General features: G+C 42.9%; 6 protein-coding genes and 1 long non-coding RNA gene across 8 annotated transcripts; 2 read left to right on the top strand and 5 right to left on the bottom strand.

Moving 5' to 3' along the window:
• Window positions 1–1,001: 1,001 nt before the first annotated feature.
• acsl6 (acyl-CoA synthetase long chain family member 6) lies at window positions 1,002–18,234 on the bottom strand. 2 transcript variants are annotated; one of them, XM_028982738.1, is made up of 22 exons: window positions 17,812–18,234; window positions 16,435–16,509; window positions 12,199–12,413; window positions 10,964–11,078; window positions 10,721–10,785; window positions 10,169–10,270; window positions 9,717–9,816; window positions 9,262–9,440; window positions 8,968–9,000; window positions 8,330–8,381; window positions 7,464–7,537; window positions 7,256–7,333; window positions 6,882–7,016; window positions 6,525–6,659; window positions 5,396–5,491; window positions 5,239–5,311; window positions 4,483–4,571; window positions 4,269–4,385; window positions 4,038–4,181; window positions 3,422–3,523; window positions 3,267–3,338; window positions 3,000–3,140 (listed from the first exon to the last, which is right to left on the bottom strand). In XM_028982738.1, the coding sequence occupies exons 3-22, from the start codon at window positions 12,394–12,396 to the stop codon at window positions 3,000–3,002; spliced, it is 2,100 nt and encodes a 699-aa protein (XP_028838571.1). In that variant the 5' UTR covers window positions 12,397–12,413; window positions 16,435–16,509; window positions 17,812–18,234. The 2 variants fall into 2 exon arrangements, with proteins under 2 accessions (XP_028838570.1, XP_028838571.1); XM_028982737.1 differs by lacking the exon at window positions 16,435–16,509 and having other exon boundaries at window positions 1,002–3,140; window positions 17,812–18,230.
• Window positions 18,235–21,815: 3,581 nt separating this feature from the next.
• Window positions 21,816–24,438, top strand: irf1b (interferon regulatory factor 1b). The gene is made up of 10 exons (XM_028983522.1): window positions 21,816–21,965; window positions 22,166–22,257; window positions 22,385–22,484; window positions 22,574–22,741; window positions 22,835–22,875; window positions 23,002–23,119; window positions 23,237–23,344; window positions 23,450–23,478; window positions 23,615–23,750; window positions 23,905–24,438. Exons 2-10 carry the CDS (start codon window positions 22,171–22,173, stop codon window positions 24,036–24,038), a joined length of 921 nt encoding a protein of 306 aa, XP_028839355.1. The 5' UTR covers window positions 21,816–21,965; window positions 22,166–22,170; the 3' UTR covers window positions 24,039–24,438.
• A 735-nt stretch (window positions 24,439–25,173) lies between these two features.
• LOC114793134 (uncharacterized) lies at window positions 25,174–39,451 on the bottom strand. The gene is made up of 3 exons (XR_003750201.1): window positions 39,330–39,451; window positions 25,642–26,781; window positions 25,174–25,542 (listed from the first exon to the last, which is right to left on the bottom strand). It is a non-coding gene; the product is annotated as an uncharacterized LOC114793134 (long non-coding RNA).
• A 325-nt stretch (window positions 39,452–39,776) lies between these two features.
• LOC114792175 (uncharacterized) lies at window positions 39,777–49,933 on the bottom strand. Its single transcript, XM_028983076.1, has 20 exons — window positions 49,428–49,933; window positions 49,113–49,216; window positions 48,442–48,596; window positions 47,728–47,899; window positions 47,520–47,646; window positions 47,248–47,345; window positions 46,422–46,636; window positions 45,492–45,674; window positions 45,017–45,152; window positions 44,811–44,942; window positions 42,578–42,995; window positions 42,347–42,450; window positions 42,101–42,255; window positions 41,713–41,884; window positions 41,435–41,561; window positions 41,197–41,297; window positions 40,895–41,109; window positions 40,525–40,707; window positions 40,300–40,435; window positions 39,777–39,965 (listed from the first exon to the last, which is right to left on the bottom strand). The coding sequence occupies exons 1-20, from the start codon at window positions 49,815–49,817 to the stop codon at window positions 39,881–39,883; spliced, it is 3,408 nt and encodes a 1,135-aa protein (XP_028838909.1). The 5' UTR covers window positions 49,818–49,933; the 3' UTR covers window positions 39,777–39,880.
• Window positions 49,934–51,948: 2,015 nt separating this feature from the next.
• On the top strand, window positions 51,949–59,808 carry LOC114791951 (solute carrier family 22 member 5-like). Its single transcript, XM_028982549.1, has 10 exons — window positions 51,949–52,426; window positions 53,787–53,890; window positions 54,927–55,081; window positions 55,976–56,147; window positions 56,382–56,508; window positions 57,463–57,560; window positions 57,860–58,074; window positions 58,168–58,350; window positions 59,149–59,284; window positions 59,437–59,808. Exons 1-10 carry the CDS (start codon window positions 52,028–52,030, stop codon window positions 59,510–59,512), a joined length of 1,665 nt encoding a protein of 554 aa, XP_028838382.1. The 5' UTR covers window positions 51,949–52,027; the 3' UTR covers window positions 59,513–59,808.
• Window positions 59,784–65,153, bottom strand: LOC114792626 (solute carrier family 22 member 5-like). Its single transcript, XM_028983940.1, has 10 exons — window positions 64,688–65,153; window positions 64,399–64,502; window positions 63,830–63,984; window positions 63,561–63,732; window positions 63,316–63,442; window positions 63,135–63,235; window positions 61,783–61,997; window positions 60,927–61,109; window positions 60,144–60,279; window positions 59,784–60,032 (listed from the first exon to the last, which is right to left on the bottom strand). Exons 1-10 carry the CDS (start codon window positions 65,075–65,077, stop codon window positions 59,945–59,947), a joined length of 1,671 nt encoding a protein of 556 aa, XP_028839773.1. The 5' UTR covers window positions 65,078–65,153; the 3' UTR covers window positions 59,784–59,944.
• Window positions 65,154–74,670: 9,517 nt separating this feature from the next.
• On the bottom strand, window positions 74,671–103,966 carry pdlim4 (PDZ and LIM domain 4). Its single transcript, XM_028984407.1, has 7 exons — window positions 103,757–103,966; window positions 98,212–98,363; window positions 91,246–91,330; window positions 82,581–82,828; window positions 80,908–81,065; window positions 77,699–77,837; window positions 74,671–76,024 (listed from the first exon to the last, which is right to left on the bottom strand). Exons 1-7 carry the CDS (start codon window positions 103,847–103,849, stop codon window positions 75,820–75,822), a joined length of 1,080 nt encoding a protein of 359 aa, XP_028840240.1. The 5' UTR covers window positions 103,850–103,966; the 3' UTR covers window positions 74,671–75,819.
• Window positions 103,967–109,900: the final 5,934 nt, after the last annotated feature.

Genomic DNA, 109,900 nt, shown 5'->3' with positions numbered 1-109,900 from the left:
ACAGAACACGGTGATGCAACGACACATGTCCTCTGCATTTAATGCATCACCCTGTAACTGTCTCTATGAAAATCACCACAAGACCCAACCAGAATCCCTGGTTCACCGTAGCAGTACATCCATGACAGAGATGCTGCTTTTTGGGGACTGCTCAATTAAGGTGATGGCTTAAATGCAGAGGACACATTTCGTTGTGTCCTCAGTGAGCAGTGGGGAGCAGTGGAGCAGGCGCCCGGGGAGCAGTGTGTGGGGACAGCAGTGTGTGCTCTGCTCAGTGGCACCTCAATGGCACCTTGGGATTTGAACCAGCATCCTTCTGATTACAGGGCTGCTTTCTTAACCACTAGGCCACCACTGCCCCGTAAAGTTTGTTGTTTAGGATTTACATTTACATTTACATTTATAGCATTTATCAGGCGCCCTTATCCAGAGCGACTTACAATCAGTATTACAGGGACAGTCTCCCTGGAGCAATTTAGGGTTAAGTGTCTAGCTCAGGGACACAATGGTAGTAAGTGGGATTCGAACCCGGGTCTTCTGGTTCATAGGCGAGTGTGTTACCCACTAGGCTACTACCACCCTACATGGATGGATGACAGGATGGATGACAGATGGCCACAGATCACCGATGCTTTTGCGCAAACTGCATGGATCCTACCATATTTATTGCTTTATTACACAGAACATTGCTGTTTATACCTTGCACATGTTAGATCAATTCTTACTTTCCTTTTCAAAGTTAGTCCCTATTTAAATTCCAACTGTAAAACCAACATTTTAGATTGTATTCCACTGTAACTATATTGCCTCTGTCTCTTCTAGTCTAACGTTTACACATATATTTATGTTCCACTTTTGGATTAAAGCTTATTAAAGTGTATATTTTATTTCACCCCTAGTCTAAAGTGTATAAGAATGTTCTGCCAGTCTAGGCCACCAGATGGCAGAAAGTAAACAGTCTGTATGGTAAAAAATGGTTAAAGAAGGAGCAACACACACAATCAGATATCAAACAAACTCAGCTTTATTCATCACTTATCATTTGGTCAGATTTTGTTTTATAAAAGTACCTTTTTTTTTGACAATATATCCTAATTCATTACAGATATTATACAGAATAATTGTTCCTAACCCACATCATGCTTGTTTTACCCTCCATTTACATTCATTATTTGTTTTCAGCTTTTTTTGTGCACCCCTGCCAGTTTCATGCCACACAGTAGCAGCAATCTCAGGTGGTTTTGACCAGACATGCAAAAATAACAATACAAAAGGATGAGATTTTACATGTAAAATAAGTCTTCAACCAAAGCGTCCAGTAAGCATGCTTGTTCTCCCAATAAATAATGTATACAGAGTCCTTATGCCCCGATGAATGGCCAATTCATGTGGCTTCACAGATGCGACATAAACCTATGTAAAACTAACATACCTACAAACTACCACACTTCACTTCTTTTTTTACATGTTGAATTTCATCGAATGGAAATGGAATTGGTTGGCATACACAATGTTGTACATTATATGCACCAAGTAAAATACCTTCAAGAACAATGAGGCTCAAGTCACCTCCTGTTCTGGGGCCTCACGGCACTGCATTTTACATTTAGACATGAAAGTATTAAGAGTACAATACTATTGTCCCCATAGATGCTGATGTTAAAAATCCATAGATTTCATTCTCACACTGAGGTATGAAAGGGTTATGTGCTTGGAACAGTAGGATGCACAGGGGAACTTCTCCAGCACTACCAGTTGATCCCTGGTGTTCAAATACATTTTCCCTTGTTTTCTACACATTTTTTTAACTTTAACACAGAAATATACATATGCGTCCCACCCCCATTCATTAAGCCTATTGCTTGCTTTACTTTTTACAAAGATATGGTGCTGGTTCCCTTCAGTTGCAGGTTAAATAACATTTTGATTCATAACACCACACCCAAGACTTCATTCAATTCACAGGTTAAATACGTTTATATCTAAATTGATCTGAATCTGTACACCCAACTGGAATACTTTGGGACAGAAAAAAAAGCTCTAATGCCAGTACATTTTGCCTAAGCAAAATCCCCAAACATTTTCAAACATGCCACACTCACTTGAGCAGGTGAACGGGGCTTGCTGGAGCTTGACTACATAATAAGAAAGCTAAATCCTCTAATGAAAATCTATTGACAGCAAAAAGAAACGTTTGAGGTCATCAGAAAAGACAGCCCCGCCAGTGGTGGGAAGACGGCATGCATTCGCTCCCGGACAAGGTTCATGCGCTTTCTCTCGTCTGTCCGGTGTAAGGGAGCAGCTGTGCCGTGGATGTCGCCCCGTAAGCGCGAAGAAGCCTGTGGCCCTTGGGCCTTCAATGGGCCTTCAAACTTTGTGTCTGGACTCCCGGTGCTGAGACTGTAGCTTTGTTCAGAGCAGTGACCCAGATAGGATATGAGATTTACATAGGAGCTTCTCCTGGAGGTCAGTAGGCCACAGTAAAGCCACAGTAATCTTCACATAAATGCTCTGGAGATGCTTACTAGTAGTGACCGGCATGTGTTTAATATTACCTCACAGTATGCGTACACTTGGACAGACAATCTACAAGGACCCGAAACATAGTCTCAGAAAACAAGTCTGCATTTGCAGTGCTCTGCAGCAGCGTTTCTTTTTGTTCTTTTTTTGGCTTCAGTTGCCATTATCTCTTTGACAAAAGTCCTATTTTGGTGGTAGCTCAGCCATTTCCCAAAGGCACACTGTCTCCCCTTTGAGCACTGTGCGAGGCTGCAGCATGAGGAGAAAGGTGGGGTGAATGATATTATTATTCTTTTTAGTGGACAAAAGGAAAGCAATATCATAAAAAAAAGATCCCTGGATGACATTCAACCACTACATCATTCAGGCCTTTGGGCTCTTCATGTGATTTTGATGAGGGACTTATGAACAGATGGTTGGGGAAAAAGGGGTTACTCAGAGAAGTCAGAAACCAAGGGTTTTAAACTGTCCAAAGCTAATTACATGGAGATGTTTGCATAGAGCTCTTCGATCTTCGTCTTGAAGAACTCCTTGAGCTCTGGCCTCTTGGCCTTCAGGGTTGGTGTCAGAAGGCCATTATTAATGGAGAACATCTCACTGTGAACGTAGATATCCTTCACCTGGAAGAAAAAGTGTTAAAGGTTAAAATCTTTGTGCTTTATAAATTCCCAAATGAAGATATGATGGACTACATTAGCATTTTTCATTTAAGAAATGTTTTGGAGACCTGAGGTACAATTATTTACCTGTTCAAATGAATGGAGGCCACTGGCTTTCCCAAGACGCACCATGTCATCCATTATGGCTTTCTTTACATCCTTCAGTTACCAGAAGGACAATGCATTATAAAACACAGTGCAAATGCTTACTGTAAACCAAATTTTACTAAAAATCATTATACCTTATCTTTGCATAGCTCTTCATAGCTGCCCACAAAGCCTTTTTTCTGAGCCCAGCTGGAAAATACTTCTGGATCTGGAACAACAATGCCTACCAGGCATGACTGCAAGAAGAAACAGATCAATGTATGTTTTAACATGAGCAGTGGTTTGCTCTGTAAAATGTACACGCACACTACTGATCAAAAGTTTGGACACACCTTCATTGTGGTGGTTATGATGACTAAGATGGAGCCATTCCCTGCAAGACAATTTTACCATTTTTGTAGCAGGAGAGAGTCACTGTCATCATCAAAAGCTGCTTCATGAGATGCTTATTAACGGGTATGAAAGCGTTCAGCATATCGCCCCCCCCGGTCAAGAGAAGCCAAGGGTATGAAATGCTGCCAACACAACAAAAGCTCCCTGATTTGGAAAGGCTCAAATGATGTTACATAACATAACCTCACTTGTGTTATTTCATAGTACTGTGTCTTCAGTTTTTTCTATAAATGTTCTAAAAACGGCAGATCCATAAATGAGTAGGTGTGTCCAAACTTTTGTGAGTATATTTTTGAGTATATTTTTTATACTTTTTGTGTACACACACACACACACACACACACATAGACAGGTCACCTGTAGGCTGTCCCCATGCACATATAGCTGAGAAACAGGTTCACTGCGAATGTAGATGTTTTCAATCTTCTCCGGTGAAATGTACTCCCCCTGGGCCAGCTTAAAGATGTGCTTCTTTCTGTCAATGATTTTTAACGTGCCGTTCTGCAAAGGCAAAGCTGAAGCATGTATCTCTCATCACAGTGTCTGAGATGTAGCTTTAGTGACTGGCAAGAGGAGGCTCCAACTTACTGGTAACCACTTTCCAATATCACCCGTGTGGAGCCAGCCATCATCATCCAGTGTTTCTGCGGTTTTCACAGGGTCTTTAAGGTAGCCTTTAAATACATTAGGACCTTTCACACACACCTATTAAAAGAAAAAAGAAGAAAAGAAGCCATGCGAGGTTCTTTTTTATCTGTGTGTTGCTTCGTGTTTGCATATGTGCACCAATGTGTGCAAGTACCTCTCCCTCCCCTTTGGAAGCATAATAATTCTTTTCAGGCACGTCAACCAGTTTAATGAGATTGCAGGGCAGCGGCGCTCCAACATGACCTAGAGGAAAGAAAAAAAGTCGTGCTTTACTTTTCTTAGGAAGTGTATGGGAGCAGGAGGGGCGTTGTGGAGCAGAGTTCAGCTATAGTTTAACACCCCTGCTCACAACTAGGGGAGCTGGTGTATCATTTTTAAGTGTGGAAGTTCATATAAGGACAAGATGGCGTCATGAATAAAACATGCCCATGCGAACAAAAAAACAGGAAGTATCACAACTGCTTAACTGACGTTTGGTGGTGCATTTCAACAGAGTTTGGATTTTAAAAAAATTAGCAAACCAGTCTGCGAGAGTTTTTTTTATGAATACAGACACACAGAAATGGCAATGAGACACAATTAAGTCAACCAAGGTTATCTGAGTGCAAATGACTTTTGAACTTTCACAGTCAACCCTATTCCTGTCCTAGCTGATATGTGTGTATATTCAAAAAAGCATTTCCAAGAGATTGCAATTCTGCTCTCCACATGGATGTTTGTTCATGTGGCCTGCTGTGATGATGACACTGTGTGTATTTGCGTGGCTCTGTGTAAATCAATCTGGCCTGCATACACACACAAGCTATGCTTTACATAACTACTGAAGTGTCTCTCGTCGGTGTTAACCGGACAGTAAGGACCTCTGAATCAAGTCTTTCATACCAACTGAATGGAGGCAGAGAGTACTCACCTGATGTCCAGTCACCAGGAGTGGTGTAGGTGCAGCCAGCTGTACATTCAGTCTGACCATAAGCTTCATACACCTACAAAAAATTATCGAGCATTAAACACACACACACACACACACACCATAATTGTCAATATGAGAAACAGTGTGCATCACTAACCTGACAGCCAAGAGCAGCTCTAAGGAACCCCAGCACAGTGGGTGAGGTTGGGGCGGCACCAGTAATAATCATCCGCAACCTTCCACCAAGACTTTCCTGTCAGGTGGACACGTAGAGCATACTCTTAATGGAACTGAATGCAGCGAGGTTTCATAAATTGGTCTGATGCATGCAGACACTCACACATCCAAGTATAACTTCAGTGAGCGGTTGGTGATGTCACTGACTGAGCACATGTTAAAGGTCCCTATTATGAAAATTTTACTTTGTGAGATAATTTAACATCAATACGAGTTCCCCTAGTCTGTCTATGGCCCTGAAGGCTAGAAATGGTGAGAATTTCTCACTCCTTCCCTAAAACAACACTGACCGTCATGGCTTCCAATTGTGCAAAGCATTGCATATGCTCTGTGATTGGATGTAAAAATGAGCACAAATGTTTGTTTTTTTTAGTTCTGTTACGTCCCTGGGTGCTCTGTGCCAGGGAGTAGTAATGCTTGCCATTTTGTGTGTTTGTGTTTTCCTTTTTAGGAGTGTCTGATTGCCGGCTTCGCCCACGGTCTGGAGGATAATCTGCCACTGACAGCATAAGAAGAGGCCCGTTGGAGTTGTAGCTGTAGTTGATAGGGATTGTTCTTGTATATTGTGTTGGCCCTCCCTTCTAAGTGTCCCCTCCTCTGCCTGTGTGTGCATTTGTATGTGAGTGGATTCCCACTCTGTTAGTGTGTATATAGTTGTGTGAGTTTGGTTGAGGGGTTTATGGTGGTGTACATCGCACTATTTGGTTTTGTTGTATATATCACATCCTGCACTGTAAATAAACACACTTTTGTGCACTTTGGTTGGGCCGTGTTTTGCTCCTTGTCCCCATCCACCACGTTCCCATTGTCCACGTTCCTTCCCCTTAGACGTGAACATGAGAGTTCCGTCACGCGAGAATCTGAAGAACCAGTGGGTAAATACATTTTTAAATTTTTTTCCTGGAAATATTGTGGATGGTGAACGGTGTTCTATAGGCTGCTCTCCTCCTCATCCCGCCTCTCCCCTCCTCGTTAGCATTTAAAGATACAGACACCGAAATGGGGATTGGCTAAAAGTGGCTGTAATTCTGAATTTCGGGCAGTGGCACCTGGATCTTGCTGAAGAAGATCTTATCCCACATGCTGTCGCTGCGGATCACCCCGCTGCTGACCTCTGCACCTTTTCTCTTGGCGGCGAAGTTGAGCAGCCAGCGCTTCAGAGGGGTGTTGGCCTGGCTGAAGATCTGAGGGCAACAGACAGCAGTAAAAGGCTGATGAAGGTGGACCTGGATGCTGAAAGGCGGGTGGGAGGCATGCATGAGCAGGCCTGCATGTTTTGCATGGAGGATGTGTATATGGGTGTGTGCAGCCGTTATTGAAGCATCCCTCCAGGCAGATTGTATGAAGAGGAAGTCACATTTCTGAATCGCAGTGCCAGCATGTGGTTCAGACACAGTCTCTCACACCTTGTCGTACATCCGGTTAAGCAGTCGCGGCACCACGGGAAATATGGTTGGTCGTAGAGCTTTCATATCATCCGAGAGGAGGCGAATGTCACCCTGGAAGAACCCGACCCTTCCTCCATGGCAAAAGACCACAGCCTGCAGGGCACAGGCAGGAGCTAACATCACAACAAGGGTCACAACTTGACAGAATGAAACAAGAGGGTTTTTTTAAAAAAAAAAAATAAATATTTGAAAATCCACACAGAAAAATTAGTGGAAAAAAAAAAAGCAAGCAAATGTGGATATTATTGCTCTTCCTCTTGCTTGCTGCACATTGGCGGCAAGCAAGGGGTGAGAAGTTCACACCCCCCCAACAACGGATGTTAGCATTTTACCTCAATTAGCCTTTCAAACATGTGGGCAAGTGGCAGGAATGAAATAAGACAGTCGTCCTGGTTTGGGCATATCACTTTCTGCAGAAAAGCCACAGTCCGAAAGTAGAAGGTATAGAAGAGAAAAAAAGAAACAGAGAATGTTTTGCAATGTTTTTTCTTTTTCATGTCAAATACTGTCATACTGTCAGTGGTAATATGTTGCACCTACATCAGTAACTCGGAGGAAGCCTGCAAAGTCAGCTACGACATTCCCATGGGTCAGCATGACCCCCTTTGGATTTCCTGATGAAGAAAAAAAAAAACAAATCAAACAATCTAATATTCTCTAAACCAAAATCATCCATCACAGTGAAGAACTTCCCGATCTGAACCACTTCTGCTGGTGTTCCCTGTCATAGTATGTGCTTATAATTTCATGGCCTTGAAGCATCCTCCTCCACCTCTTCCTTCCTGCTGCCATTAGGGATCGCCACAGCGGATCAAATTGTTTATCGCACAACAGACAGGGCAAATGTTTTATGCTGGATGCCCTTCCTGATGCAACCCTCCCTTTGAACCAGTGGCTGGGTTAACACATGCCTGTTATATAATATCCATAGCCTGGATCTGAATTAAGCATTATTTTACCGTTGTTCAATTAATTTGGGACTTTCAACAAATCTATTTGTTCTGAGGCCAGGTCCTGTGTGTACAAAGGAGGGTTGTACAAATAATGATGCCATAGACCATAATATGGCACACCTATTCAGGTCAACAAATGTAGGCAAATATTTAGATAGTTTCCTAGATAGTAGACATCCCATGAAAATATGAAAGTCTGGAGAGCAAAAAACTTGTATGTTGCTATACAGGCCAAGAAATAGGACATATGCATTTTAAATTGTTAGGGTTCTCAAGAAATTAACATCTCATACACAAGTCAATTTATGCTCACACGGACTGATTGCACAGGATCACCTCATTACACCATTTTGCTATGCCATTATGTAGTTCTAACCATGGACAGCAGGAGGCTGAACCTGGCATCCACACTCATGCACAGAACTTGAACTACAGGTGGGCAGAGATACATACCTGTTGTGCCACTGGTGAAGCAAACAATGGACAAATCATCCGGGCGGGGCGGCTGTGGAAAGCAATGCAAACATGCAACGGCACGATAAGCCCACAGCAGTCTCCTTTAAAGCACTCTAAAGCACAACATATGTTGACTTATTCAATTTCTTGAAACATGGTCAGTGCAGTAAACGGAAACATATATTCAAGTTAACATTATTTTTCTCACAATTACAGATTATGCAGACTTTAGTGGCAGATTTAATATACTGAATGTAACCAAAGATCCTGATGTTAGTCATGATAAATTCTTTCTGCAAAATATAAAAAGTAGAGTTTCAAGATTTAGGATCAGATAAAGAATGATCTGGAATGTCAAGAGAGGAACAACAACAAATGAAAAAATCTCTTTGTTACTGCAAAGACTGTAGTGTGATTAAAGGACGAGTAAAAAGATCCCTCTGACAGTATTTCTGAGAGCTGAGGTACTTGAGGTACTGGTTGTCTGAAGCCTTCACTGGTTGCCTGGCAACACTTCAGCTTAGTAGATGCAGAAGTGTGTTTTTTTTTTTTTTTGGTTGAGACCACACAAGACCTTTGTAAGTAAACCATGACACAGACCGTGTGAAGCGCAGCTGCTGCAACCATATACTTACCACGGGGCTTCTGTGATGATCTCGACCAAGAGCCTGTGGTTATAAATACAAAACATCCTGTGTCAAATCGTAGACTGCAGACAAAACCTGAATCATCAGCACCAGCCTAACACTAGCCTAGTAGACAGAATGGCGCAAGGCCCTCGTTGCATTAAAGCGCAACAGATTTGAAGAAATGCAGTGACTTGTATTGAATCAGCAGCATGAGACTGGGCATATGGACGATAGAGTGCGTTTACAAAAACAGGAAATGTAATAGCAATTGGGGGAGATGTGGTGGGTGGTTCACGCTACCTCCACATCCTTAAAAGCCTGGATCTGTACTCCACATTTCTCTCCATCCTCTACCAGGACTTGGTCAAACGGGTCCATGAGAATGATTCTCTTCAGTCCAGGTGTCTCCTTTCGCTCAACATTGCCCAACAGCACCTTAGCTTTCTCTGCCTTGTCACAGATCACTGTAGAGATCTCCGCTTCAAGCAAAAACAGGCAAAATAAGTTGAAAAGATACCCTCCCTGTGTGTTAACCCAGGTGTGGTTTTGCTTTAATAGTAACAGAACTGTAAAATACATGCATGTTTATGGTTTAAAAGGTAGGTTAATAGTAGCCTAGTGCCTATGAACCAGAAGACCAAAAAGTGACAGTGACACTTAACCCTGTAACTACTGATTGTAAGTCACTCCGGATAAGGGCGTCTGCTAGATGCCGTAAATGTACATGTAGAGGGTAGGTGCTGACCAAGCCTTACCAGTGTTGATAATGAACCGAATGGCATCTGCGCCCAGTGTATCATACAGAGGCACCACCACCATAGAGTACGTATAGCAGGCCAGCTCAGATATGATCCACTGACAGAGAGGGAGATAACCATATATAGCATTATATTCTATAACACAGAAATATATAATGTCACACATCAAGATTTCTCCGACAGCTGGGTTCACTTAAGTTCACTTAGGAAAGGAGCCTTCCTATTGGTTAATCATGACATCAATATTAATTTTTTCCCATTAACTGTTTCGTGGAACACTACCTTGGTACCAGTGGAGCAATGACCAACACTACTGTGGTCAACACACTCAAGACATTAACCAGCGGACATTTGGGTGAACTTCACTTGTACACAACATATATACAAGCACTGTGTCCCTGAGAAACATGTTTATAGCCGCATGCTGCTAGAAAGTAGGGCACCATTACCTCGGGTCTGTTCTGGGCAAACACCCCGATGAACTGGTCGGGGCAGGGCTTACAGCCTTCCTCCAGCAGGCCTGAGCCTATGTGTTCAGCCCGAGCCGTAACCTGGAAGTGAAAGACGCACATTCTTACCACAGTAATGTCTTTTTAAAGACAGTCTCCCCACCCCACCGTTTCCTGTTTCAACGTAGAAATGATGTCCCACAAGATGCTATCAGGTCATTTCTCAGCACTGGATTGCAAATGCCTGAAAATGGCCTGAGGAAACCTCAGAGCAAACTGGAGCACATTTACCGAAAACTCTGAATCTGCAGACGAAACCGCCGCTGCTGCAAATATTAATCACACAAATTATAGTGAACACGATACATCTATCAAAGTACATATGAAAATAATGACCCTGCAATTTATTTATTCAGTTCGTGGCTAATAATAACAGATTCCCCTCTTTTTAATTAACGTCACAGATAATGTTTCAAAGGTGGGGGGGGGCGGTGCATGTTTGTATACTGTGTGTGGATGTGGGTGTGTGTTGTTTGTGTTATTCATGCTCACCTCTTTGTAGGACAACCATTTGTATGGCTGATTTGGCAGCCGGGACCCTAAGCAGGGTCCATCACCTGCACACAAACGAAATACAAGATGATGTGTGTTAGATGGTTCATTCAGGCCTTTTTATACCTCCTCCCATTTCCTCCTCAGGCTTGCCAGGTGCTCACACTGCCACACCGGCTGGCTTGGATTCAGTTCCATGAAATACCCCAGTGACTCCCCACCCAGCGTTGAGTAACAACACACCAGAAACGTGGAGGCCTCTTCGGAAGACCTCATACAAGGTCTTGGCATCTTCGTGGTAGTGAGTCAGCAGTTTTGGGCTGCCTCCAAGCATGGATCTGTGCGCCCCATCCTCCAGCTGGAAGGGAAGGGGACAAGAATGAGACAACAGGCCAGCTCTATGTTCAGTTTCATGTTTTTAGGCAATCTACAAGAGTACACCCCATCTATGGATATTTTAGTATATTATAATAATAAAGTAATTATTTAACTTAATATTATATAATTTATATTTAATGCAGATTTAGTTTTACATATAGTATCTTTATTTAAAATCTCCATTCAACACTACCATGTTTAGCAGGGTTTTAAAAGATATATTATATATTATGCAATAACAGCCTTCTTAAGGAAGTGCCAAACTGCAATGGATATTGTACGTAATGTACTGATCAAAAATGAAAATGCACCAAATGTACATTTACAAAATATACATGATAACACACCTTAAATATATATAATTCCATAATTGTACCAATTAATGACTCATTTAAACAGTAGCAGAGAAGAATGCATAATGCTAACGTTCAGGATTGTAAACACAGTCAAGCTCAAGTTGTAACCTGCCTGTGGAGCCTGCATGGCGCGAGGCAAGAGGAAGCAACTCTCTTGTGTAAGCTGCACAGATCTAATTTTATACACGTTTTCTAAGCAAATGAGGTGCAAATGGAAATTTTCATAGTGGCCATTGCAAACATGTCAGGGTGAAAGATGGAAAAGATGGCTTGTGTTTTTGAGCCTTTTGAATTGCAGGTCACACAGACTCAGCACTATCGCTGGATCTCTGGGGGCATGCGGCCAAATGTTTTTTTTCCCGGTTTGTGGGTACGTGTGTGGGTGAAGGTGCGGGAGAAAGGGAGAGTGGCATAATCTCCTTTACACACTCCTGAGAGGCCCAAGCTGCGATCACGTGGTCTAGAAACAGGAGCACGCTTGAGGTCAAATGATCATGCCTCTTTTGTTACGGTGCAAATCGCAGTCGCTGGACCCTCAGCAGCTGCACATTTTTAATCTGTGTTTGGAGATCACTGAACACCACCTCTCCATGAACGACTTAGCCCTTTCTGTTACTTTCTGTACCGTGTAGAGTAACTGTCACTATCATTGTCTAACGACAGAGATGACGGTACCAGCCACGGCTAAATCATCATTATGCACGTTCCTTTATGAACACGTTTAGTTGTGCGTAGGCAGCTCACCTCTTCTGACTGGTGTCTGAGGTCACATGGTGGTGTGATGGCACGGGGACGTGTGGCCAGCCAGTAGGCCAGCACAGCGGTCAAAGCGCCCAGACCCACCAGCGTAGACGTGGGCAGCGAGTGGAAGAAGTGACTCAGCTCGTCCAGCTCGGGCAGCCGGAGGCTGCGCATCAGTTCCTGGGCCTGCATCTTCTCCATCAGACTGGAAATCAGTGCTGTGTGTGTGTGTTTGTGAGTGTGTGTGAAAAAGACAGCCAAAAAGAGAGAGAGAAAATTTCAATGTACTGAATATATAAACACATAGGCAGATGTTAACACACACACACACACGCTCTTCAACTTGTCTTAACTTCCCGTAAGTAATTATATTTACCAAATCATAAGGTTCTTTTCATGTACTTCAGAAACTTCATGCAATGGATATAATTTACATACCCATGTGAACCAATTGATACACATAGCCAGAAAAAAACATAAAAAAAATTCCCCACGTTTAATATGACCTATAACTGTACAATTATGATTTTAACATTCTTTTTATCCACTGCCAGATTCACACACACACTGAAAAAAGGGATGAAATGAACTTAAATGAATCACATAGAATTGACTCAATATTGTTATGTTTTCCACAAAATGCACATTTCAACATCTTAATTAAAATAATTTATTAATTTAAAATCCAGCTGAACTAATATGTATGATTTAGGACAGCCTAAATCCAATGAATCAATGTCCATTATGTGATTTTTTTTCAGTGCAGATTCAGCTGAACATTGTATTCATTGTCCATCAAAATGGCATGAAGAGGGTAACACACTCGCCTATGAACCAGAAGACACAGGTTCAAATCCCGTGTCCCTGAGCAAGACACTTAACCATAAGTTGCTCCAGGGGGGACTGTCCCTGTAACTACTGATTGTAAGTCGTAAATGTAAATGTAACAACAAAGACTCGATTTCCTCAACCCTCCCCTTCCTGGTTTTTCTTGTTATAAGATTTTTGAAATATTTGAATCATCCCACCAGACAAAACAAACAAACAAACCAGACATCTGGAACCAACCGCATCATAACACACTTACATACCTAGCAAACATGCAAAACGACATTGGAATGAATAATGCGTGACGAAACACCGCCTACAAGGTCACGTGGTGAAGGTTCTGATTCCAAATATTAATGAGAGCCAGTCCTACACAGAGACGCACATGCATGCCAGCAACACACAGACACCCCCACATGCACAAAAAGAGAGGTGAAAGAGGGGTGACGGTTTGCATTATTCAGTAGGTCAGTAGGAAACAAACTCCTACATGCTGAAGTCTGACTTTCACCATGTCCCCTGGTGAATGACTCACACGCCCTACCACACACACCCTACCACACACTTCACTCACTCATTGCCATGCCCCGCAGACAAGCCCAAGTATACTTCCTTCTCCTCATTTTTAATCCACTTTTCCCCATAGTTCCATTCTGTGGCCTTTGTGAGTGACTGTAGCAAAGTATAATGTGTATGGCCAGATCTACCTAATACCCCGCAAAACAGTTATATATTAATAATGTATCACCAAACGAAGTATCACAATTATCTTGTGCCCCACCCCAAGTCCATATTCAACCCACGTTTACATGTATATTCAATATACACATATCTTCCTCATCTTAAGAACAAAGTGGGAAGTCTTGTGTTGCTGCTACGCATGAAGACATTGATGCCACCAGCACCTGGTGATTTAGTGTGCACGAGGACGTGTAGCGCGCAACGATACCATCGCTGTGGCCGAAGCACCAGGCTGGCACACCTGCCAACAGCCCGAGGGCGCAGGCACACCAAATATTTACATGCTGAAGGTCAAGCAGACAGAATGCAAAGATGACAACGGCCCAGTTTTGCCTGCTGTGCACCAGTTGAGCTTCATTTAAAAGGCTTCGTCTTTCGATGCAACCTGCAAGGAAGCCCTTGTGAAAACTCCGGCAAAAAAAAGGGAAGTGCGAAGGTAAAAATAGCTGCACTGTCTCAGCAAAGAGTGACTGAGCGAGAAAAAGGAAACGTGCGTGTGTGTGTGTGTGTGTGCCACAATCTCTCTCTCTCACTGTATGTGTGTCGGGAGATGAACTGTGGCCACGGATTGGCTGGTAGGAAATGATCCGGAAACCAGGCTAAAGCGATAGAGGATTGTGGGACAGGCGGGTGTCACTGTGCAGATGAACTCTGTTTATCTGCCTGGTGAATGGATGCCATAACGGAATAGCTTTATCTTGAGGTTGTCCATTAAATGTACGCACATTTCAAGGGATTAAAAGAGATCGACACTTGGCCAAAGCAAATTTGAAGTTTGGAATGGACTTACATGTCACACTGACCTCTGTTATTATCTGACATTAGTGCTGCATTTATTACGGTTTATTTCCATGCTTCAAGGTTTAAGATTGGTCCTCAGTACAAAAAAAAAATAAACAGTCACTGTTTTCAAGCCTCAGCCAATAAATTATTTAATGTCCAAAAGTCATTAAATTCACCGACAGCATTCTCAGAGTATTGATTTTAGAGCAGGCAGAGCTCCATCCAACATTTGAGAGTCCAAACTGCACCAACCACAAGAGAGGGCGCAAAGTTTTTCTCCTGCGTAAAAAACTGCTTATTTAAGCACTGTGATCATTAGCATTGATTATTCACTCCAACGTGGCCTACAAAAACAGCGAGGAAGCAAAGGACGTCTGCATGGAACAATCAGACAACAAAAATCAATGGACATGCTTCTACCGGCGAGGGATGCGTCCAGCGTCCACGTCCAATTCAAGCCACCTCAGACTCCACTCTGTGGGAAAATGGCATTTTTGTCCTCAGAAACCTGCTCTGAGAAGAAGAGAAGCTGTGTTTTTGTGGTCCGGGCAACGGTAACCAAGAACGTTGACACTATACGCCTCCCGTGTGTGGGTGAAATGCAAGCTTTTTTCATCATGCAGCCGAGATATGACCAACACCCCGGGGTAAATTTTAATGCCCATGATCTGAATTCAGTTACTGACAATGGCACCCCTGACAGGGGAAAATCACTGTGGTTTTCATGACACCACGTGGGCAATGCAGATGCTCTGACGTGTTACAGGAAACAGGAATTTCCCAACTATCCCCATCGACTCTAGTTCTATTTACATTAGCCAAATTAATAATCAGATTCGTTTGTGATATTTAAATGAAGTAAAATAGAGAACTGAATGTGTAGTTCTACACATAAAAAGTGCAAAAAAAAAAGCACCTGGCAACACTGGCAGCCAGCTCAAATTTGTCTGTTCCCTTAATTGTCTGGATCCTGAATGTAAGATGTATTTTGTCTTATATTCGGGTCAATACAACATATATTGTGTGTGTGTCTATCTCTCTCTCTCTCTCTCTCTCTCTCATACGGACATGTACATTATACAATTTCCCATCAAGTGTTGTATTGACCTGAATAAAAGGCAAAATATATATAAATTCAGCGCCATTTTTGGAGACCATTAGAATTATTGGACGTGCATCTTGTATAGCATGAATTACAGAATGATGCAATCTGGATTCATGCAGTAAAAGTGCAGAGTGTGATGGATCGCTGGATTTCCTGTTTGCAAGTGTGAGCCTTCAAGCTGTTCCCCTAATCTTCTCAACCATTTGCTGAGCTTTATGGCGCAATGGAGGCACAGAGTGAGGCCGTGTGTCGTCTGACACCGCTTATGAATAAGAGGGATGGGCTGCCTGTGTCCTCTGAGGCTTATGGTGTCAAGGAGAAACCGGCAGCCCCGCCACCACGAACGGTGCCAGCGTCTCTCCCACCCCCTCTGCCCATCTGCAAAGCGTCAGCAGCAATTAGGCTCCGCTGCCCTGGGATTACGGCCTATTAGCAGAGAGACAAATGAACAGGAGTAACCCCCAGGCTTTGCCCTTTCTATTTAAAGTCATCGCGCCACCCGCTCTCGGCGACCGCCCTCTCTCTGTCCTTTCACCACCTGCACAGGGCTGGGCGCTGTGTTGCACCGTTCTCCCCCTCCTGCATCTAAAAACGCTTTTTTTTTTTTAAGGTGAAAGTGTGGACTACACACTAACGCACGGCAATGCATACACAGGCAAATGAACGTGACTGTGGGCATTTGACTACAGTCCATTTATATACTTCAATAATAAATAAATAAAAACCAGCATGCCATTTGCAATAAAACATTTCATTAATAGCACCCCATTAGTTCAACTTACAAATGCGTGAGGCAGTCAGCTCCTGCGTGTGCCGTATGTCAGGGGCATCTCAGCAAGCATGAAACTGCCTCCCAGCTGAGCAGCATGATATTAAAAAAAAAAAAAAAAAAAACTCGTTGCGGTTTGGTTTGAACCTGCCTGGCCACCGTATCACACCACCCTCAGCAGACGCTCCCAGCTCCACGATGCTCTCCCTCCCCTCCTCCCTCTCTCCTCCCTCCCACGGTGCTGCCGTGACTGTGTGTGACACCGAACGCAGCGTCATCTCATCTTACCCCCAACACACACACACACACACACAATCACAAAATAGACAAAAATATATACATATTCACAGTTTGGTGCTCGGCAAGGCAGGACCCTCAAATTGTACCGGGTGCCATTTCAAGGCTTTATCTTTATCTGGGCTTTACATGATTTTAACCCCGACTAATGAAGCGCGCGCATCGCCCAAATCTTTTAATTATTGAAAGGGGAAAGGGGAGATGTGGTTTAAATTTGCCTATTGTCAAGCCAGAAGCTATACATTATTTATGAACGGAGGAGACACGTGCCAGGACTGTCTACAGTGTCGGGTGATGTGTTTTTTTTTTGTGTGCGTAAAGCGGTGCAATTTAAAAAAAATATATATATTTTTTAAAATAACCGAATGTTTAATAAAGAAAAAAGTGGGAATGGTGCATGTGCCATATATTCCTGCGGCGTAAATGCGGGAACATGAGCGCCGGCATCCTTTTCAGGACCGTCGCTGCTGGACAGCTCCAGCCAATCAGGGAAGGCGTTCCGACTGACGTCACGCCGCATGAAGAAAGCCGGCACGAGGCGTGAAAATGTCCAAAATTCAACACGGCGGACCCGTGCTTTTTACACGGTCGCCGAAACGGGTGGGCCGCCGCGATATAAGCGTCGGCGTGGGTGGATGTGCGTGAACTGCGCCCGACACAGCTTGTCTACACCCAACGAGCCTCCATGTGCTGCGCCCCGCAGATGCAACCAAGCACAAATATCATTTCTTACGCAATTACTTACGCTCTTCGCCACGAACGCGACCATCGTGGGGAGAGAATTTCGTCGTGGCTTAAATAAACGTTACTGGCGAGGCGTGGTGTCGCCAGAACGGAGTGATGAGGTGCGAGGTGAATGACCTTAAAAAGCATTCCGTGTAGGCCACGACGGGCGACAGGCAAAAAAAAATGCGTTCCGTGCGTTATAAACGCAAACCGGCGTTTACGAAATAAAACAAACAACAGTTTTTACACAACCTGACCCCTTCGTCCATCCCCACTCGACGCTGGGGACGTCGAGATCGCGACCCGGCGAGGCGCTGCGACATGCACGGGGACGCGGACGCGCCGCGGATACGGCCACCGCACTCACCTAGTACGATCCAGATCGCGCCAGAGACCAGGACGAAGGCGAGCATGTCTTTCTCATCGGCTCCGACGCCGCGGCGCAGGGGAGGCTCCGATGCTGCAGCACCTCTCGGTCAATCTGGGAGATTACAGGCGGCGGCGGCAGCTGAAGCCTACTGGGCTACGGCGAGAGACGAGGCTAGTCCAGTTGGCAGCCGGTCCATTCTTCTGACTCATCCCGCAGATTGCATTGATTTTTGCTTCTGTATTGGTTTTTATATTTGTTTTTTTTTTTTTTCTTCTTTCCAAAATATATTTATATTGCGGATGATTAATAATTAACTGTTGTTATGTGCATGGTCCAAGGTTAAAATACACACACACACACAAGCGATCAAAATATGCACTCAGATGATCAGATGACACGTGTTCAAGTGCATGATGCAAATTGTATTTATGTATTGACTTTTGTCCAGATACGACTTTATGTTTATTGGGTTACAGTGACAGTGGGTTAAGCACGACAGCTTGGGCCAATTGGAACTTGCTGATTCACAATTCCTCACGAGCAGGGTGACGTGGTGCCGCCAATCAGATTCACACCGTTTTATTACGCTGTTTTTTTAACGCACGAACGTTTAATCCAATCTGTTCACTTGTTGGTTTGATATAAATGCTTGGAAGTGTGTATAAAGGCTTTGTAGTCGTCTGGGTACGTAAGTCGCGTTAACCCTTCATCGGTAGCCTGTGAGTAGTTGTGCCGTGATTGTGGAGCGCTGTGATGCTGAGCAGTGGGCAGAGCACCAGCATCCCCCACCACAGTTCAGCACTGAATGGGGCAGTGGGAGGGTGACAGATGGGCTTCAGCCTGTATCTTTACACAGGTGTGCCTATAATAAAGCGAGCAGTACCCCTAAACGGATCAGCACCGTGGACAGTTCCCCTCCATTACGCGATAATTACCACTAATTATCTTTTATTTTACTTTTAAAAGTTTAAGAGATCCGAATGAAACCGGGATATGGATACTGAAATTATTATTTTTTTTGTTATACATTAACTATTTTAACTATATAATATTAGAGATTTTTTTTTACCATGAAATATTTATCGCGTAAATAAGCATTTGGCTTATCATTAAGACCACAAGCATAATCATTGTAGAGAGCATTTTATGGCCATAAACACAGCCATAAATGCACCGGCGGGTGCAGAGTGCAAACGCGTGGTTTTATTTCCACGGCACCGACAGTGATGGCTTTATTGTGGCGGAATCAGCGGGGTCACTGTACTCCCATCTGCCGCGTCGTGCCATTCTCCCTGTCTCGCCCAGATCTGAATTAAAAGAGAACTTTTGAACCCCGCAGTCACCACGCACCGCTGCCTGTTTCTATAAAACCACGTGGTTTACACGCTCCGCCTCGCTCCTCCTCCCGGAACTTCCCCCGCATTGTTTATTTATTTATTTAGTAATGAGACGCCATCACGCCGCGGTGTATTGGGGGTTGCCAGGCTTCAGCAAACACACACAAAAACATTCCACTATCAAATCACAATCTGCGCCACGTGGATTTTACATAATCTTCACGGATTGCATCTTGGATTCTCTGTATTTTTTCTCGCTTGCCCGGATGAAATAAAAATGGTTATTAACAACTTTGCTTAACTATCGTGGCTAAACTTGAACTGGGTCAGAGGTTAAATTAAGTTTCTCGGCTTGGTGGATAGTTTTGTTAGCAAAATTTTCGTAATTTGTCCGCGATGGCGAAGCCCTTGGGCAATTGCCGTAGTCTTAAAACCCAGAATTTAACAAAACCAGCGGGGCGAACAAAAAAAAACCGCAGACCTGGCAACCCCGGCTTTTTGGGTAAAGGCACCGGTTGCAGGGGGAAGGAGGGGGGTGGGGTTCGTGAACGGGAGGGTGGGCAGACGGGACATGACGTCGATGACGCAGGTCTGGAATCACTGTTCTGTCGGCCAGATGGCCGCGTTTAACCAACCTGCAGCCGCCGAGATCTGATGACAGTGGGCGGACCCTCGGTAATCCCGACCTTTCGTCGGAGTGCAAAGCGTCAAAGCTCGGAAAGTAATAATTATTATGTTACAAATATGACAAAGTAATACTACAGCTATTTTCACTGCACCGTGTGCTGTGCTGCTGTGTATCACAAGTGACAATCACTTCACACATACTACTGTTGCCGCTATTATGCTAAAAACCATTGATATTATTATGAGTGGTTTTGTTTATTATCATGTGGCCTACAAGCATGCAATTCATGAAACTACAGTTCATGACGTCACTCTCCCGTTTCCCTATACATTCAAGATCGGTTTATTGTCAACACAACAGTATACACAGTGTACCGAGTATTGAAATAATGTTTCACAGATCCCCTCATAGTGCACCATAAAAGAAGTCATATATATGTATATACACTCAACTATACTAACTAAAGCTTAAATACTAAAGCTTATCTCTAGAACTCTACTCTTTAAAGGTGCACATGCAAAAAAAAGGAAAAACGTTCTCTGGTCGTCCGCCAAAACTTGTAACCTACAGTAGCATGCACGTGCAGTATAATACAGATATTATACTGCACGTGCATGCTACAAAACGCATACAAATAAAAAAAAACATCATGCAAAAGTTCATATAGCTCAAAGTTACAAACGGCACGCCCTTTATAAAGGATAAAGGAGTGCAGCCGACTCATTTAGTAAATTATGAGATCAGCATTGTGAAACAAAGAGTTGCACATTTGCGGCAGGAATGTTTAGGATGTTCATTTGAGAAGACATCGTCTTTGAGAAGGATATCGTCCAGCCCGGTGGAAATGCCGGTGGAATACCCGCGCTGGGAAAGTCCAACGGGACCCCGGTGAAAATTCCCAAGGAGAAGCAGGAAAATACCCAGGCTCCCCTTCTCCAACGCGCCCCCTGCCGGCCCGACGCGGAACAGACGGACCTCAAAGAGTTTTGGAGAAGGAATTCCGGAAGGTCGCACGTCCTGACGTTCCACAATTTAACGTTTCACCTCTCACTAATGGGTGGAATCGTGCTAAAACACACAAACAAACAAAAACAGCTGCTTTACGCGGCAAAAGGTTAAAAAAATGTCATGCAAGGCGGATTGAGGGGGGAAAGAACTCAGCGGCGCCCCCTGTCGGGCCAATGGGCGAAGGTGCATTTCCAGTAAAAGCGCCACTTCTTGCCGCTGGTGTTTACAAAGTGTTCAGAGCGCGCGTCATGCGTGGGAGTTTACACAGCCAAAATAGCATTTCTTCGTGTGTGTGAGTGTGTGAAAAATCAAGAAATATGGTATGATACGGCCAAAATAAACTAAAATAGGGTGGTAGTAGCCTAGTGTGTAACACACTCACCCAGGTTCAGACCCCACTTACTACAACAACAACATTTATTTTTTATATAGCCCAAAATCACAAACCGTATGTCTCAATGGGCTTTGACTGGCCCTACAGTTGACCCTTCTGCACACAAGGAAAAACTCTAGGAGAGAGAGAAAAAAGAATGGAAGAAGTCATACAGAGAGGAACCCCCCTCCAGGTTAATGTGAGCCTGCCAGTGGTACTACAGGTGCATAGGTGGAGAAGTCCAAAGTGTCGTCCAGTGCCATTGTGTGCATTACGTGTCCATTATGATGCTACTGGTCCAATTGAAAATCCCTGAAGATTTAGTTGTGTGTGCAAGGTGCTCCAGGGTGACTGTCCCTTGCAAGTCGCTCTGGATAAGGGCGTCTGATAAACGCTGTAAATGTAAATAATAAATTGTTTTAAACAATAATGTTATTGTGTTAATGTAATTATGGCTTTTGTCCCTGCATTTCTACACCTGGCCCTCCCTGCAACAGGCCGTGCGGCTCCAGCGCTCACACGGGCCTCGCTTTGTCTGTAACAGCGTGATTTCTCGGAAACCGGCGGAGGGCGCCGGCGCGCATGCGCGGAACGGGCGCGCCACGCCCCCCGGCTCCGCGCGCGCTGCACGGCGGAGGGAGGAAAAACCCCCGAAGCGCCAGCGCGGGGTATATAACGCGCTCCGCAGCGGCGTCACGTCGCAGTCGGCTCCAGGCGACCACGGTGGAAGCGCCTCCCTTGCGAAAGCGGGACTAAAGCCTCAAAACTTCGATCATTTGGAAGTAGCAGCGCTTTTACCCTCGCTGTAAGTAGCCACACACCAGTCAACTTTTGCTTCTAATTCTGACTGTATTCTGTTATTATTGACGCACGGATATAATACACGCGGAACAACTTTTTCTGCTCTATAAACACACGCACGGACACGAAAATGTTGCTCTCGGCGAGGAAGGGAAACAGGCTTCGCTTTTACTTCTACTGTAACAGAGTTCTGATGTTCTGCAGGAACCATGCCTGTGACGAGAATGCGCATGCGTCCTTGGCTGGAGCGCAAGATCGACTCGAACACCATCGACGGACTTGTGTGGGTTGACAAGGTGTGGGCTTTTATTACATTCTGTTCATTCATACTGCACTTGTTTGAAGTATTTGATTTAAATATATATATATATGTATTTTTAGTTAAATGCTTTTTTTTTTTTTTTTTTTTTTTTTCGACTTCAGGAGAAGAAGATGTTCTCCATTCCATGGAAGCATGCTGCTCGTCACGGGTGGCAGATGGAGAAAGATGCCTGCCTGTTCCAGCAGTGGGCAGTTCACACCGGTGAGTGTCATTTATGAAATTCTGCTGATTGACATGTTTTTTTTTTTTTTTTTGATGCATCATTTACAATGCCCGACCTCTAAATGCAGGAAAATACAAGCCAGGCGAGACGGCACCTGATCCCAAAACGTGGAAGGCCAATTTCCGTTGTGCCATGAACTCCCTTCCAGATATTGAAGAGGTGAAACACAAAAGCGTCAACAAAGGCTGCGGGGCCGTGCGCGTCTACAGAATGCTGCAGGAACCATCGCCTAAAGGTGAGCCTTAAAAACAAAACCAGCATCAAGTCAATCATCAGTACTCCCGAAAAGAAACACCGTCTTACTTTTTTTTTCTTTCAATTTCCACAGAAAAGAAGGCGAGGTCAAGGGCCAACAAGAACAAGAAAAGGGTAAGTAATTATTATTATTTCACTAATTATTATCAGTCATATTGATAGCAGAGGTAGTCATATTATTCTGATTATATTGGCTTTCTTACTCCATGCAATTAAATTGAATTGAATTTTTGTTTGTAGGAACCAGCCAAGAAGATGAAGAGTGAGGACATGGAAATAGATGAAGCAGACTTTGCAACAGCAGCGCAAGATGATTCAGTGACTCAGGAAAACACAGTAGACAGCACTGGGCACATAGGTAAGCGGCAAAACCTTTTTATTAGCTTCTGAATGGCTTCCTAGTCACCAGGAATGAATGCGTGTCACAAATGTGCTACTTGTTGAAGTAAACAGCTGGAACAATTCCTTTCTGCAGACACATCGTATTCTCCAGACGTCCCAGACTTCACCAGCTCCATCGAAATCGGCACTGAGAGCACAAGCAGCTTCTTCTCGTTTCAAGTCTCACCCCTCCACACAACAGGTACTTTGCACACCAATGACTGATCGCTGAGAAGACTTGAAAATGAAACATATTTTCTTGGAATAGAGAGTAATGCTTTTTTGTTTCGCTCCATTGTCATTCCAGACTTCGGTAATGAAGAGGAGGTAATCGAGGTGAGCTCTTGTCTTCAGCTTACAGTTAGCCTGTTTGTGTCAGTGTTCTATTCATTGTCAGGAATGCCCCAGTATGTGTCTTTTTGAGTTACCCAGAGCAAATTGGCCAATCTATCTGTGTGTTTGGCTCTTGCAGATCACTCGGCTACTGGAGCGAGATCACTCGCAGTGGCTTCAAAGCAACATAAACGGAAAGGGCTTCCTGAGCAATGAAGTGGGCATGATGACAGATTCTTACCACAGCTCTGAGAGCCAGTGGAGTGAGACATCAGGTAAATGTTCTGTAGGGACGCCTACAAATCAAATTTGCTAGGCAAAAGTGCACATTTGAGGAAGAGGGCATTTGTGTTTTGTGTTTGAATTTTTTGGTACCATTTTGGCGAGGCGATTCTCAGATGTTCATTTTGCTTTTCCTGCTTGTTTAAGGAGACGAGGTTGAGCTCCGAGTCGTCACAGAACTAGCGCCATGGATGCAGACTGATTCAGACCAGCTACCCTGCACAGACATGTGGAGCAGCAACATACTGAGCTTCCTGCCCCCAATCGCATGCCCACACTGACCTGCCTGTAAAAAAAACCCACCTGTAAATATTCATCCTGTACATAGTCTACCTTCCCCAGCAAGTAGATTTTTACTGTGTGAATTGTCTCCATGGTTTTCTCTGGACTCTCCACCCGGAGTGGTGATTCCTAGTCAAAGGACCCAACCGGACCGTGCTGAATCATTATGCTATTTGTATATCGTGTTTCTTGTGAGTCTGTGCATATGTGCATTTACAAACTGTGAAAACCACATACCTGATAAACACTTACGGAGATTAAGTCCACTCAACATACATTATTGTCATATTCAAGCTTTGATGGGTGAACTATTTTGTACAAATGTAAATGTGTCTTGTGTTTTATTTTTTTTTAAATAAAGACAAAATAATAAAAAAAACACGCTCTTTGACTCAATAACTCAATGCTTCCCACGGTGTTGTTCATTTGTAGGAATGCAGAATGTACAGTGGTTAAATGGAGCTACTCGTGTCATGAAACTGGCGGTGGCATGCAGGCTTCATTCCAAACACATTGCACCTCAGTCTTGGGCCAGTACCAGAGATGGATGTATGGTCCCATTCCGAGGCCATACGGAGAAGGGATGGAGGAGGACACAGGGCAAGGGCAACTTTTTAAAAATGCTCCGCAGACTATTCAGATAAAGCTGTCCAACCTGAATACAGAACCGTTGTAGCTGTGCTGCAGTCCATAAAAAGTAAACCGGACAAACGGGTAACGAGCATCGGCTGATTTCTTTGTATTAACATAGAAGAGAAGAAAAAATAAAACTCTCGCCTTTGCTCATGGTATCAAATGTAAACACCAAAATGGCTGTGAGCCAGTCCATATGTGTGTGTAGAAGGTTCATTATTTATTAGCTGATTAATTTTAGTCAGCACCACAGACAACTTATTATTCATTAATTACAGTCTATTAATGCATTAACTAAATGTAAGAAAACATTAAATCGTAGTCTGAAAACCTGACATCCTAAAAATGTCCTTGGGATTAATAAATGTATGATATCTACAAGGATGAAAAAGTATAATTTTAATGGTTTCATTCATTTAACTGTAAGATCAATCTTCAGCCTTTAATTTCATTAGTGTAAAGTTTTACACTCAAATAATTATTAAACAGATCAGTCAATGATAAAACATTTGTTTATTTATTTATAAATCATGTATATTTACAACAATTCAACACAACTTGGAGCACAAGTTAAAGACAACATTATTAAATAACATTATTTTTAAGAGATTCCATATTTTCACCTGAAGCACATTAAAACATGCCAAAATATGTACATGAAATATGCATTATGAATTAATATCTAATTACCTTTTTTTTGTTATGGCTGCCATTGAATGTACTCTACTCATTAATGCAAAAATCTTCGACTAAGAACAAAATGGCCATTGTTTAGAAGATAAAAAACAGCTGGAAATCTCCTCATTTAGCACATTGTGAAGGTAGATCCATGTCTCTTTTTCATTTGATGCATTGTTGTTCCCCACCGAGCTGTATAAACAACACAGGCTAAGTAAGATGCAACCAGCAACTAAAAAAAGAGTGCTCGATAGGAAAGTGAGTGCATGATTACTCAGCTACATTACTCACCGAACTCATTGAAAGAAAGACTTGGTGGCTTGGAAGGCTTCTACTGCAGTATAGTACAGGGTCACAGTGCCCTGAAGAGGGAAGCAGAATTTCAAAACCAACACGTTTCTGTAAGCAACACATGGTGTCACATGGATTATTTCTGTGACTAGGAATTTTATATAAAATTGACGTAATATCTACAATTGTGGAACACCAGCAGACGTAAGAAAACATTTACATTAACAGCATTCATCAGACTGCCTTATCCAGAGCGACTTACAATCAGTAGTTACAGAGACAGTCCCCCTGAAGCAACCTAGAGTTAAGTGTCCTGCTCAATGACACAATGGTAGTAAGTGGGATTTGAACCTGAGTCTTCTGGTTCACAGGTGAGTGTGTTACCCACTAGGCTACTACCACCAATCAGACAATGCAAAATATCTTATATGCTTAAATATTCACTCATAACGAATGTGAATGGTACTAAGTACGTCACTCTGGTAAATACATGTCTGATTTATTCATTGCTCATAAAGTAATATCATATTATGAGGACATAACGAAGGAGGATTAGGTGAAGAGGTCGTTGATATTTGGAGTAACAGTGTTCACCCTAGACTGCAATGACACCCTGCTTCCAGACATACCAAACTAGTGTAGGATGCACTGTAAGTGTAACACTGGACCGCATGCACTATTTTGTAGTGTTGTGTGTTTCTTCCACAGTGCTGACTCAGAGTCAGACACTCCGCTGTTCCCCATGTAAGTTTCAGCCACAGTGCTTCAAGCCTTCCCCCAATAACATCACACACACACACACACACACACACACACACACACACTCACCGGTTTTGTTTGACTATGTACTGTCTAACATGTGTGTAGCTGAAATGACAATAAAGCTCAACTTGAACTTGAACCACTTGAACTTGAACTTGACCACACAAACCAATAGCCTTTGCTCTACCAACGTGCTTGGTGAAGGTAGTTTGGCGTCAGGCACAACAGACTCAGGGCATGGAAGGGCAATCCAGGCCCGTCACTGCAGAGCGCGGTTGTAATGTTCTTCCCAGCTGTCCAACATCCATCCATCTGTTATTAAAACAGGGTTGGTCAGCGTCTGCAGTGTCAGAGCAACTTCACCCTCCAGAGCTTGACCTAAATATATGTGAAGCAGAGGAATGAGGAAGTGTTGAGTTGACAAGGACATGGCCGATTTTGTTCGTCCATGTTCAAAAGAGAGAGTGAAAAGGCACTTTTAAACCTTTGTAACATTGTTGGGACCAAAATAAACAAAACAAACAAACAAACAAAAAAGATTATATATGAACTGCTTTCTAGGAACCATGGTGATAACACAGGTGAAAAATTCTCGAAAACAATACTCCTGTCAACCGGCCAGATCAGCCTTGACACGCCACTGCTTTGTGATAGCAATCGTGACATTCCAGTCACAAAGAAGACTGTGAATGCACTGCGACTTGAGGCGTTTGAAAAAGATATGATTTTACATGCACTATAAAAAGTAAACACTGGCTAAACTTCAGAAGATGTAAGTGTCATGATCTGGCAGGGGCAACTCAGGGTCCGGAGTTCGGACCGGGGTTTCATGTTGGTCTTGTGTTATTATGTTTCCTGATTGTGTTCACCTGTGTATGATTGTATAAAGCTGCCCTGTTTTTGTCTGTTCGCTGTCGGGTCATTGTTTGATGATTCCCTTGTCCTGTTCATCTTGTATTAAACCCCTGTTTCATGACGTCATGCGTATGTGTCCTTCTTCCTCACCATGTCCAGCCATCGAGACAGTAAGTAATCTGTCACCCCTTCACCTATTATTTTAGCATTGCTGTAATGTAAATAAACCATTCAAGACTGCTGGTTTATTAACATTATGGCAATGCTAAAATATTAGATCTTCAATTTTTTTAAGTTTTTTAAAGTCAGTGTTACTTTTTACTGTGCATGTAAAATCACTTTAATTGTCCTTTGTGCAATTCCAGTTCATTACGCAACACCTACACACACCCTACTACAGAGAAACACAATGCTCATTGCTGCCGCTCTGTCTGCTACTGTCTCCATTTCAGAGTTGTCCGTTTGAGTTAATAGAATGTTATGGATCTCGTAATTTTTTGGTCTAATTCCAATCCCTGCCCCCTTGAAACACCTCACACGACTGCATATCTGCATAAGTAAAAAGTTAAAGGACACAATTCCATTTCGTTTTTTGCACCCACTATAAAGTGTGCACTCATGCACAAGCTCACAATCCTCAATTAGTGGCAAAGAATCTATGGTGCAATAACAATACGTGGTGAAAAAAAGTTCAAAGTTCAGCTCGAGATTGGTGTAGCCATGCACATTGCTGGGGAAATTATGACAGCTATGATTAGTAAACATGAATGACTTTAATAATCTCTTTTATCAGACACTATAAATGTAGGCCAAGGGAATGTTCTGTGCATGAAAAATGGTACGTTTGTGTGCTAAATAAATCATGAGAAACCGGGAATTTCTTTTACACTGAACATTTCCAGGAGGAATTGTTGTACTCAAGACCTTTAAGAAAATAGTGGCAAACCCCTTATAATCCTGAAGGATGAACAAACAAGGTCGAGAAAACTTTGCAGAATGCAGTTGCACAAGTATACAGTTAATAACACCACTGCAAACAACAAAATGTGCCACTCAAAATGAAGAGAGGGGGGGGAGGCTCGCGTGGAATGACATTCATCTTCATCAAGAAAATAATGAACAAAAGTACCCCGAAGAATTAAAGGTTTTATACAAAAATATGTTCATTAATCCCCTCCCTCCCCCACAGGGACACCAACCTCACTGGCACCATATGACAATTACACTCATCATAGAGAATGTCCTAAAGGATTTCAGCAATAAAATAAGCAGAGCGCACAAATATATTGGACATAGCACAAATACATTTTATTGTGCTACAAAGGGAACTACAACATCACTGTAACGTGACATGAAATTATAGGCAGAGCAAGACAGGCGGCCTTTTTTAAATGATACAAAAATGTAATGAATCATGAATGAAAATGAGTTCCACATGTAGAACAACTAATTCTATGCAGCACACGGATTAACTATGTCTCTTTTATGCCATGGTGACCTTTAGTAGGACAGGAGGACTGCTTTCCAATAGCCAGTGATGTTCACTGCCAGGGTGCGTGGTTCTCAGGCTACACTGCAGGAGCAAAGCACGTCTGGACTCATGACTTAGACACAGATAATGTTTAATGAAAATAATCATCAAGGTTGAATCCCGATCCGCCAAGGTGTCACTGAGGTGCCACTGAGCAAAGTACCGTCCCCACACACTGCTCCCCGGGCGCCTGTCATGGCTGCCCACTGCTCACCAAGGGTGATGGGTTAAAAGCAGAGGACACGTTTCGTTGTGCCATCGTGTGCATCTCAATGACAATCACTTCACTTTTGCTTTTTCACTTCTGTTTATTAACAGGAATTGTATTAAATAGAACAATTGCAGTGAGGACCGGAAGCAATTATGGACTAAAATGAGGTATTAACGCTCATTTTAAGAGAATCACTGGGTAAATGCTATCTTTGCTGCCAGGCCTGGCAGCGCGCTATTCCCATGCTATTGTTGGGAGTGATTTTACAAAAATATCTCTGTGTAACTTCACTGCTGCACCATATATAAATTTTCTAATTATATAATTTACTATGACTTGCTGTTCCCCCAGTTCCTGCAGCTCTCAGGGGATGTGCTTGGAAAGCAGGGCACATCAAATGTAAACAGCAACATCGCCGTCACGCCAGGCCCGCTCAGGCTTGTTTACCTCTGCAACCGTCCTCTGCTTAAAGCGATTCTACACAATGCAGCAAGCACACAGGCACAACACAGGCATGCACAACCGTCTTAAAGGTCAACAGCTCTGCAAAGCCCCCTGAGCATGGGTGCCGAACCACAGGCCCTTCGAGCCTAAGTGCCTTAGAAAAATGGAGAATGACTGCCAGAAGATTCAAGAGTGGACGATGAAGCTTGTTATATATTTATGACTGTGCAGCCATGTGTGGTAATGGCATTTTTATTATAGTTATAGAGTGCAATTGTTTCCTCATTACCAACACAAATACCTGAAGGTTAATCTCAGGAAAGATTTGCATAAGGATACTGCCATTGGCCTTATTCAACATTAGGAACTTTAAGTAGACTTTTTCAATCTGGGAACACTGATGGCTGGCTCTCATATCTTCCCTATAACTTTAAACTGTTTTTGCACATAACTGAAGTATAGTATTGAACCAGAGCACCGCAGGGCTTCAGCACATGTTCATATGCCGTATACACCATGTTCCAAATTACTATGCAAATTTCATTTGTATTATATTTTGTTTGTACAATTAAACCCATGGATTAGCGGAAAAACTATTGAAGAAAGGCTTTCCACATTATTCCAAATTATTCCACCATGTCCCAACCAGGCTGCAACATCTGCAAAGAAGAAGGTGGAGTCATGTTTTGTGTAGTAATCATAGTAAAGTAAAGTAATCATGGGGAGAGAGCTGGTCGGCCCCTTTATGTGTGAAAATGACCTCTGAAAAGTATGCAGAACTTCTGACTGACAACTTCACTGCACTTTATGTAGCAAAATCATCTTCAAGCATGACAATGCACCATGTCACGCTTCAAAAAATACCTCTGCATCTTTGGCTGCTATGGGATGTTGGATGTCACCTACTGTCAAATCTTCAAAGGAAAATATGTAGAAATGTGGAACGTCTTAAGACTATATGTTGTTTTGTAGTCAATTTTAGTGCAATACCCCATTGTGTGCCAGGATTAGTACCCACATCCACACCCTCAACCCACGGCTGTATGCTGTCTACATACTGCATATATTGCATTTCTACACTGTTTATCCACCTTGGCATCAGGTTTTGGCTGTAATGCAGGCCTGCTATATCACGAACTAAGGACAATTAAAGTGTTTGTGTCTGATTCAACTTAAATGTCAGTGATGCAAGCATCTTATCTAATTTTGCCCTCCACCATCTCATGCACAAACCTGTCAAGCTTGACTCGAAACTTCAAGTGAAGCTGAAGTGATTGTCATTATGAAACACTGCAGCACAGCACAAGGTGACCCAACAAAATGTGTCATCTGCTTTAACCCATCACCCATGGGCAGGCTCCTGGGGACAGTGCTTTACTGAGTGGCACCTCAGTGGCAACTTGGCAGATCAGGATTCGAACCTGCTACCTTCTAATTTCGGAGCTGCTTCCTTAGCCGCTAGGCCACCACTGCCCCTTAATAAAATTAAATGCACAGTCCAGCAGCTTCTTTTTAAGGGGCAAGAAAAAAGGGAACAGGTCTTTATGGCAAAATTATTTCCTCATCAAAACAAGTTCCGTGCCCCATTCTGATGAGTTCAGCAATTTATCCTGCGAAGTTCGGAGAAACAGTACAACAAGCTACCTGAAATCAAACCTGTGAACACAGCAGCAGTTGTCAAAGCCTGTTTTCCTTATATGTAAGTATAAGTAAGTAAGTAACTAAGCAAGTAAATAAATAAATAAGACCCAGTGACACAGCCACATCATATGTCATGAGACAATAAAAGCCAACAGAGAAGTGTGATAGAAAATACACCTCAAAAAAATCAAACCACCACAGACTTGCACAAGGCAAAACCGCCTGAGTGCCGCTGTGAATCACGTGAGAGAGAGACATGGGTATCTCCCTGAAGCTTTTTACTCGTCTCTCGGTATTTCCCTAACTTCACTAAGTCATGATAAACAGAACACAGTGGATAGTTTATTAAAACACAGATGCCATTTTTTTCTCAACCAAAGAATTTTACACATTTTTTTTTTAAATACAAATCTGGTTTTAAGCCTTTTTTTTTTTTTTTGCTCTCTACACAGCCTTTACCACAGTGTGACAAGCATCCTGTCTGGCAGGATGTTTCATATCAGAGGTACTAAAGGTGGCACTGCAAGGTTCTCAGGGTGACAGAATGGTCCTATTAATGCTATATTAATGATCTTAAAGAGACTCATGGCCCTGGTGGAAGTAGAATCAACCATTTACATTTATGGCATTTATCAGATGCCCTTATCCAGAGCAACTTACAGTCGGTCCCCCTGGAGCAACTTAGGGTTAAGTGTCTTGCTCAGGGACACAATGGTAGTAAGTGGGATTTGAACCTGGGTCTTCTGGTTCATAGGCGAGTGTGTTACCCACTAGGCTACTGCCAACCAAATGAGTGTTGAAAGTAGCCGGGTGGCCAATAAGTGATGCTTAATGAACACAATTCATGTCATGCAAATACTGGCCTAGTTTAAAGTGTCTCCTGTGACAGGGGACTTTCCATGGACAACCTCAAATGTCCATCGATCCATCTTTCCATGCCTCCTTTTCAGTTCAGGGCTACGAGGACGCATGTTGTACAGTCGCAGTGGGCTTCACTAACAGAGAAACATTAATCCTCTTTTTAAGATCATTTGCTAAATTGTCCTTGTGTGGTAGGGTTAGGGAACTTAGTTTGACCAACGACTGGTATGCTGTAGCATGTAAAGGTATGTGGCATGTCACCAGCCTGGCTGCTCGCTGAGGGTGTGTTATTATTCTTGTGTGAAGAGGAAGTGGTGAAGACGAAAGAGTGAGGCCTGTAACAGCAGTGCACCAGATTCAGGTGGGAGGGTCCTGATGTCTGAACTCTACAAAAGGCCACTCGTCCTCTTTTGATGTATGTGGGGAGTGCGGGCTCGCCCATGTTGTCAGATCTGAGAGATACAGGTAAAGGTTAATGCAGGTTCGGATGGAAAAGTGTCAGAGCACCCTGTGTAGTCGCAGAGTGGTCAGGAGGCCCATGCTGACCCATATCCACCGTCAAAAGTACCTACAATGGGCACATGAGCATCAGAGCTGGATGCTGCTGCAATGGAAATAGGTGCCCTGGTCTAACTAATCTTCTCTTACTTCTCTAACTAATCTTCTCTCACTCTTCTCAGTGATGCAGAGTGATGCATTGTGGGAAACCTTGGGTCCCAATTATTCTTGCAGACCAAGGACTCTTCATTTCCAAAATATAAAAAAGGAGGGGGCAGGACGGAAATAAGGAAATAATACCGCTCATTTCATTAGACCGACACATCCACCACTTCTGTATCTAACTTTCAATATGATGCTAAACGGCCCCAGAAAAATAGTGGCACTTAGCTGAAGGGTGTACATGGTCTCACGTCACGTGAGTTACGGGCCCTTTGGAATGACCCACGGTACCTGCAAAATCATATGACATGCACCATGCACTTTAATTAAGTTCATTAAATGACATAGACTGCCATTTTTTGTGTGTAAATCTAAGCACTGTATGTGACTATATGGAGGCTGGTTAAAGGTTTTTGTATGTTAGCGTCCTTATATAACCTTGTCAGTGACTGAGATGACATACCAGGCTGTCACAGACAGATAATTAAGGCCAGAGGCCTCTGACGCAGGCACAAGAAGCGTAAAAGCGAGATGCTGAGTGCAATGCATTTCATGAATGCTAACCTCAGTCACATGCCTTATGCTGCCCATATTTTGCTTTAATTAAATCTGCACTAAATTATTTAAAATGGCAGACAATAGACCCCATGAATGCATTAATTAAGAATAATTTTTCACCCTGCAGGTTTCCACAGGTTGTTATTGGTGTTCTTCTTTAGGTGCGATGGTTGTATGTGCCAAATAAAGCTGAAAGCACTTCCTGTAAATTGGACCTAGGCAGATTTTCAGGTTGGTCAAGTTACGCAACTCACTTTTCCATTGAATTTTTTTTTACTGGCCCACAGGCTCACTCACGCACCCACACATGTGCATGAAATTGTGGCCAATAATTAAAAGTTTCAGTGGGGATTCCTTACTGCGCCCAAGGCTCCTGAAGTTGTCTCTACAGGCCGCCGAGATGCTTAGAGCTGAGTCAGAGACGCTTATGTTTTCCAGGGTTCGTTTCCCAGGTACGCGCCTGGAAAGGCGTGTGGGAAGAGCTTTGAATTATTAAGCCTGAAAGCATTTTCATTTGTACTTTTTTTTTTTTGGCCACTCTACGCTGTCCCCGGTAACAGAACGGAATGAACTTTGACCTTTTTTTAGAGTGTATTCCCAGCAGCATTATAACTTGTTAAATATTACTTTATGCCAATCATACATTGGCAACTTTACAGGCCACCCTTGAATCCGATAATGTGTGGGAACTCCCAAAACATGGGAGCAGAAAGGGTAAAACCCAAGGAGTCATTTCAGTGTGCGAAAGGAAGCTACATGCATTTAATTCCACAATCAATCAGAGCAAATGGATGGTAGTAGCCTAGTCTACTCTGTAACACACTTGCCTATGAAACGGAAGACCCAGGTTCAAACCCCATCAAACCCCTACCATTGTGTCCCTGAGCAAGAGACTTAACCCTGAGTTCCTCCAGGGCAACTGTCCCTGTGACTACTGATTGTAAATCTCTCTGGATAAGCCCAGACGGAGCCTGGATAAGGGTGACTGGCATAAATGGCATAAATGTAATGTACATTTCATGTGCTGCACACGCTGACCCACAAAGACAGTGAATACTACTTGGCATGCATGGTCTGAATTTTGAATGTGTTCTTTGCATAATGCCCTGGCTTAAACTCCATTCCAGATACCCGGCATTGCATTATGCTAAAAATAAAAAAAACATGGTCCACGAGATATCTGATGAAAAAAAACAGTTGCTATAAACGTGTAGTTGGTGATATAATTGTAACAGTGACTCATAAACACAAAAGCAGGAAAGGGCATTCCTTTGCCTGTGAGTAACTTGGGCCAAATGCCTCTCCCTCCCTTTATCTCTCACTCAGCTGATTTTCAAGAAACGGTGGACAAATTCTCCAACTCTGCTTCAGTCTGCAGAGGAAGTGCCTGGACAGTGAGTTAAAGTGAGTCGTTAAAACAAAACACATGAAAATAATCGTAATGCGTTTCCTTGGCTTTTGCTTGTATGGAAATGTGCCATTCACTGCTCCTCATTTATTAAAAACTCCCCAAGATGCTGTGCATAGGGCATGTACAGAAATTTCACAGTATTAACGTCTTCTGGATTTACAGAAATAAATAGATCGAACCATTGGCTCGTTGTCTTTATACTGGTTGGGACGAACTTTCTTGTGTGTAATTATTTCTCTATTACTTTTATTTACATTTTTTTTGTTGTCCATTGGCATGCACCCAGCCACTGGGGACCCATGTGACAGTTTATTTCTGGGTGCCGGTCCCGAGCCCAAATAAATGTGAAGGGTGGCATCAGAAAGGGGATCTGGCATAAACATTTGGCCAGGTCAAGTTGGTCCGCTGTTGCAACCCTTAACGGAAGCAGCATAAGGAAGAAGATTGTCTATCAGCATGATTCTGGATGATTTAGAAGCACTTCATTCAAAACATCACACTCCCCACAACCTAAGAGCAGCTGAACATTCAACAGCCAAAAGTTGTCCTTGGGTCAGAAACCAGTGATGAAGATGCCCAAGGTGTCCATAACCGACAGGTTTCGAGCAATGTTCTCTGCCTAGGAAAGAACAGGCCTTCAACACATAAACACATTTCTGGGTCACACATATTACTGAAGGCTGAAGTCCTCACCACACCTTAATTCATGGCTCACTTCAGTTCCCAGCTCACCCAAGAGTCTTAAGTCTTACAGAGAAGAAATTTAGGAGGATTAACTGGAATAGGGTTCTGCAAATTGTGGTCACTGACCATCGTCTATTCTTCCTCTGCTTTTAGCCTTGCGGGGCCTTGTGGGGTGCTTCGGTCCATCGAGAAACCCTGCTGCTGGGCACCGCACAGAATTCATACTTGACTGGTGAACATGTGTATTGTTATATTTGTACATGACACAACTGTCATGCAAGAAACCTTGTTTAATGCACAACAAATTGTGTGAATACGGCTCTGGCACCCCTTTAACCCAGCTGAGCATTTACTGTAAAGCAGCTCCAAAACACTTACTGTAATCTATTATGCTGCAGCAAGAGAGTTTTATGGACCTGCCAAGCTCGGCCAGAGATAAACATGCCAGACTTTTTAAGCATAAGGGGTAGCAGGGTGCACTCATAACCAAATAACTTCAGTCACAATCTAATTTATAAATATTAATGCAAGTCCAATAATCTTAATATCTTAATTTGGGAGTATTGTGTGGAATGAAATAAGAAAATGAGACATAATGCGGACTGATACCAAACCAACAAAAACACAGAAAGAGGAGAGGAGTGTAGACAGGTCAGGTTTCTGCAGGCTGCTCCGGTTTCATTACTACAGTCAGTGCCTCTCCCTGAGTGGCTCCTGTTTCTTGTAAATCACGTGACTTTTCTCTCTCTCTCTCTCTCTGAGTTTCGGCCTGGCTCCAGCTGAGGTCGCCACTGAGGAGACAAACAGGCGTTTACAGGAAACCGCTCACGGGACGGCAGAACATGTCACGTCACATCAGATTCACATAGCAGTGCTATGGCATCCCGCAGATTACGATATTCTAGATGAGGGAAAACAATCTCTGACTTGTATGATGTCTCCTAGGAGACTTCAGGCAAACTGTCTAACCTCACAAAATCTGACAAGAGGACGAAGAGCTCAAATGTCATGAAATGAGGACAAACGTCACAGTTTTCTGTCACGTTAATGTATATAGATCATTTTGAGTGAACCAGTTTGTCTAATGCGTGCAAGATACAAGACCATGCACACATGTCTGCTGCCTGTTAACAATGTTGTTTTTTGTAATGGCAGTGCAAGTTATCATACAGTGTTGCATCCTCAGGCGCTTAGCAGTAATTAAACCATTCAAATGCATGACGCAGACAGTGATATTTGCATAAAATGTGGTCTGGTGCATTATAGAAGGTAAAGTAACTTGCACAACAACAGAAAAAAAACAATCACTCGTCTCACAGTCATGCAGTGTGATTCATATCCAAAAGGAATTTTAAGATGCGATGATAAAAGGTGCAATGAGGATTTCTGAAATGCCGCCATTTCACTTCATTGAGCTTGAAAGGAAGTGTCTGTCTCTCATACGAGAAAAAAAAAAGTCTTGTATGACAACAGACAAAAGTTCATAATTTCAAAGGGTGCTGGAAAGTCATGTCTGGCATCAGTAATGGCTTGAATGCTTTATTGGCTTAAATTTAGATTTTAGCTTTGTATAACATTATTATACTATAAGTCAACTGTGCTCAATACAGCAAAAACATTCAGGATTCAACTTGTTGCATTTTTATGCTCTGTTGTACAAATACAGTACTTCCTCATAATTGTGTTGGATGCATGGTAAACTAGGATCCTTACAGTGGTCAAGAAGAGACATGTTTTTACAGAACCCCTTGTGAATTCACAGATATATACAAAGAATCCAAAACAAATCGTGAAATCCAAGAAAAAATGAAATGTGAAAAATCATAAAGGGTTGAAACTGATATTGTGTGGTGAAGTTGTCACTACAAAAATACAAACGTTTCAATGTAAGCAATCAATAATTAGTCAAATGTGTTGGGTTTGTGCAAAGTTTTTACTGACAGACTTAAAGAAGGGATTGCTTGGCAGCAATGCAAGTGCAAAGGGATTTCTATGTATTTAATCTGCTCATATTCTAAAATAATATGAAGATATAAATGTACCAGTACGACCTTTTTATGGAAGTAAATATTTATTGGCCATTTGATGGCGGGCAGCGACATCTTGTGGTTAAAAAAAACACAGCAACGCTATATTCCGCATGCTGCAGAGAATTACACGCACCTGGCATTTGGGGCCATTACCCCACGATCTAACCAGAAGCTGTGGAGGACTGCAGAGGTACACGAACTTCTCGAAGCTTGAGACTCCGCTTTCAGGAAGGGTGACAAGGTAAGAAAGAACAGCGAGGACCCAAACTGACTCGAGCCAGTAGAGCAGAAAAGCTTCCAGGACGGCAGAGACACATGGCATCCATGCCGTCACACAATACAGTGGTACAGGGCCAGTGGTGTTCTAGCCGGTATATAACCTGCAATCAGAAGGTTGCCAGTACAAATCCCGAAACTGTGGTGGTGTCCCCACACAATGCTCTCCGGCGCCTGCCATGGCTGCCCACTGCTCACACTGGTATGGGTTAAATGCAGAGGACACACTGCAGTGTTTCACAATGACAATCACTTCACTTTCAGTTCACTTTCAACAACCTCTGCCTGTGACAGAGACGCCCTACCGGATGCGCTGAATGACTTTTATGCACGGTTTAATGCACTGAACGGTGTGACTGCCAGGAAATCCAACCCTCCCCCAGGGACACCAAAGACGTCTTCAGTGTCGTGTCTCAATGACTGCTGTCATGTTGCACTTGAACTTATGCCTTTTGTTTTTATGAAATGGACTACAGTTTTATTAATGCAATGGCAGGTCAATCATATCAAGAAATGACTACAACTCCCTGTTAAGGGAAAGAACTGACAATCCCTGTCTTGGATTATACTCTCTCTCTCACTCACTCTCTCACTCACTCACTCACTCACTCACTTTCCATAAACGTTTAGTCCTATGCTGGATGCTGGAACCCATCCCGGGACACTGGTCGTAGGGCAGGGTCTCACCCAGGTGGACCCTCCAACCCACCGCTGGGCGCACACACATACTGCATTCACTCATACACTCACACCTACATACAGTACAACTACAGACAATCAGAGTTGCCAATTCACCTAATGCCTTTGAATGGTAGGAGGAAACTGGAGAACCTGGAGGAAACCCCCAGCAACACTGGACCATGCATACTCCACAAACACACACACACACACACACACACACAAGGTCCAAGCTGGGACTCAAGCTCACAACCTTGGAGGATAAGTATCACTTAATCCCACTTGAGTAGCTATAAATCTTTACTATTTAGAATTTGAAGAATTTTAATAGTAAATTTAGAACTCACTGAATTTCAAATCCGTATGCCTGGAGGTTGCCTGGATACAGAATAGCCAAGCACAAAAACCTCACCTACTGGCTGGAGTTTACAATCAAACGTTCACCATTGGTTGTATTTTTAGGAATCAAAATCCACATAAGGCAACATCTAAATTTTTTTTTTAATGGATGCAAATTAGACTCAATTGGGCAAACACAAATACAAAATATTGTAACAATTTATGATTCCTTCTGATGTAATTTAATAGACCAATATTCCAACTTAAATGTCTCCTGTCTTTTGCTAATGTCTTATGTTGTAATGGGTTTGATTTTCAAAACAACACAGACCTTGTTTCAACAGAACATGTTTGTGCTTTTAGCATTCATCAGTGTATTAAATAGACCAGAGACTATATTTTGTGTATTATGTGCCAATTTCATTTCAGTCTGTTTTAGCCACATTTTAAATGTCCCCGAATGCATAACCAGTTGCAGAAATGCTTCTACAGCTTTCACTTTCATGTTTGCCAAAGTTCCTGTTAATATAACCATAGACCACTAAAGACAAAGTGTATAAAACTACTGTAGAAACTGTAATCTTGTCTAAATACATGTTTTCTGGAACATCCATTATTTTGAGAGGTAAAGGAGGATACTCTGCTATTATACTGCATTTACTCTCTCTCACACAGACACTTACACACACCTATGCACATGAATACAAGCAGACAGAAAACTATTTTTATGTGTACAAAAACACTTACCACACTTGCATCTTGATATTGTACATATCAGAAATACGTTGAGGAGTACGTCCAACGGTGTGCCAGAACAATAACTGGATACTTTTCACCCCACTTTCTCATACTTTTACTTTCACTTAGTAGCACTGCAGTGGGGAGGGGCTAGTTTATGGAGAACCAAATGTCATAGAGATAAGTGAAGCCGTGCACAGTAGTTGCAGATATACATATATTTGGAGCCAGAGCACAGTCATACACATAAGTAGACGTGAGACCATTTATCTGTGCAAACAGTGCAAATATCATGCAATTTATTTACTATTACAGAAGACAGATGTACATCTTCGATGTGTTCATATAAATATGTGTATTTATTAGCAAAGTCTAATAAATTATACTGACATGTTATAACTAAGATCAAACTGTAGGTCAACACAGGTGTTTACACAGAATACAATTTTACACGCTTATTTAAGTCAGACAGAGATTGATCAGTTTTAATCAAGCAGAAAAGACTGGTCATCCAGGCACCGCACGTAATTGGGCAAAAGTTTTACAAGCTCTTGGCCGCGCTAAAGTTTTACTTCTTTCAGGACTTGACCCTTTTCCCTTTTCCTGGGGGCGGCAGATTTTTTTATTTTCTTTTCATGAAAAAACCTGATGAAAAATTTACGAAAGAGAATTAAACTATACATTTTAAAAAGGTTGCAATGTTCATTTTTTCTGTGAAATTGCTGTGAAAGTGAAAATTCAAAACCAAAGGTTGCCTGTGACAATGAAATTAAAATTGTGGTGCCTTTCACTGCAATGGTAAATGTGAGACATTCGTGTCACTTATGTTCAATGCGGTAGGAATCATTGACCTCAGCCACTGGTTGTGGCACTGACACGTTGGCAGCTGGTTCCTGGTGAAGGTGTATGATTTGCCAAAGGGAATTTAGAACAGAGCGCAAAAAAGCTGAGCCAATGTGAGAGTTGTGTTCAAACTCACCCTTTGATTTTCTGCATTTCTTTGATGGTTTCTGGAAGAGCCTTTCCAAAGGTTTCAGGCAGAATTAAACAAAGGATCCCTGACAGCACAGCCAGAGTCCCAATGAAGAGATATGGAATGTACCTGTAGTAATTTCCTATTGACCAATGTCATATTTTAGACAATATCACATTTCCATTCAAAATATCAATTATGTGCTTCTAAATAACCATGATATCTTGTTACCCAGATATATGATGAAAGGAGAGACAATTGAACCAATACGAGCTGCCATTGAGCATGTCCCCATGGCCATATTTCTTGTCACAGTGGGAAACAGCTCTGCTGTGACCGCATAGACCACACAGAATGCTGCGGTAATGCCGAACTTTCCCACCATCTCCATGAAGGTGGCCAGGCCAGGTAAACCTGAATGAAGCGAAGTGACCATCAACAGAAGACCTGGTTGCCTCAGGGTCAACTACACCTTCTTCACCCCTGTGATTTATTTCCATGTCCTGGTTAAAAGCTCTCTGCTGTCCTACATTCAACAAGAATCGCATTCCACCTCTTCCCCTTACATTTTCAGCTCTTCCCATGATCAGTGAGGTCTTACTTGTGGGCACAAGCTGTATGAGGAGGATGATGGCTCCACCCAGAAGTAGAGTGGAGGACTGGCAGAACCTACGGAAGCAGAACCTCAGCAGCAACATGGCTATGACATAAGCTGGAATCTCCACGAGGCAGGAGAGCAAATAATTCAGATAGGGCTCTCCATGTAGGTTAGTGGTGTTCAGGATCAAGGCGTAGTAAGACATGGTTATTACCATCCTAAAAAAAGGCCAACAACAACTGATGAGATGATAAAAATCATTGGCACGCTGTATAACTTGTCACATTTGTAACATCATCACATACCAGAGGACGGAGCAAATTACAATCATTGAGAACGTGTTGCACTTTCCTACGATGTCGAATATGTTGTATTTTTTTTCTTTTTTTGATAGGATCTCTGCAATCTGCCAAAGTAAGAAAATAAATAAATACACATTTGATAGGGTTTATGGAACCAGGGCATAAACTGAAAAAAGCTTGAGAAAAATACATGTCACTGATAGGTAGGATTTTTATTTGAAATAGAAATATACAAGCCTACCTCAGCGGTAGAAAAGATGACCTCTGGGGCGGTTACTCCGTTTGTCTTGGCTGCTTTTCTCAGAATGGCCTCAGCTTCTTCCAATCTTCCCTGAGAGATTAGCCATCGAGGGGACTCTGGAATCAGCCTATTGAAATGTACTTTTTGTTGACAAAACGTTGTCCATGTTTATTGGGTGGACAATGTCCTATAAATTTTGTACATGTGCCACCTCTCCTTTCTTGTCCTCAATACCTTCTATGAATGTAGGGTGATGTGAACTTTGATTCGAAACGTACCACCAGAGAGGAATGTATAGCACACTAGATGCAGCCATGGGAACCAGCAGCCATCTCCAGTCCCGGATGAAGTAAGCAAAGAATGGCAGAATCATTGAACCCACCGCTGATCCCATGAATACCCCCAAAGAGCCAAACACTACTCTTATTGAAGGACTTAAAAGCTCTGCTCCTGTTGGACATACATGGACAACATATGTCTTTCAAGTGGACAAAAACCACTGTAAAATAGCCAAAAAAAAACTGTTAGTTAGCATATTAGTGGATAGAACAATAAACTTACACTGTAAATAACTAGCTTTTGCACACACAGTAGAAGTGAAGTGAATTAGAAATGTACACCTTTGAAAGATAAAGACACTTCATAATGAATTGTTTGTTGTCATACCCAGCACATATGCAATGACATAGTTGGAAAAGCCACCAAAGCCCACAAAGAAGAAGACAGCAGTGAAAAATTCCCAGTTTGGAGAAAATATCTGGATGAAAATCGTTACCGTCTGCATAACCATCATGGTAAAGAGGACGGGCCTCCTACCAAACCTGCACCCACAAAAACATAAACAGACTCACATCTTTGTTCATGTGGTTAAAAATGAGTAACTAAATTAAACGCTGTCTTTGTTGGACAGACCTGTCAGACATCTGTCCTGAGATGAATGTTCCCACCAAAACTCCCAGGAAGTATATAGAGGAGGTTAAAGGCTCTTTATATTCATGTTCACACACAAGGTCCCACTGAAAAACACAACCAATTCATGTGACTCTGTTACAAAGATTAAGGTCCCATGATGCACCTGGTGGTCTCAGGAGTTCAGACATGCAAATGGATGTTCACTGTTTGAGTAACTCGGATCATGCTCACCTCTGTCACTATGGTGGACTTGTAGATCTCAGTGCTGTACCTCCACCCATTCAGACAGCTCTCCTCCGCTATTTCACTCACGTTGACCTCCACATTGGGAGTGTAATTCATGCGGGAGTAGTTACTCAGAGCGTCCAGCCTATACCTGCTGCAGGAGCTGCGCTTTGAAGTGCCGTCCCTCTCCACCACAGGGATGGCCACGTTCCTCCATGCCTCACTGATGTTGTACTCCTGTGGAATGAGGCATTCGTGGGGTGGAGAATCTGCCACAAACACGATGTACATGCCGACCAAGCCGTTCGGAACAATGCTAAGTGCTAAGGAGAAGAAGACCACACGCTGAAAGGGTCCCCAGGTCCCCAGGAACGCGCTGATTTCATCATAATCCCTCATGTTACAGTGCTGAAATGAGTTCAAACTAAATGGTTAACCTAAACTGATATAAATTTGTTCAGATTTTTTTCACCCTTCAGCATGTTGCAGTCGAATCTCAGCAGGCTGTGTGAGCACTGCAATCAGCACAAAGTTTATCATTTACTTGTGGCATCTGGAAAAAATGAACTTTGTCATTGTATAAAGTCTACTTCTTTAAAAATGTGTTATAGAAGACAGAAGCATTCAATCTCGAGGCATATGCTTAATGTGCTTGGAGCGACAACACTGTGCCAAACCTTTTGTTATAGTTTTGTCATTATAGTCACATCTCACATCTGTCAAAACTCCCCAAAAATAACAGGTGTTACAGAGCCGCATGAGAGGTCAACTTAGGTCATTCTGGGTTCCTTTCGTCCGTATGCTTATTTAACCCCATCACATATTCCCTATTTCACCCACCAGATTCAGACGAAGAACTGGATGCTAATTAGCACAGAAGCTGAATCAGATGTCAAATGAGGGTAACACAAGAAATGAGTAAAACATATATACATCAAAGCATTGCTGACAAATGATCATACTTCATGTCTGGTGAAAACCATAAAATTAAACATATATTAATGAAATGAATATAAATTTGCAATAATTTTAATGTAAAAAATATATTTTGGACCAATGATAAATAGTGAAAAAAATGCAAGCATTTTAAGTTGTAAAATGAAATAATTTCATAAAATGAGTTAATCAATTGGAACAACAAAAACATAGACTTTATTGCAATGTATAGATTCATTTATACATTTACAGTCTTCTCAAGGCATAATTGCATAAAACCATTTAGTGTTGGACTACTTGGTGTTGTCCATTGTATTTCACAGCAAAAAAAAAAACGTTAAGAATGCATTTATCTACAAAAAAGTCAAATACTTTTATCTACATGGAAGACAAAACTCAAATACCATAACTGCAAAGTTCCTGTTAAGAATTCAGTTACACCTTCTTACAACCAGTGGTAAAGACACACATGAATAAAACAGATTTCAGTTAATGTCTTTCGAATAATGCTTTCAGGCTACAAAAAGGCCGCTCTGTTTCACACGGCCTTACAGGGTGACATTTTATGGTAGTATGGTAGTATAACAGTCTGACTTTTTCTGCCCCTATACAATGAAAGCCAGAACCAAAGTGCTATATTTAGCATTTTGTCACAGATCCAGACTTCATCTGATCGATCTTAAGTCATTAAAGGACATTGTGTTTTATTAAACTTATAGCATTGTGCTGCTTTGTGCTACTTTTTCTGCTACGCCTCTCAGTGCTACTAGATTACAAGTAAGGATGGGTAGCAAGAACTGGTTTAAATTAATATTAGTATTGGATTGTTTGTTAGTATTGGAATACCTGCACAAATGTTATCTGTAATTTCGTAACAAAGTTGTGTTTTGGTGGATAAAGCAACACATCATAAAATGTGGCCACTTAGTAAAATAGTAAATTAAATGAAATACTACCACCATGTGGTGGTTCTGGTTATACCATAATACTGCACTCCCCATGACTAAAAAAGTTTAACTATAACTTAAAAAAACAGCAACACAAGATATTTAGCATCAGTGGTGCACTGTGTTTTTTTCATAGGTGGGGTATGAATCTGTAAAATCCTGATGATATCCAACCCCTAACAAGTGCTGTTCATTTTGCTAAAAGGTATTTTCCCGTTTTTTTTGCATGGCAAATGCCAAAGTTATTTAACCTTAAATTGGAGGTAAAGTGCCTCGTTTCTACCTCCGGCAGTCAGTGAGCAGATTTCCGCTGGATTCTGGCTCTTGGATCATTAACTGGAATCGGTCTGCACTACTCGGTGCTCCCTGCAGGGGCTGTGCTGGCCAGATTCGGGACTCCACTCAGAGCTGTCACTGTGCTAATGACACTTTTGTCCCTCATGCCGAGCTCCAGGCAGCATCCCTTTTGACGCCTCAAAGGCCTCATCCTGAGGACAGAGACCTTAGTTAGCATAACCCTGTTTTTATATGGAATGAGACTTCTTCGTGGACCGGCTCATACACTCTGCACTTCTGCATCTCCTCCAGGGTCTCGGGAAGCTGTTTGCCAAAAGTCTCTGGTAGCAGCAAGTTGACGAAAGAGGATCCCACAGTCAGGCTTCCCATCAGAATGTAGGGGAGGTATTTGCTAAAGGTACCTGTAGATATAAAAAAAAAAAATACACAAACCAAGAGTGTAAAATGTAAAAAACAAATCTGTTATGGCCATGAGTTCTGATGTCTAAACCTAAAAAAAAATAAAACTGAAACTCTCCATTACAGTGAATACTAGGCTGCATTCAAAATGTTGCTTATTGATTACCTATGCAGCATATATAACCAGAATCCTGACTATTTTTGCTAAATATCAGTGTTTTCATATAGGAATAAGTAGTTAAGTAAATACACAAACATAAACTCTGAAATGAAAAGCCTTAACAAAGAACCTTGTTTGATTTGGATAGCTAGGCACACTTAAGGCGAGGAAAAGTTCGTACCCAAGTAGATGATGTAAGGTGCCGTGATGCTGCCGATTCGAGCGGCAGAGGAGCACATTCCGATGCCCACGTTCCTCATCACGGTAGGGTAGATCTCTGCAGTGTACATGTACACCACTGTGAACAACATGGTGAAGCCAAACTTCCCCACCATCTCCAGAGCCAAGGACAGGCCATACAGACCTGGTGGCATGAAAGACAGAAGACAGAACGTAAACATTCTTAGACGTAGATGTAGGTAAAGACAAACGGCCTGTGACATTCAATGCATTTCAGACCCGGAGAGTGAGTTAAAGGGTTAATGCTTGTACAATTCTTGTAGTAATATAAATACCAGTGAGAAACCTTTAGACTCAAGGCATCATCTTGCCAAATCAAAGACAAATAAAAATATTTTTGCAACCACCTTATCTAACGATCCAAGTCCTTTATAAAGTAATTACTTTTTAAAATAACCAGAACCATATCTGGGTTAGTGTTATATCCCTGGACGTACGCTCCCACATGTTCTGGCTGTGTTTTTGTTTCCTGTATCTTTTAGGTTGACTTTGTGGGAGGAGTTGAAGCCTACCAGCTCCACATACCATCTGCCTATTGGTCACCTCCACCTATATAAAGAGACTTTGGATGGTGTTCGGCAGGTCCCCAGGGTCTGCTGGGCCCTTACTCTTTTGGGATGTCCCCAGGGTCCACTGAGATCTCATTCATGTGTCCTTATGACCTTTCACACCTTCGCTAGATATGGATGACTTGTATAATAATCTGGGTGTGCAAGTGTAGTATAAGTATAATTCCATCTGGTTATACAAACACACCACAGAAGAATGCTTTGTTACACATAACGTGTCTATGTGCTTGAATGTTAGTTCCCAAAGTAATTCTGAATTGCAGTCAGTGTGTCTCCAACAGAAGACAAGGCCGAATCCTTACTTGGTGGGATGAGCTGAATCAAGAGAAGAAATCCCCCTCCAGCTATCAGAAAGGTCGAGAGCAGATGTCTCCTGGGGCAGTTCTTCAGCAGGACAGTTGACACGAAATATGCAGGGACCTCAGTGGCTGCTGACAAAAAGCAGTTGAGGTACGGGTTCCCAATCAGGTTGGAGGTGTTCAGTGATAACCCAAAGTATCCTATGTTTACAGCCATCCTGCAAAAACACAATAAAAAGAAGACATGGACATCCACGGATTTACTGTTCATTGTATTGTAAGAACAGTCAGATAATTTAGCACCCAAATACACATTTCACAGAATAGCACAAGGTGCACACAGTGAACACGACAACATGTTTTCTTTTGCATTAAACCCATCGCCCTTAATGAGCAGTGGGCAGCCATGAAAGGAGCAGTGTGTGCTAGTTACACCTTGGCGGTTCGGGATTTGAACCAGCAACCCTTCGGGTTACGAGTCTGCGTTCTTAGTCGCCAGGCCATCTATGATCCCACTGAAGTCCGTTAAATATCACGACACCAGCGTTTCATGGCGAGCAAGTTAGTCACAGGTTCAAACCCCACTTACTACCATTGTGTCCCTGTGCAAGGCTGGGACTGTCCCTGTAACAACTGATACTGTATAAGGGTGTCTGCTAAATACGGCACAAAAGTCAACTAAACCAGATAATTATTCTTTCAGAGACTATGATTATTTGTGCACTAGTAATATTTTTGGACAGGTAGTGCAAAACGTTAGTAAAGACTTATTGATTATGCATTGTTATGCATTGAAGATTAAAACATTATGACATGGAGATGTACTCACCATAACACCAAGCACAATAAAGTGATGCACCTTACGTTGCCAGTCCTCAGGACATCCAACATAGTGTACCTCCTTGTATTTGAGGATGCCACATCCACCTAACAGGATAAACCTTAATCTATCAGCATGTTATTTAATGCATCCTGTTAGTTAAAAGTTAGATCCATTAAAGAGTGTGCTGGCATGAACTAAGTACAAAGGATTCGGATGGTTTACTTTCCATTTTAGATGTAATTTATTCATGTAGTGTTAGAACATTTATGAGGCCTGACCTCCAATGATTTAAAGATGACCTCTGGGGTGGTGACTCTGTTTCTTTTGGCTGCGTCTCGTACTATGGCCTCAGCCTCTTCCACTCTTCCCTGAGAAACCAGCCATCGAGGAGACTCTGGAATATACCTTTATCATGAAACAATGGTAATCAGTGCCGAATCTGATGCGATATTGGGTCTCTTAGATGCGATTGGATGAGGAACGTACCACCATAAGGGAAAGTAGACAACAGTCATTGTAGCCAAAATTTGCAGCAACGGCCTCCAGTCCCTCATGAAATATGCAATGAGTGGCAGCAGCATGTAGCCAATGCAATAGTGCAGAAAGGAGCCAAGAGTGGTGAAGAGCACCCGCATGGATTTACTCAGCACCTCCGTACCTGGACAGCAGACATCGGGAGAGAATTTAATTAAGTATAAAGTACATTCTTAACAAATTGGCTTTAAGCCATATGGTGATGCATTTTGGAAGATTCATGGATACATGAATCTGCATATATGGTGGCCTTCTGTGATCTAACCATTACTGTATGGCATTGATTGCAGCTAAAATGCACTGAAACGGATGAAGTTTACATTTCCATTTACAGCATTTATCAGACGCCCTTATCCAGAGCGACTTACAATCAGTAGTTATAGGGGCAGTCCCCCCTGGAGCAAGTCAGGGTTTATGTGTCTTGCTCAGGGACACAATGGTGGTGTGGATCGGTGATTCGATATGATCTGTAGGTGTGAGCATTTTTTGTAAATGGTGTGTGTGTCTGTGTGCCCTGTAGTCTGTTGCCCAACCCTGGGTCAGTCCCCACCCTTTGGTGTGGAATCTCAGGATGGGCTCCGGCAGCCGCGACCCTAGGTAGGGCTAAGTGGTTAAGGAAAGTGAGTGAGTGAATCAGTGCATGCACTTCTTTGTGAACAGACATACCGAGTACAAATGATGTGACATAGAGTGAGATTTGGAAGGCCCCTACAAAGAAGTACAAAATGCAGAACACCACCCAGGTTGGCGAAAAAGACTGAATGAGGATGCAGAGGAAGTGTCCGGCCAGGCATATGAACACAACCTTCTTTCTTCCAAACCTGATGAGAAAATGCACATGTAAAGCATGAGAATCTGGCAGTGAACTCTGACCTATGAAGGAACACAACATGTACAGCAGGGGTGTCCAATCTTATCTGAGTCAAGTCAATATATTTCCAGTTTTTTTCGTGGGATAAGCTTTAGGACAGTCCATGAGTGAACTGTTCTAACCCACACAAGATTGGTCTTAATTAGTAAGCAAAATTAAGAGAGCGGTCACTTTCTGAACAAATAGTGATGTAACATAGAGACTTTTGTCCCCTCAATAACAGGTAAACAAGTGTGGCTGGTCAGAAGGACAGGCCTCCACAAGCTAACAGCGGCAATAACAGCCCACCCATTTCAGTAGGACTGTGGCACTCGCTGGGTTATGTGCATAATATGCACAGAGTCCCACAAACAGTGACACTCCTACGGCGAATCATGCCTATGTAGAGAGGAATTGCTCATTCAGACGATTAGTATTTTTAACTGAAATAAAATGTTAATTAAGTGAATTAGGTCAACAGGCTTACCTGTCTGAAAGCTGCCCAGAGATAAGAGAACCAAGTAAATAGCCCATGTACAACGTTGAGGAAGCAAAAGGAACTTTCCATTTGTCCTCACAAACAAGGTCCCACTATAGAAAAAATTATGATTCAATTATATGTGTTTTGTCATGGTACATCACAATGATGTTACAAGAATGAAGTGTAGAATGATATTAGAATCAAAGACAAAAAAATACAAGCTATGCAGCATACAGGCAACACATTATCCTTTCTCCAAGTCCCAAGAATTTACTAATCGGCTTAAGAATCATGTGACGTATGATATATAAACCCACTCACCTCGGTCACGATTGTGGACTGATAGATGTCCTTGCTGTACACCCACCCGTTCAAACAGGGCTCCTGCTCTATGTCTGTGACATTGACATCTTGTCCTGGGACGAAGCCCATGTCAGAGTAGGCTCTGATCACATCCAGCTTGTACCTGCTGCACGTGCTCTTCTGCACTTCCCCGTGCACCTCCTGAGTGGGAATGGCGGCCTCCATCCATGCATCGGTGAGGTTCACCTCTGGAACATGGCAGCGGTGAGGTGGGACGGCGCCGGCGAACACGATGTAGAAGCCAGTGAAGCCAGTGGAGATGTAGATGGAGTTTAGCAGGAAGAAAACGGTCCAGAAAAACGGTCCCTTTTGCCCCAGGAAAGCCGTATCGCTCTCATAATCTGCCATTGTGGTCAAAGTGTGCTCACATGTGTGTGCTGGCAGGCCAGAGTAGAGTTTGCCCTCCCCCTTTTGGCCAAACACACGGCCGGGCAGAATCCGAGTCTCCGAGCGGAAACCCGTAACTCCTGCTGCGCTGACAGCTTCTCCACAGATGGACAATGCAGCGCGGCCTCCCGATGCTGGAGCTGCACGGGGATTCACAGAAAGCGGAGCGCCCGTTAAGACCCATGACTCTGCCCTGAACGCTCCTCTGCCGCGGACTCGCCAGCTAACCTCGCGCTGCTGGAAAAGACCGTTCTCCAGCCTCCTGCGGCTAAATCAGCCCGTTCGCCCGACAGCATTCTTCCCAAGACTCGGAGGAGTCGCACGTGCTCGAACTGCGAATGGCTTCAGGTTGCCATAAAACCCACCGCTCTGAACGGGGGCAGCAATGTGGACAGGAGAATTTGGTGATTTTTATTTTTTTTATTTTCTTGGTCTAAAGAGCATATTTGTTTAATTCAGCATCCTTAAGCCACGCAGCATGGTCACCGCAGCACACACAACAATGGCTTTTTATTAAGAAGCAGCCACAATCGGTAATCTGTCTCACGCTCTTTGATCTTAAAAAACTACATCAGTGCTGGTGGAATGATTTACCCGACGACCTTACCTGCTAGCCTGAACCGATGGCCCACGAGACGCAAAGGTTAAAACGACGACCCTCGAATCGCCCCTCCCAGGTCTCAGACCGGCCCAGGGGTTTTATAGCAAAATGTTGATCATTAATTCTGTTAAAAGCTGACAAGATCATTTCCCCGATTTGACGTAGGTGGGAGGCAATAAAAAAAAAAAAAAATGACAGATTTTCCCATAAGGTGTGTGGTTTTTTTTTTTCCCTATGCACAGAATTTCATGTTGCTAGAAGCTGGCTGTTGCCTACCTCTGGATGATCTTCCCTACTTCATCCGACCGTCGTGTCCCTTGGTGCCGTTCCCACAAATGTGTTCCAAGCGTGACGTTCCTCATAACTCGCACCGAGGATGTATGTTGCTCTGAACTATAGGCTAAAAATGCAATGCCGACTAATGGCGACCATTCAATAGCAGTTAATGAATAACATGGACCTTTGCTTTAAGCTGACATCGCAGCTGTTCCGCGTCAGCCACTTTCCCGAGCCAAATATTGTGAGGGTTGCTTGCTGTCACCTTCTGTGACGAACACGACGAGCGTCCTTCACCTGCCAGGAAAGGCTAATGGTGCCAATGCTGTTTTGAAAAGGAGTGATGAATGACCAGCGCTCAGCCACTCTTACCCTACAGAGCGTACAATCACAAGCACGGTGGCACGTGCAAAATATATTCTAATAGAATATTTGCAAATAAAACGTTTGAGTCTCGTCACATCTGATAGAGATAAATGCGGTATTGGTTACCAAGAGGGTTGATGCGTTCCCAGCTGATTGTACTGATCTTACCATTAAGACCGATGGTGGTATTTTAGTATTTATTATGCAATGTTTTGCCCTCAGTTACAGCATTGCAAATGAAGAAATTTGACTGATTGCTGAAAAGGAGGGATGGAAAGATGGATGGATGGACAGTTGTCCATGGAAAGTCCCCTGTCACAGGAGACACTTTAAACTAGGCCAGTATTTGCATGAAATGAATTGTGTTCATTAAGCATCACTTATTGGCCACCCGGCTACTTTGAACACTCATTTGGTTGGTAGTAGCCTAGTGGGTAACACACTCGCCTACGAACCAGAAGACCCAGGTTCAAATCCCACTTACTACTATTGTGTCCCTGAGCAAGACACTTAACCCTAAGTTGCTCCAGGGGGACTGTCCCTGTAACTACTGATTGTAAGGGCTCTGGATAAGGGCGTCTGGTAAATGCTGTAAATGTAAAATATTGGTGCTGCTTTATTTTTATAGCAGCTTTGGTTGAATGAATCCGCTTTTGCACAAGTGGGTACTGATGTATATTTTATCGGGGTTTATTTATTAATGTATTAATTATTATTGATGGCTTTGATGGACGTCGGCGCTGTTCAGTTTCCAACATGATCGATTAAGAAGTATATGGTATTATACTCGATTACGTTCGATTTCGATTCCACCGACGACGATGCGCGACACTTCGGAACTAGTTCCACGAGAGCTGATCGGTCCCGCGGTCACTCTGTCGCCCGCGTCCCAGCTGTCGCGCCGCTCCGCCGCTCTCCCCGCGTCGCGATGCCCGCGAACGACTACGACGCGCGGACCGCCTTCCTGGGCGAATGGGGCCGCTTCCAGCGCGCCGTCTTCCTGCTGCTGTGCTCCAGCACCATCCCGAACGGCTTCACGGGCCTGTCCGTCGTGTTCCTCGGCGACACGCCGCCGCACCGCTGCCTGGTGCCCGAGCGGCTGAACATCAGCGCGCAGTGGCGGAGCGTCAGCATCCCGGTGGAGGAGCGCGGCGGCGCGGCGCGGCTCAGCAGATGCGCCAGGTACCGGCTCGACGTGATCAAAAGTTACTCGGACCAGGGCTACGTGCCGTGGGTGGACGTCAACGTGTCTGAAATTGAGCGCGAGGGCTGCGTGGACGGCTGGGAGTACAGCCGCGAGATGTACGCCTCAACGATCGTCACGGAGGTACGTGGAGACGTGGAGTGAAACACTGCAACAGCAGCAACAGTGTCCTCTGCTCCGAACCCATCACCCTCGGGTGGGAGCAGTGTGTGGGGACGGTGCTTTGCTCAGTGGCACCTTGGCGGTTCGGGATTGGAACAGGCAACCTTCCGATTACGGGTCCACCACTTCCCCAAGCCCACCATGTTTCTATATTCTTTACAAAGCAAGGGAATAAAGTTCCTAAAGCAGATAAGGAAACAGACCTGTAATCGGAAGGTTGCCGGTTCAAATCCCAAACTGCCAAGGTGCCACCGAGGCAATGCAAAGTTACAAGTCCACTTTACTCATCTAACGTATTCTTACTGGGGAAGTGGTGGAGGTTGCCGGTTCGAAGCCCGATCCGCCAAGGTGCCACTGAGGTGCCACTGAGCAAGGCACCGTCCCCACACACTGCTCCCCGGGCGCCTGTCATGGCTGCCCACTGCTCACTCTCACTGAAGGCATCAAAACTATGAATGAACACATGTGGAGTTACGTACTTAACAAAAAAAGGTGAAATAACTGAAAATTACTGCTTTGCACACTCTTGGCATTCTCTCGATGAGCTTCAAGAGGTCCTCACCTGAAAAAGCTCACCCAAAACCATCTTAATTGGGTTCAGGTCCGGTGACTGTGGAGTCCAGGTCTCCACTTTTTGTTAAGTACATAACTCCAGATGTGTTCATTCATAGTTTTGATGCCTTCAGTGAGAAACTACCAAAGTAAATGGTCATGAAAATAAAGAAAACACACTGAATGAGAAGGTGTGTCCAAATTTTTGGCCTGTACTATAGAACACATCAGGGATGGAAATGTGAATTCTTTAATAAAACCATTAATTTCATCCACATCATTTACATCATTTGCTTCGGTGGCAGTAGCCTAGTGGGTAACACACTCGCCTATGAACCAGAAGACCCAGGTTCAAATCCCATCTATAAATGCTGTAAATTTAAATGTCATTAAGTCAATCTACCATTCTTTTTCACTCCACGGGGTCATAAGGAAAGGAGGAGTGGAGGAAAGGCTGTGGAGTTGGATCTGGATAAGAGTGCAAAGTACCGCGTTGGTAGCAACGTGTAGTTTATGGTTTAACACACCTCTGCCACAGCTTTGATGGAGCGAAGATAAATAAACAGGCTTCTAATCTCAGCCACGTGATTACTACGTATCCATAAATAAATATGGCACAATAGTGGGTCGTTCGTTTTGGCCCCACGGGTTTTTAAAACGTGGGGGACGGTCCTTGTGTGTGTGTGTAGGGTTATGGCCGCTGTAGTACATGGCGTGCACGTGTATGCACTGTGTAAAATGTCACTGTCACCGTGTTCCCCTCACTCAGTGGGACCTGGTGTGCGATGATGACTGGAAAACCCCCATGACTTCCTCCATCTTTTTCTGTGGCGTTCTCACCGGGTCGTTTCTGTCTGGTCAGCTGTCTGACAGGTAAGTGATCTGGTAAAATTGAGTATGAAGTGGATTAAGAAATCCATCTGTTGTAGTGTCATTGAAAGATTACATTGATTGTGCAGCACCAGAAGGAGGCCAACTAAAGAGGAAGTGGTCCGGTTGGGACACGGTCCCGTGCACAAAACCCTCACATCGTCCCTCACATTATGCAGAACTCCCACGTGCACCTGCTCCTGGTCTGTTAGCTTCATGGTTGTTTGCAATATGCACTACGTATAGTGTGTTATGAGCCAGTCTAGGGGTACAGAAAAACCTACTAAGATGAAATGGAGAAATGTAACAAGTATTTTATTAACAAACAAACAAACAAACAAACAATAAATAAATACAGTACAGGCCAAAGGTTTGGACACACCTTCTCATTCAATGTGTTTTCTTTTTTCTCATGTCCATTTACGTTGGTAGATTCTCACTGAAGGCATCAAAACTATGAATGAACACATGTGGAGTTATGTACTTAAGGTTTAGGGTCATTTAGAAATGGTGCTTTAAAGGACCTCGAATGGGTCTAAACACCAGTCCATTTTCATGTTGTAAATGAGTCTGGTAGCTGGAAATAGTTGTTAAAGGTCCCCTGACATGAAATATGTTTTAGTGGTCCCCTAATACTGCATCTGAAGTGTCTTTCTGAAATCACAACCACTTTGAGCCAGTCCCACAGTGAGATTAACCCACGATGTGCCACTTCGGCATCTGTAGCTTTAAATGCTAATGAAGAAGAGAGAAACGTGGATGAAGAGGAGAGTGGGAGAATTTTGAGATGTTGCAGCTGTAGTGAATGATTGGTACCACAGTGATGGATGAGGTGAATGCACTTTTTAACAGTGACATTAGGGGAGGTGTTAAATACATTACTGGTGAGCTTGTTTGATTCCAGGTCTCTGCTGTAACATCTCCAATAACATCGGTCTACCGTCTACCATTTCTTTGACTTAATTTGACTAGTTTTAAATTAAAACCGGAAGTCCGCAGCAATTTTCTTTAACATTTTTTTACTTTTTTTCCATTTCAGGTTTGGGAGGAAAATAGTTCTCTTTTTAACCATGGCTCTCCAGACGGTATTCACTTTAATCCAGGTCTTCTCTCCATCTTGGCCTTGGTTTTGTGCTCTCTTCTTTGTCGTTGGCATGGGACAAATCTCAAACTATGTAGCTGCATTTGTTTTAGGTATTTACCTTTCAGTATTTACATTTACTGCATTTATCAGATGCCCTGAGTCACTTGTTCAGCAGTTAATATAGTCTTATTATTTTTAGTGATGTTTGTTATTTCAGTGCTGATTTTAAAAAAGCATCTAAGCAGCTTTTTGTAATAAAGTAATGACACTAGCCCTCACAGCCTCTTCATATTGTATTATGAATACAGTACATGCCGCCTCTTTTAATTATTATTGGGGTCAAAAAGACTATTGATAATTACCCCCCAGTGGGAAAACTGGATTCGTTTTAGCACTTTTCCAAAAAACTAAAAATTAGAATTGTTACAATATTCGGTCTCTCTGTAAGTGGTAGTTCTGTTCAGTTATTTTTTTATTTCTTTATATATTTTTTATGCTTATAGATGAATCAAACGTCCATTAAACATAATGGAATCCTGCAAGCAGTTTTGTTTTAACACTTTTCCAAAAATATTTTTTATGAGACAAACATGCAGGTCCTAGACAAATTGATTAATTATTCAGTTAATTAGTCATTTTAGTCATATTGTCATTTTAAAATCCATTTAGGGTTTAATGGCCTCCTTGAGGCTGTGAGGACTAGATACATTAAACACAACTGAACAGTTTGTGTTGAGGCTTCTGTAAGCAATTACATGAATTGCAATTACACAGCCTTTAAAAAACTCTCCAGAAACAGATTTACTTTTACATTTACGGCATTCATCAGACGACCGTATTTTTTATCGCCCACTGCTAGTTCAAATGGGATTTATATTGCACACTAACATTACATAAAGTTCTTAAATCCCTTAATTGTGTGTTGAAGTGTGATGAAAAAAACTGAATTATGATTTAAATCAGCATTTAACAGCACCTGTTTTGTTACCCTGATACAAAAACAGGTACAGAAATTCTGAGTCCGTCAGTGCGTGTCCTCTTCTCTACTGTTGGGGTTAACATCTTCTTCTCATTGGGCTACATGGTGCTTCCCCTGATGGCCTACTTCATCCGGAGCTGGAGGATGCTGCTGCTCGCTCTCACCCTGCCAGGCTTCTTTTACATTCCTCTTTGGTGGTATGTGTGTGACTCATGTTCTTTCAACAGAGCTGCTGATGCAAATAATGATTGTAGACCGACATGGTTGTCTAGGAAACTTTGGATTTTGGACTGTGCAAGGAAGTGTAGAATTGATTGTGCGTTATTTATAAAAAATTTTTTATATCTATTGAAGGCGTGTCCTCGTTATGATGTGCTCTGTTGTGAGTCTCAGGGTGAAGGAGCCTGCCTTGACTTTTTGTTTTTTTCTAGGTACATTCCAGAGTCTCCTCGATGGCTGATCTCTCAGGGCAGAATTAAAGAGGCTGAGGCCATAGTGAGGGAGGCAGCCAAAAGAAACCGAGTCACCGCACCAGATGTCATCTTTCAGCCCAACCAGGTCAGACCAGGTTGTTTCCAACATGGATGAACAGAATTTGGTTCTTTGGTTGAATCTTTAGTCTCAATCTAGTCTAGTAGCGCACCACATTGTATTAAACCCTGCATGATTTGTCAAATATGTTTTTTAAAAAGTGAAGTGATTGTCATTGTGATACACTGCAGCACAGGACACGGTGCACACAACGAAATGTGTCCTCTGCATTTAACCATCACCCTTGGTGAGCAGTGGGCAGCCATGACAGTCCCACGGGGAGCAGTTTGTGGGGACGGTGCTTTGCTCAGTGGCACCTCAGTGGCGGATTGGGATTCAAACTGGCAAACTTCTGACTCCTCCTTAACCACTAGGCCACCCCTGCCCCGTTGTCCTTTGTTAACGGTTGTCACCTATGTCATGGTTGACCTGTAGCCATGGCGGCATTTTTTTTTTTTTTATGGTTCACAAGACAACGATGTGCACCAAAACCGACAATTAAGGCAGCTGTTGGGGGGGTTGTCTGTGCTTATTGCCAGCCAGGCGTGTACGATTTGTGAGGAATGTCCAAACTTTGTGAATTCATTCCTCTTGCTGTGTTGTCCTTTGTAATGTGCCACACAGTGACCCGTGACAGAGGTCTGAAGCGCCCAGCCGCGGGAATGTTGTCAGTGCATTATCTACAGTACAGTAACATTTGGCTCAGTGTCAGTGTTATATAAATGCCAAATTCATCTGGAATGTTATATTGTTATGTTATATACATTAGACCATAAGTTGTAAATCTGTTTGTACAATTTTCCAGACCCGAGTCTTATTGTAGTTGCTTGTTTTGCGATGCATGCACCTCTGTTTGGTTAGCTGTGCAGACCCACGGTGCGTCGTACACATTTTTCCTTTTGTTGTCATGTGAAACTAATGGCTAAAGCAGCGGTGACCGCGCTCTGTTCAAAAATGTTTGTTGTGACACGTGCGCCACAGTTTGGCAACCAAGCCGAAAAGCTGCAGACTCATAACCTCTGTGATCTGGTGCGTTCCACCAACATCCGCTCCATAACCGGCATGCTGTGCATCGTGTGGTGAGTTACTGACCCCCCGTCCAGCTAACAAATAATAATCTATGAACAAAACAGTGACCAATGTCTGTCTGTCTGTCTATCTATCTATCTATCTATCTATCTATCTATCTATCTATCTATCTATCTATCTATCTATCTATCTGTCTGTCTGTCTGTCTGTCTGTCTGTCTGTCTGTCTGTGTATGTATGTGTCTGTCTGTCTGTCTGTCTGTCTATCTGCCTGCCTGCCCTTCTGTCTCTCTGTCTGTCTCCCTATCTATCTATCTGTCTCTCTGTCTGTCTCTCTCTCTGTCTGTCAGGACAACCCTCTCAATCGGATACTTTGCTCTATCGCTGAACACATCTAACCTGCATGGGAACGCCTACCTGAACTGCTTCCTGTCTGCGGCTGTGGAGGTGCCGGCCTACATCCTGTCCTGGCTGATGTTCCGTTACTGGCCGCGCCGTTTGTGTCTGTTCTCCACGCTGTTTCAGGGAGGCGCCGTGCTGCTTCTCATTCATCTAATACCCCAGAGTAGGTGGCCTCAGTGCCGAGGTGGTAGAGGTCGACGGCCGATGTCTGCTGCTGTTTTCGTGCTTCAACTTCTTTACGATCTCCGCCCTGCAGATATGAGCGGCATCGCCATCACGCTGGAGATGCTGGGGAAGTTCGGTGTCACTGCGGCGTTCTCCATTGTGTACGCCATCACGGCTGAGCTGTATCCCACCGTTCTGAGGAACACAGCACTCGGTGCCTGCTCCATGGCATCAAGGGTGGGCAGCATCTCTGCCCCATACTTCATCTACCTTGGTCAGTGAGCTTACAATGTCTTCATAGCGATCCTGCAGTCATCCTCATCAATCACTTTGCTTGACTAATGCATCAGAAAGAACACAATGTTCAGGAAGGACAGTTACAATCTTTCTGTATTGTTTAACAGAGATATTTTCTGAAGTTATCTAATCATATAGCAGAGACCCACCCTGTCTCGCAATAACATATTGTACGGTATCTTTTGAGGTGATAGTGAGTCAGTTGATGACACTACCAAAAATATGACTTTTGCTACTCCCTCTGCTCCAAAGAAAATGTCACTATCAGCTATAGTTAGTGACTTGTGCAGATTGCACTTTTAAAATGAGAATATGTCCTGATCAGTCTCGTGCAACTTTTCTCACATTCTACATTTGTCACTTACAGTTTATTTCTAATCTTGACTTGCTCTGTGAGGCTGTAATGCTTTCTGGCAGCAAAATAGCTTAGATGTTCTGAACATTTTACACAGGACCAGTGGTGGCCTAGCGGGCATGGAAACGGACCCGTAAATGTAAGGTTTGCTGGTTCGAATACCAAACCGCCAAGGTGCCCCTGAGGTGCAGTGAGCAGAGTACCGTCCCCACACGCTGCTGCCCGGGCGCCTTTCATGGCTGCCCACTGCTTCCTCAGGGGATGGTTTAAATGCAGAGACCACATTTTACTGTGTGCAGTGGGTACTGCTGTCACATGTGACAACTAATCACTTTCATGTAGGCTTTGTGTTTCTTTAGTTCTTTAACTATTTTATCTATTTTAACTATCTTTAACTATTTCTTTAACTTCTCCACGCAGGAAGCTATTATAGGTCCTTGCCATACATTTTAATGGGCAGCCTCAGTGTTTGCTCTGGGTTGCTTAGTCTCCTACTTCCTGAGAGCCTTGGAATGCCTCTTCCCGAAACCATCAGTCAAATGCAGACAACCATGGGGTAAGAGCGGTACAAATAAAGCTATAGCGCCCCCTAGTGCACTGTGGAAATATTTCTATCGATTTGTTTTGATTACAGATACAATGAAATATGAAGTGTGATTGAAATATTGCTGCATATTGCATGCACATTCTGTCTTTCTAATACTTTAGGTGCAAGAAGAGACAAAAGTTTACACCCGAAACTTCCACCAGCACAAATGGGGTTGAAGTAACAGGAACTTTGTAACATATTTACCCTCATTCCAGTGTATTAATACTGTAATTGTGGTCAGGTAGTCACAAACCTAACAATGTACAATACACAGTTCTGCACGTTTTTATATTCTATAAATGTTTAAAGAGATTAAGCACAATGTAACAAATTTATAACAATGTAACAGTTTACTATTTTAAAGAAAGGATTACTGTATTTCATTTTTATACTTTTTAAATGTTTTTGTTATCAGTTTAATATGTATTTAGGACCACATAAATAATGAATAAAAGAAAAAGCCACAGGTCTCGTAACACATTATAAAACAATGCTGTTTGAGTATGAACATATTTTTTAACATTTTGTTCTTATCTAAATGTGTGTGCTGCAGTTGGTTAACCACTCTAATCATAATCAATGAAACGTGAAAAAGTCTGTCTTTGTTTGTCTTCATGGTTGAAATAATCACATCCAAGCCTCTTCAACAATCTCACTCGCTGTTTTGATGTCTTCATGCAGACACTCTTCTTTAGAGAAACATATACACTTCAACCTGTTTTAAAATAAAAAAGTGTCATAGTTGTCATAAAAACCCTTTTTTCCGCTATTATACATAATATTATGTAATATTATGAGGTAGACCGCTGGGGTAGCCGTCGCTCACCTCTCCCGTTTGAGCATCTGGTCTATGGTCTCTGGTAGGGGCTGCCTGAAGCTCTCGGGCAGGAATATGGTAACCATTGCGGACAGAGCACACAAAGTTCCCAGCAGGATGTGGGGTAAATTCTTTTGATACGCATCTGAAAGTGAAAGTGATTGTTGTTACCATTGTGATGCAACAACGTGATACAACACAGTGCACACATTTAACCCTCGGCTACCCCAGCGGGGCAGTGGTGGCCTAGCGGTTAAGGAAGCGGCCCCGTAATCAGAAGGTTGCCGGTTCGAATCCTGAGCCACTGAGGTGCCACTGAGCAAAGCACCGTCCCCACACACTGCTCCCCGGGCGCCTGTCATGGCTAACCACTGTTCACTCAGGGTGATGGGTTAAATGCAGAGGACAAATTTCACTGTGTGCACCGTGTGCTGTGCTGCTGTGTATCACATGTGACAATCACTTCACTTTAAAAAAAAAAAAAACCTTTAGTGAGCAGTGGGCAGTCATGACAGGCGCCCGCGGAGTTTGGGAACTGAAATTCGCAACCCTTTGGTTACGAGTCCGCTTCCTAAACTGCTAGGGCCACCACTGCATCCTGAATTTCAGGATTGGTATGAAACCATGGAAATAAGAAATTGAGGTAAATGGCCTAAACAATGATTCTGAATGTTTCGATTTTAAATGTTTCAACACAGCCATTATTCGGAAATCTGCGAATGCCAGAAGGCCTCTGCTAGCAATGAAATAACAATGAAATAACTACCAGCAATGAAATAATTGCTAACTTACTCAGGTGGATTAGATAGGGGGCGATGGTGCTGCCAATACGCGATACCATGGCACAGGCCCCAACAGCAGTGTTCCTGATCACAGTTGGATACAACTCGCCGGTGTATGGAAACATCAGTGCCGTTCCGATGGCTATCCCAAACTTTCCCACCATTTCCAATGCCATGGACACTGAAGGCATGTCTTGTGCAAAATAAATAAATAAATAAATAACCTGTGTAGACCTTTTGGAAATGATCTATTTTAAATCCTATTTTACACTCTTTACACTCTGATCATATTGTTGGGTTTTTTAAATTGAAGTTAAAAACTTTAAAAGATCTTCAATCTTCTTACTAAATAAAAAAGGAACAGGACAGAATAAAACAGAATTTCTATACTCTTACTTCATTTTGTCACTTATTTACTTGATAATTTATTTCGTCAATAGACAGTTTATATTACTAAAATGCGAAAATTCTTATGAATAATTATTGGATAAATCATTACAAAAGCACCTGAGTACCTGACCTAATGCTTCAGGAGACTTGTCATTTTTAAAAATACTTTCAAATGAAATGTATTTCTTCCAAATGAGGTAAGATAACATCTTGTTATCTTAAAAAAGACAAAGTAATTTACTTTCAGGCTAATGTATTAGCCAGCGTTGATGCTCTTTGTTAGCCAAAACATTATTTGCCTTGCGTGCCTTTCATTTTATACTATACAGTTTGAGACTAAACAAATTATTCGTTTTCATCATTGTTTCCTGTTTCATTGTTTGCACGATTGCACGAAGACTGGTCTTGGTACGTAACAGTAACGGTCATCAAATTTTGAAGACTTAAGCTGACACAGGATGAGGCTTGTCAATCACCTTGTGGTACCAGTGTGATGGAGTACATGGCAACGCCTCCCAACATCATGCTTGCAGAGGCCGACATCCTCCTGGGGAAATAACGTAGGGCCAGCCAGCTGATGACGTAGGCTGGAACCTCAATGGCGGCCGAGATGAAGCAGTTGAGATAAGGGTCTCCATGGAGACGGGAAGTATTCAGAGACAGGCCAAAATAGCCCATGCTCAAGGTCATCCTGTGGACAGGAAAATCAATCGCTCACACTGCATAACATCCAAAATAGCAGATTTTATGGTCAAAGAAGCTATTTTGAAACATAAAATAATAGTCAAAAATAAAGATTGTTATCATTATTGTTTTCGTTGTTGTTATTATAATATAAGTGCCAGTAAGATGATACACACAGTTCATTTAAATTATTCAACATCTATCCGGCATGTGATTGGAACCTGTTAGGAACCTATTTGGTTATTTCCCGGTACTCTTGTTCCCCTGTTTCCCACACCAGAGCTTTGTCTTCTCCGTCTTGTATTCCTGATTACCTGATTGTGGTCATCAGTGATTATTGGTATAAATGCCATCCCGTCCTTGTTCTTTCATTTGTATTTTTACCCTTGTTTTGTGTGTTCATGTCTCGTGACTGTGTAAGGTGCCCTGTTTACTTTATTATTAAATCCCCCTGTTTGCTAGTTAAGTGTTTGTGTCCCCCACCTTGTCCCTGACATCAGTAGACAGGAACCACCTTTTTGTTGGTGTGTGATTGTTTCTGTCACCCAGAACATGACCTTACAGATGTTTAGTTTACAACGGGGCCTAATGATTAACAGTTCTCACACACGCTACTTCCTCATGTGTCTTTATTATTTTACCTGTTAATTTACGTAACTCCTAACCTTACACTAGCGAATGGACCCCATGCTCAATTTGGAACTAATGATGATGCCCATGATGTGCATTAAAGGATTACATTGCAAACAAATGTACAAGAAAACTGTTGGCATTGTTGTTCACTAATAGCCCTGTACACTGCTCATGGATTATCACCCTTATACAGAGAAAGTTTTTACTAATGTGACAAATTTTTTCAAAATATTGCACAGCTTGATAACTCTGTTTGTCTTTAGTAAACTGACTCTTTGGACACGTGGACGCTCTCACACACACTTACATGTGCTCACTGTCATCCAATGTGTCACTTATGTTGTTTAATGAGTGATATGCCCTACAAAAGCTCTTCGTTTGCTCAGCTCAAAGCAGCTTCCTAAGCAAATAGAAATTTTACTATTACCATAAACAAGCACACACACACACACACACACACACACACAGATCAGGATTCAGTCTAGACCATGTCTGAATTATGAATACCTACCACACTAGAAATAGTATGAGCGTTGTTCGCCTGATATTGCTTGTTGCTATTAGGTCCAGAACATTATGTCTCTCTTTTGGCTCAAATATGTTGTCTTCATCCTAAAAAACACATCCCATTTCTTGAAGACATCATTACCCTAGAGCTTCACTTTCATAATTAGAGAAAGCTCAAGATGCACCTCAGATTGTTTAAAGATGACCTCTGGGGCAGTGATTCTATTTTTCCTGGCTGCTTTTCTCAGTATGGCCTCAGCCGCTTCGACTTTTCCCTGAGATATCAGCCATCGAGGAGACTCTGGAATGTACCTGAAGGAACATTGACTTTCAAAATATGCTTTAAAATGCACAAACTGCCATTGATTTTGACAATTACATTTAAACTTTTTCCAGACAAAACTCCTAAATGAATTCATTTCAAACTCACCACCAGAGGGGGATGTAAATAAGTCCAGGGACCGATAAAGCAATGAGAAGCATTCTCCAAGTGCGAATGTAGAACGCTATGAGAGGAAGCAGCATATACCCGAAGGCAAAGAAAATGCAAACCCCCAGGGAGGAGTACAGGACTCTGACGGGACCAGTAAGAATCTCTGTGCCTGCCAATGCAGGAAACAAAAAAATACTTTTATGCAATCTATTGAAATAATATTAAATGGCCACTGCATGATTATGTGGGTCTTGGTGAGAGAATACCTAAGACAAATGCAGCCACGTAGTTGGATATTTGCCCCAGTCCTACAATGAAGGAAAGGACAGCAAACGCCTCCCAGGATGGAGAGAAAATCTGAACAAACGTGAAGATTGTCTGGACCATCATGGTCATGAAAAGGACTGGTTTTCTCCCAAACCTACACAAGGTAATATTAGAAGGTGAAGTGGAACAATGTTATCAACTAGAATAATTTGGACTAATTTGTCTGCATACGACTCAGGTTTGACAAAAGGGAATTTTTATTATAATGCCCACTTTATTATATACAAAGACTGTAGCCCACTTCTCATTTATCCGTGCTAAGATTCTGGTTACACCGAAAGACATTGATAGTAGGATCAGTGTCAACGTTGGGTAAGAAACCATTACCACGGCCATCAGAGACAACAGGCCTGCTTCAGGACTGGGGACCCCTGTGCCTAATGCAGAAGTGCACACAGCAGCAGCTGGCCAATAGCCCTTAACTCGTACATGTACACAATTTACTGACAGGCTAAACACTTCTACGCAGTGGTCCATGAGTAGATAATGTCAGAGCTGAAGACAGTACCGGTCTGACAGCTGCCCAGAGAAGAAGGACCCACACAGAACCCCCAGGAAATAGACTGAGGAAGTGAAGGGCTGCTTCCACTGTTGGCTGCAAACGAGGTCAAACTGTAAGTGAGATTGTGACAATTAAGTGACATCTGGTGTAATAGAAAATGATATCTTTTTTTTGGGGGGAGGGAGAGTCACGCAAACTGTAATATAAGCAAAATGTGACAGTGTATGTAATCCTCGGGATATCTTTTACTGAAGAAAATGATTTGTTTTTTGGAAGTTGAACTCCAGCATCGCACCTCACTGACGAGAGTGGACTGGTAGATGGCTTGGCTGTACATCCATCCCTGCATGCAGGGCTCCTCCTCTATGTCTGTGAGGTTGACCTCTCTTCCGGGGGTGAACCCCTCATTTGAGTAGTTCCTGATAACACTTATCTTGTATCTACTGCATCTGCTCTTCTGCGGCTCCCCGTGCACCAAATGTGTGGGAATGGCTGCCGCCATCCACGTCTCAGATAGGTTCACGTCAGGAATCTGGCAGTGGTGTTCAGGAATGTCCGCCAGAAATATCACACTGAATGCGCTGAATCCGTTGGGAACGGTGCTGGCGCAGAGCAGGAAGAAGACGATCTGCTGAAAGCATCCCCACTGTCCCAGGAAGGCTGTGGTCTCCTCGTAATCCTTCATGCTTTGCAGTCTCTAGGCTTTGAGTCCGAGCTCAGATGACTTTGCAGACGTCTAAGATTTTCCCAACACAACGACCACTAACTTCGATCTCAGCCTTTGACCCCGACTGGTAATGATTGACACGTTCTGGCAGCAGGCCATGTGTCATGTGTCTTCTTCGAAACTTCCTCTAAATGAGCAAATCACCTATACTGTCTGTTTTTGTACGCAGCTGTCTGATTCTTTCTAATCTCGGCAGTTTGCGGATGGAAGCGCTTGAATGTGACCTCTCTGGAATCTCGCCTCGTTGGAGAGAAATGCAGGGATTGGGGGCATACTTTTCAAGACAGATTTCTCAGTTGTTTGGACAGTTATTGGAAGAGGAATTCATACCTTCGTACTAAATTGTCTACACACCAGTCCAGCAGAAACCATCCTCTTGCTCGTTCTGCTAAATGTCTTAAATGTAAGTGTTCAGTGGCTGTATTTTCCTTCTGTGATCAGGCCTGTATGCATGCGATGGACATGGCCACCAGAAGGCGCCAGACGCTTTCGAAGAAAAGCTTGTCCAAACCAATCGCTCACTCACTGTCCATAAACAATTGATCCAAATCGTGGGTCAATCCGGCACGGGGGGGTAGGGCAGACAGATCAAAACCTGGTTTTCGATATCAGACATATCAAAACCAGGTTTGGGTAAACTTTATATGTAATGATGCGGTGAGAACAGGTTTTTCTTAGTCCTGTACCGTTCATAACGTGGCCTGGGGTTACACACATCTACGAGTTCTAAGCTAAAAAGAAAACAAATTTGTTTGGATGGGCATCCATCCAGCTTCAGTAGTTGCCTGCCTTTTAAGATTAAAAATCGGCATCTGGGTTGCCGATGCTCTCGAAATCATTTACCCAGTGATGCCCAGATTTTAATCATTTTATTATTAATTATTAATGAAATGACTTAAATCTCCCTGTGTCTCCCTTGATGCTTGAGATTGCATTGCTATATTTTAACCCGTCAGGCCGCACAAACAGACCTCCTCCAATGGACTGGGAACTATAAACCTACTTAAAAAAACTTGCACAAACACACATAAAACAACAAGCAATGTCTGACTTTAAGGCCGTTTGTTTATGTCTCTAGATAAAAATGACTGCTTTAAGCATCGTAGAAAATGTTTATGCTGTGCTGGGTCGTTGAGGTCAAGGTTTATTGGAAATTGTGGGTTCAGTCCTGGCGTCTGGTGTTGACACAGCAGACAAACTTGGAGATTCAGTGTCAAAGGCCAATCTGGGACACGGCATGTTGATGGCCAAACCATCTTGTCCACTCATGCGGAACAATACTTGCAGCTCTGGCCAAGATCACACCACGGGGCTTTTCCTTCATAAATCAAGCTTATCGGCCTCCCAAACAGGGAAACCCAGCCTCGTCTTTCCATGCGGGTATCTGCCCTGCTTTTATTCATTTTGTTGATGGTGGCTGATGGAGGTTCAAGGTCCAGGAATGTTGCTTATGAGAGAGGTTGCTGCTTGACGGGACTTCAGCAGCTCTGTGCCTTGGGGCATTGAAAAACAATGCAAGGCACTTATCAAAAAATGGGCGGCTCAAGCTTCTCCCACCCAGTTGTATTGTGTGTCTTACCTCGGTCTTATCAGCACATTGGTAAATTTAACCCATTTTAAACCTGTCTGCCATTTTGAACTCACAATTTAGAAATTTGATTTCTGTATGAAATAACCTGAATGCAAAATGTAACAAATTATTAAAATGAATTTAAGTTAATTTCATTTCTTGTGTCAGGCATGCCTCAATGAGAACTGTAGGCACGGGATAACTATTAGATTTAGGAATGATAATAATCAAACACATTTGGAGATATATTTGCAACTTTTAAATAAACAGAAGACGAGGCAGAACACACAGTGTTGCCTGATAAGGCGATCTTGTATTTGATATTTTGGGAAGATTTTCTTGTTGTGAATAGCCATTGAGATTTATTAAAATGAGTAAAAAGTAGTTGCAGCAGTTTAGCAGAATCTTTCCTTTTGTTCATAAAGGGTCAAAGTGTGGGGGGTATCAACAATAGGGCCTGTCAAAGCCCATTGAGACAAACTGCTTGTGATTTTTGAGAAAGTGAAGTGGTTGGCATTGTGAAATACTGCAGCACAGCACACGGTGCACGCAACCTATCAGCCTTAGTGAGCAGTGGGCAGCCATGAAAGACTGCTGTGAGTGGACCCCTCCCAAACATCATGGACATGGGACATTCAGGGATACTGAGTGTGTTCGGGTGATTACTAGGTACCAAGTCGGGCATCCATAATTTACCATCTTTATAGGACGGGCCTCCCAATAATAATCTGTGGGTTTACGTCTTGGGTTCTTACTTTCCCAGTGCATACCATTTCCTTCAAGAGGCACAGATGGGCTCCTTAACCTACATTTCCAACTGTGATTGCTGTCAAATTAAGCTCACAGATCCATTAGGCCAGTGTTTACTGCAAGGTTTGTTTGGAATCTGAAAGTTCAAACCCAAGTCAACAATCAAGGCAACCATGGTGTGTTAAACCAGTGGAGGTGCACCCTAAACTAGACCCCAAATTTAGCTTTTTGGCATGAGCAAAGGAACTGCGTTCTGGTACTGGTGGTGAAATGAATGGGATAGACACTTTTATAGAAGTCCCATAGTAAACATCTACCCACCAGCTAGCAGTAATTTCTGCCCACAAAACCCTTCATCCTTCTGGTTCGGCAAAACCTTCACATGCTGAAGTTTAAGACGGCGCATTTTCATGAGCTTCAATATAGAACACAGAATTTGACTGCTTTTTTCCTGATTTTTTCTTTTTGTGGCGGTTTGCTCCAATCAGTGTGCATTTCAAGCTCTGGAGACTCCTCCTCGGAAACCCAAGCAGTTGAAATCAATACGTGTTTTGTTTTTCAGATATGAAGATATGCTCGTCTTTAGCTGTCCTGCTGAGACCGTGTATAACTTGAGGAGCATGATGGGAGAACCTCAGTCTCATACAAATATTTAACAGACACCCACTGTGGTGTAATGAAAGGAGAGTCACGTGAGTGAGTGAGAAGGACAGAAAGGGAAGAAGGATATGGATTTGATTTGCGATGGTTTTCATGTGAGTCTGCTCAAGTGGGAAGTAACAGTTTTTTGAGGGGTCGCAATTTTGTATATAGAATTTTTTCTTTTTTTTCGGACAGCACAGAGTGAATATGACTGTTCCGATTTCTCCATCTTTTATGCATTTAGAGCCTATGTGGAGGTTGTTGACTGTCAGACCGCTTTGACTGTTGAACACCTGTGCCAGCAGGTGTAGCCAATCCCTCCAGGCAAATTCCTGCTACGTCTGCCAATCCTTTACTCCACATTGAGTGACGGACCACTGAGACATCAATCAAAAGAGATGACACTACTTTAGATTCCATATTGAATCCTCCTATGCTACCCAGCCACTGGGGACATGTGTGACGATGTGTGTCTTGTTGCTGGCTCTGGGAGGGTTGCAGCACGAATGGCATCCAGCATAAAACAACCAGACCGATTGGTAGTAGCCTAGTGGGTAACACACTTGCTTGTGAGCCAGAAGGCCCAGGTTCAAACCCCTCATACTACCATTGTGTGCCTGAGCAAGACGCTTAACCCTGAGTGTCTCCAGGGGGGGGACTGTCCCTGCTACTACTGATTGTAAGTCGCTCTGGTTGAGGAACATGGGAGCAGCTGGAAGGAGACACACATTAAGTCACCCCATACCTTGTAACATTCTGTAAATATCTAGGACATCATGAAGGCATTGATACCATGTAGGGTTTGCTGTGCCTGGGACAAAGTTTCAATGCCCACTGAGGAGCCATGCATCACACCCACATGCCACTGACTCACGTAGACCTTGTGCCTTCTAACAACATAATATATAGACTTGGTTTTACTCAGGCTGTGTTTAAGGAGAGCAGGAACATCTGCACATGACTCTGCGATTATGTCACATTCGCTGCGCTATAATTTACCCGGCCCGAGTGATTTGAGAGGAGCTTTTGGGATGAGATGTGGTGATGGTTGGTCATTCTGAAAGAGCATCTGAGAAAACATTCCATTTTCAACGCTTGCTGTAAAAACCATTTTTACGTCAAATCGTCAGCAGATCTGTGGGTGTTTTGAATCAATTTGTTTTAAACAGTTCAAATATTTCCAACAGTTGCCTGTAAAGTTCTCAAAATTGAATTGAATGGCTGAGTAAATCATGAGAGACAGAGCATGCTCAGAGCACTTAAACTGTCCATGTGACCTGGTTTGGAGCCAAGAGAAACCTAGAGCTTAATGACTAATTCTTACGACCGCACTGCTTTTTCGGGGAAGGAAGTTTCAGCTGAGCATGGCCTGGACATGACCCCTTGGCATGGGCTTTGGGTGGGCATGGGTGGGGTCTGTGACTGACTGTGGGTGAGGTGAAGAGCTCCAAGCTGTGGCTCTGATGGGCTGGTGCTGGCCTCACAAGCCTGATAGGCTAGTGTCACTATGGAAACGTCGAAAAACATGCCCCGCCACGCTGTTCCCAGTGGGAGAGAAGGAAAGCGAGGACGCCGGCAGGGGACTGTTGGGTTGAAAGGAAGGTGTTGTTCTGAGCCTTGCTGTCCTTGCCAGCACATTGTTTTCGGAAGTCTAACTAACTGGAGCTTTTTGTCGTCATGTTTTGGACCGCTGAGCTGGGCTTTCCTACTTCCTTTCTCCTCTGGGGTCATGTAATATTCCAACCGGTTGGATTATGAGAAATTATGACTCATTCACAATCAGTAGTTACAGGGACTGTCCCCCTGGAGACACTCAGGATTATGTGTCCTGCTCAGGGACACAATGGTACTAAATGGGGTTTGAACCTGTGACTTTGTGGTCTTTGGTTAATAGGCTACTGCCACCCTGCCACTCATCCTCTAAGAAGAAAAATTATATTAATAATAATAAAATAAAAAATAATTTTTATTATAAAAATAATACAAATTTGTATTTGTCCTTTACAAACGTGTAAGAAATGAAAATGATACCAGTAATTAACAGTTGAATGTGCTCGTGGTGTTCTAGGTGTCCAAAAGAAGTACTCCCTTGTATGAATGGAGGCTCTTATTGTTGCGTCTCGAGGACAGTGATCACGAGTGCCTGTGTGGAGGACAGGCACACATGTGTTTAGATCACAGAGAGATGCTCACAGTCTTGGCTACCAGGGCCAATCCTGCAGCAGGCGAACGCAAATCAAACCTCACCCATAAGACAGCAACATGTTGGTACCGTATGTGGATCAATCCACGTCAGTGGAAGAAAAATCATCTTTCGTTTCTGTCTGAGATAAAAAAAAAAGAGACATTCAATGCTTTCCAGACACCAAAACTTAATGTTGCATTGTACGATTCCAAGAACATTTCAAACTTTAACTAGTGTAGTCTATGTGGTTTAATTTTACATTTCAATTGTGTAAATACTTTATAACCAGTATTTCCAGGCCAAGGATCTATCCAGCTTTTTGTCTACCCTTTACAAACCCTCAGCCTCTAAGGATCGTTCTTTGTCCTTAGCATTTATTTAGCATAATATTTCTGTGACACCAATTCCCCTGTGCAACTGGCAGTGGTGGCCTAGCAACTGAAGAAGTGCAATCGTAACAGGAAGGTTGCAGGTTCAAATCCACCCATTAAGATGCCGCTGATCTACAAATGAGTGAGTAACCATTTCCCAGACACCGATGGCTGCCCACTGTTCAAGGAAACGACCTATTTAAAGGGATATTCCTGGTCTGCAGTGGTCAATCCAAGTAATGGAGGCACCTCTTCACTAATTACATGATCTGTTACTACTGAGAGCTTGTAGCCAGATACCCTCAGAGCTCTAGTGGAGTCGTGGCTGTTTTGGTGACAAATGGGGGACCGATTCAAAACTGCTATGGCTGATCAGTGCATAGTTAATATGAATAGTAGAAGAGAAAAGACGAGATGTCTGCTATGGTGTTTCCTGGTTTGGTGTTAGCACTCAGTACAAAACCAATGTGGCACAAGTGAGTCCAATTTTTCTTTTAAATTCTTTCCATCTTTCCTTTATCCTACTTAAAACAACAAAACCTGAGCTGTCCTTGGGAGTGGGTTGTTTTGCAACTGTTCTGCAACTTCAGGCCATGAGGTCCATCTCACCATGTGTTTATCCAGAGGGTCACTGAGCGGAGCGGAGCCGAGGCTACAGGCCGAGTAACACAACACAGGCTGTTACTGAGAGGAGTGAAATGTTTACTCTCCTCCCGAGTGCCATGTTTACAGAGGAAAGCGAGACATGTTGAAACACAGGGAATTCTTTCCATACGGCACAAGGGTCTGTCTCTCACTTAACGTTCTGACCCCCCCCCCCATCCTATCTGACCCCCCCTCTTATCTGCTGTACAGTGCATTCATCTTCTTTATCAAACTCATCTAAAACAAACTTACTATAAGGATATACAGTATAGCTCAAGCATAAAGATTCTCAGAATCACGATCCAATGTCACAGAAGGAATACTGTGTATTGCTGTGTATGAAAATGCTCTGGCATTAAGTCACAGGCACAGCGTTCTCTCACCCACCAAAACCCTTCTCAATCAGCAAATTGAACACACTGTATTGTTACTGGATAGTCATCTCAGTCCAGTACAGTTGAATTATAGTAATAAATCATATAAGGAATGTATTTGTCACCACATACAGTACAGGTCAAAAGTTTGGACACACCTTCTCATTCAATGTGTTTTCTTTATTTTCATGTCCATTTACATTGGTAGATTCTCACTGAAGGCATCAAAACTTTTAATGAACACATGTGGAGTTATGTACTTAACAAAAAGTGGAGACCTGGCCCCCACAGTCACCGGACCTGAACCCAATCGAGATGGTTTGGGGTGAGCTGGACCGCAGAGTGAAGGCAAAGGGGCCAACAAGTTCTAAACACCTCTGGGAACTCCTTCAAGACTGTTGGAAAAGCATTTCAGGTGACGACCTCTTGAAGCTCATCGAGAGAATGCCAAGAGTGTGCAAAGCAGTAATCAGAGCAAAGAAACTAGAATATAAAACATGTTATTTCAGTTATTTCACCTTTTTTTGTTAAGTACATAACTCCACATGTGTTCATTCATAGTTTTGATGCCTTCAGTGAGAATCTACCAATGTAAATGGACATGAAAATAAAGAAAACACATTGAATGAAAAGGTGTGTCCAAACTTTTGGCCTGTAATGTAGGTAGTTATGTATACAGACCTACTCTACTGTATTTTAATGGCAAGTCATAATGCTATCATCTGTTACAATACTCATTGGGTAAAGTTAAGTGAGTACTCAGCAGACAAGCCCGACTGAAGCCCCACTATGTAGCCCCATTGCTGACTCTGTTTGCATTTCACTCATGCAAGAAATGTTTCTATGTGGGTGAATTGCTTCAACTGAATTGCTTGTTCTTAAGTCACTCCAGGTGAGTGTTTTATTCACAAAAATATCCGTTTAGCTGAAAGAAGGCCTATTAGGTGCTTGCTCCTGTCGCCGCGATTCTATACACATTCAAAAGTCAAACAGTGTTTGTGTCGATCTTTGGAAAACTTTACACAGGAGCTTTTAAGACGATGGCTGAAAGCCCCCATAAAAGAAAGGAGTCACGCCCCGCCTGCTACATTGCTCTCTCATGCCGAGCAAATCCTTCCTGCGACTCTGCAGTTGCCTGCTGTGGCCGAGTGGTTACTGAGACGGTTTAATAAGGTACGATGGCCGCGCTTTGAGGGGTGTTTCTGATTATGTCAACCTGCCCATCACTGACAGCTCGTTACATTTCTCCTTTAGCTGGCCACAAATAGGTCCCCACCGAACTCTCTTTACCAGCGACTCCAAATGCACCGCGTTGTTTAAACTGTTTTTTCGGGATTAGGGTGCATGTGATGGACGAGTGTTGATTTTAGTGCTCTGGCACGTCGTTGCAAACGATTTGAGACTGTCTAGGGAGTCTGCCTGGCTGGGAGTAAAAAAAACACAATGGGCCTGGCCAGTAAAAGACGGCGCTGTAGAGGGCCCTGTGGGTTTACACTCGCTCCCCCAAAGAGGGCCCGGGCGAGCGAGGCGCTGGGGGTCCCTCACCCTGTCAGGCTGCAGATGGAAAAAAATGTGCAACGTCAGCCACACGCTTTTTAATGAGTGTTTTACACCTTATATATTTTTCCAAAGCAAAGTTCAAACTACACGGTTACATGCCACAATACCACAATTTTAAAATAGAAAAAAATGTATTACAGCATGCGTTCTCTGTGCCATTTTTACTGATAAGATAGTATGATGTCACAACATTAGAATACAATTCTATTGTAGAATATTGAATGGATTTTTCAATGAGATTTTATGCACCTTGAACCATTCGTTCACAATCAGAGGTGGATCAGTCCAAACCTTGCTGTCTAGAAATATGTCCATACCGCCAGGATGGACATATGGCGGAAAAGTGTGGTCATTTGCTATTTTCAGCTAGTTTTGTTTTTTTATTAAAATGCTGCTGAGCCCAACTTAAGCTACCACAGGCTGGTACGGTGCATGATGGCTGCATTGCTTCTTGCTCTTCCCTTCTTATTCAGATGCACCAGTCACTCTGCAACAGGCTCCATCTGGACTCAACAGACCACTTGCCTATTTTTTTTCCATTTTCCATTGCTCTAGAGTTAGGGCTGCTACTAGCATATATTTTTGTATGAAATTTTTTCACAGAGTACTTGGGTACTCAGATAAATCATATTTTAGTTTTTTTTTTAACAACTATATCAATAGTGTCCTTAGTTATATTTTTATCAAAAGTGATGCACCCCCTGCTATAGCCCATCTGAGTACAAAGGTACAAAATAGTAAAATATAAATAAATAAACAATTCAAGTATTACTAATAATCCATCTTAAACAGTTCAGTTTCCAACTGTAGCCAATTTTCATCATATTTTGAAATTTTATCAGCCTTTGAATTCCAAACACTGTTTCAATAACTAAAGAAAATCAATATTTCTGAATATTTTTCCTTTCAATATTACTGTAATTAATTTCAGAGTATAATGATAACAAGCAACAAATAATATTATGCAGCCTGCTCAAATTCAACTTGTCAAATTCAGGCTCAGACTCCACTCCACAAAGTAATTTAGTTCCAATCCTCTGAATGTGCATGTGGAAATATTTTCACCATCTAAACACCTACAGACAATTTTTTATGACATTATTTTTTCAAAGAGATGATGTTTTCCACCTACCAGGTTGGACAGTTCCTTAACCCAGTTTTAATAATCTCCGCAATCTCAGTAAATTGTGATACAGGCCAATAACTTGACAGTCTGAAACACAGTGGCAGCTTTTAAGGAATTAAAAGGTATTCACTGCACGCTTAGGATTTAAGTTGCCATCTTAAATGCCTGTCAGTGCAGGGCAGGGTAGTTGCACTAAAATATGATTCATAAAAGAAATGGATAAAACATCTAAAATGTAATACAAATACTACTAATTATGATAATGACAACAATATTCATGGCAATTAGAAGAGGCAGAGATTAAAAAAAGTGCACACATTGTTGGGGCTTTAGTTGTTCCCTCACTTTATTAATTTTATATATATATAAAAAAAAGAAAACAGACAGAAGAGCAAAACGTGTGCAGGCCTGGCAATAAGTTAAAAGGTTTGTGACAACTCCTCTATGTGATCAGTTAGCAGTTATACAGTATGGCCATACAGAGGAAGTGAGGAAATTATGTGTTTTGTACGACCTCCAGAGGGACACACATACAGTATGTACAAATCTTAACAAACGTTTAACGTATAACATCATTTACAATCTACTCCTGTTTCATGTTAGAATCACTGCAGTAAAACATTAGTTCTGATTCTTAAACATTTTTTAAAACTAACTAGACATGCAATTGTTCTTTCTCTGAACAAGGCACATACATTCCAGTCATTTCCATCGCATGGCCAAAGTTCAGTTCAATCACTTCTTTTAGGCAGGGTTGCTTTTGGCTTCCAACTGGACTTTTGTTTAATAATGATTAAAAAAAAATCTTCAAAACATGTCTTCTGCCATCACGCACAGTATTTGCGAAATGTGCCAAAACCTCCCTAAAACAAACGAATATCATTTCCATATGCTCACAGGGTCACAGGCTGCTTTAAAGCCATTTATTTCCAGGGCCTAGTGTCTTAACTCTGTGCAGCGGTGTAAAAGCTGCGTTGCTGAGCCAGCAGGCTCAGTGCAGCGCCACTGGAATGTGTTTGAACAGATGTGATAAAGGTGGGCATTGAGAAAAGCACTGAGGAACCTGCCTTTTACACAGAAGGCTCTGGCAGCCATCCCTCATTCCAATACCTAAAAGTCTTTACAGCCCTACAGTATGGGGACACCTTGAGGATGAAAATGTCCAGAATGCCTCATGTTGACACGGGACTCTTCCCACCAGTTTGAAAAATTCAGATAAGTCAAAGTGATATCAGCAGGTTTTGAAAAAAAAAGAAGTTAGAGTCCATTCCAAAACAACAAGGCTAATGCTGTAAGTGCAAAAAAAAAAAAAACACGACCTCGGCAAAAACCTTCTCCAACTTTTCTCTCTGGCTGTTTCTCTCGCTTCCTCCTTTCCCGGAGACAGCTGGGATGTGCAGTGTGAAGTTTGGCTATTGGTGCTGGGATTTTGGGAGTTAAGTGAGAAATGCGTGGGGGGCTTTGTGGACAGCGGGGTTCAGACCAGTTCGACTTTGGAGTTGGGGTAGACGGCCACCACGTCGTAGCCCTCGGGCGGCTGCACTCTGGCCTTGGCGTGGGTCTCGCAGTACAGGTTGTCCTCGATGAAGAAGTAGCCCCTCTGTTTCAGGTTCAGGCCGCAGTCGTCGCACATGAAACACTCCGGGTGGTACAGCTTGTCTCTCGCCTTCACTATAGTACCTCTGCAAACACACATGAGCAGCCAGAAATCATTGGATGCTTCATTTTGTATTTCAATATTCATGTACAGAAATGAAAAAACGATATAATAAATATGAATAGTGTAATAATGGCAATTTTAAAAAATTTGCTTATGGGGAAAAACATGCTCTGCAGCCGTTTTTTCTTCAGATTTCAAACCAAAATCTTATTGTAATTTATAGATTAATTCAATTCTAATAAGTGATCTCAATAAAATGTTACTAAATAAGGATAAATCATGACTGCTTCTTAAAATGAAAGCTTGCAATAATCCGAATTAAAACAAGGCAAGCTTGGAAAAGAGGCTCAGGCTGAGAATGACCATGAGATGATCTGGTTATTTTTTAAAGAGAGTAAATAAAATGTAATGCCAATTACTTTTCTAAATAGGTCAGAATCATTTGATTCACTATCTGTCTCCAATTTTATGTAATGATTGTCTTGATTTCACCTCTGTGCCATAGGTCTGACCCCACACAGGACATGAACACGTTGTTTTTTTATGCTTATAAATTAATTGCAATGATTAATGCATTTGGTCTAATTTTAATCTTTAATCTATCTGGTCGTAATGATTTACAATAATTTTCCAAACAAGTTTCCAACCTCTGAACACTGACATTAGTAACGCAAACACAGTGCTTCATTCAAGGTGCTGGCAGTTGTAATGTTAACAGTAACGTAAGCGAGAGAAAGGAAGTCGGGTTCTGCACACTTTAGTTAAATGAACCATTTGGCATGTGTGGTTTCTGTCTCTTTCAATAATACCGAGTAATTCTTTCTGTCTGGCTTGGCTCTGATAAGACCCTTATTTTCGTGTGTCACACTTGGCTCAGTAGCCTAACAGGCTTCCCAGGCGGTGGCAGTGGGGCTTGAGCTACTGTAAGCCGGAGGTTCCTCAGGCTCAGCTGCCACATGCTAAAACGATCACAACGCCGTCTTTGTGCTGCCCTAACCCTGCAAAATGATATCACTGTTTTGCTGCGAGGCAATAATAGGGAATTACCTTTGGCTCAGAGTCCCTGAGTAAGGGAGGGGTGTGTCAACAGGTAATGATTAAAAGAACTGATCGTAATTTATCCGGACGTCAAAGAGATATGGGGGAGTGTGTCTTTGAAATCAAAGATTGATCGAGCTTGTTCGTGCGTGTTTCAGTTTGTACAGGTGTGTTAGGTGAAAGAGTGTAATTGTAAGGTAGGGTTTTAATTCCACCTTAAAGCAAGTTGTTAAAAATTGTTTAAAAAAAAAAAAGTGTAAAAACATGTAAATATAGTTTTACAATGAGGTGTGATACAGTCTACCCGGATATTTTTAATTATTGTACATACATATGTGCTTTGTTTTTGCTGGTAACTGAAGAATTATTGATATTTGTTTGTTTATTATTAATTAGAGTATTTTCTAGAGCATTTTGTCCATTTACCCTATTTACCAAATATGACAATATTTTTATCTCATTATACATCCGTCAAATGTCTTCTATCAGGGTGATTCTAGTTTAGAAATCACATTTTCCTTTGGCTGAACCTCACTTTGAACTAGCTGTTTTTCACCGTGAAATGGCACAACACTGTCAGTTGGCTTTCTGAATGGATCATGGAACTACTGTGTTGTGAAGATGTACAAACTGTGCCAGGCCTAATGTGTGTACTCACACAATGCCATTTCCGCAACGTGTGCACTGCGGGAGTTTCTGTAGGCCAGGTAAGGGTCCCGGTATGGGGCTGCCAAGTTTGGGGACTGGAGACCTAATTGGGGAGCGCAGACCTCTCATTCTCTCTGTTGGAGACACACCTGTACACACAAACACACACAAGGAGTGTCATTAGTGCACATGCACTGCTTATCCCACACTGCCTGTTTGAGAGACACCGTGAAGTAGGCAAAACACACCACATTGCTCTGTCTGTTGGACAGACACCTAAATACACACACACTCCATCTCTCTGTCTGTTGGACGGACACCTATACACATACACAGATCATCCATCAGTCTGCTGCGGAGACAGTCCTTATTATTCCTACACACGCACAACATTACTTAATGCAGGCCAATACTTCAACACACAATTTGTGACTCAGCTAGCGCCCACTCCAAGAAGTGCAATTAGCATTTATCACCATACTGATATGATGGTAATGTGCAAAACAACAGAATGAGCGCATGTCTAGTCCTCACGTACAACTCTGCACATCTAGTGCTCTTCATTTGTCGTCTCTAACATGGTCTCCAGCCACCTAGTGTAATCAGATTCATTTCAATACTGATAATAACCATTCAAAATAAATTAATTGTTTTTTTGTTTGTATTTTGTTAAAAAACTACAAACAAAAGAAAACAAATGTCCATTTCTATTATTTAATGACCAAGTGGGTTTAAAGTGGGCTAAAATAATTTCATGTATTAAATAATTTCATCCAAATGCAGTGGCAGTTTTCAAAAGGTGAAAAAGTACATTAAAGTGCATGCATAATTATACCAACAATGATTAAGAATCCCAGTCCAAAATAACAGATAAGATTATGGCTGTGCATGTGTAGACGAGTGACAGAAAGTAGAGACTACACAACTCACCAACATTTATTTGGGAATACGTGGCTCTCCATCATGGCCAATTTATTGTTGTAGGACTGATTATCTGACTGGGCAAAGGGCATCAGGTCAGTCTGAGACTTAACACGCTGGGAAATGCCAATGAGCCGCCAGGTTTGGCACAGATCAGCACCAATTAGCTAAGCAAGTCAAGGCCGGTTGTTGCTAGAGTGAAAGCAGTACAGTGGCGAAACAAACAAATGAAGGCCAAGCGTTGTGATTGCTCGCTCTCCACGGGATGATTTGAGGGTGTGCCAAGCGTAGGTATGTGCTCCTGAATGAGTAAAGCCAGGTACTTACATCAGTGGCGCCAACCCACACCATTTTGGACAAAGATTTGCACCGACGTGGGAACATCGTCAGCCTGGCATTTTGTTATTGCACTGCCATTGTTCCCTTATCTTAGATGAGACACAACAATAAGTGTTTAATGCTCCAGACTCAGCCTTAGGTACTGGCAAAGACAGACTGATGTCAAACAACATCTTGCATCAGTATCAAACATAATGCAAAAGGGGATCATGAATCTCCCACTTTTGATGTCCCCGCGATGTTTGTGTGAGGTGCTTTCCATGCATACATCATCCTCACTAGAACAGCTTTGGAGGAAATTATCCAAACATCCTGGCTAATGTGCTTGGCTGCACTCGACCTCAGCGTCAGGACTCTGCAGACATCCGTAGGGGGAAGGACATTGCCGCCGTCCTCCACATTTATTCCATTTAGACAGAGATAGAACAGAAGCCTTTCATTTCATCATTCACTTTGGCAGGCCAGCCCGTCAACTCCGGAAATGAGCTGGGTTGAGGGATTCTCCGCAAGACATCACTCTTTCAGACCTATTTCAGTCCTTGTCTTAAGCACAACAGCATGTTCAATGACTCACTGAGAGCCAGTAATTAAGGAAAAATTTGAGAATGTGGGAGGTGGCCTTGCACATTAATATCTTGTTAATATCAAGTTTATAAAATACATCATATTTAATGAAAATGAATTAATAATAATAATAATAATACAAAAAAATCATTTTAGTGACCATCATTAGATGCTTGTTGTACTGTGAAATCACATTGGATTTTATTTGACTTGTGTATCAGAATAATTTAAATTACCACCGTGGGTGGTAGTAGCCTATTGGATAAGGGTGTCTGATAAATGCTGTAAATATAAATGTAAATTATATTTGGCAAATGGACTCAAGTCTCCCATGAAGCCCCAGCATTGAAGCATTTGTAGAAAATCAGAAAACCCAGACATGGCAATCTGAGCCGAAGACACAATGCAATGATATTAGAAAGACCAAAAAGAGGCTCAGCTGCTTGCTGTTCCCGTATTAATTTCACTTCACTGGAAAGTTTTTTTGTAGGATTAAACTAAGTAAAAACGTTAGCTGTAAAAAAGTTATTTAATGCAATTCTTCTGAAAAGTGGCCCTATTATATAACAGTGCATTTTTGGATGATTTATGGGCCTTCTATATTCCACTGGTCTCACCCATATATATATGTGTACAAGATCTCAGAAGATCTCAGGGAGGGTAGCAAATGACAGCAGCAGTCCACACACAAAGGAACAAAAGTGGAGAATGTGCAAAGAGGCATCTTACGATTCTTATTTAAAATTGTATCCTTTCCCATCTCTCCTCTCACACCTGCAAACACTTAGCGGCAAGATAAAAATCATTATTGGGACGGTGGCCTCGTAGCCAGAGTGACCTCGAAAGAGTGGCCTTTCAACGCGGCTTATTCAGGAGTGGTCTTCTGCCATGCTGGCGGCACATCTGAAGGAACCTGCTGCTATTGATGTAACAGGCTTAAGAGCTGAAATCATTCGCGGCACTTATAATAGGCAGCCGATCGCTAAAGTCACATTTTCTGTAAAATAACATGGCTGAGGTGACAACTTGTGAAGTAATATGCGAGCAAACACATCTAGATTTACTGCAGCTGTAGTAAGTAAATCTGTAGTTTGCTGCTGTTTTTCTGCATATTTCTGTCCAAATCCCTCAGTGAAAACTGTGCCTCAGCTCACGAATGCTTTGGAACAAGCTGTAAATCATTCGTGAGAAAAGCACAAATAACAAAAAAATTATAATAACTAAATACATTTATCAATGGCCTGTACAATATTATATGTGCCTAAAAAAATGTGAGTGTGTGTGAGTTTGTGTGCACGATTTCTCGTGCTTAAATACACACTCACAAATACAAATACACATACACAGCCCCAAGGACAGAAAGATAAATAAAAGTTAAATGATGTGTGCTGATACCTCCGTCCTCCGCTTCCAGTATTCCCTGCAGGTAGCGGAACGATCCAGACTGCTTGGGTTCAGAGATCGGCTCTTCGTAATCCTGGAGCATCTTGTAAACATCAGACTCTATGTCAAAACCATTCCGGCCGTTGGGAGAGTGAGCAGGGGGTTCTGGACTAAAAAAGACAAAAAAAAAAAATTCAGATCAAGCCAACACAACACAGATGGCCAGAGAGGATGACACAATGGTTTGAACTATTTGAGTTCAAATACTGTAAGAAAAGGACTACGTCAGACTTATGTTGCAGCCTTTGCTTAAAAGTGTAAATTGTAAAACATAAACTATACACACTGTTTGCCGTGTGTTTGCACATGAAAAAGCTAAGACAGTGAGGTCATGGGGAAATGCTGAATCTAGGTCACATCATCATAAAGCCGCCCATCCACTAACCAGCAGTAAGCTTTTCAGACCCTTTTTCGGTAAATAGCGCGCCAAAAGAGCAATTTTGCTCTAAACCGCTGCTTATAAATTACCACCACAAAGATTCATGAAGAGCAGCGGCGCAATTATTCCAGCACGCAATGCTGCACAAATAATTCACACGCTCTGAAGGAACTTAAAATAATAGTGTCAAAATGTTAATTAAGTCTGAAAACAAACTCCCTGGGCTTTCGCAGCATTCAAGAACATCATTTATACATTCACATTCTGGACTTTTCATCCTGCTGCCCCCATGCCTGTCAGGCTCTAATGCTGTCTTCTTGCAGGAAGAAAGGAGCTGTGCTACCCGAAGCAAAATGAAGAATAATGTGGTGGGAACTGTCAGGTTCTAAGAACATTGCATAACCTTCCTTAGAACTTCTCAGAATGTGAAGGTTATAATTGTGTGAAGAGTGCTTTTTAGACCAGATGCTCAACTTGCTTTTGAAGAATGTCCAAAAGGTCTCAGGGATCTCTATCAATCTTCCAAAAAACCCTAAACCTAAAGAAAATATTAAAAAGACAACAACAGCAGACTCAGGAACAGCTTTTTTCCCAGAGCTGTTTCCTTGCTGAACTCCTATGCCCCCCCATACACTCCTGATAATCACTGCACTGTACTACTCCTGCACATATCACTTTATCCTGCACACATCACTTTATGTATATATATAACTTATTTGAACTGTATCCTGCACTTGCTGCTTATTGCACTTCTGGTTAGACCTAAACTACATTTCGTTGCCCTGTACTTGTACATGTGTAATGACAATAAAGTTGAATCTAATCTAATCTAATCTAATAACACTTTGAAAAAATCCAACTATAGAAATTCTTATATGTTCCAACCAACATACATGTGCAGCACTGTTAACCCTTTATCATTAAAAACAGGATTCCTTGTCATATTCAGAAATACCTTAAATCATCTAAATTACATTAATGTTTTGAATTTCCTTTTGTATTATGCAGAATATTTTTATTGTTATTTCTTTTCAAGATGTTTTTTCTACTGTGTATTATCCAACACTGCAATTTAAATTTTAAGATAGCATTTACATTTGAGGCATTTATCAGACAACCTTATCCAGAACGTGTCTTGGTCAGGGACACAATGGTAGTTTGAATCGGTGGGTGTCTAACCCACTAAGCTGCTACCACCCCTAACTAGCACAAAGACATAGACATGTGGCCTTTCCCCCGTTCTCACCTGTGTGGAGAGCCCAAGCTCAAGCCAGACATGTGCTTTGGCAGGCCGCGGTCTCCGTTGGAGCAGCCGGAGTAGAGTCCAGCTGGGTTGTTGTACTGCGCGCTGGGCCTTGCGTTTCCGTTGTTGACTGGAGCGCTGGGTCTTGCATTTCCGTTGTTGACTGGAGCGCTGGGTCTTGCATTTCCGTTGTTGACCGGTGCAAACTGGGTTGGCTTCGAAACTGGACCACTGCTGATGGGCCGGAAAATCTGGAGGGAAATATCACAGGACAGACCTTCAAAACGTTACTTATTCGATTTTCCCCTATGTCATCACTGAACAAAGTGGAAAGAGAATGACGCGTTTGTGATGAAATGTTGCATAACAGGAACGAAAAGCTTTCGGCTACATAAACAAGCATGTCATGAAAACACCTATATATTCTGCACATTTGTGCATAGCTTACTGACGCATTGAGGAAATCAGCCTTTCGTTGAATGATAGACCAAAAATGGGTTCACAGTGAAGATCTTAAAACGCAGCATTAGTTTCTGTGTCAGTTAGTAAACAGACGCACTCCCCTGGCTGTTGAGGTGTGTGTGTGTGTGTGTGTGTGTGTGTGTGTGTCTCTGAGAGCCCTGAAGCAGATTCTGTGCAGGACACCAGCCAGAGTCAGATGTCCTGGTCCAGACTCCCTCAGCCAGACCACCCAGATGAACTCTGGCATCATCGTGTCATTAGTTCTTTTGTTTCATATGGTCTCTACCCCCTCATTCATGGATTCATTTGTTTATTCGTGGTGTAGAGCGAATAATACCACTTCAGGCCATTAGCCACAAATTATGTGCGGACCTGAGATCTCTTGCATGTTAAGTATATAATTTAATCTCCGACGAGCTACAGGCAACGAGAGTGCAGGATACAGGATGACAGGAAGAGGACCTTCAGCTCTCTGTAGAAGAGACAGACCACGTGTGGAATCCATGCCTTGACCCATAGTCATACATTTTTTCCCTTTTTGCACGATGCTTCAGGACATGTCTTTTTGAACAATAATTTTTATATAGTGTGGCGCTATGCAATAAGAATTGGGCTTGTTTACTACTAGATAATAAAGGGTTCTCAGGATGTTCATAACTGTATAGTTGAAACAAGAAAAACACAATCTTTAATGAAATATGAGCAAGTGATGTATTGATGATTGTGGGTTTAAAATGTTTAAATCATCAGGCTCCACATATTTTAAACTCTGTTGATAAAAACTTGACTAAGGACTGAATTCTGGGTGACAGAAATAATTACACTAAAACAAAATTATTTGAAACATCTTGTCTCCTACCAGCATATGCTCTGCTTTATCCTATTCTGTAGTCTCACTTTTTCTCAAAACTTTCTCTCCTCTTCTCATGAGGTAATAACCTGTAAGCGAATCAACGGTCATGCCCATTCAGGCTTCTGCAAAGAGCAGAGGGGCAGTGGCAAAACCCGAAAATCCGTATATTGTGTTACAGATCGTTCCTGCAGCAGTGCAACAATGCACCCCTCCTTCTATCACACCTTTAATCTCTGTAAACGGGACCTCGCAAGCAGCACTCAACCCGAAAGAAATTACAGACCAATGGGACTGTATGTGCCATGTGTAGCCTTGAAACACGTCACCTAACTGCTGATATATCCTACTGCGGGGAGCAAATGGAGGCTTTTTCCAGAATGCACATAATGTGAGGGGAAAATGTTTTCATGTAAGGGCGGGCAGAGGAAACCCGAAAATGTGGTGCTTTGTCATTGTAAAATGCAGATGGGCCGGATAGATATTTAGGTTCTGAATGTGACAAGCGCTTGGCAGATTTACTGGGCTGCACATCTGGTGCACGGCTTATAAAAATGCCAGTTTGGTAACATTGGTAACATTTAACAAAAGTTGCACTCAGAGATACAAGCAAGTGGGCGGTTCATTAAAAAATACAGGATAAGCCTTTAAAGTCCCTATAAAGTGATTTATATCCCTGCTGCATATGTGAGTTCAAAATGACATGCAAGAAACTAATGGCTGCAGTGTTCCATGCTGACACGTTTCACACATGTTCTGTCACATCTGAAATAAGCTTTATTTAGCTACAAATTTCAAATGCATTCTTAAAGGTTAATATGGACCGTTTTAAATTTTGGATGCCACTTGTACAATCACTTGTACAATCAACTTTATTGAGGGGGAAAATACAGGAAAATTGTGTAAATGTCTTCTTTTACTTCTGGGATGGATGAATTTACTTTTGTCAAAGACAGAAACCCAAATTCCAACATAACTCTGGACGTGCGGCCACCCTGTTATCATGTCCGTAGAACCAGCACATCGGTAGAAAACACCTACAGAAAAAAATGTTGCTCTGAAGTATTTATGAGGTGCACTCACGCCGGCTCATAAATCTAGAAGCTCATCAGCTTTCGATGGTCTGTTTTATGGTGGTGACCAAGCGTGTCGTTTGTATGCGGGTGACTGCCTTGCCGACTAAATTTGCCCAGCCTGAGGTGGACCAGCCCTGTGTCGGCACTAAGACACGGGGCTTCTGAATCAACCATTTCTGACCATAAACTCATATGGCCATTAATAAAGCCCCATCGGGCCAGTCTTTGGTAGAAGTTCAGATGGGGAGAGCAGGAGAAGGGGGGGTTAAGGGGTAATTGAAGTCATGTGTCTGCTCCTGACTGTGAGATGTTCTTCACCGGCTTGGCTTCTTTGGTTAATCCTCTGGGATCAGGAGACCAGACATTTTACATGGAAAACACAAGGCAAACAAAAAACAGCCTATACTGTTCTCCACTTATGCCCCCTCGGGCTCAGCATGGGGCAAGGGGTGGTGGCAAGGTGAAAGTGGGTCCAGAAGAGCTAACTGTCACTCACAGTCTACCACTGTAACCCTAATATTGAGATTTATTCCATTTACATGTATAGATGTCGGCTTGTTAATTACCAAGGCTGGATAATAAACACAAACAAACACAACACAAAAAGCGGTCACAGGTTCATGCAGAACAACTACCCAAACATTTGGCCAAGAATGGTATGAACAGATTTGTTAGTGAAAGTGAAGTGAAAATGAAAGTGAAATGATTGTCATACCCTGCAGCACAACACATGTGCACACAACGAAATGTTTCCTCTGCTTTTAACCCATCACCCTTGGTGAGCAGTGGGCAGCCATGACAGGCGCCCGGGGGAACAGTGTGTGGGGACAGTACTTTGCTCAGTGGCACCTCAGTAGTACCCCCGAGGATCTGAATTCGAACTGGCAACCTTCTGATTATGGGGCCACTTTCTTAACTGCTAGGATGATGGTACTCTAAAATGGAACAATTCGAACATCCCTGGAGCAAAGTTAAACATAGAAAGTACTGAGGTAAAACAAAATTTTCAAAAACACACTTCTGTCAGTGTGATGAATAATCAAACTGACTGGAGCAACACACAGACAACGGCAGACTAAGGATGATTCACTTGAATTCAATAAGACCTCAGGGATTCTGTCACGTCATGAGTCCTTTTTAAAAAGTTAAATATAAAAATGTGGAAAGAACAGATTTTTTCAACTTTTCTCTTTTATCAACAAAATAATTTCCTACGCAGCTTTCTATAGCCACAATAAGTCACTGCAAGACCACTATATGCACCTATAATGAATGTCAAAGAGAACTTTATTTGCCATTATGTTGCTCGAGCTGTTTGTTCCAAAAACACGAATGGCACTCCTCTTTACTCCACTTTAATGGAACTTTGAAGCCACAATTAAAGTTGATTGCATATAAATGCTTTATTATTTTTGAATTATTTTAAACCTCTATGCAAATTGTTTAATGGTATAAATTGAAGGCCGCAATGGAAGTGTTTTCAGAAGTGATTCATATAAAGCATGTAACATAAATTGTGCTTACAGGATAAATTAGCAATTGCACTTAATTACAGCCAATCCTGGCATTCCTGCAGGACTCAGTACAAGCTTCTGATTGGTGTCAGAATTTGGTATCTTAATGGAATCATTATTGTTTTAGAATGTGAAAAATGAAAGAAAATTAACCTAATTGTAATTTGCTATACATGTGACACAGTTAATACAATTAATAACTGTGACATAAATAAATGCTGTAAGAATGGACATCGCGGGAGCCTGCTTTGTCTTGCATAACAGATGTCTGCAGGGGGAAGTGTAACATTCCTGTGTCGACGGTTGTGGGTGAAGATTCGACACCCCGGTTTTTACATGTCTTTTGTCCGACGTCAACGTGCGAAGTATCAGCCGTCAGGACCGCCCACCCTCTTTGTCTTCACCAAATGGGAGGCACTGGGGGCGTGACATCAGAAACAACAGGTTCTGATTGGTCAGTGACAACTTCCTGTAGGCCAGTGACAACTTCCTGTAGGCCAGTGACAACTTCCTGTAGGCCAGTGACAACTTCCTGTAGGCCAGGGGTATAAATGTCTGCACACATGTGGAAAAGGGGCTCTGAGCTATCTTGCTCAGGGGGGTTTTTCCATCGGAAACCGGAAGGTTTCTGAGTCTTTCTCTCCTCCTCTTTTTCACTTCTCCCTCTTTACTCTTTCTTCTCATTTTTACTTTCTCTGTAACCTTGGTACCTTTTTACATTCAATATTCACATGTAACTACAATAATTATTTACCGGTGTTAATAAATTAGAAACTGTTAATTTTTAACCTCTGTTGTGCCATGCCTCTTTCTGCCAGGTAACATCAAATTGGAGTGGTTGAATACAGTGCTTTGTGTGGAGGGAGAAAGAGGTTTTTCTACACACTCTATTCTCTTCTCCAACACCACATGGTCTTCATGTGTGTCTTTTTACAAATGGTGATCCCGACGTGATACCTTTGCTCGGATGTGGATCTGTGACCGTAAGTCTCTTTTATCTGAATTTTACTGCATAGGGAGGAATAGAATCTATGTGCTTTAATTTAAATAAAAAGGATCTACATATCCTAAAAAGCCCGGGACCGTAGAAACCGAGGCATTTCTAAATCCAGATCCAGTCCGACAAGGTATAAAATGAACATTGACTAATTACTGTATCACTTACAATGTGGCATGTAGATATGGCTGGCACAATAGATGAACCCACAAACCAAACTGTAACCAGTAATAACCAGGATTTGTGACATTTTAGATTACTGGTATTACATTGAACATCATAAACCATGTCCCACGGTGAACAATTTGATAATAACTGATCAGAGATTGGAAATTGCACTGTTAAACTTAAATGTTTTTATTTTAAATTCATGTTCAGTATGATCAACATGTTTAGGATCAGAATTTAAATTTATGTGAAACTGTTTCTCTCTCTGAACACCTCAACAATGCCATAATCTCAAATAATAGCTTTTAGTGATAAAGGTGTAATTCTCTAATCACATGGCAACAAGCGGGATTTTATTTGTGTTTATTTTTCCGGCCACTGTTGTTGATTGAACTTCGTTAAGCCGATGCAAATTCGCAGAGTTATGAATTCCCTAATAAAGGTGTAATTCTCCAATCACATGGCAACAAGCGGGACTTTTTTATTTATTTATTTGTGTTTATTTTTCCGGCCACTGTTGTTGATTGAACTTCGTTAGCCGGTGCAAATCCGCAGAGTTATGAATTCCCTAATAAAGGTGTAATTCTCCAATCACATGGCAACAAGCGGGACTTTTTTATTTATTTATTTGTATTTATTTTTCCGGCCACTGTTGTTGATTAGACTTGATAAGCCAGTGCAAATCTGCGGAGTTATGAATTCCCTGATATCATTTTAAGCCTCCCACTATATTTACATGTTTTTTGCATTACAGTATCTGATCATTGTTGTCATTTGTTTTTCTGGTTTGGTTTTAATGTACGATGAACACTGTTTTTCTACATGCACAATCTGTATGCAAACCTCATCACACTCCAGACAAAGAACCCAACCAAGTGTGAAAAGCCCTGGATCCAGTTGAATATTCTATGTATGCTGCTGTGTTTGATCTATGCCAAGAAGACAGGTTTCCCTACAAGGGTGACCTCAGACGCCTGAGGATCACAAAGGACACAGAACCACAACTATCGGCTACATTTGAATTCCCGACTGACCAGGAAGCAAGCAGATACACAATCATGACCCAATTGTGATCCCCATGGACCCTGAATACTCGAGTGCCCCAGGGGATCAACCGGCCGTCTGTAAGAATGGACATCGCGGGAGCCTGCTTTGTCTTGCATAACAGATGTCTGCAGGGGGAAGTGTAACATTCCTGTGTCGACGGTTGTGGGTGAAGATTCGACACCCCGGTTTTTACATGTCTTTTGTCCGACGTCAACGTGCGAAGTATCAGCCGTCAGGACCGCCCACCCTCTTTGTCTTCACCAAATGGGAGGCACTGGGGGCGTGACATCAGAAACAACAGGTTCTGATTGGTCAGTGACAACTTCCTGTAGGCCAGTGACAACTTCCTGTAGGCCAGTGACAACTTCCTGTAGGCCAGTGACAACTTCCTGTAGGCCAGGGGTATAAATGTCTGCACACATGTGGAAAAGGGGCTCTGAGCTATCTTGCTCAGGGGGGTTTTTCCATCGGAAACCGGAAGGTTTCTGAGTCTTTCTCTCCTCCTCTTTTTCACTTCTCCCTCTTTACTCTTTCTTCTCATTTTTACTTTCTCTGTAACCTTGGTACCTTTTTACATTCAATATTCACATGTAACTACAATAATTATTTACCGGTGTTAATAAATTAGAAACTGTTAATTTTTAACCTCTGTTGTGCCATGCCTCTTTCTGCCAGGTAACATCAAATTGGAGTGGTTGAATACAGTGCTTTGTGTGGAGGGAGAAAGAGGTTTTTCTACACACTCTATTCTCTTCTCCAACACCACATGGTCTTCATGTGTGTCTTTTTACAATGCTAAACAACAGCACTGGACATGGGCTCCTTTAACAAACAATGTAACATTGAAAACACCTCACCACTTCTATCTGTCACTTCCTGTTTATCCAGAGGAGGAATTACTTGGAAATTCTGATGGCGTTGTCATAGTGATATTAGTATTTACTCAACATTGTTTGTGTGCCATGAGTAGGATGTGAATATCACGCCTTGAGGAGTGCCAGCGTTGAATTTCCTATTGAAATATGAGCAAACACAGCCAAAAACACATCTTTCCCGTAATGCATGTCATACACTGAATGATGTGGAGCATTGTTGGCCCAAGTGCAGGAGACTGCAGGGGCGCGGAACGGCCCTATGGGAGTAGTGTGGGAATCCAGTGTTGCTCGTGTAACACATGCCTGAAGGTGGTATTTGTTTGCGTTGAACAGGAGCTATCAAGGTCCTGCCTGCTCAGTTCTGGTTTGGAATCTCGTCTTGCACAGAAGAAGGGAAATATAAGGTTCCCTTGAGCCTTTGTAGGGAAATATGCATGCTGGCCTGGTGTGTGTATGAGTTGTGCATATGAAGCTTACAGATTCACAAGTTTGCTAATCACAATTCTGTTGAAACTGTTTACATTGGAAGCGAAGATGGTCCCAACATGTCCAAAACAGAGATCACATTTGGGTGTCCACTGATGGTGATGTAAACAAATGAACAAGCAAAGAAAACAGATGGGAATCGAGGAGACTGGGCCTTCCACTCAGTGTTGCCAGATTAGGTAGTTTCTAATTCATGTAAAATATCACTGAGGAATTGAGGAACGATAGTGTGTGTGTCAGTGCATTTTTGAAACATTCTTTCTTGGCAAAAACAGTCACTGCAGTACACTTGTGTCTGTACAGAATGAGGAAGTGCGTGTGAGAGCTGTCAATCATAGCCATGGGCTCCTCCCTTTTTAAACTCCATAAAATTTTGTGTCCTGACAGTCAATAGCAACTGCAGTCAATCAAAAAGGTCTTGGTGGGTACTAGTCAGTTCTATCTCCCCAAGATAAAGTTAACTAGTAATCAGACCTTTTATGTTTGTATTTGATTAACTCCATTAGACTCTTACAGTAAGTGGAGCATATTAAACAAAAGCACCCTTGGGTTACAGGTCACATCTGTAGACACATACAGATAAAACAAATAAGAGAAAAATAAAAAGAGGCAATGAATGTGTCCCCCAAATATTCATCATCACCTTGGGTGGTTCTGAACACCAGTGGTAAATGCAAGTAGAGTGTGAAACCACGTACACCACTTAAAACATCCCGCTTGCTTGCAAAAATGACATCAAACAGGCATGGCTATGCGAGAAATCCAGTAAAACGTGTCTACAGGATTGGATGGTTCTACCTCATTGCTCTAGACTCTCTTTTAATAGGAACCATCTGAAACCATTGCTTCTCAGCCTTTACGTGTTGATGCAAAGCATGCTTCCTCAGAAGGTTTCAGATCGCCCCCGTTGACGATAACATTCATTAAAATTTATGATTAAAGCATTGCTGCAGATGATTAATCATGACATCCCCAGCAGGGAATGCAAGGTGTCCTTTCATATCATAGAGGCTGTTGACAGAATGAATGCGCCATCCCTTGTTCAGCAGTGCAAATAGAGTAGAAATATTTGAAACCTTTTGGCTAACATCATTTCCATCAGCCATCATGGCAACATTTCAATTTCCACAAGAACACAAAGGAACCCACTCTTTTTTAAATTCATATGTACATTGTAAGACAGGACATTGTACCTGCGAGTCAATCTCCAGAGCACTTCTGTATGGACTTGTCTTGCCTTCTTCTATAACAGTTGGAGACCAAACCTTGTTTTCTGACCTGTAAAACAAAATGAGATGGGAGTCAGGCAAGGCAAACGTGACTTTGGAGCGTTGGTTTTATTTTCTTTCTTGCCTCCTTCCGATATAATTTTTTCTTCCTGCCATTAGGTGCTCGTTGGACATTATTTCAGTTTGCGGTTTTTACAGGATGCTATTAAATACTGTTGTTTCTGGATTAGAGTGCTGTGTGATGGTATTACGAACTCAACTAAAAATTATGACTTTTCATTAAATACTGCCGACCGCAGCTGAGCGTTTATCGTACAGCCTCTGGGTCCAATTTCATAAAACGGGTCAAGGCACAGAGCAATTTGATGACTGATCTTTCCTGTCATAGCGCAAAAGGCCTCATGTGAGCTAAATTACGTGGCCACTTTGGCACACAAATTGACATAAATTCTGATCAATTTATTCACTGGCTACAGGCTAGTGTAACTCTGTGTGGTCTGAATGGTCCCCCCAAAGTCTAAATAAACTGGCACCATTGCGGGGAAAAAGTCTCAGTGTGTGCATGTGTGACGACCTCAGCCCTGACCACTGTGAAATGGGAAAAATGGTATCTAAACCGACCTGCCATAAACAGTCTAGCTGAAACATGTCGAGGCAGTGCAAGGCGATGCCATCGTTCCTCCGCAGAGGTCACATGAGGGGACACGTTTTGTGCACTTACATGATATTATGTTTGACGGCCTGTTACTTTCAGCACAATATTCATCATAATATTTAACGTCCATAGGCCATTCTTTATTTAGACATGTTTTCTTTTGCAGCAGAAATGAGGCAAACAGTTCTCTCTAATGTTAGCATTAAGAAGGAGGATGTTGTCATGTGGCGATGACAGACAAAGATAAATGAAGTGGGGTGCTTTAGTTTGAATTTGTTCTGCAGTCAAAAATACAAACTTCATAAATGTGCATGGATTTTAAGAACGCAAGAAGACACATCATATTTAATTGAATTTTGTCGTACGGTCATTTGTTTTTCCGCTTCACGTTTTGTTTTCTCCATGCTCTCCGGCACTTATAAGGGTATACTTATAATACTTCAGGAACAGCTCTGAGCATTACTGTGCCGCATCAAACTCCAAATCCAGTAACTATCTTGGCACAAGATCGTTCTGCATGTGCAGCTGAAGCCTGAAAACAATGTCTATGGAGACGGGACAGCGAGCATACACTCTACCCCATTCTTCAGTCAGGGCTTTCCAAACGGCGGTCCCTTCTGCCTCCGTACGGGCAAGTCTCCAGCTTTCCGAATGGCTGTCCCCATGACATTACATCTGCCCATTGACTGACCAAAAGGGCAGCCTGTGAGTGGGAGGACACATCTGCTCACACCTACATTATATACAGACCCGTGGAGGCGCAGGACAACAAAGATGCCTCTGTGATCTCAGCTCGGTGGAAACTTATCCGCAGACCAGTGAGGTCACAGCCGATTCAGCTGGCATAGCTGTGGTCTGGTGAGGCATCGCTTCAAATATGAGGTGTTCATATCAAAGGCACCCAGTGTGTGCATGTAGCTATGAGTGTACAAGTGAGGCACGTTTCATCTGTTCCAAAATTGAGAAACAAGAGCTTATATTACTTTTTTCAAACTGGCCCAAAGCACAGCGCTAAGTGCTGGGTGGGGGTCTTGTTCTCCAGCATAAAGACATTGGTGTCCTCAGGATTTACTTAAATAGATAAAGCATTTAAGAACCAATTGCTAGCTATATCTGAACCCTTATTAGTCGGTATGTAATTATTTCACCCAGTACGTGATATTTTATATCGCTGTCCTCTGCATTAATTTTGAAATTAGTGCCCAAAAAAAAAGTTGTACAGTGAAAAGTAGATTTCACGCTAGAAGTAATGTATTTAGAATTTCATTTAAATTGTCTTGTTTATTGTATATTGTAAAACATTGTTTTATATCACTGTATAGTTATTGTATCATTCTGTTTGAGAGACATCAGCGGATGAAATACCTTGTGTTAACATACTTGGCCGAAAAAAACGATTCTGATTCTGAACTGGAAAGACTATTTTCCGTGCAGCTGCCCATGGGACAGCGCGCACTGCAGTCGGCCCTGTTCCATATTGAGATGGTGTGAGAGGGATTAGATGGAGCTTTCTGTGAGATCTCAAACCCTGGCGACGGCTTCTACCCCTGCACGTTCTGGTGCCAACAACTGCTGAAGCCAACCCGATCAGCACAGCCATGCAAAATTCCACTTCCCTGCACCACACTACATCAGATTTAAATCTATCTCATGCAAAGACTTCAGTTAACTAATACAGGGTAAGATGTACTGCTCTAGAGGAATAGATGCAGGATTTCAGACACCATATGGGGTCCATGACAGATTATATTACAAAGGGGCATCCTAGGGGCAGTGGTGGCCTAGCGGTTAAGGAAGTAATCAGAAGGTTGTCGGTTCGAATCCCCTGAGCAAATGCCACTGAGCAAAGTACCGTCCCCACACACTGCTCCCCGGGCGCCTGTCATGGCTGCCCACTGCTCACTAAGGGTGATGGTTGAAAGCAGAGGACACATTTTGTTGTGTGCCGTGTTGCAGTGTATCACAATCACTTCACTTTCACTATAGTGAAACCATCATCTATGCTGGGAGGAATGTCATCAACATCAAGATCTTTTACTATTTAGGAACATAACGACGTGAATAGCATAAAGAAGTACTTCACAATGGAAGCCAGCAAGACACCAGAAGCTAAATTCTAGCTGTGGGTTGTTTTCTTTTTGTTATTATTAAAAATAATAAGCAGCTCTGAAGCAGCTCTTCCCACGAAACAATTAAAAAGGGGACCCGGGCGAGGGGGCACTTTGTTCTGAGCTGAAACACAGAGGGGTACTTCGCCGTCACTAACAGGCTCGCTTTTTGCCGGAACAGAGGTCAGTTAGTAAATCCCCTGTGTACGGGCTGGCAAGATCAATGCTGGCTCCATGGCTATAGCCTCCCGCTTGACTGCACTCACCCTTTGATGTGTTTTTTTTTTTTTTACAGCCATAGGAGACAATAGAAATGGGGGTTATGGGAGAGAAGTGTGTGTGTGTGTGTGTGTGTGTTTTCTCTCCTTTCTAGCAAAGTCGCAGAACGTCTGGCTTTCAAATCCCATTCCCATTCATAATACTTCACCGGTGAGTCATGGGCTTCTCTCAAGGACTGGAATGGCCCATTTGTGTCTCTTTTTCTCACCTCTCCATCTCCTCTCTCTCTGTCTCATGATCTCCTGACCCAGGTCTTATGACTCACCAGGCCTGGAGCTGCCAGCCCAGCAGGAGTCTTTCCGACAGCGGCCACTCACGGATACGCCATCACCTCCCCGCCAACAACCGGTTTAAGGGTTCCACCACTTGCTTTTCCGAGAAGGCGGGGAGGAGGAAGCGGAGGCTTGGTGCAGCTGGCCCGTGTCTCCACGTATCGGCAGGGTGGGGAGTTGTGACCTGTTTTAGCGAAAGCTTCGCGTTCTGTTCTTTTGATTTTTGAGTGAACTTGGAACGCTGCCCCGATGGCGAGCACGCGTCTCCGGCTTTCGAACTCAATACCGGACGGATTTTACTGCGTGCGGCTGGGTGGAGGGGCGGAGGAATCTGAATGCAGAGAGGCGTGGTGACATCATCCCTGTAAAAAATGACCCCGCTCGGCTCTCTCCTCTTTCCTCTGAGTGCCGTGTGACAAACGCATTAATAAACACATTCCTGCATTCTGAGGTAGCGCGATTTCTAAACCAGCCTGACCTCCCTGATATCTTCATTTAAAAAGCTTATCTACTTTCACAACTCTCTCTGCTCAGTATCAACATCCCCCACAGCGTTCATCTGCAGGGAATTTATGACAGGCGATGAGAAACGGAACGAAATGAACGTCCCCAACGTCCTTCTGATCGGAGTCCATTCATTCTAATTTTGACATGTACGCTCGTATATTTACCCAAAGGCAGCAAGAGAAAATTACAGACCTCTTGTGCCTAGACAGTTTCGCTCCTCTGTTGTTTTTTCATGCTGCGCACACAACAATGTTCTCCTGCCTCTCATGTTAACCACAGTCATTGGAGTGGCCAAAGCGTTTGTACAGGAGTTCCTATTAGATTCATTCTGAAATATGCGTAAACAATAGCGTTTTCTTTTTCCTTGTAGTCCATTTGAAGATTATGCTGAAATGATATAACACCAGTTTAGAACTGAATACACTGGAAACATACAAAACCTTTCAAATGTAGTCTGGTATATGTTTAATAAGTACTTAAAAAGGAGCTGAAAGCTTGTTTTTACTGACAGTAGATTTTCTTGTAAAGGTGTCCAGTGTAGGTAATGGCTGAAGAGTTTGAAATTAGAGTGAAAAGGGGGTAATGTGTCGCTATGGAATTTGGCTTGCTAAGGTTTGGTGCGGAGGAATGCCACACATTTCTTTATGGGGAGAATTGCTGAAGCGGTGCCAGGCCGTAACCACGCTCAAACCAAAGGTGATAGAATATCCAGACGTGCACGCTGCACAACGGGGGGAATCCGGACCGTTCAAGCCATTCCACTACTGCTCTGCCGTTCGGCCCCCGCTTCCCTCGGTCGTGGACCCCCAACCCCCCGCTCTTTCGCTTTACTATTGTCTGCTGCGCTTCCCTCTGTCTCCCTCTCGCTCTTAAATCAGCACCGCCCTTTTGCGAGGCCGCACGCAGCGAGGGCCGGAGCTAGTAGGGACTTATCTGTGCTGCGCGCCACCCTTTAATTCCGAAGTGCAGCTCGGAGAGGAATTACTCGCTGCAAAAGGTCACATACCCTGAGATACCGAGGGCTTGTTATGCATATCAAAGTGGCTCCACATGACCGGCATTCAATACCGCTATCAGTGTAAAGCCCGAAGCGGCGATGGTCGAAGCTGCAAACACCGTTTTTAATTACGAGTTTGTTCCACTGCAGGGAGCTTGCATTCCATTCATCAGGTGATAGAATGGGTGGTAGTAGCCTAGTGGGTAACACACTCCTATGAACCAGAAGACCTGGGTTTGAATCCCACTTACTACCATTGTGTCCCTGAGCAAGACATTTAACCCTAAGTTGCTCCAGGGGGGGACTGTCCCTGTAACTACTGATTGTAAGTCGCTCTGGATAAGGGCGTCTGATAAATGCTGTAAATGTAAAATAAATGATGAGCATATGAGTGGCGCTACTATTACGACTCCCTGTGTGATTCCAGCGTGGCGCCCTGGGAAGTGGAATCCCCTCTTGCCGGCGCAGCTTCTCACCAAATCTTTGGCCCCGCTTTTCCTTAAATAAATTTACTGCCCCTATCTGAATCCAGCACTAAGAGTCTTTCGTCTGATATATGGACCGGAGTCTCTAAGAGGCCAGGCAGCCTGCTCTTAAAAACACATACCAAAAATGGGAAGGCTCCTTCTGACAGAGCAGAAGCTTAAAGCGGACGTTAATCTGATATCTTCTTAGTGAATCCTCGTCATCTGTTAGAGCAGATAAGTTCTGAGGCAGGTTTTTTTTTTATTATTATTTTCATTGCCTTATTTGGAAAAGCAAGGTTTTGAAAAAGCTTGCAAAAGTTTGATTTTGTTTTGTTTTGTTAATACTGTGATTTTGAAACCTTTTGATTGGAAAGCTTTGTATGGATGACCATTCCTCTGCCGGCACTGTTCCAGATAATTGAGTTCCAACTGGAACCGTCTGTTTAGACTTATTGTTTCCGCTGGAGCCCCGAATTCCTGCACCTCATAACATGCTGCCTCTTTCACCCAAAACCAGTGTCATTTCGGGTTCTGAGTGAAAAATATGCTCCATAATAAAGCCACGAAGTGACAAACAGAACTGTATGCGAGACAAGCGACTGCCTTCGGTATGAAGAGCATGTGGCCCACCACATACCCCAACCTGAAGAGCAGCACTTTTGGTTGCTAATTACAAGCAAATGGTTTTACACTGGGGCTTCTTCAGCTGACAAAAATTCTGTTTCAGAACAGTTCCTACATTTTTTTATCCCACTACAGTTCTAACACCATTCATTTGCCCCTCAGAACCAGGGATGGCTGCCTAAAGGGACAGCTGAAGGAATTTAACTGTGTATGCCACTTTTAATTCAGCCAAAATCAAGGCCATTGATTGAAGATCAATATAAGGTGCAATATTCTGACAGCCAGATTCACTCATCACTTCCCAGTTTTCAAACATAGCTTAACACCTTTTTCGACCACTGACAATACACATCAAGATAGGGCTTGATGTGGGCCATTTTAGGCCATTTTAAAGCAGCCAATGCAAAAAAATTATATAATTGCCTCTTTTTTTATTATGAGTGAATGATTACAAAGTGTTCAGCATTCAAGATTTAAGATACAAAATTCAAGATTGGTTTATACAGTACAGTACACCGTGTATTGAAATAATGTTTCAGACAGACCCCCCCCCCCCCCCTTCCCCCCATAGTGCAATTATAAAATAAAAATATATATGTATATACACACTAAACAAAGTATACTAACTAAAAACTACAGGAGAAATGTAGAACTTTTCTGTACAATGACCTGGTCGAACAGGACATAACTGGACAACATCATGTAGGAGTGCTTGGTAGTGGATAGCTTCAGTGAGCATTAACCCTTCAGGACTGTTAGAAAACCTTAACTGGTGGAGATCACAGTTAAAGCCATCAGAGTTAAAGCTCCGTGCTTTGGAGAGACTGACCTTTTTCCTTGTTTGCTATTTGTTTGTTTATTACATAACCTTGCATGTGTTATTTTGTGGTCGGTGACAATGGGTTTTGTGAAAATGATCAAATAATGAATGAGCACTACACCTGGCACGTGTGTAATTGTAAGTTTAGGTCATTGTAATGATAATATACAGTGGCCCTGTGGCCCTGTGCCGAAGGAGTACCTGCTGATATCCAACATGAGTTTTTCTCGACAGGCCTTAATCCTGTTCTGGGCCTCCATGTGTGTCATGGTGTCTGTATTCTCTCCATTGATGGCCAGGATGGTGTCTCCGGGAGACAGGTCCCCCAGTGCGGCCTTACTGCCAGGTGTGATCTGTCCAAAGGAAAAAAAAAAAGAAATGAGTTTTGAATGTAGCATGAACAAAGGTCCATGATAAAGGCAGAGCCACGCCCGAAACACTGTGCTGGAACAATGTGCTGAGTCCTGGCTGGAGTATAACATGATCTGCGGTTCTCCAACCCTTCGAGCCAGTGGCAACACAGCATCCCTTTATTTTGGCAACTCTTTCCACATTGTTTTTTTTCCCACACTCTCAGGGACGTGAAAGAATGAGGTAAACGACAGCCGCATGGCGCGATGAGACGGCTGGGGGCTATTCGCGCTTGAAAAATAACGAGCGTTCCTGAGCGTTTCTGGTTACATAGCTGTTACCGCGTGAGATTCAATACACACATTAATCACACAACGCCTCCCCGCCGTTGCCAGCCGCTGAGTTCGCGAGCGCTCGCACTCGCAGATAACCTTGATAAGGGCTCAGACGTGGCCATACGGGGACCGGCTGAGTGAGAGAAAGCAGGCTTCCCTCTGCAAGCGCTCACGCCTGACCAAGGCTGACTGCGCAAACTCGCTGGAAGGACCGCTTTGTCCACTGGGGGACAAGCGCTCTTGTTTACACATGAGAGCAATTTTCCATAATTACCACCCCTCCACCACTGCCACGCCCACCCACCCCTACCTCCTGCCTCCTATACTTCAATCTGGTCGGAACATCTGGATCTGACATGCAGAGGTTACACGAAATCAGCGTCTCCACTCGTGTGGACCAGCGCTGTGGGTGAAGGGCGGGGGAGCGTTCCTTATGAGTGGCTGGGGGACAGCAGGGTGAAACACAACCGGCGGTACAGGAATGTTTAACCCCGCGCACGTTTTCAGAGGGGTCACCGGGTCCAGGTACCTCGGTGGCCTCCGACCCGTGGGACACCAAGCGGTGCGCACCGGAAAATATACAGTTTAATGGTCGCTCTTAATCACCCCTTATTTACAACATGAAACATGAACATGTCCTCAAGGGCCCACAGCTAAACTGCTGTGTCACTTGTCAAGCCTCTTGCCTCAAACTCTGTCTGCCACTTACTGTTTTTACTGCTGTCTTTCACTGCACTTCAAAATTGTCATAGTGAGCAGTGGGCAGCCATGACAGGCACCAGGTGCTTTTCTCAGTGGCACCTCAGTGGCACCTTGGCAGCTCAGGATTCGAACCGGCAACCTTCCACTTCCTTACCCGCTTGGCCACCACTGCCCCTCCCCATATTGACTGTATGAATGAAGTTGAACACATCCTTTTTTGACTGATCATCGACAGTATTTGAATAGTTTGACACTTTAAAATGTATTTCACTTTACCTGTATTGAATATGGAACATTTTAGATGCACCAGAAAGTAAACTGCAAACAGGGCTGTAAGCTTTAAAATGAAAGGTAAGTCTACACCCCAGGCATAAACCACAAGTTGCTTTACCCGTTGGGCATTTTAAAATACATTACAAGCAGGCAACACTGAATTCACTATTAAGCTTAGCTGGTCAACCTGAACCACAATAACAATGTTGTTCATTTATGAGCCAGCTTCCAGTCCAGTAAGTTCATTCATGGGCCTTCATGAACGTTTCATTATATTTGATTGGGTAAAAGCCCCTGATAGACAATAAAATGTGAAAAGGCAAGACACAGACCGAGGTCTGACTGCTGAGTGGTCCTGAGCACAGTAGTGGATTGTTGGCCAAATGGGTTGGACCAGACATACTGGAAGTTATTATGGGGTGGCCGGGGCCGACCAAAGGGTCAGTGATGACTCATTTAGCAGTTAACACACACACATACACACTATACAGTACAGCCCAAATGTTTGGACACACCTTCTCAATCAATGTGTTTTCTTTATTTTCATGACCATTTACGTTGGTAGATTCTCACTGAAGGCATCTATGAATGAACACATGTGGAGTTATGTACTTAACAAAAAGTGGAGACCTGGCCTCCACAGTCACCGGACCTAAACCCAATCGAGATGGTTTGGGGTGAGCTGGACCGCAGAGTGAAGGCAAAGGGGCCAACAAGTGCTAAACACCTCTGGGAACTCCTTCAAGACTGTTGGAAAAGCATTTCAGATGACGACCTCTTGAAGCTCATCGAGAGAATGCCAAGAGTGTGCAAAGCAGTAATCAGAGCAAAGAAACTAGAATATAAAATGTGTTTTCAGTTAGAACCCAAACCATCTCGATTGGGTTCAGGTCCGGTGACTGTGGAGTCCAGGTCTCCACTTTTTGTTAAATACATAACTCCACATGTGTTCATTCATAGTTTTGATGCCTTCAGTGAGAATCTACCAACGTAAATGGTCATGAAAATAAAGAAAACACATTGAATGAGAAGGTGTGTCCAAACATTTGGCCTGTACCATATATGCGGCATACCTTTAAATTTAGCATTTCACACCTGAGATTTTTGGGAGAAAAATCTCAACTAAGAAAAAGAAACTGTAGCGTTTTGTTGCTTTTCATTGTTGCGTTACAGGCATGACACTCACTATTAGACTTTAAACTTGACGTTCATGCAAATCAAATAATAATGGCCGCTTTGTTTGACTCGTCGGGTGATTGAAACCATGACCACGGTACGGCAAATGCACTTATTTTTGAAATGCTGAAAGTTGCTAGGCTACCAACATCCTCACAGCTTTTGGTTTTTCCAAATGACAAGGGCCGAAACGACATTAACCGCGAGCAGCTGGTGGGCGAATGCATCGCCTCTTTGTTTATTGAGAACACAGATCCGCAGCTTTACCGCGGTCTCACCCAGGACCACGGTATTTAATTATGCATGTATGTGACACATGGCACATTGTAATGGTTTTTACCTTTTGTCATTGTAATTGTTTTGTTCATATTAGCTAGACTGTGCCTGCTAGAAATGGTCATTTTAAAATAATGATGGTTTAGGGAAAACCCGAAGGCTTAACTCCATTTGCTGAGATTCTTTATTATTTTAATATTACCAGCTTGAAAATGGCGTTTTTGGTTTGCATGTTCTTCGATACCTCACTGTGCTTACTTAACAGAGGAGATTTCCACCGGGCAGCATGCAACCGGCAGCACTTTAGATGCCGTGCCACTGCCAAAGTGTCCACAAGAATGCGGAGGGCCCGTTTTCTCCACGGACCGCTACTGATTTGCATTCAGCTTTGAGTCACGTTCCACTCTGGAATGTGGTGCTGTTGACAGATACAAAAGAAAAGAGATGTCCGGCAACGCCGGGAAAGCTTGGCCCGGTGAGAAATGCACAGCCAGCCCTTTCTGGGGAGACCGGGCCCGCGGCGAGAGGAAGGCCTCGGGCGTCATCAACTGCTGCCAAGAGGAAAACTGAAGAAGTGCACTGATACCGACCAGCCCAGGGGAAATGTTTGTGAAAGATAAAGGCCCGCTGAGCCAATCCTGAAATATGACCGTAGGGCCCCGCGCGTACTGCAGCCCGGCATTATACGAAGGTGCTTTTCGCTCCGCTTTCGGGGCCAGAGGAGCTTGATGGCAGGCCGCTGTGAGTTTTAGCGGGAGGTTGCGAACAGGCTGGGACAACACCAGCTTATCACTGTCAGTGACCTGGAAGGGGACCGTGAAGCGTTCGTCAAACAGGAGAGATGTTTTCACGGCCCGCGCTGCAGACGCCAACGAACGACTCGCGTCACTTTGTGCTGAATTGCTATTTCTTCCTGCAAAATGGTGCAAAGTTCTTAAGTCATGACCTCAGTGGAAAAAAAAAAAAACAAGAAAGAGACGTCCTCTGGGCTAACTTCATCCTCTGTGTCATATTTAAAGACCAGGGTTGCTTTAAAAAAGTGTTAGTTGTTGCCAGATGCAGGTGTTCTCCTGCGCAGCCAGAGGTTAAATGGGAAATTAGAGGCAGAAATACACAAATTGCACAGAAAAATAGTCTAAATGTCTGTCCTGTCACTAGTGTACTGGCGAGAGGGTTTGGTGTGTAGGCATGCCGTAAGCATCAAGTATTAAAGCTACTTTGATAAACATGATGGGCTTGTTTCCTCTGTTATTCTGTGGGTTCGTGAATGTACAGCCATGTGAAACTCTTACAAAAATGCTGTTTTCTGACATTTAACTTAACATAAGCAATTAGGAAAAGCCTTCTGGTGACTATTCATAATTTTCTCCATGAATTCTCTGTTGCTGTAATATTTTGCCCCTTTACAGTACCCCATCTCTCGCCGCATTACTTACCACAGTACTGCATAAGTCCTACTGTATACACACAGAGAAATAAAGGTACACACGGGGTACAATATTAAACCTCCAGGTGTACCTTGCGGAGGGCCCTCAAAAGGTACAGGACAGGTCCTATGTTGCACCTTTAAAGGTACATGATTTGGAAAAGTATATAATTGTACCCACAAACCTGCACCACATGGAAATGATCCCAATTAACTCAATAAAATGCTTGGAAATTGCTAGATTTCAGCTGCACAATAGTGACAGAATGACTAGTGGATCTGACCAATTTATCCCAAAGAGGCTGATGTTCATGTTTGTAAAAGTAAGTTTGTCACAAAATAAATGGACATGGCACGACATCCATGTCCAAAGCAGTGGACTGAGACTCCGTGCCAGTGAGGTGAAGGTTGCCATTTCGAGCCCAGCCTCCCCGCATCTGTGGATCCTTACGCAAGGTCTTTAACCCCCAGCTCCTTTAACAGACCAATACATCATACTTATATGGAAATATAATTTTAAATTACAGTCATGACAGGCACACAGTTGTGCCTTAAATGGTACAGATGACTGAGGTACAAAAAAGTACCTGCGAGGATGGGTCCATTATTGCTCTGCAGAATGGTGCTGCCCCAGCGACAGGCATTTGCTCCCATATAGGTACACAGTGGTACTTCCATTTCTCTGAGTGTAGTGTGTAGTCCTTTTAGCACGTATAGACTCCTGCTGAAGCATTGCACCGTATTGTTCGGTCGTAAATAGAAAGGAAACGGAATTACGTTTCCTGTTGAACGCATTCGGGCTACGACTTCAGGTTCATGCTGAATGCGAGTTAAAGGACACGGAGGTCCGGCCGCCTGGGAGCATTAGCCCGGCGAACCCGCGGAAAAAGGGGAATAAACCACACTTAATTTTTTTTATATAAAAACCGGCACTTTTTGACCTCGTGGTGTGCGGCGTGTCGTGTCCAGCAGAGCAGGGGACATTTCATTCATTCTTTCTTTCGTTCGCTCATTCATTCAGATACATGATCCACTTTTTCCAGCCGATGTTCGGCCATTTAATGAGCCGGTTCGGTTCCGCTCGGTTCCCACTGACAGGGGGCAGGTTCGCAAACGCGTGGAAAGTTTTAGAGACGTTTAAACCACACGGCCTAGGATAGTTTTATTCAGAATGTGGTTTTATAGCGTTGTAATAACCCCTACGCACCCGTGAGATGGTCAGCGGCGTGCTGAAATCCCGTCCGCCCACCAGCCGAAAGCCCCACGGCGAGGGGCCGCTGAGAGTCACGGTGTGAGGCATGGTTCGTGAAGCGCGGGGGAAACAAAATCAGCGAGTTTATCCACGCGGGAAAAAATGTTTGTATAGGTCCACAGCCTTGTCTCTCGTCGTAAAAAAAAAATCCCCCATCCCTCGCTCGCTGCAGCCTTTAAATATGTAACGCGCCGGTGACGTCATGAAGGCGGCCGCAGCTGAGGCGTCGGGGCGGGACGGGCGCCATGGCAACGGCCCGGATCGGAACGGGATTGGTCGACGGCGGCGCCCGCTGGAAAAGGCGACCTTCGGGATGAATTGCACCAACTCTCACAAAATATATGCCGTGCAAAAGTTTTTAGGCAACAATACAAACCAGTGAAAACAAAGAGCGACTGATTTACCTAAACCGTTCATTGCTTAGGCTTCAGGGTGAGTGTCACGAATGTGGGTTTGATTGTGAGTTACAGATATACAGCACTGTGCAATAGTTTTAGTCAGAATTGAAAATAATTAGAAGGTTTTTCATCTGACCGGGTCTAAAACACACATATAATAATAATTATTAAAGTGGACGTGGCAATACTTTCATTTCATTTTTATATCTAGAGATAAAAGTACCGGGTTAGTCTTTGTAAACTAATAAATTATCTCCTCGCAAAAGTCTACAGATGGAGAATAAGATTGAATTGCTGATTAAAAACAAAAGTTTAAGTGACATTAAGCCAACACTTTTCTAGTGATTCTACAATGTAATATCCCAAAAGCTCCCTAAGTAGTTATTTTCAGTGACTTATCCATGACACAGTCTGTACGATATCATCAGTTGTGATAGTTCAGTCTGACCTCACCCAAGAGTTGTCTCCTAGTCCATCAGGCTGTCAGAGCGGGATGAGTCAAGAGCTCTTCCCACGACAAAGAGCAATTTCATCATCACTGCAAGTGCCAATCTACACAACCGCACAATTATAGAGAGAAAAAGATGAATTAACTTTCATCTGTTTCCTTTGTTAACTGTAGGCCAATGTTAAAATGTTTTAACAGATTTCATTAAAATGCTGGGCCTGAATTGATTTATTTTTCTGAAGGGTGATATGAAAGAAATAGTCGGGAATGACTTTCAGCAGAGATTTCTTTTTTTACATTTCAGCATTTGGCAGTTATATGAAACATGAATCCCATCATTCAGCAGCTTTATATGACCTTCAGATGTTAAATTGGTAACACTTTTCCTGTATAAAGATTAAATGGCTTGGCATGCTCTCTCTTAAAGACGAATGTCTTTGGACATGACACATAATGGAAACAGTGGTGGCATTACTGAGCCGTTGCCCAAAGTCTCCCAGGGAAATAATAACATTTTTTGAAAATTATGCAGTATGATTCATGTGGTAGGAATAACGGTGAGTGGAATATTGGTAGCAGATGCGATTGTGGGACGCCTTGGGGTCAAGCTGTTTCACAAACCTCGGTATGCACGATGCATAATGCATACGCCGCACTGGGCAACACTGAGTGAGAAAACTGAGACCCTCTGATGTAAAATCAGACCTAAAATATATAATAATTTTCAATAAATACCACTCTCTCTGTCTCTCACACGCTCGCTCTGTGTTTACTGGCAGGTGTTTCGCTTAACAAATGTAAAATGTCAATTGAATCCCTTTATGAATTTATTATTTGCATGCAACAAAAAACAAGTGGTTTAACCGCAGCAAGCCACAGCCAAGCACAGGACATGTGGTGGGAACAAGAGACAAATCCATTCATTTATTAAGTTCATTTTATGTAGTTTTGTGGTACGTTTGTGGAACTGATCCTTGCATTTCACGTGTTGCGCTTGTTTTTGTCAGTACATTTTTAAAATGATAGTTTCATGAGAAGGTCATTTCCTGTGTCCCCTCTCCTGTATCTTTTCAGAACATTGTTTGGGAGGTCAAGCGAAGCAACTTTGGTCAAAGATCATGCTGAGTGTGTTGATTGCTGATCAGTATTGTAGTGAGACCTTACAACTCAATCACAGGTAAAACACAATCCCATAAGATGTTTAGTCTCAACCATCCCCGAAGTACAACCGATTCCCGAGACGAATCCAAGAAAGGAGCAAAAAAGGATTTTAATAGGATTAAACAAGGAAGCTGGCTCTGACCCCAGGAGACCCGAGGAACAATATTTCCAAGGCAAAAATCGTTTGCAACTTTTTGATTAAAGCCAGGCCAGACGGAGGCGAGCTCTCCACTGTTCTGAGTCAGGAAGGGCCGTGGAGGGCAGCCACGCTGACAGCACGCTCAGGGCAGGATGCTGATCTCAGCCCTCTTTCCACTTTGTTCTCTCCACAAAATCCCTGCGCAGCTCAGCACTGCGCCTGCCAGACCCCCCAGCCCTCCCGGCGCACGTGTCACAGTCACCCACGACCACATTTGACGGTCCCGTCCAAACAGATTGCCTGGCAGCTGGTGGACTCGGAGCTAATTGCTTTTTAAAAAGAGTCAGCCGAGGTCCCTGCCTAAATCCTGCCCTGTCTAGCACGGTCTCTTCCATGCTGACTGGAGCAGAGGAAAAGAACAAGGGTGAGCATGAATGAGCAAACTGTGGACAGGCTTGTCTCTGCGCAATTGAGGTGATGCAATTATTTCCATGCAAAGCAATAATATGCAGATGTGAGCCTACATGCCCATTTCAGTGCAATCAAATGTGATAAAAAATCATTTGAACGGGATTTTAATAGTCAGACGTTGGGTGGCTTGTTTAAGAGCTCTGTTGGAACCTCACCATGTAAATCAGGCAGATGGATTAATCCCATTAAGCCTTTTTGCAAATCTATTCGGCGCACAAGCAACTCTGCGCCTTCGGGATCACAATGGCATGGCTGCACCCATTCATTTGCCAACAAGGGCAAGGTCAGCCCAGGTATGTTTAGAGAAGGATGGAGGTAGAATTGAGTCTTTGTGTGGGAGTCACAAGGAGGGCCCTCTCCGCTAAAGTTACAGGTGAGGGGCAGTGAATGGAAACGGATGAAGGCTATTCTGTGCAGGAACCTCTCCCCCATTATCTGAACAAAGAGCTACACAGGAGAGGCACCGCAACACAATCCGCATGGACGGGGAAGCGAGGGCATGGAGAGCCCTCCTTGTTCACACACACACACACACACACACACACACACACATATGCAGTCAGACGCACAAGAACAGCAGGGTGTGTAAAACGTGTCTAGTCTTGAGATGCGGACGACAAAATGAGCCTCTTGAATCTGTAGTCACGTCACAGTCACACAAAGTGGGCAAATATTTGGATACAAGCATGGTAGTTAAAAGCCTGAAACGCTGCCCTCATGTTGATCCAGTGCACAATGGGTCACAGGATTACATCACACAGGTCATTGAGATAAGGTGAAATGCCACTCGGCGGCTGTTGACACAGATTACATAAGGTACGTTTCTAATCTGAACACCTCAGAGTGTTGGTGATAGCAGGACAAAAGAGTGTTGAATGGCGCTGGTGCAAACGTCTCAAGTCATATGCCTCTTCACCTCGCCGTGATCATTAACGTGCAACATCTATGCTCCAGATGGATCCTAAGGAGAAAAGGCAAAAAAATGTTCCTACTTGTCAAACATTGGCTTGGGAAATGAAATAACAGAATCCCCTTTTATATCTAGGCCTGGACTAACCCTTCCAAGGAATGCCAAACAGTGCACTTGTGAGAAAGAACAACACGGTGCACCATGAGGAACACACCTACAGGAAATGACTCGGCTCTGGCTTTCATATTTCCAATCCTGGTTTTGTTAGCGCAGCGGTTGTCTGAGCCCAGGGTGGAATTAACTGCGCCCCTTAGCCTAATTGCTCCACAGGTCCAATGACGGGGTAAATAGCATAACAGAAACAAGGCACTTTTGAGTTTTGTTCCAACCGGGAAATGTGCTTTTTTTTTCATACCCACTTGGCTCCTTGTTTATGTTGGAATTGCTGCAATGTTATCGTGGCACCATGACTGCTGTATTGTTACCGTGGCCCTTTGTTTGGGCCCTGCTCGCATTAGTTGGACCGTGTGGCTTTGGACTGTTTGTGAGAGAATGCTTTACCTTGTCTGTGTAATTGCTTCCAGATGATCCTCCAAGCTGAAGAGCATACTTCTGTCAGGGAGCATCTGCCTGTCCAACCCTTTCCGGATTTCATCCATTTAAAAAAAGGATTTCATGGATTTCACACAAGGAGCTGAACAATTGAATCAATGTAATTAAAAAAAAACCTTCTTAAGACAATCAAAAAGGTTATGGATGGCTATATTGTGCTATATGTGATGTTGCGAGCAGAACACGGCGTGGCTATAAAACACGCTGGACTATTAACATTATTTATAGCCCTTATTGCCTTATTGTTTGTGGCAGGACTCATGGGTTTGTGGAGAAAGCGGAGACTTTCCTGTAGGAAGTTGGATCGGCCTGCAGACAGAACGTCTTGCTTTTCTGGCCCTGAGCGATCGAATGCGATTTGAAGTGAAAACCATAAAGGGCTTCTGGGGGTCTGCGTTGCCTCTCTTGCACTTTGAAGCGTTGTCCTCGGTTTGCTCAAGACTCTTGATGGCTTCAGCACATGTCGTAGAAGCGCAGCTCTCTCCATCTCCCTCGTGCTGGCCGCGTTGCACTCGTAGACGCTGCCTACACCCAAGTTCTTAGACAGGAGCCAAGACGTGCAGCAAGACCGAAGCGAACTCACTGGGGTGCAGTGCGATTCTACGAGATGGATGAAATGCAGCCAGCGCGTTTTACTCGTTGCACTTTTGGCAGGCTTTGACCCCAGTTGCCTCCCCAGCCCGTGTGTGACATGCACCTCCCTCATGTTGGAACACCATTTTTAGAATTCTGCTCTCCCCCGGGCTGGTCCTGTCAAAAACAAGAAGAAAAAATCTGCTCCTGTCCTTTGAACGTTCACAGTGTGAAAACTCAGGAGTTTTAACATGAGTTATGCATCTGCCAATGGGGGCAGATCTCTCTGCCGTGGGTCGGCAGTTATTTTTGTTAGGGGTAATAAACCTTTCCTTTGTCGATCTTTGCTCTCTTATCATCTTCCCGTGGGGCGGCTGGTGGTCCCTGATTGAACCTGCAGGCACCGCGTTAGTAAAGTTGTAACTCAGGGACAGAAATTCTTCGGTGACAAAAACTCACTCTCTCTCTCCTCGCTCGCTCGCTCTGTGTTACTCAAACATGGAGACGGTGGGAAAAGCAGAGCCAGATAAGCCCTGGTTCGGAGAGAGGAGGAGGATCGCACTCTGCCCGCTGCTCGACACGCTCCCGCCGAGGGAGCGATTAGTCGACGTTGAAGCGAGAGTGCTCAAAGTGCAGAGGGAATTTTGTCACTTCTCCCCTCGGATGACCCGGTTTTGGCTGCGATGACTGATGACTGAAACCTTAGATGCCGTACTGGCAGGACTTTTCCCTGACGGGATGCAGATATTCCACTAAAACCTTTCATGTTCACTGTCAGGTATTGTGTCTTTGGCACCTAGAGAGAGGATCTGTGGAATAGAGATCCTTGGAAGTGAAGCTCCACTAATTACAGGTTTTGTGTACCACAATGAAAGACACTGAAAATGATATAATGATTTTGTTGATAAAAATCTAAAATGGGCCAGACTGAGAAATATTTGACTAAAGATTTCTTCCTTCCACAGAGATATGACATTGTTGCTTTGTGAGTTCAAAAAATAAATTAAAAATATTTTTAATTAATTTTTTTTTTTGCAGTTTTGCCTCTACTTATGTGCTCTGTTATTGACCTTTTGGCTCAATTTGATTACGACAAACCAGGTTCCCCACTCCTCAGTAACCGGGAATACCGGCAAGTCTAATCACTTTTCCATCTGGAAGATGTTGCAAATGAGCAGAATGGAGGAGGTTTCATCATAATTTCCCTGCCAAAATCACTGTTACCTGAAGTCATCCAATGTCATCACTGTACACAGGTGACCTAGAATTTTGGTGCTGTGATGTCAACATCATCTCCACCCAAATTTCCAGGCGTGTATCAGTACTTCCGGACAGACTTTACTTTGCATAGAATTGATCACGGTTACAGTTTGACATTGCTGATTCG

Source organism: Denticeps clupeoides, chromosome 6, assembly GCF_900700375.1.
Source record: "Denticeps clupeoides chromosome 6, fDenClu1.1, whole genome shotgun sequence".
Lineage (NCBI taxonomy): Eukaryota > Metazoa > Chordata > Actinopteri > Clupeiformes > Denticipitidae > Denticeps > Denticeps clupeoides.
This window is presented reverse-complemented; position numbering and strand designations above follow the sequence as displayed.

What these genes read in the sequence shown, in the direction of transcription:
- irf1b (XM_028983522.1), top strand. Translation starts at nt 22,171, where the DNA reads ATGCCTGTGACGAGAATGCGCATGCGTCCTTGGCTGGAGCGCAAGATC. An exon ending in GACTTGTGTGGGTTGACAAG is followed by an intron (nt 22,258 to 22,384) that starts GTGTGGGCTTTT and finishes TTTCGACTTCAG; the next exon opens with GAGAAGAAGATGTTCTCCAT. An exon ending in CTCACCCCTCCACACAACAG is followed by an intron (nt 23,345 to 23,449) that starts GTACTTTGCACA and finishes TTGTCATTCCAG; the next exon opens with ACTTCGGTAATGAAGAGGAG.
- pdlim4 (XM_028984407.1), bottom strand. Translation starts at nt 103,849, where the DNA reads ATGCCTCACACCGTGACTCTCAGCGGCCCCTCGCCGTGGGGCTTTCGG. An exon ending in CTCTGGAGATTGACTCGCAG is followed by an intron (nt 82,829 to 91,245) that starts GTACAATGTCCT and finishes ATTTCCCTCCAG; the next exon opens with ATTTTCCGGCCCATCAGCAG. An exon ending in AGCTTGGGCTCTCCACACAG is followed by an intron (nt 81,066 to 82,580) that starts GTGAGAACGGGG and finishes TGTCTTTTTTAG; the next exon opens with TCCAGAACCCCCTGCTCACT.
- LOC114792175 (XM_028983076.1), bottom strand. Translation starts at nt 49,817, where the DNA reads ATGGCAGATTATGAGAGCGATACGGCTTTCCTGGGGCAAAAGGGACCG. An exon ending in AGTCCACAATCGTGACCGAG is followed by an intron (nt 49,217 to 49,427) that starts GTGAGTGGGTTT and finishes TTTTTTCTATAG; the next exon opens with TGGGACCTTGTTTGTGAGGA. An exon ending in CATACAGCTTGTGCCCACAA is followed by an intron (nt 40,708 to 40,894) that starts GTAAGACCTCAC and finishes CGCTTCATTCAG; the next exon opens with GTTTACCTGGCCTGGCCACC.
- acsl6 (XM_028982737.1), bottom strand. Translation starts at nt 17,857, where the DNA reads ATGCTCGCCTTCGTCCTGGTCTCTGGCGCGATCTGGATCGTACTAG. An exon ending in TCGGTTCATTATCAACACTG is followed by an intron (nt 9,441 to 9,716) that starts GTAAGGCTTGGT and finishes TTTTGCTTGAAG; the next exon opens with CGGAGATCTCTACAGTGATC. An exon ending in ATCATCACAGAAGCCCCGTG is followed by an intron (nt 8,382 to 8,967) that starts GTAAGTATATGG and finishes TGCTTTCCACAG; the next exon opens with CCGCCCCGCCCGGATGATTT.
- LOC114792626 (XM_028983940.1), bottom strand. Translation starts at nt 65,077, where the DNA reads ATGAAGGATTACGAGGAGACCACAGCCTTCCTGGGACAGTGGGGATGC. An exon ending in TCATCTTTAAACAATCTGAG is followed by an intron (nt 63,236 to 63,315) that starts GTGCATCTTGAG and finishes TGTGTTTTTTAG; the next exon opens with GATGAAGACAACATATTTGA. An exon ending in CCCCTATCTAATCCACCTGA is followed by an intron (nt 60,280 to 60,926) that starts GTAAGTTAGCAA and finishes TTTCACTTTCAG; the next exon opens with ATGCGTATCAAAAGAATTTA.
- LOC114791951 (XM_028982549.1), top strand. Translation starts at nt 52,028, where the DNA reads ATGCCCGCGAACGACTACGACGCGCGGACCGCCTTCCTGGGCGAATGG. An exon ending in CATTCATCTAATACCCCAGA is followed by an intron (nt 58,075 to 58,167) that starts GTAGGTGGCCTC and finishes TCCGCCCTGCAG; the next exon opens with ATATGAGCGGCATCGCCATC. An exon ending in CAAATGCAGACAACCATGGG is followed by an intron (nt 59,285 to 59,436) that starts GTAAGAGCGGTA and finishes CTAATACTTTAG; the next exon opens with GTGCAAGAAGAGACAAAAGT.